This window comes from Meriones unguiculatus, chromosome 1 (assembly GCF_030254825.1).
Source record: "Meriones unguiculatus strain TT.TT164.6M chromosome 1, Bangor_MerUng_6.1, whole genome shotgun sequence".
NCBI lineage: Eukaryota > Metazoa > Chordata > Mammalia > Rodentia > Muridae > Meriones > Meriones unguiculatus.
The window spans coordinates 38,258,903-38,403,081 of record NC_083349.1 but is presented as its reverse complement, the minus strand read 5'-3'; the positions used below and the strand labels follow the sequence as shown (position 1 = coordinate 38,403,081).

Genomic DNA, 144,179 nt, shown 5'->3' with positions numbered 1-144,179 from the left:
GTTGACCTTTGTGCCTGAGTTTTTGATGTTCTGTTCGTGAAGTAGTCTACTGAACCAATGAGTTCAAGGCTCTTCCCCACTTTCTCTTCTGTTAGACTTAGTGTGTCTGGATTTATATTGAGGTCTTTGATCATTTGCACTTGAGTTTTGTGCAGGGCAATAAATATGGATCTACTTGCATTCTTTAACATGCTGACATCCAGTTACACCAGCACCATTTGTTAAAGATGTTTTCTTTTTTCCATTGTATGGTTTTGGCTTCTTTGTCAAAAATTAAGTGTCCATAGGTGTGTGAGTTTATTTCTGGGTCTTTGATTCAATTCCATTTTTCAACCTGTCTGTTTTTATGCCAATACCATGCAATTTTTATTACTATTGCTCTGTAGTACAGCTTGAGATCAGGAATGGTAATACCTCCGGAAGTTCTTTTCTTATACAGGATTATTTCAGCTATTCTGGATTTTTCATTTTTCCATATGAAGTTGAGAATTGCTCTTTCAAGGTCTGTAAAGAATTGTGTTGGAATTTTGATGAGAATTGCATTGAATCTGTAGATAGCTTTTTGTAAAATGGCCATTTCTACTATGTTAATCCTATTGATCTATGACCATGGGAGATCTTTCCAACTTCTGATACCTTCTTCATTTCTTTCTTTAAAGACTTGAAGTTCTTGTCATACAGATCTTTCACTTGCTTTGTTAGAGTCACACCAAAATATTTTATATTATTTGTGGTTGTTAGATACACAGTCTTTTTAAGTGTGAGATTGTTTTGAGTATCAAAAGAAACTTTAGACTCTTGAGCAGTGTTGGAACTCTTGGAACTGTTAAGGACTATGGAGACTTTTAAAGTTGGATTTAACATGCATCAATAAATGGTCATGAGCCTGTAGGAGCCCAGGGGAGAAATGATGGGGCTTGAGCAAGCAATGCCCTTCATTGGCTCACGTGTTTGAAAACATGGTACCCAGCTCTTAGGGAAGGTTGTGGAATGTTTAGAAGGTGGAACTTACTGGAGGAAATGGAACACGGGAGCTAGAGTTTATAGACTGGCCCCTCTTCCTGTTTGTTCTTCTTTGCTTCCTGAGTATGGATGCCATGTGACTATTCAGGCCTTATTCATAGCACCATGCCTTCCCTGCTTCCTATCATGTTTGTCCTGCCAGGGTGGACTGTATTCCTTTGGGACTGTAAGCCAAAAGTCAATTCTTTCTCTTTAAGAGACTTTTGTTAGGATATTTTATCACAGCAACAAGACAGTACCTATAACATGTTCCAAGGGAGGGCTGTGTGTTGCCCTGCCCTTTATGTGATATTTAATGAGTCTCACAGCACAAAATAAATGAGGGCTGAGCTAATCTTTATTGGGATTGGTCATTATTTCGTAGTTCCTTGGCTGAGTCAATGAGGACGCCACACTCCTTGTGCACGGTCATTCAGCCCAAGGCCCAGCCTGAGAGGTAGTCACATGCAACTATCCAATCAGAGGAGTGGTTACACATGCTATGTGACTAGCTCGTGATCCACCATGGCCGTGCCCTTACTTCCAAGAAGAGCTAACTCCTGTTTCAACCCCATAATTAAACCATCTCTGAGATGGTTTCTGGGTCCTTTGCCCAAATCTACTTTAGGATGTTCTGAGCTGCTCTGGCATTAAGAGCTGGCCTTGGGGGTTTGGGAGGCAGAGGCAGTTTTCTTAAAGTGAAACCAGCAACAGGGGCATTCCTGGAGAGCTTATTAAAAATGCAAAAACTTAGTGCCCCACCCTGGCCCTTCAGAAGCAGACCTGCCCCTTTACCAAGTCCCCAGAGTGGTTCAAATGCACTTCAGTGTTTGAGAATTGCACTCTAAATGACATTGCCTGAATGCTGTGGCTGGAAAAGCAACCAAAGCTTGCCTAGGCCAGTTCAGAAACATAGGGAGCATTCCCATTATTCCAAGCACAAAATTGCAGAACATATAAGTATCTTAACTTTTAGATGACACAATAGTCCAGTTTCATTCTCTTTTTATTCCTTTCCCTCACAGCGGTGCATTTGTTTCCAAATTCAGAGAGTACTGCCCAGCAGAATTCAAGCATCCTTGTTTGAAGTAGATTACATAAGAAGCCAGCATGTAATGAGATACAGGACCTCAGCAAATTCCTGGTTTTTTTTTGTTTTGTTTTGTTTTGTTTTTTTAATTAGTCACTAATCACTAGTGTGGAGACACAGTGCTGCCCATTTTATGTATTTCCCAAGGATGTTGAAGGATCCAAAACTTCCCAGTCTCGGGCTGGGGAGATGGTAGCTCAGTGGGTAAAGTGATTGCTGTGCACATGTGAGGACCAGAGCTAGGATTCACCCACAGCCTCCCACACCAAACCCACTGCAGCTAATAAGAGACTTGCCGCTTCTCCCAAGACTTTCCATTTATCCTCCCTGCCAGTACTCAGGTTTCACATAATATATTGCTGAGTCTGAGCCCTCTTCAGTGCCTCTGCTTCTGATGCCCTTTAATTCATCTTTTAGGGCATCTTTTAGGAGTTAGATGGATTCTTCTTTTTTTTTAACGTGTGTGTGTGTGTGTGTGTGTGTGTGTATAGAATGCATACATGCTACGGTACACGTGTAGTCAGAGGACAACTTGTGGACACCTTGCTACAAGTTCAGTGCCACTTTGTTCAGCACAGTGAGTTCCAGGACTACATGGTAAAGCCTATCTAAAATAACCAAACAATGAAAACTAACAAGGAAGAAAACGATACAGTGAGGAAATTATAGGCAGAACTGGGTGATGGACACATGACTTTTTATTATGTCCTATTTGGAATAACTCATCTGCATCTTATACATATTTTATATTAATGAATAAAATTAAGAAGCTATTTTCATCTATAAACATTCATTAAAATATTGAGCTTATTTTCTATTTATTATAAATTGTCTTGGCCATAAGCTGTCATTTTCGTTTGTGAGTTCAAGGTACCAACGGGCCTATGGTGGTGTCAAGGCCACTACCTAAACCCTAATTCCGAGGACTCATTCTGTCCCTACACTAAATCTAGTATTACACTTTAAGTTAGAGTGGAAAGTAACAAAAATCCTGGCTTTGATACTTACCAGCTATTTAGTCTTACAAATGTTGGCCTTGATTTTCTTCTCCACAAAATGGGACTAGCAACTCCAACTTTACAGGGTTGCTTTAATTACTAAATGGGATAAAGGTACAACAAGGGCCTGGGACACAGTGCTACCAATGCTTTGACTTTCTTCCCCATCATGAAAGAAATAGGTACTTAAGTTAGTACACAACTATTAACAAACAAAAGTTAATAGTCTTGTTTGTTAATAGTCATTAATAAACAAAAGTAACTAGTGCACAGTTTCAGTGGTCTAACTATGCAGACGTTCACCGAATTGCTACTGTCTGTCCAATGTTTTGATAAGGGATGAGTAGCTTCACTCGCACACAAGAAACCACAGAGCCAGGCCCCTCAGGGATTTTTCTGGCCCATACCATGTACCTCACAAAAATGAAGTTACAGAAGCTAGGAAGATGGCCTCGTAGATAAGAGTGCTTGCTGCACAGGCTTCAAGACCAGAGTTTGTATCTCTAGCACCCGCATAAGATAAGCCAGGTGTGGCCATCTGTGTCTGTAATCCCAGTGCTGGGTGGTTGGAGGGGTGGAGACAAGAGAGGCTGAGGTTTGCTGGCCAGCCATCCTAGCTGAAAAACAGAATCTCCAGGTTCAGTGAGAGACAGGTCCTGAAGGAATAAGGTGGAAGGTAAAAGAGCGGGAACCTGATGTCTCCTCTGGCCCCTTTGGGCACATGCATGGACAAGTGAACCCACACATGCATGCACACACACCACAGACATACACACATGCACCATACATACACCAAAATACAAATAATGAAAGAAAAAGAAAATGGAGGCACAGATATGTCACTCTGAGTAAGTGAAAATGTTTAATAAATAATGACAATGTGACCATTTCTGCCAGCTTGGTACTTAAGGCCACTCATACTCCCTGCTTCCGCTGAGTCATCACTAAGCTGGAGAATGGGATTTCCTACAGCTACCTGGAAGGCTGGCTGTGTCATCTCTGTGAAATGGATCCCAAATACATACCCTCCTGGGGGTCAGGAGGGAGAGGTCTGAACTCCTAGGAAGTGAGATAGTGTTTTGTTCTAGCTTACAAAAAAATATCATTAGATCCCATTCCCCGAAACTGTTCCATGAATGGCTCAAGGCAGAGGAAACAGGATGCATATTTTTAATTGATCATTTCTTCTAGCCAAGTCCCAAGGTGCCTGATAAATTTTTAAATTCCCAATGAGCTGGTCGCATTCAGAATATGATCCAAAAATGATCTAATTTAGGATGCTGAAGGCATGACAGCCATAAATCATTACATGCCAAACTGCTGTTGTGACTGACAGTGTTCTGTATGAAAGGATGTCCTCCATCTGAAGCCTTCCTATCTGCTTTCTCCTTCTTTATGGGACATCAGTTTTTAAAATTAGGGACAGGAATATTTTTTCCTCTCATTAATAATTCTGATGCTTAGGTCACAGAAATTTCAAGATGGAAATTGGAGTTAATCTGTTGCCTGCATTTCCCAAGATCATAGGTTTTTAGCTTAGTAGCTGTGTGACTGTTCAAGTGTACATCAGAATCAGTGGACACTTGTAAAACACAGGCCACTAGACTGCAGTCCTTCAGTCTCTGATGGAGTACCTGTGGGGTCTAGAATCTGTATTTCAAAGCAAGTTTATAGGTGTTATTGATGCTTTTGGTTCAGAAATTCTACTGTAAGAACCACCTCAGTTCATTGCAGGGCAAGTTGCAAAGGCCACTCTTCAAATAGCTCCACAGGCTTTCTAGAGGGCTACTCTCCAGGGCAGAGTTTCTTAAATCTGTAGTCACCCCCTTCTACTGTATAAAGGTACATTTTGTAGGTTGAGTGTACCTCACACAGCACACTATCCTCCCTACTCTCCCCTTTGTTCCCCTAGTTTTACTTTTATTTTTATGTCATTATATGATATATAACATATATAATATAAACAATATATATGTATATATACACACATATATATTTTAATTATATATATAATTATAAATACATAATTTTACACAGTTATTTAAATCCCGGCACCACAAATGAATGAACACATGATACTGCCTCTCTGGGTGTGGTCAGTTTTGAATGTCAATAGGACACAGATGAGAGTTAATTTGGAAGAGGAAACCTCAGTTGAGAAAATGCTCTTACCGCACTGGCCAGGGGGTGAGCCTGTGGTAAGTTTTCTTGAATAATATTTTACGCAGATGGGCCCAGATCACTGATGGTGGTGCCACCCCTGGGCTGGTGTTCCTGGGTACTGTAAGGAAGCACGCTGAGTAAGGCATGAGGAGCAATCCAGTAAAGAACATTCCTCCATGGCCTCTGCTTCCATTCCTGCCTTCAGATGCTTGCTTTGAGTTCCTACCCTCACTGCCCTCAGTGGTGGAGTGTGACCTGAGAGTCGGAGACTGAAATAAACACGTTCCTCCTCAAGTTGGTTTTGGTCATGGTGTTTTATCACAGCAGCAGAAGCCCTAACCAAAACACTGAGGCAGTCTTAATTTTCTTAATATAATTGTCTTCAGTTATATCCACTTTTCTAGGAATAATATAACTTCATTCCTCTATGGAGCAAAAAAAAATTCTATCATTCTTTGTACTGGTTTTTGTTGATTTGTGTAAATTAAAATCACCTGAGTCGGGAGCCTCAACTGAAAAAGTGTCCTGATTGCTAACTCGTATAAAGGGCCCAGCCCACTAAAGGCAGTATCATCCCTGGGATGGTGGGCCTGGGCTCCCTAAGACAGCTGAAAAAGCCAGAGGAAGTGATCCAGGAAGCAGTGTTGTTCTGTAGCCTCTGCCTCAGTTCCTGCCTTGATGCTCCTGCTGCCATATTCCTGCCTTAATTTCCCTTGGTGATGTTCTGATCGCTTGGATGTATAAAATGAAATAAACCCTCTCTTTTTCAAGTTACTTTTAGCTGAGGGGTTTATTAAAGCAACGGAAATCAAACTCAGACATGCATATACACTACTCTTCCTTTATTCAGTCCCCTGTTGTTGGACACCTGGGTTGGGTCCATAACTCAGCTACTGAAAACAAAAAGCACTGATGTGCAGTTTCTCTGTGATGTGTTGACATGGAGTTCTTTGGGTAAATAACCAGGACTGGTGTATCATATGGTAGATCTATTTTTGTTTTATTTTGAGAAATCTCTATGCTAGCTTCTACTGGCTGAAGTAATTTACATTCCTGCCAGAGTATGTAAGGGTTTCTTTATTTCATGGCCACATGTGATTTCTATGCTTGGGACCATTTATGTGATGTATAACATTTATAGATTTGAAATATTGAACCATCCTTGCATCTCTGGAATGAAGCCAAGTAGATCACAGTGAATGATCTTTTTAATAAGTTCTCAATTTGGCTTGTAAATATTTTATAATAATTTTGTTTGTATGTTTATTAAAGAGATTGCTGTATCATATGCATGTGTATGTGTGTGTGTGTGTGTGTGTGTGTTCATGGGCAAATGTGTTTATCAGGTTTTGTACCAGAGTGATGCTGAGTTCATAAGAAGACTTCAGTAGTATTCTTTCCTTTGCTATTTCATGTGCTATTTGGAGATTTGGTTAGTCCTTTCCTTCCTTCCTTCCTTCCTTCCTTCCTTCCTTCCTTCCTTCCTTCCTTCCTTCCTTCTTTCCTTCCTTCCTTCCTTCCTTCCTTCCTTCCTTCCTTCCTTTCTGGTTTGGGTTGTTTTGAGACTGGGTTTCTCTGTGTAGCCCTGGCTATCCTGGAACTCTCTGAAGACCAGGCTGGCCTCAAACTCAGAGATTTGCCTGCCTCTGCCTCCCAAGTGCTGGGATTAAAGGCATGTATCACCACTACCCAGTGATGTTAAGGTTTCTATAGAAATATGCTATTATCCTAAGTAACCTATTTTTATTTTTTAAATATTTACTTGTTTGCTTGTTTGTTTGTTGAGGCAAGTTTTCTCTGTGTATCTCTGGGTGTCCTGGAACTCACTTTGTAGACCAGGTTGGCCTCAAATTTCTGTGTCTGTCTCACAAGTACAGTGATTACAAGTAAGCCTGTCTTTGTACATAACTTAGTGTTTCTTTCTACTGTCAATATACATTGGCATCTGTATATTAATGAATACTCATAATTTAACTAAGGACATTTTTTTTCCTGATCTTGCCTGGTGTTACAAATGCCTATGTCTGGATAGCATCCTTTTTCTTAATTTGGAGATATTTTCTGCCTTGATTTTGTTGAAAATGTTTTCTATGCCTTTAGAATAATATTCCTTCTCTTTTATGCTGACAACTTTCATAATTGGTCTTTTCTTATTATCACATGTATTTTTAAAGTATTGCTCCTACTTTCTTTTTCAATCTTGCTCCTGTTTTGAACGTTCTGATTCCTCCACTCTCCCCTCAAGCACTGATATTCTGTCCTCCCCTTGATCCATTTCAATGGGTGAGGAGGCTTTTCTGGAGCTTTTTGGTTGGCTTATTGTGTTTTATATCACTAACATTTCAGTTTGGTTTTTCTCCAATATCTCTTTCTTTAATTCACTTTTCATATCATGTATGGACTTTCTTATTTCATTCAGCTACTTCTGTTTTCTTAGAATTCAAGAGTTTATTTGTATCTTCTTTAATGTTTTTGAGCATACTTATAAATTCTTCTGAAATCTTTGGGATTTCACAAAATTACTGACACTGGAGGCAGTTCACATGGGATTAGTCAGTTTTAGAGTGGTTGTTAGTTTCTTTATTGAGGCTAGAACACAGATCAGGGCCTCATAGGCAAGGGATCTGCACCCCTAACTTCTCAGAGCCTGTTTATTTGGTTTTTGTACAGTTCCTTAAATAGACTTGTTTTATTTTATTGTAGTTCTTAACAATAAAAAATATCTCTAGTCTCTAAATTGTAGCATATATCTTTAATCCCAGCTCTAGGGAGTCAGAGGCAGGTGTATCTCTGCATTTGAGGCCAGCCTGGTCTACAGAAAGGAAGGAAGAAAGAAAAGAAAAATATTTCTAAAAATGACATTTCAAAAACTAAAGATTTTAGTACTGAAAAATGATTTCTAGAGTGGCATAGAAATGGAGGCTTATGGCAAGCATTTTAAAGAGTCATCTTAGTCAAATGTGATTTAATGTACCTTTCAAAATACCGTTCTTGAAATGGGCCATGGAATCTCAGATCCCAGGAGGCTGAGACTGGAAGATGACAAGTTCCAAACCAGTTTGAGTTGCAAAATGAAATATCTCAAAAAACATACAAAGTAATTAAGCAGTCAGCCATCCATTTTGGCATGGTGGGGCCTGCCTGTACTGCCAACGAGCACTTGGGAGGCTGAGTGAAGAAACCAGAGTTTCAGGCCAGCCAGGACAACACAGCATGACTCTGTATCCAGAAACAAGAGGAAACCACCAAGATGAGGCTGGAGAGATTGGTGCTTAAGAGTGCTTACTGTTTTCTCAGGGGACCCAGTTAAGTTCTTCGCGCCCACACAACAGCGCAGAGCATCTATAACTCCAGTTTCAGTGATCTGATATGTTCTTCTAGTCTTCATAGGCTTCCACATGCTCAAGATGCACATTCACTCTACAAGCACACATAAAAAATAATTTTTTTTTTGAGACAGGGTTTCTCTGTGCAGCCCTGGATGTCCTAGAACTCACTCTGTAGATCAGGCTGGTCTTGAACTCACAGAGATCCACCTGCCTCTGCCTCCCAGGTGCTGGGATTAAAGGCATGTGTCTCCACAGTCTGGCAAAAAATAAATAAATAAAAAAAGACCACTACTACCAACAACAAAAGACCCTTAAAGCACAAAGCATCCAGTCATAGTTGTACACACCTTTAATCCCAGCACTCAAAAGGCAAAGACAGGTGGATCTCTATGAGTTTGAGGCCAGTAAGGTCTACATAGGGATTTCTAAAACTTTCAGAGCTACGTAAGGAGGCTCTGTCTCAAAACAGACAAACAAAACCACTCCCTACATGATGCTGGGAAGCACCGTAAGTAGGCTCAAAGTGTAAAATTACAACCACTTAGCTTTAGGGACTGGATTTGGGACTACTTTTTAATCTAGTATTGAGTGACACTGCTCTCCAGGAAGCACGACGAGTGCTCTGATGGTCTGAGCAAAAGGAGGTCAATTTTATAGAGAAAGAAAGGCTGAAGAAAGCACAAACAAAGAACAAGAGTGGCTGCCTTCAGGGGCAAGGTTGTGGTCCTGCCTGCTTACAGTCCTGGTACTTGGGAGGCTGAGGCAGGAGGATCGTGTGTGGGAGTTTGAGTCCAGCCTGGGCTGTATACCAAGACCCTGCATCAAAACAAAAGTGCACAGGTCACTTTAAGGTTACTTTCCTTGTATGTAACAAAAGTTTAAAAAAAATAAAAAACTGATTGGTTAACAAGGGATTGTATCGGGTAACCTTTCTACAAAAAGACTTAAAGCACCCCACTTGAGTCTGTCCTGAATGAGAAACTTGCCTACCTTTCATTTCCCTCTCTCTCTATGGTAAAATGGCAACCGATTATGAGTTTAGTTTGATGTCTTCTTGCAACTATGTAGGTACTGTTTAAAGTTTAAATATTCAGATTTTATGAGTGATGCTAATAGCCAGCTCGACAAGACAAAGATTTTTCACTTGCCTTATAAGAGCATACTCAAATGTAATGGGTCTGTAGGGTACAGAGGATGTTGCTGGGAAGAAAGCTGGATGAATCAGGAAGCCTTTGGTGTCTACCCCGTTGCTGATAATCCTCAGGCTTCATAGATGAGAAGGTGTCATCCCTGGAGGAGGATGGGAAATCCCTTTAAAAAGCCATTTTGGTTGTGGCTACAGTTTGCACTGTGTTCTTCCTCTGATGATTTGGGGCTGTCTTTAGTAGGCCTGAGGACTCCAAAAACAAATGATTTTGACACGATGACATAAATTATGTATGAGCATCAATTGAATATTCAAGCATAATGAGTTTATGGAATCTGAGAGAATGTTTCCATTGAGACACTGCAATACTGCTATTGTTAGGTTCAGGGCCCAGCTGATCCCTTATAGGGAGCCTTTGTGCAAATTTGAAAGAGGCACCCCCTCTGGGTGATGCAGTCCTGTGGGTACATGACTTGGCAAGCAGAGCCTGAGCTGAATCTTAGGTCCCTTTTGTCCCATTGGCTGGACGCCTTTGTGCAATGCACAAACTGCTCCCCATTAAGTGGCAGTCCCGATGGCTGTTGGAAGTCAGTGCCAGCAGAAGAGATTTACGGGCTTAAAGGTGCCTGCGTTGCTTGTCCTAGACCACATTTGAAAAATGCACAAGCAATTGTCGTTTTCCATTACCCTAACCCTGAATTCATGTGCAAAAGCTAAAATGTCAGCTTCAAATATGCCTCCAAAAGCTGGTGACACCTTCATGACAAGAGAACAGGGTTAGAATCTTTCACCCAATCTTGACGGACCAAACCTGAGGATAGTGTGTGGTAGACCTGAAAAGAATATGGGCTTCCGTGTTGGCTGTCGCTCCAAGAATTGCTGCTTCGTGGTGCCACAGCGGTGAGGACAAAAAACTTGCATGGGGTTGGCGATGGTAAAATCATAAGAATCGGACAGCGCCTCTGGTTCCATCTTCCCACATCTCCTGGTCTTTTTATGTAAAGCAGCACTAGAGAAACGATGAGTTTGACTAAAGGAACATGGCAGTCTGCATTCCTGCACCCCCTTTTGCTTCATGAAATCTAGACCGAGTACTAGGAAGCAGGCAGTGCAAGACTGCTAACAGGTGCAGACAGGCAGCCCTAGGAAAAGCCAGTTCTCTCTATCTGCAGGACAAGGAAAGAATTCTCGTTGGAGAACAGCTCAGTTTGAATTGCGCTGCTAGAGCTAAATAGCACAGCGTGAAAGGCGCCCTACCACTACTCTCAACAGCAAGCTTAGTGAGGAGTCTTAAGCCTATGTTCTTGCCCTGCTGCGGGAAGATCCTCTTCTCCCCACCTCAACCCAAGGGACCAAGGAAGATCCAGTGGGGAGTGAGGATTCTTAGAGGCGCTTGGCAGAAACGATCCCCCTGCAACTTCTACTCCAGGGGACAGCTAATATGTGGGGAGCCGGTTCTTCTGCATTCACTCAGCATTAATTAGGTGCTGTTTCCCAGTGAAGGTGGTACCAAAGAGGACGGGGTGAGGAGCTAGGGAGTCCTTACTATATAAACGTCCTGGTTGTTTTTTGTCAACCTCACACAAGCTAGAGTTGTCTGGAAAGAGGAACCTCATTTGAGAGAGCGTCTCTTTAGAGATTGTCTGTAGGCGAATCTGTCAGATGTTTTCTTGAGGAATGACTGAAGGGGAAGGACCCAGCCTACCCTTGGGGAGATGATCCTGGGTTGTATAAAATGTAGTCTAAGGTAGCCATGGAGAGCAAGCCAGTAAGCAACGTTCCCTCGTGGTTCCTGCTTCAGCTCCTGCCTTAAGTTTCTGCTCTAGCTTCCATCAGTGATGGAGCATGACCTGAGAATTGTGAAGACGAAAGAAAACCTTTCCTCTCCAAGCTGCTTTTGGTCATGGTATTTTATCACAGCAATAGAAACCCTAAGGCAATGTACTCTACTGCACTACAGTACACTATGATCTGGTGGTAACTAGGCTCCCCTGTGCCCATAGGGCAGAGGCCTGGGGGTGAAGGCTCGAACTTACTCAGCCCAGCAGTGATGTGATAATGTTCTGTGTTTGTGCTGCAGTGGAAGCCAAACAAATAACCCAGACTTCCACATCACCGGACAACAAAGCATAACCACCCTCTCCGCTGGTGCTAGCACAGCTGCTAAAGTGGAAGGCTTTGGTCTGATCGAGAGCCTCAGCATAAAAGCAAGAATGCTCAAGATACAGCTGAACATCACTAATACGATGAATCAGGAATAGCCAGGCATGATGGCACTTGTTATCCTAGTGCTTGCAAAGCTGAGGAAGAACTACCACGAGTTTCAGGCCAATCTGAGCTACATAGCAAGACAAAATACTGTCTCAAAAACAAACAGACACAAAAGAAAACAAAGAAACAAAAAACCCAACCAACCAAGAACAACAAAACAAAGAACCAGGAAAACCAGAAGGGACCAATTCCAGGTTTATACAAGTGCTAGAATTACCTGACAAGAATTAAAGACCTGTCATCATAAGAAACACTTTCAATAAGTAATCAAAACACACCTAAAACAAATGAAAAGGTGACAATTTTAGGCAAAAGGTAGTTGATATAAACGGGTACCAAATAAGGGCTAGAAAGATGGTGCAGCAGTTAAGAGCATTGCTGCTCTTGCATAGGACCCGGGTTGAGTTCCCAGCATGCACGTGTTAACTCACAATCATCTGTAACAACAGTTCCGGGGGGTCCAATCCCCCTCTGTCCTTGGAGGGCATGAGTCATGTACATGGTGCAGAAACACAAGTGCAGGCAGAGCAGTCAAACACAGGAAGTAAAGAAATAAGAGGAAAACAAACCCTAAACAGAAGAGTATACCTTCTTTCTCTTTAGAAGGCACTAAACGCCAAGGTCAACCAGGAAGTCAGGTGAGTCACATTAAAAACAAAAACAAAAACAAAGACAGAACATGCTGTAATTGCATTTCAGGTCAGTGTCATAGTACCTTAGATCACACTCACACCCCACTTGGACATGCCACTTCTGGGAGCTGGTGGGACCTTTAAAAAGTGGGGCCTAAAGCTGGGAGGTGGTGGTGCAGCTTTAAACCCAGGCAGAGGCAGGCAGATCTCTGTGCATTTGAGGTCAGCCTGGTCAGCAGAGTCCAGGACAGCCAGGGCTATACAAAGAAACTCTGTCTGGGAAAGCCAAAAAGTGGGGCCCACAGGCTAGAGAAGTAGTTCAGAACTGGCTGCTCTTTCAGAGGACATGGGTTCAATTTCTAGCACCCACATGACAGCTCACAAACATCCACTACTTCAGTTCTAAAAAAATCCAACACCTTCTTCTGACCTCCACAGGCACCGGGTATGCACATATGCCAATCAAATACAGTCCTAGTTCATTCAACTGGCGAATCACTGAAGTTGTTAAAGAGATGAACTTTGTATGGATATTTTGTCTGTCTGTCTGTGTACTACCCATGTGACTGCTGCCTTGCAGAGGGTAGAAGAGGGATCAGCTGCCCAGAAGTTGGGTTTACAAACCCTTGTGAGCTGCCAGGCGGTGGTAGGACCTGAAACTGTGTCTTCGGGGAGAGCAGCCAGTGCTTTTAAACTTTTGCATCATCTCTCCAGCACAGGAGATGAATGTTAAGCAGAAACCTTTGGTTCTCATAACCTAACAACGTGACTATTCTCAATTCTCAGAACGAATGCATTTCCCCTCCTCTGAGAAGCTTGGCAGCAAAATTGGGATGTGGGTGTTTAAAAAGAAATTCATTGTCTTAATGTATGTAGAGTTTAACGTTATTTAAATTAACATTCTAGTGAGAGTAACGTCCAGAAGTATTTTCAACAAAATACAATGGCCGCACGAATCACAGTTTCCAGCTGGAAGACGGCCAGCTGCTTCGTCAGCTGGTGGAGCTAAATAACCCAAATGGATGAGATTCCTTGGACAAGCTGTTTGAATATTTATCAGTATAGCAAGGAATGCAGCTAACTTTCTCACACAAATGCCACAGGAAAAGCACTTTGTTTATTGATGTATTTATTCAATCATCCTCTGTAGTCCTTGGAGCAAATGGGGAGAGGTTAGCCTCTTTACGGAGAAGAACAAAAGCGACCCGAGGAGGGGCGTTTATGCTGGAGTTCCCCGACCTGGGGCAGGAGCTAACACAATTCTGATGTCATTGCTCTTCTGATTACACGGCATTTTAAAGAGTATACAGGCTCCAGGTCCTTCCGGTCATAGGTACCCATTTATGATGGAGAATGTCGTTTTACTTATTTCAACCAGGATAAAACAGTTTGTTCAGTGGGATAGCTATGTGTCTGACAGGGCTGAATAGCTTTAACATTTTCACTTCTTGGTTATTTTCCCTCAGTTTCACAAACATTTTTACCCATGCATGCCAAGCACAAGATTGTTTCTTACCTTAGAAGGGAATGGGAGGGTTAGGAAACACCCTCCCATTTTGTGTATTTTTGTACACAAAATCTATTATCAGTTTAATCTCACTATTCAGAGCTTTGCTCCATGTTTCTAAAGCTTTGGATAATGTTCTTTGTTTTCCCTTTTAAGCCACAGAAATCAATTATTCATTATTCGGCTCTCCTCTTAGTATCCAGAATACTTCTAAATACTTTGAGGGTGAAGTTATAAACCCATGTCCCCTTTGCTCCTATGTTGTATAACCTTCTGAGAAAGCACCTACATTCCTTACCCTTCCATCCCCGTGAGATACAATGATAGAGCTGCCAACTGTCTGAGCACAAGTATGTCAATCAGGGTGAGCAGAGCGGAGATGGCTCAGCAATTAAGATCACTGGCTGCCCTTTCAGAGGACCCGGTTCGGTTCGCAGAATCCACGTAGCAGATCACTGTGACTCCAGTTCCAGGGGATCTGCTGGCCTCTGTGGTCACCCAGCATATAGGCAGTGCACATGCAGACCTGTGGACAAAATACTCATACACACAAAATAAAATAAAAATAAACATTTTTCTTTTAAAAATGAAGAAAGCAATTTCTAGTTCCGTTCCCCTCCCCAGAAATCATACAAATCAAAACAAGCCCTTCTCTAATTGGTTTTCTTCATCTTTTTCTTGTTACGTTTTTCTCCAGTCTGAACATGTTTTGCATTTAGTATCTTCCTGCCCCACACTCCATTTGATTACAGGAATTTTAAGAATAAGCTAGGTCCCGTGGGTATGTCCAGTTGTTTTGTTTTGCTCACAAAAGACAATCTAGGGCAGCCTTTAGTCCCTCCTGACACACTTTAGCCTGAACCTGATAAGGCGGTAGGGTAGCAAACGGCTTGACTGGAATTTCATTTGATGTTCTGGCATCTTCTTCAGAGGCAATTAGTTGTCTGAAGTGCTGTTTTAAAATGCTAAGGTTTGTGCATGGCTAATTGTGTTTGAATGAGAAATCTGATGTCATGAATAATGGCCACGGCAGTGGAAAGAGACTGTCCTTGCATGCCCTCTTTCTTTACTTGCAGACAAAGTTGAAGCTGAGCACTAGAAGAACATTTATTCTCTTGGGACGGTGCCTTGCACATGCTCCCAGTGAGTGCTCTAGGGTGCAAATGCAGTCAGTCAGTTTAAATCAACAAAGTCTGATGAGCCCACCTCACCTGACGATGTCTGGGCAGGTCAGCTACTGTTTATTTTCATAATGGATCAGCAAATCATTTATTTCCTGACACCAGAGACTTTACACTTAATTACAAAATAGTGTTAATCTGACTAGTCCGTAATAAGACCACTACCACAGTAGTGGCCAATTAAATACTGGCCAGGCTAATGGACTCTGTGGCCAGGTCCATCTCTGCTTCCCAGAAAATGGGCATGAGTCACACCTTGCAGACGCTTAAAAGGGCAATCCCAGAAGGCCACTGTATTTCCCACCAGCTCCAGGCAAGGGCAAGCGTACATCCTCATGCATTTCCTGTCCACTCACCTCCGGCCACATGTGATCAGACACATCCCGTGCAGGTGCAGATGGACCAAACAAACTTGCTTAGGGGAGTGAAAGGCTCACAATCTCCCATAAATAACAGCCTCCAGCAGGACAGGAAGTATTTGTCCCTGGGCAAGGGGATGACAGGTTAGGGGCATTTTTGTTTCATGGATCTCTTAGGCACAGTAATTAAAATGTAAAATGAAATCTTGGCTCTCACAATAGTAAGCCCTGGTTGTTTACTGGGGTGCTGGTTAGGTTTTTTGTTGAGAGTGGTAGGGCTTTTTTTGTTGTTATTGTTTTGTTGTGCTGTCAACTTGACACAGACCTAGACCTACCTGAGTAAAGGAGTAAAGGGAACATCAGTTAAAAATTATCTCCAGCAGACTGCCTGGAAGGCTAGTCTAGAGCATAATTCGTGCTGTGAGAGGGTGGTGGCACCCCTGGGCAGGCGGTTCCGCCCTGTATATCAAAGAAAGCTGAAAAAGCGAGGCAGAGCAAGCTAGGCTTTTTGCTTCCATTTCTGCCTTCAGATTTCTGCCTTGGGATCCCTCAAAGATGGAGATAGCTGTAAGCAGAATAAATCCTCTTCTGTTTGTTTGTGGCCACAGTATTTATCGCAGCAACAGAAAGCAAACTCAAACAGTGGTTACCGCTTGCTTTGCTTTTTACAGCTTAAGATGACTAACAGCATTAGGTAAAGTATCTATCCTTGAAAGAGCATGGTAAATCCTGAATGGAACACAGGAGAAGAAGGGAAAAAGGTAGAGATGAGAAAAACAAAACAAACAAACAACCCCCCCTCCAATCAAACAAACAAACCGAGGCCTAACTTGTAAAAAGTCCTCACCATCACAGATTGGTCTTGTTCTCTTGCTCTGTCTTTCTCTGTCTCCCAGTCTGTCTCTCATTCTCTCTTTCTCTTGCCTTCTGCTTGTCTCTTCTCTATCATGTGCTCTGTTTCTCTTGCCTTCTTGCTCTGTCTCTCTCTCATGTCCCTGCTCTGAGATGATCTTTGCTCTCTCCCCCCAATAAAATCTCTTCCATGAGGTGATCTCTGCTGCAACATTCCTTGATTCTGATCCACCAATAAATCCTAACACAGCAGCCAAAGGATGTTGACACCCACGATGAGCCAAGCCTTCCTACATTAAACACTAACAACAAACAGCAGTGGTTCTCAACCCTCCTAATGCTGTGACCCTTTAATACAGTTGCTCGTGTTGTGGTGACACCCAATCATAAGATTATTTTTGTTGCTCCTTCATAACTGTAATTTTGGTACTGTTAAGAATCTTAATGTAAATATCTGTGCTTTCTGATGGTCTTAGAGGACTCCTGTGAAAGGCTTGTTCAACCCCCCAAAGAGGTTACAATCCACAGGTTGAGGACAACTATCCTACAAATTCCTCAGCAGCCATCCTTAGAGAGGCTTTTTTTTTTTTTTCATTTGAGGTTCCCTCTTCTCAGATGACACTAGCTTGTGTCAAGTTGACTTAAAAACTAACCATGACAAGCCCTTAGGTTAGTGATTCCATAATGTCTGTCACTTTCAGCCCTATGTTATGTTTTCTTCCAGGTGTAATCAGAGCCTTTCTTTCTTTGCAAGCTGAGTTTTATTGGATGCTGTACTTTATGAATGGTACATTGCCAAGTATTGAAATTTTGTTTTCCTTCTTTCCTACTATTCAGCAGGGTGTTGAGGTTGGTCTGATGCTAATTACTGTCCCTCTGTGTAAACCTGCCTATATCATTATATGTGATTGGCTAATTAAACTGCCTATACCTGGGCAGGACAGAACAGAGTTGGCCTGGCTAAGATTCCCAGGTTTTGGAGAATCCCACAAGGAATCATGGGAAGGAGGAAGACACCAGGATGGGTTAGTCTGGAGATAACACTATGCGGGCCAAGGAAGAACTCCAATAATGATGTGAAAAGGCCCAGATGAAGAATATAAGCAAGTACCATGGGATTAAGTTGGATGGCATTCGATAGGGGCTGGGAGAAGGATGGTGAGGATATTAAGACAGTGTATGAAATATCTGCCCAGCCCAAGGTAAGTAAGGCAATTATAAATCTAAGGTGTCTGTGTCTCATTATTTGTGATAGTGGGTTAAATAATACCTCCATGATAATCTTTAGGGCTAATAATAGTAAACATTAGATAGCCCAACACTCATTTTTATTTACCTACAATAGCAATGTCTTTCCATGTAGCCAGGCTAGCCTCACATAATCATTCTTCCTCCATATCTCAGTGATGGGGTAACAAGCATGGAACATTTGCAGGCAGTTAAGCTGCTTGCCAAGATTACCTTGATTTTTTGAGGCTTTAAAAACATGGTTAAGTTTGTTTTGTTTTGTTGGGGACTGAGCCTAGAGCCTTCCACATAGTCAGCAAGAGCTCTGTCACTGAGCCACACTTTCAATCCTGGGGATCAGTTTACATTCTTTAAATATTAAAACTAGTGTTTATCATCTCTATTACTAAAATATAAGCTTTTAAGAGATCGCTAATAGCCCCATAAGTCCAAAGGTGTCCCTTAGGTCTGGATGCATGGTATTCAAATGCCCCCCCCCCCCGCCCAAGCCATGTGTGAACTTGACAGTCTTTACTCATTCTCTTGGGGGATTTCATGCTATACATACAGAGTGGTATGCAGCCAAGAGGTCAAGGCGGGCCCTGTGAAAATGTCTAGGACTCTTTCATATGCAGCTTTCATTCTTTCATTATGCTGTGCTGTAAATTTTAGCCACTTTAGCATCAGGAAGCCAGTATTTACATCTTCTTAGCTCAGTGAAATGAGCATATTTCATTTGGATTTTCTTTCCCTGTGTTAGAATATAAAATTTGTCTTTTACAAGGGTTACCAAATACAACTTTGTACTTTCACAAATACTTCTACTCAAATGTCTTTTGGTTGTAATCTTGAGGCAGGATAGAAAGATAGGGACAATTATGGGGACACAGGAAGGAAAAGAGGCTCCTGACTCTGGAGTCCACTTGAGGCTTCCCACCAGCTAGTTCTCAGAAATTCAAACAACAATAACACTTGCTGTGAACATTCTATGCACAGAGACAATATTACTTTTATAGAGAGACGTTTTAAATAATGATGTTACAATAGCAACCACCCATGCCTGTGTCCTGAGCACATATGGCCTTTCATAGTTCCTAGTTGTAGACCTGCAGTTTTCTGGGATCCCCATGAGGAGTGACCCCATTTCTAGTAGAAGGTATGTCTTGCTCCCTTGTGGCTCTTACGTTATCAGGTTACAATCCCTTCCAAAGACTCCTGGTGACACTCTATGATCTCTTTGAAAAAGGAGGGAAAAATGTTTCCTAACAAGAGCTTGAGATGTAACGTAAGAGCCACTAAAGTGGTACCCACAGCTACTGCTGACGCTGACCTGTTACTTTCGAAAGGCTCACAGCCCCAATCTCAGGCATGTCTTCACCTTTCCTTGAGTGCCTTTGTTTGTAACTTTCATGTTTAAATCTGTTAAACTTACCTTCTAATAAATTCTGACTATGCTTCAGAATGGCTCATCCTGAATATTTGTTTTTGTTTTTGTTTTTTTGGTTGTTGTTTTTCCCACAGAAGACATCAAGGATTCAGCTCTCTGAGTGGTAGGTCCCTAGGGCATAAGGGACTCCTGCGACCATGGGCAGAAGCTCTGGGCTGTATCTTCTGCTCACTCCCACTGACAAGCTAAATTTTGTTTTGTGTCTGAGATTTAACAAGATTTGTCTAGCAACCCTACTTGTAGATGGAGCTCTGGGATAGTTGTGGGGTTGATTTCAGTTTTTTGTCTAGATTAAAAATTTTGAATATGCTGTAGCCATACTACAACCAAAAAGCTGTTTTTTGTACGCCGTCTAACTTTCTAGCATTTACAATGGGGTTAGTACTGTAATAGTTACTCTTTCATTAGAACTAGAGATCCATAGCACATCCTCAAAGCAGCTGGGCTTGGTGGCATATCTACAATCTTAGCATTCAGGACATGGAAGCAGGATTGGTAGTTCCTGGCTGCCTTTGGCTACATACAAGACCATTTCTCAAAACCAAACCCAATAATGACCATTCTAGAATTCTCTAAAGAAATAATTTAAAATGAGTATATAAAGCTGGGTGTGGTGACTCTAATTCCAGCACCTTAAGGGCAGAGGCAGGAAAATTATTACAAGTTGAAAGCCTAGCCTTGTCCACATATGCCTCCCAAAGAGTCAATTAGTATGTGACTTCTCGTGCCAGACTTGAAGGTATCCATGTGAGAACAGAGCTTATTCAGAGGCTCTGTTTGACAACTGGTGTTAATACAATAATAACTAATAAAAATTTCTTCAAGACATCTATGTGAAGTCCAGGCTATCCTCAAATTTGTACTCCGTCTGTGTTCATTTTTTAAATATAATTTTATTACAATTTATTCACTTTGTATCCCAGATATAGCCCCACTCTCATTCCCTCCCATTCCTGCCCTCCTTCCCCCCACCTCTCCTCCCATGTCCCTTCCCCAGTCCACTGATAGTGGAGGATCTCCTCCCCTTCCATCTGACCCTAGCCTATCAGGTCTCATCAGGACTGGCTGCACCGTCTTCCTCTGTGGCCTGGTAAGGCTGACCTCCCCTCAGGGGGAGGTGATCAAAGAGCCAGCCACTGAGTTCATGTCAGAGACAGCCCCTGTTTCTCTTACTAGGGCACCCACTTGGAGACTGAGCTGCCATGGGCTACTTCTGTGCAGGGGGTCCAGGTTATCTCCATGAATGGTCCTTGGTTGTGTTCACATTTGAAGTAGTAATTTCCTATGCTTTGTGTTCACCATAGGCTTTTACCTGCCCTCAGTTTTAGGTGGTGTGGAGGATGCCAAGCTTGTGGAGCTTTCTTATCATTGCCTTCCTTCTGTCCTTTCTGTTCTCCTCCTGCCTCATTCTCTCCCCCTTTCTATTTCCCCTCCCCTCTTTCATTCTCTCCCTCTTTTCCTGTTTTATCATCATCATCATTTTTTGGGAAGAGCAAGTAAGACGCCAGGCAGGCACTGTTCACAATGGAGAGGAAATGGAGTTGGCCCAGATGCCCCTCAGCAGATGAATGGATAATGAGTGTGGCATGTACACACAAGGAATTTTTCTCAGTAGTAAAGAAAAACAAAATTAGGAAATTTGCAGGAAAATAAATGTAGCTTGAAAATCTCACACTAAGCTGGGCAACTCCAACAGGAAGACTGTTCATTCATATGCATCTCTTTGTTTGTAATCATTATACATGTGTATGTAAATAGGCATAAACATGGACCAAAAAGTAGAAAGGAGGCCAAGAAAGGGTAAAAAGAAGGTGCCAAGGAAGTGGGGGAGGCAAAAGGTCACATACAAACTGAAAACATAAAGGAGAGTACAGGAAGGTGAGAGGGAAGAACCACTTATAACATACTTGGTTTGAAAATTCCATTAGGATACCTAACTAACTTTATATGGTAATTTAAAAAGAGGGAGGAAGGGGGGGAAAGACACACACACACACGGGGGGGGGCATGGTGAGTTCTGTAAAGTTTGCACTCAAGGAGGCTGAGTTTCTTGGCCAGCACTGGCTACATAGTGAGTTCAAGAAAAACCTCTTAAATAAGTAAGGTAGTGGTGGTGGGCTGCTGGGGATGTGAACATGTTTTTCTTTTGATCCCAGGTGTAGGATATGGGACTGATTCAGATTGTCCACAGCAGCAAACTATTTACCTGGTACAGGCTTTGAGAGGAGCCTTTTGCCAGTTGCAGATAGTTTAAATCTGAGGACTCTGGAGAGGGAATAAATGCCAGAGCCAGAGAGAGTGTGGGGAGCTCCAAGAAAGAAGGCCACTGAAGGCTTCCCTCTTGCTGCTCCTGGTTGCTGTTGATACAGTTGGATGAGAAGAAGTTGAAGATATCCTGAAACAAAGATTGGACTTGCCCCAAGGAACCAAACGGCCCTAACCAGCAGGAAGTAGCTAAAGAGAACTCTGCCCCCCTCTCCCCACTAATAACCTTCCTCTCCTCCCAGGTGTTGGGGTGTTGGAAGGGACTGGGGTAGAGAAGGGAGGAAGAGGCATAAGAAACAAAAATAAGAGTTAAAAAGTACACCAACAGTATGTTGTGATGGTGGTGGGTGGAGAGAGAATGTAAAGTCATCAGGGTAGATATACTACTGTAAAATGAGGCTGATAGGTTCAGAACAATTGTGTAAAGTCCACAGTGTCAGGGCCAGAATTAAAGCCCAGTCATTTCTTACAGGAAGCCTCTCTCTTTCCAGTCTAGTGCTTTCTCGGGTCCTCCCCACAGAGATCAGAGTAGTTTCTGGTTCAGTGACACTTCCTTAAATACAGTCCCTTTCAAGATGTCCCACAGATACAACACCAGGCAAAGATTTGGAAGCAAACAGCTTTTTTGAGGTGAAGAAAAAAACTAGAGAACCAGGCAAACCAGCAGAGCTGCAAGGGATGGAGCATGTACCCTGTAGACAGATTCTATCTGTGTGCCTGGGCAGGAAACAAGAGTAATCGTCCTCCTTGCACAACCCAGGGAAGGGGATCAGGGTCTGTCCTGGGTGTAGCAAAGTGAAGTTATCAGAGGAAGCACTAAGTACTGGTGGTTGGCAAGTGGGCTTGACTGGGCACTCAATCCGTAGGCTCCAGCAAGATGGTACTGTCCAGTGAACAGCGCTTACACAGTTGTCATAAGCACTGGAGATCATTAGAATTGGAGACAGCTTTAAATCTTAAAGAGCTTTTCACATGTATCATCTTGTAGGACCTGTGTCATAAAAACAGAAGTCTGGTAGAAAAATAACTTAATAAATTGGTATTGAACACCTTTTAGGATGTATGCATTTGTTCTCTTCCATGAGAATGTGTGAATTTCAGAGTTTTCCTTTATTCATTCAAAATCCCAGTCATCCTTATTCTGGAAACTCACAGAGCTCATTTCATGGGACAGGCATGAGAGTAGGAAATTTTAGATGTGAATTATAGTGTTTTGGGATCTCACTCTAAAAACCTTCCAGAAACGCACAAGCTTGGACAGCATCTTATAACCTTGTCAAAGCATACAGATGCAAAGTATAGATGGGTGGTTTAAGTCAAACAATTAAATGCATCCATTGACATGCATTCAAAAATGTATTAGTCCTGAGTGTATATATATATATATATATATGGGGACATTTTATGTGCACCTGTGAGTGCAGGTTCCTCAGTTATCTAGAAGAGAGTGTCAGATCCCCTGAAGTTGGGGTTACACATAGTGGTGAGTCACCAGATGACGGTGCTGAGAACTAAACCCAGGTCTCTCAGTGACAGCAGTTACGTATTCCTAACCACTAAGCCGTCTCTCCAACCCACATACATTTTACATCACATTATATAGCAGGGGAGATGTTTTCTTGGTGATGTTTTTTTCCTCCTCCTCCAGGATCAAGAGAAGTGTGCTCATTCCCACCCAGATGAAGTCCTGAGTGAGATCCTGGAGTCTGGAGAAGAGGACTTTTGTGCTCCTCAGCCTGTGTTTCAACTGAGTGCACAGTATCTGAGAACAACTTTTGGCGCTCCTCCCTCAGAAGCAGAACTGCTCATCTTAAAACTCCCCTGAGGGAGGAGCAGCCTTGCTAGGCCACGCAGGAGGACAGTGCAGCCAGTCCTGATGAGACCTGATATTCTAGGGTCGGCAAGAAGGGAAGGAGGACCTCCCTATCAGTGGACTTAGAAACGGGCAGGGAGAAGATGAGGGAGGGAGGCTGGGATTGGGAGGGGACAGGAGAGGAGGCTACAGCTCGGATACAAAGTGAATAAAATGTAATTAATGTAAAAAAATAAAAAATTAATAATAATAATAATAAAACTCCCTCACATCAACCCCTTATCCTGGATTAGTGCAAAGCAGTGTTCTTGCTGTCAGAACAGCAGAGTGGGAAACTGGAACTGACAGAAGCCATGAATCTGAGTGGGGAAGAGCATATGGGGAGCTGGAGGAGAAAGAGACCCAGGGAAACAATGTAATTATATTTTCATTAAAACAAAATAAAAACATGTTGTTGGCGGTCGATTAATATTTACTAATAATTATCTTTTAGTAATGCTGCTGTTAGTCCTCAACAGCTGCATAACCAAATCACCACACAGAGACCATGATTTATTTAACCTAGAACACAATGCTGGGCAATATTTACTCCATCCTAAACCTCCAAGCCCTCACAGTGTCCTAACATTTAAATTTCCCACATTATACTTGCTTTTTGTGAAATATTATGTACAGTCCATCCCCACCTAGTTCCAAGATCTGTCCTCCTCCCACTCCTTTCCTTCCCTCTGGCTCCTCCCACCGCTCAACATTGTGTCTAGTTGCTTTATTTTGGCCTGTTTACATACATTTGAGACAGGATGCTTAGAACAAGTATCAGGATGCAATATCCAGCTTGAAACCAGAAGGGTGGGGGGGAGATCAGCATTTGAATGAACAAGGGTAAGGTATATACATTTCAAAAGAACATTATACCAACAACATGTCATCAAGCCTAGCTAGAGTTGCTTGTTGATTGTATTTTTGTGCCATTTTAGAGAAAAATCTAATATAGTAAGAAATTACTTACATTTAAAATTTAATATTAGTAAATATTAATTAATATTCACTAATTTAATTAATATTAATAAATATTACTATTTAATTAATATTAATTAAATATTAATTAATATTTACTAAGATTAAATATTTGTTAGCATGCTAATAATTTTTTTAAACATCAAACCTCTCCTAAATAAAATCTAAATCCTTATACCAGCAAAGAATCACTAAGGTTGAATAGGTAGAAAATTTTCTTCTATTTTAAAATTAAATTTTATTTTTATCTTTTAATGATTGATTTTCATTGTATGTGCATTGGTGTTCTATTTGCATGACTGTCTGTCTATGTGAAGGTGTCAGATCCCCTGGAACTGGAGTAACAGGCAGTTGTGAGTTACCATGTGTGGTGGGAATTGAACCCTGGTCCTCTGGAAGAACAGTTAGTGCTACTAACCACTGAGCCATAGCTCCCCAGCTTTGGGAAATTGTCTTAAGGAAAAGTGAGCACGCTGATTTGCCGCTTAAGAAGAACTTGCCCTGAAACCAGAAATTTTCATTTCATGTTTCAGGGCTGTCTGCCTCTGACAGCCTCTGGTCTCTAGTTTAACAAGCAAAGCTAGGAAGACAAAGGAAGCATGTCTGGGGACAATAGACACAGTTGGAGACAAAGAGTCACCAGAGCAGGGCAGGACAAAAGGTACATTTGCTCTCACATGCTGAGGTCCTCCCGCCTTGGCACTGTCTTAAGTGAACCATTATTGCATAGGTTGTGTAATATCATGCAATGCTAACAACTATGATATATGTATAATATATATCGCATATATATATACATATATATATATGAGTGATATGCACTCAAAATACAGTACAGTCAAAATATCACCAGGACAGCTTTGTGATGGTTAGTATAGTCAACTTGAATCTGCTTATAGTAATGGGAATAAGAATGGAAACCAGTAAGCATGCATCACGGACCTCTGTCCCAGCTGCTTCAAGCATCTGCTGCCTTGACTTGCCTACCTGGATGTACCATCCTTTGAACTGTAAACTAAAACTCTAAACTAAACTTCTCCCTTAAGCTGGTTTTTGTCAGGGTAGTTTATAATAGCAACAGAAAAAGAAACTAAGACAAGCTTTAGTTATTGGAGTTCCATGAACTCGGTGCTTTTTCTGAAAATTCAGGTAAACCAGCATATTTTGAAGAATATGGCTTTACATGCTGTACTCCACGTGTGTGTGTGTGTGTAATATCTATGTATGGAATATACCTGTAATACATCATGGGGCACTGTGCAGAGAAGGTCCTAGAGTGAGTGTGCTTAAGAGATGCCTTAAGCTTATCCACATCTTGGAACGAGAATCTGAGCAAACTATTCTGGGAGACAGTGGCGCGGCAGGCACATAGAGCGCATCTTAGCAGCCTGGGCCTCGACTTCGTTTGGGCTATGCACACACACCTTTTAACTTTTTAAAAGTTGATTTATTCACTTTACATCCCAATTGTAAGCTCTCCCTTCTCTCCTCCCGTTCCCATCCTCCCTCCCACTTACCCCTAGCCCCTGTCTCCTACTCCTCAGATTAAGGGGAGCCTCCCCCCTACCAACTCAGACCAGCATATCAAGTCATATCAGGACTTGGTGCATCTTCCCCTGTAGCCTGGTGAGGCAGCTCCACCAGGGGAATGTGATTGAAATGCAAGCAACAGAGTCCATGTCAGAGGCAGCCCCCTCTTCCCTTTCTAGAGGATCCACAGGTAGGCCAAACTACCCACCATCTTCGCATGTGTAAGGGGCCTATGTCAAGTCCATGCATGGTCCTTGATTGGTGCTTCAGTGTCCACAGGGGGACCTGGTTAGTTGGCTCTGTTGGTCTTCTTGTGGAGCTCCTGTCCCCCTCTGGGTCCTTCTATTCTTTCCCCATTCTTCTACAAGGCTCCCTGTACTCCACCCAATGTTTGGCTGTCTCAGGGTCTTTTTTGGTTCGCTGTTGGATGGAGCCTCTCAGAGGACAGCTATGCTATTCTATCTGCAAGCAGAGCAGAGTATCATTAATAGTGTCGGGGGGTGGGTGGCTTTCTCCCATGGGGTGGGTCTCAGGTTGGGCCAGGCATTGGTTGGACATTCCCTCAATCTTTGCTCTATTTTCATCCCTGCATATCTTGTAGGCAGGATACATTTTGGGTCAAAGTTTTTGTAGGTGGGTTGGTGTTCCCCTCCCTCCACTACAAGTCCACTCTAGTTAGAGGGTGGCCTTTTTGGTCTCTATGACCCCAGAGTCTCAGCTAGAATCAACCCCAGATCCTCCCAGGAGCCTAATCTCCATCTTGTCTCAGAGCTGCCCGTGCTTTCTCTTCTCCTTGCAAGTTCTCTGTCCTCCCGGCCCCTCTCCTCAGTCTGATCTATACCCTTATTTCTTCCATGCTCATTTTTTAAACTTGTTTTAAATATTTTAAAACTATTTGATTGTATTTTAACTAAAATGTATCATTTTCTCTCTTCTCTTTCACTTGGCAGCCTAATTCCTTTACCTGCATGTACTGTGCACAGCTCTCTCCGAATAATACAACTAATAAAACTAGCAACTTTGGATTCCCACCCAACACAAACACATACACCCCTATCTGAACAATGAGATAGGTTTCTTTTACTTTCTATTCAATACCTTGTCTGGGTAGAAAAATGGAAAGGCTGACAGCTCTGAACTGGTTTTGGATACATGCCCAATATGGCAAAATTGTGTCATTTTTTTTTTTTTTTTAGAGATACTATCCCAACTTACCATCTTAAGCCTTTACATAATTGGGTATGCATCATGGGAAGAGACATCCATTATAAACTGTTACTTGATCTAACAAAATATATAACCACCCAAATTATTAACCCTTATAATCAACTGAATTCCTTTTTTTTTAATCCCAAGAGAGTCTCAAGAAGTACGTGTACCCCTCCTGTACTTTTCATGTGGCCTGCTGTTATCTTGCAAAGTATTTTCTAACAAGTATTTGCTACTTGTGCCATTTCTTTGGTTAAGAGACCAAGGACCTGGAAACACTGGGCCCCAAGACCATCCTGTGGCCACACTGGGAAGGATTGAAAGGACTGTGTAGACCAGGCTGGCTCCGAGATCTGCTTGTTTCCATCTCCAGGGTGCCAGAATCAAAGCATACACCTGGCTATTTATTCATTTAAATTATTAATTTACATTTCATTTTTGAGGTAGGGTCCATGTGGCCCAGACTGTTGGACTCAGAACCCTCCTGCCTTAATACCCCGAGCTAGGCACACCTGTGAAAGACTGTGGGCGGGGGTGGGGGGGCTGGAGAACTTGAGGTGGGAAGCCCTACCCTAAATCTGGGCCACACCTCTCACACCTCTGGTAGTAGCCTATATAAAAAAGGACATGGAAGGAAGCTTTTGCTTTTTACCTGTTTGCTATTACTCTTGCTATCAAGTTCATCTATCCAGATGCTGAGCCATTCCTTTGCTAGTAATCAAATATACTTCAGGATTCCAATGTATTCTGAAGACCAGCTGAGATATTCAGCCTTGTGGACTGAACAACTATCAGGTTCTTGGACTTTCTGTCAGTAGACAGCCATTGTTGGACTAGCCAGACCATTCTGAAAACCACTCTAGTAACTAATAAATCCCATATATGCCACCCTAATAACTAATTATTAGTTATTATAGTGGTAGCAAGCGTGGGGTAGTTCTGACTTTTAATGATCTAATCGAGAAAATTCAGTTACTGGTATGCCAGTCAAAGTGATACCAAGATTAGCCATCACACAAGATGTCACTGTACAGCCCACATAGGCAGCAAACATGTGGTGATCCATGGTATGAGCCACAATGGCCAGATTCCTTTCCGTCAACTCAGGGTTTCCCACAATAGCAAAGTATTTTTTAAATATTCATTCATTTATTCATAGTTCTGTCTTCATACATACCAAAAGAAAAGTCATATCCCATTACAGATGGTTGTGAACCACCATGTGGTTGCTAGGGATTAAACTCAGGACCTCTGAAGAGCAGCCAGTGCTCTTTACTGCTGAGCCCTCTCTCCAGCCCTGGTAGCAAAGTATTTAACTGGGTGTTCACATACTTATATGAACGTTCTCTGGATTCTGTATATTTCTGGTGACATTTACTAGACTTATAGTTTTTCCCAGCCTGCTTCTTTTTGGTACTAATAAACTTATTAATTCATATTCAAGGGTACTCTAAAATTCTTTTTCATATATATGGAAAATGTATGTGTGTGTGTTGCAACTGCTCAACTTTTTGTGTTTGACCTAGAAGCAAGCATGTTTAAATTTGTCAGTGATGGTTATTAAACTGTGCTGAGTGGAGACACAGTACCATTGCACGTTTCCTTGCAGTTTCTCAACTTGTGTGTGATTAGTCATTTAGATGCTGCCGGAAAACATGGACAAAACATTTTGTTCTACATCTCAAAAAATGTATGACTTTTTGTGTTTTCTGAGACAAGGTCTTGCTATAAGGTCACACTTGAACTCAGGACCTTGGGCATGCTAAACACACACTCAATGACTGGGCAAACTGCTAGTCCTAATCATCATTTGATGAATAGCTATCTGGTTTTCTAAACTATTAGAGCCAATGAAACGAATTTATGGGACATCAGAAGCAACACTTAACTGTGTTAACTATAACAAGTGTGAACACAAACAGAAGACCCCAAGAAGCAACCCGGCTTGGGTTCCACAAACACAGGGGCTTACATAAACTCACAGGGGCTGGAGATGGATTACTGCTTAAGCATTCCTGCTGCCCTCTCGGAGTTCAGTTCCCAGTACCTAGGCTGGGCAGCTCACAACTGCCTGTAACCCCAGCTGCAGGGAATCTGATGTTCTCTCTGGCCTCCATGGGCACTAGCACATGCCCATGTGCCCGCGTCTGCACACACATTTACGTTTCTCTTCCTTTGTTCTGTTAAACTAGCAACTCAGGAATTTTAATTATCACACATTTCTTGAGGTGCTGGAGATCCAACCCAGGGCCAAACTTAACCAATATACACTTAACACTTAGTATGTTCATTCCAGTTTCTCAGGTTTGTGGGGGGTTGCCTAGTGCATAACATGTACTCTTCTGCAGAATGTCTCTCCCACCCAAACTTAGTGGTGACTCTAGAAGGCTCAGAGACCTGACTTAGACACTCAGAAATGCTTGAAATATTACAAAGTCTTTGGTGCTGGCATATATAGCTCCTTATTTTTACAGAAGAAACAATGTGCTTAAGTGCAAATGTTTCACCTGATATAGTTTATGTATTCATTTACCAAGCATGAAAGGAACAGTTGCTTTTTTTTTTTTTTTTTGCAACAAGGTTGGCTTGGAGAACTCAAAGGCAATCTTCTCACCTAAGCCTCCCCAAGCACTGGGATTTAGAGTGAACTGTATGACAAGCATTTGTTTTACAATTCTGATTCACAGTGCCCTATGTCCACAAATCTGCCTCCCCACACCAATTCAAAACTGCCTTAAGCAGTCACTGTAGAATATATTAAAATTTCCATTTCTGTGGTGCTATGGATCAAACACACTGAACCCTGTACCATAAAGTTTTCACCTCAACTACTTATCAGTTAGTTTACAGGGAAAACATCTAACTCTGAGTTACTAAGGTAATAATATTACAAAACAGTATTCTCCCCTTCTTCCAATAAGAAATTTGTTGTTTTCTGCCATAGAGTCTACTCAGCTCTGACTGGCCTTGAACTTCTGTTGCTGTGTGCTCAGATTATAGGTGTGTAATCAATGCCTGGCTGAATTTTGTTCTTAAATTACTATTAAAGCCTTTTTCCTGTGACTGTTCTAATTGCATTATGCATGTTGAGTCACGGCTGCCAAGAGGAAATAGAAAGTCCGAGTCCATCTGGATCCACACAAGCCAATTTAACAGCTTTCAACTAACAACAGTTGTAGAGTCCATTCTTCCTGTTCTTTTTCTGTTTGAAGCTCAAATGTCAAGTAGGTCACTTCCAGGCTGGTGGTGTTTGCTTCCTTCCTCAGCATTAGTCATACCCTATTCACTGAGAGGTATCATTTATTTAGAAACGGGATAAATATTGTCTCTCTCATTTCTGTAAACTGTACCTCAGTCTAATTTCTAGTATAAATTGTTTTCCATGTTATAATTTGTAATAAGTGGGCAGTAAAAATAAACTCCTATTTATTCAGGTCATACTGATCAGGTATTGACATATCTAAAAAGCTGCTATTTCAGCTAGTAAGCTAATTAAGTTAGCACTAAATACATAAATCATTGAGAAATAGGAAAAGAATAACTTACTGCTGTTGAATGAACTGATAATGAAAAACTACAGTCATTTAAAATACAAAAATTAAGCATTGGAGAGCAAATCAATTTGTACTGTAAAATCCATAAGGGTCATAGGAGCAATCCCAGCTCACAGCAGACTGAGGCAAGAAGATAGCAGGGTTAAGCCCACCTGGGCTGCGGAGCTGGAACACAAAAGAATCAGTTATATTACTTAGGAGAAGATAATGGTAATCTAGCAAACTCATCACAACATTGCTAACGAACTTAGCCCAGAGCACGAAACTCCCTCATCTGGGTTTGTTTCTGCATTTGCAAAATGCAGGGTCAGGCCATAAATCACTAAGTTTTAAGATTTGCAGGTTTATCTTGCTTTCTGTAATGTAATACCTGTTTAGGGAAGAGCTACTCTGAAAACAAGTTTTGGTTATGTAGAATACATAAATGTACCAAGAATATGACAACTGCTGCCAATTACAATTCCAAAAACTCATTTTCATTTATTTATTAAGCTCTTAAAGAGAACACCTACATACATAAGCCATTTAGAAAAAGAATTGGCCAGGTGGTAGTGGCACACACCTTTAATCCCAGCACCTGGGAGGCAGAGGCAGGACAATCTCTGTGAGTGTGAGTCCCTGCCTCAAAACACGAAACAAACAAACAAAAGACTGAAATATATATATTTCCTCTCCTACATAGGAAAAGAACTCGTGCATTTGCCAAAGGTCCATGTTAAAAAAAGTGTGACATCGATTTTTAAACCAATTTATGTTACAATTTTCTGATTTAACAAGAGGCAAATATATAGTAATAATGCACCTACATAAAAAAAATCCACAGAACTTTCAAATACACAACTTAACATTGTCTCTTAACGCACAAATAAAATAAAAATCAGCAGAACGAAAAAATAACAATGATCCAGATAAATGAAAGAGACTAAAGAAAACAATAGAAATTATCAATGAAACAGTTGGGTATTTAAATTTAAGACAAGGTAACCCAGGCTGATCGCAAACTCGGGACACTGCACACAAATCTCATGCGTGCTCGGATTACAGGCACAGGTTTCCACACTTGGCCAAAAAGTTGGCTTTGGAAAAGACTGACAAACTAACACCTGGACTAACCAAGAAAAGAGGCATGTGACAACAGCCAAATAAAAGAGGTGGGAAACAAGACAGCCAATATATGCAAGGCTTCATTAGGGACTATTCTGAAGAATTATATGCTAATCAACTAGAAAATCTTCTAGAATAAAATTCTCCATAGCTATGACCTGCTGCAATAGATACGAGAACATAACATCACCGAAACAGACCAATTAAGAATGGAAGATTGAACCTGTAGTTAAGTCTCCTATCCCAAAGCCCTGTCAGATGGCTTCACGGATGGATTCTGTCAAAATTAACAGAATTAACATTACTCTCAACCGACTTTAAAGGCAAAAAAAGGAAGGAATATTTTTTGTTACAGTTCATCTAGGTGGAACAGCTCTTTTTTGGAGATTGTGGGATCTTTAGAGACGGTATGGCCGGACTAGAGGAAGTGATTTAATGTATGTTGGCTTAATCCTACAGATATGAGCACGCTTCAACCAGGTCGGGACCAAGTGTGCACTGTCCTTCAATGAGCAAGCAGCCACCCTCTCCTGCTGCCATGAACTCTACCACCAAATGGCAAGGCAAAATAAATCTCCCTCCATTAAGTTGCCTCTTATCAGGTATTTTGGTTACAGTGACACTTTCCAAACCTATTCTAAGCAGCTGGCATCACACAAGGACACAACACAAAAAGAAAACATTGACATTCCTCATGAAACCAATACGCTAGCAAACTGAATTCAACATCACATTAAAAAATTAACATGTATGTTGGTTTAATCCTAGAGATATGAGCATGCTTCAACATATGCCTATCACCTAAGCAGAATGAAAGATTAAAGAATATATGATCATCTCAACATACAAAGGAAAAAAAAAAGGATTTGATAAAGCTCAACAATGCATTGAGAAGAACCCTAAACAAATTAGGTTCAGAAAGACCTTAACCTAACCGAGTATGTATGATAAACCCACAGTCACTGTCAGTGAGTAGGGAAAAGCTGAAAGCAGTATCAACAGTAACAACAAAAGGCATCCATGGATACTGTTCTTATTCAACACAGCACTGAAAGATTTAGTTAGAAAAATTGCCCAAGAGAACTATATAAAAACATACAAATAGGAAGGAAGTCAAGTTATTCCTGTGTGCAGATGATTCTATATTTAGAAAAGCTCAAGACTCTATAAAAAGTAAACCGGTAAACAAATTCAATAAGGTAGCATACAAAATTAACAGCTTTTGTAAAGTCAGTATGAAATCAGCTAAACAGGTAGAGGTGGCTCCCAGCACTAGGGAGGCAGAGGGAAGTGGATCCATCCCTGAGTTGGAGTTGGACTGATCTACAGAGTGAGTTCCAGGACAGCCAGGGCTACAGAGAAACCCCGTCCTGAAAAGCACCAAAAACAAAAATAAATTTGCTAAAATTATGAAAGAAATTTTATCTACAATAACTCCAACCAAAAAACTTAATCAAAGAAGTGAAAGCCCTCTGTAATGATAATTACAACACTCACTTGAAATAACAGACACAAAAAGTACAAATACCTTGCATATTCATGGATTGATGAACCAATAAATATTTATATAAAATGTCTGTATTAAGTGATCTCTATTTCAATGCAACCCTCATCAAAATACACCACTATTATTATTATTCACAGAACTAAGAAGGAGAAATAATGATACTGAAGTTCATATGAAAGCACACATCTCCAAATAGCAATCTTAGGCAAAGTGAACAAAGCAAGGGGCATTACAACATCTACACTAAAACTGTCCTAACTACCAAACCCGACATGCTATTAGCCTAAACACAAACATCTCCATCAATGGAGACTGAAATAAACACACACACCTCATAGCCAGCATGTTCTAAACAAGGGCACCACAAGCACTGGAGAAAGGCAGCCTCTCCAATAAACAGTACCAAGAAGCTATATGGCAAGGCTCCTCTCTTACCCCTTGCAAAAAATGACTCAAGAAAAAAAAGAGCTGACAATCCCAAACTACTAAGGAAAACAGAAATGAAACATTTCCAAAACTGGTAAAAGCAATGGCTATTTGTATAGGACCCCAAAACACAGGAAACAATAGCAAGAATCAGATGTCTGACCACACTGAATAAATCTCCTACTTTTCACTGTTTTGTTTTCTTTTTTCCTAGCCCTTGCTGTCCTGGAACTTACTCTGTAGACCAGGCTGGCCTTACACTCAGAGATCCTCCCTGCCTCTGTCTCCTGAGTGCTGGGATTAAAGTGGTGGCCAGCTCTGCTTTTCACCATTAATCTGGCTCTGTTAATGGGTTTATTGAGGATGTATGCCAAGCCTGGCTTGTTACTGCTTCCAGGGAACAGGCTCCAACATTAACATTGGCAACAGCTTTAGAGAGCCAGGAAGGAGACTGGAGCTGCTAAGACAGTGATGGCTGGCCCACACCTTAACAGCAACTACTAGGTGCATACTGCTGGCCCTCTATTTAAACTTAAACATAATGTCAGGGCTCCAAAGAAGGATCTGAAAGGAGAGCTTGCTGGGTCTCTCTGCCTCTCTCCTCAATGTGGCCACACTGAATACAAACCCACTTTCAACCTACTTGTCACTACTGTTTAACTGGCCTATTGGGAATGTCAGGGCTCTGACTAATTAAACAGTAATCATAGTAACAACACAGATTATTCAACAAGTAAAATGTGTCACATTCACAACAGAGCATTACTTAACCATAAGGAATGAAATCCTGCCATATGCAGTACGACATTATGTGGAATGACATTAAAGAACAGTATGTTAAGTAAATAATCCAGAAATAGTGATAAGCATGACATGTTTTCATTTCTATATGCAAGCTAAAATAATCGACCTGAAAGTAGAACACTGAAGCTGTGCATGGTGGTGCAAACCTTTAATCCCAGCAATTATGAGGCAGCGGCACGTGAATCTTTGTGAGTTCAAGGCCAGCCTGGTCTTCAGGGTCAGTTCCAGACAGCCAGAGTTACATAGGGAGACTCATCTCAAAAATTCATAAATAAATAAATAAACAAACAATTAAATAAATAGGTGGATGGATAGATTGATAAACAATAAATAAAAGCAGGGTTCTTATTGTCATAGAGCAGGACGGTGGCGAAAAACAAAAGGCCACATGGGAATACCAAAGTAATCTTCTAAAATGTATAATTAGTATGTTAATACAATAACAATAAAAATAAAGAAAACTTTAAAATAAAGTTTTTAAAAATAAAGAAAACTTTGGAAAGGTGTTTGACTTTTACTGCTTTCGTGTGGGGGTGAGGAGTTCAGAAGAAGGCAAACAAGCACAGCTGAGTGATACATTTGTTGTTTTACTGTTAATTTGACATATCTGAACCAAGCATTCACAATACTTGATAAACTTTGAGGAATCATATACTATAGTCTTAGACATAATCACAGAACAAGCAGAACAGTTAAAACTACATAAGGCCTTAAAAACATATCCACAGTGTGTATTATTTCAATTCTCATTCATTATAAATTAGACTACATACCATTAGTTTAATTTTTATTTTTCTTTCATTTATTCAGGCAGGATTCATTCAAGGAAAGGCAACTTAGTTTTTGTGTGAGCTTTATTTTTATTTTTTTACTATACTGGTTAATATAAAACGTATGACATGTTTTCTCATCCCCTGTATTCAGGAGTGAATCCATAACATTCCTAGATAGTAATCCAAAAGAACAGGCCCTATTCTTAAAAACAGCCAAGATGGAAAAGGACCACACAGCCAGTCTGTTCATGGTCTTAAAGAACAACTAACGGAGTTTCAAGTATTCATATAAGGAAGACTACTACAATTCTAATAATTAGTCAAAATTTAAAACAACATTGCATACAAAATCATTCTTGAAGCCCTAAATGTCCTTTAAATAACTGAATGAAAATGTTAAGTAGTTGTCTCACAGTACCAAACATAAATCATAACTAGTTAAAATTCAGCGCCATCAGGACTTCTCATTTACATGATGAATAGCTGGTAAGTTAACAGATGGCATAAAAATTAAGACTTCATTTTTTTCCTTAGGATAAATGTACTATAATTAGAGAATACAGAAAAGTCAATGTATTTTTACAATAAAATAACCATTTAAGCCTCTAGTCCCTGTACAACAGAGTATACGTCAACTCAACTTGGATGTTTTCATACAGTTTTGTTTTTTACAGTTTATTCTGAGTACTAGAATTGCTTTAGATATACAGCTTTTTGAAGGTATATTACATTTGTATACCAGGATATTTAATACATTGAGATGTTTAAAAATATTTATAAATTTGCTTTTGATATGCAAAAGCTTTTGGCAATACTTTTACAGCATTTGATTTTATAGAATTAAAATTTCATACAGTACTCATCTTGATGTTTAAAAAAAATTCACAGAAAAAATATAAATTACACAGCCTGACTGCATGATACTGCTATTTCCAGTTCTAGTTCTGGTAATTAAAACCTTCATTAAGTCTGTTAACAAATCATTACCTGTACAGTTAGGAAGGCAACTTACATGATTTGTAAACAAAACCTTCAGGTTTTATGTTATTTACCAAGGAGTGCAGTTCAGCAAGAAAAGAAAACCCAGTATGCAAATTTACAGAGTAGTTTACAAATTTACCAGTTCCTGTGACACAAACTGTTTTAACCTCTCAAGGTATTGTCCATAAAGCTCCACATCATTGTGTCCTGCCCCCTCAACCCACAGGGGCTCCACAGGTCTTTGGCAACGCTCAAACAATGCGAGGCCATGCGAAAAGTCAATGACTTCATCTTCAGTCCCATGAATTATTAATACTGGAGAGGTTATCTTAGAGATTTTGTCAATACTGGAGACAAAAAGAGAAGGGAATAAAACAGAATCAATGAGCTATATAAAAAGGAAAGGAAGCTTCCTGTGTTAGAACAGAAAATTCAAACACCAGAACTGTACAAATCAACTTTAGGAATGGAAGCCATTTAGGTTTGAGCAGGATCAAAAAGTCATCCATTCTTTTCATGCACGCTTATGGGTACTGGAGGAAGTTTCCTTTGCACAGTTGTTCTGCTTGAGTCACTCATTACCACTCCTACTCCTAAGCACTGTTCCTCAATACTGAGTTTCCCCTAGACTTCAAGAAGCATAGCCCAAGGACCATACCTGAACATGTAATTTCAACCCCTGTTGCACCCATTTCACTCTCTGATACTAAAATTCAAACAAAATGTTTTTTTTTCTGATTTAAGGTTATAAACTAATAAGAAAAGAGAGAATATTAACATAAAAAAACTGAAAACCTCGAAAGTGGATGAATACGTGAAATAACTGATTAAAAAGTTAGGTAAAAACACAATGTAAAGCAAGTAGAAGACAAAGGAAAGAAGCAGCCAAGCTGCAGTGGAATACCACACAAGGCCAAGACACTGCCCTGGAGAGGAAGGTAGAGGACTGAAACATGACAAAACCCTTCAAAGTCTGTTTAAAACACAGTAAGGTCCCTTTCCCCCAGACTTCTTGGAAAAGTTGTGTAACTTTCTTCAACTCTGGAAGGTCTGTAAGCTCCAGTTTAGGGGAAAGGTACCACAGGCGCCCAACACACAAAAGGCTGACTCTGTGGGGCCTATCTGGCTTCTGAGAATGCTGGCTGGCAGGCTTCATCATCTAGGCCAGAGTTTCAGTTTTGCATAGTCTACTAGAGTAGCTCTCTACTCTTATATAAGAATAGATAACCAGGAATGATCAGATAGTTGAGAGAACACTTTAAATTTAAGATAGAGACCAAAATAAACAGAATTCTAGAAAGGCAACTTGGTAAAAGAAAAATATGCAGAGAAGAAATCTTACAAACATGTTTTCTTCATTTCCTCCCTCTAGACAGAGAAAACACTTAAAAAGGAATAAATTACTCAGTGAAACTGCTAAGTGATCTCTGAACTCTCAAGGCTCTACTTCCTAATAAATAATGCAGATATAGTTACCTTAGAGGAATTCATGATTAGAATAGTGTATTTTCTTTTTCAACTAGCTTATTTCTGGAAAATATCTAGATATGTCAAACATGAAAAAGGCTCAGTGAGGAAGTTGGGGAAGCATCACCTTAGCAACTCTCTGTAATTCCCATCACTGAGTTAAACAGACTAGGTTCGGTGGCCAGGGAGCCCCTGGGATCTACCTGTTTCTACCTCTGACTCTCAACTGCTCTGATACTTAAATATTTACAAGTGAGTACCACCTTGATTACTTTAAAAGAAAAAAGTTGTAGGAACTGAATTCAGGTCCTCATGTTCACAACTAAACCATCTCTTTAGCCTACTACTGAGTAAATACTGTTTTTGAAATAACTTCTGCTCTTTTGCTAAGAAACAAGTGATATCTTGGCTTCTGTCTTGCCATTCACAAAAATATCCTTTGTATTCATGCCAAAAGAGGAAAGTAGACCAAGTGAAAATTGGCAGTTTTTCCCTTCTTGCCTTCTCCCTGTCCTTGAGAAAATAGGCCACTAACGTTTTTTCAACTAGGAAGAAGGCAGGTGGCAACCAGTCTTTGCCTTGGAAAGCAAGAAGTAGCCCTCCTGATCAAATCTATCCAATACTATGTGTAGCAGTGACACTTATTCCAGCCATTTAAGAGTAAACTTTGCTTGCAAGTTACATACAATTGGCTGGGTATCAATAATCACCTTCCTTCCACCCATTCTTATCTTGTGCTGTGCATCTTACTACATTTCATACTGTTTTAGCACCTGGGGCAAAAGTCTGGGGCCTTAGTCAAGTTGTTCTTTGTAGAATTCCACATCCAGCTTGCTGCTCTGATCTGTTAATTTACATCCACAAATTTTTTTCTCTCATCTAAATGCTAGTACTGCTGCCTTCATTTCATGTTCATTTCAGTCTTTTTTATCAGTCATGTGCTAACACTCTTCAAGCTAGTCTTCGACAATTCCTATGTGATCAATTACATGATGTAGAAGCTCAGTGACAAACATCATTCCAAGGTTCTTGGAGCTGAATGATTTTGAATATTGAACTTACTTTGGGAATGCATCAAAACAGTAGGTCTTCTTGGTATCAGGGAAAGCAACTCGCATTCCTGAGGTCAAAGGAGAATGAAGAATAACAGCAGCACTCTCATAGCGAGCAGCAAGATCCACAGATGGTACAGTCCCTATGCTCTGGCCATATATAATCACATTTTCAGGACGAATGCCGTATCTAAAAAATTCAGAAGTTTGAAAAATATAGTTGGACTGGAAGGAAATATTCCATCATTCTAAAGATTTGCTACAGAATGTCTCACGAGATAATGTCAATTTATATTTAAAAATTTAAATTTCTTAGCTATTATCATTTTAAATAATTGAGAGCTCTAGACTCAATTATTTCATGCTCAATTCTAATCATTTAGAAAAGTAATTACTAATCTTTTAAAACTTCAATTTTATGGTGGTAGTGCATGTACTAATTCCAACACTTAGGAGGAAGAGGCAGGGAGATCTCTGACTTTCAAGTCAGCCTGGTTTACAGAGTGAGTTTCAGAATAGTCAAGGGATATACAGAGAAACCCTGTCCCGAAAGAACCCACCCTCAAAAAACCAACAACAACAAAAAAGAAAAAGAAAAAAATTGTCATTCATCATGTTTTAGTAATTTTAAGTTTGAAATATACTGTATCACTTATATTTTAATAGACCAATGGTTAATATTTGCTGTTATCTAGTGAGATAGTATTGTCTATCTAACAGAGCAGATGTTCTTGACTTCTCTGTATATCAAGAGTAGGTTGTGTGATTTTCAAAACTGGCCATACTGATGAGCTGTTGCATAAAGTTATGGTATGGAAAGAATATAGGAACCTATACTTTTAGTCAAGATCAAATTGCAGTATTTCTTGAAATTTCCCCTCTTCACAGAGATGTACCAAAACTTACAAATGCAATCAGATGACCTACAGTTCCAAATGGCATTGTTTAGTTAATCAGGAATAGAATTCACGCTAAAAACCTTAAAACTGTCACTTTATCCCCTTTAACACCACTGAAGATTTAAGTATGTGAACTGACTGACTCCATAAAACTTTACCCGAATACCTAAGATGTTCCAGGAAGCATTACTTGTTTACAGTGTAATTGTTCCATCTGTAAACTACTTCAGATATAGGTGAGGTGCCATAGTAGCACCTGTAGGGGCTAAAGGTTACAGAGATCTTCAGTATGCTTTTCTACTTAGAAGGCAGAGTAGTCGTTTCTGGAAGCTAAGAGTGATATGGACAGCAGTGTCTAATATTTTGGGGCAGTTAGGGGGCTTTCTGACAATCTGACTATTCACCACAAGAGCAAGGCAAACTTCCTATGTCCTCTTCAAGGTACTCAAGACCATTTTTACTATCCAGGCAATGACATACTTTCCCACAGCTTCTTCAACCTGTGCTCCACAATCATCAGGTACAACAATAGGTGGTTCCACCTATTCCTAACTGACTCGGCATGCTACTTAACTCAGGAAAGCTCCCAGTAACCAAGAAGCTAGGAGGATAAGCATCTGCAGTATCTGTATCTCATGAGACCATACTATTGCTGTCACCTGACTAACACATAGTAATTGTAGCTCTGGCACTAAAGCTAGCAATATCAAGACTCAAGAGGAACAAGAATCAAGAGGTTCTAATTAAACAATAACAATTTGAGAATGAGTTAAAAAGAACTTTAGAGACATCCCATTTATTTAAGCTGCTTAATGACTAGACACTAAAAAAAAATCACTGTAAGTTGACAGTAAACCTGTATTTAGAACACATACATACTGACTTCCAATCCAGTAGTCTCTCCAAGAAAGGACACAGATAAAGACTGAGGATCGTGGGAGAGGACAGAGATCTGTCTGCCTCTGCCTCCCAAAGGCATGTAACACCACACCTGGCACAGTAATTTTTAATCACTGTTAACTATTTACGACTTACTATTTACCTTTTTCTTACTTTTCAAATTAATGTTTTCATAGTGCTGCAACTGATTTAAGAATTCCCTTTACATAGAATTTTGCTTGAGGACGTAACTTTATTGTAAAGGAAAAGAAATATTTTAAAAGCCATTTTATAAAAGTGGTTATACCTATTCACAAAAGTGGTTATACCTATTCATAAAATGAGGTTTTCCCTGATATCATTAGCATTTAAACATGATTTAGGAAAAATCGATTCTTTATGCCTGTAGCTTCAGTTTTAAATACTGCAGAAAATGCAGATTATCGATATGTAAAGAGAAATGATTTATATTAAGATATCTACCATTTATTGTACACTAAAATGACTAATGAGGAAGAACACCGTGGAATCTACAACACTGTGTCCAGAAAGGTTAATGGATATCTAGTTCCCAAATACAATCTGTTACACAATCTGTTAAAGAATGACATAAATGAGACACATCTTTATTAAATTTATAACATTACTTCAGAGAATATCAAGATAATCTTTCCAAACAAGTTTTAGTAAACAAAAATGTAAAGTAAAATACCAACGTAAGTCTTATTCAAACAAAAGGCTTCTTAAATTATTAGTGACAGAGCAAGCAAATGGTAGAAATCATAGAACAAACATTCATGTATGTATTGTATCCAATTAACAAAGTTTGAGACCAAACATTTAAGTGTCATTAGATTTAAGTAAAGAAACCCCCCCCAAAAGAGACAAGAAAAACAAACCCACAAAGAACAAAAAACACCCAAAACCACATTCACACGGGCATTGATATACACATATAAATCTGATTTCCTTTTAAAGACTCCATTGGCTATTATACAAAATTTCAGTGTTAGTATGTGTGTGCGCTGGCAAATACCTTCATATTGTAGTTCAAAGCATTCTACTATTCTACAGTATAACTACCATATTAAGAAATGATCCCCATAATGATTACCTTGTCCGAAGAGCCAGCCAGGCGGCTTCAACATCTGCATATAGGTTCTTCTCTGTTGGCTTTCCAGAACTAGCACCATATCCAGAGTAATCATATGAGAATATATTACAATTAATCCGGGACCCCAGACCTATGTAAAAGCTGCTCATCTGACCAAGATCAACAGCATTTCCATGGGAGAAGAGTAAGGTATATTTAGCATTGGGTGAACAACGCACAAACATGCAAGCAATTCTGTTGCCTTTACTGGTTCTGGTCATGAAACACTCAATAGCATCTTTTTCTCTGGAAGAGTATTGCCAGTCCGCTCGTTCTGACAGGTGTAAAGTCCAGCGGCTTCCACTTTCATCACACATCAGTGTGTAAGTTGGATCAGGTGGCAAGAATGCTAGTTTTGAAGCAATTTTCCCTGGGCAAGGTGGACAGCAGAAGAGGCAACATAGCTCACTAAATGAAAGATTATTCATCTTCTGAAAAAGAAAAGAAGACAACAAATACTTTAACAACTTGATGTGGACACTGCACTCTCACACAACAGGCAAAAACAAAGATATACGTGAATATTGTTGGTAGTCAATATCTACGAGCCATGATCTTAAGAACCCTCCCAAGTAAAGTTGGCTGACATTGTTCTGGAGCTACTTTAAATCTTGGAGTGAGGCAAACATTTCTGGAAATAGACGCAAATACTGTATATTTCCAAAAGCAGTGATGATCCTATTTAGCAAAAACATTTAGTTATCCACAAACAAGATAGAAGAGTTTAGCTTTGTTAGTATTTTTGTAACTTGATGAAAAGTCTCAGAATCCTAAGGGAAGGTAAATAAACATGAGCATTTGGGGATACTATTGGTCAGCACTATGTATATATATATATATTTTTTCATATTTATATCTTAATACTAAAAAAACATCCTTGTACATCAGTTTGAGAAAAGAAATTTGCACAAGTGAACCAGGGTTAAGATACTAGTCACTGCTACACTCAAACAGAAACAGGGTTCTGAACCCTTAAAGCTGATCAACCAAGTGATAAATCCTTTCACATTATAGACCTATTATTTCAGTTCATAATTTAAGGCTCACCTAAAATTCAAGAGAACTCGAATCATAATGGCAGATAAGGCTTACAGCATACTGGTATGACAATAAGGCATGGAGATATCTTTTGGAACAACAGTATGCAGACAACTGGAGCAAGAGTTACAACGTATCAAGGGGTGGAAGAGCACTGGGGCATATGGCTTGCTTAGGGGACTGATAAGCTCAGGTTGTGGAAGAAAACTGAAGGAAAGCAGTACTCCTATTAAGTCAGATAGCCACTAAAGATAGCTGTACTTCTAAAGGAGCTATGTCAAATCTTCAATATTTCCCAGTTCTCAACGCAAGGGAAGAGTAAGCACAGAGAAAAAAGAAAAAAAAAATAATGCAGATCCTACTAAAATAGAGAACAAAAACAATGGAGATTTTTCTAAGAATCAACAAAATCAAAGTTGATCCTTAGAAGGGGCTTTCATCACCACCAAGAAAAGTATATAGGAGCAACTGAGCAACTACTCTATTCACTGCCAGGGATTTTATAAAAATCTTTCCCACACACACTAATTCACTTAAGTATTTTCAGAAACTCTTTGATAAGAGATTATGACTCAATCCACCTTGCAACTGAGGCACAGAAGAATTATACAACCTGTCTATGTTTACACAAGGTAAATGTTGCTGAATGATTTTGGAGTCTTTGTTATAACCAACACTGGTTAGGAGGAGATACGCAAACAAATAAATGTTATCATTTGAGGCCCATGGTTAAAGACTGGTTGTCCAGAATGATATGACTATAAAGTCTTCAGTGATATAATCTCAAAAGGGACTATGGGATTCCTTCTTTTTCTTTTGCTGTTGCAAAGAGGTGAGCTCCTAATACGATATACTACCTTCCTACATGTTTACAGACATAGGGCCAAGTGATCATGAACTGGATCCTTCAAAAAACTGAGCACCAAAATAAAAACACTTTTAAAAAATTAATTTAGTTTTTATGTACATTTGGTATTTGGCAAACATGTATATGGGGGTGTCGGATCCACTGGAATTTGAGTTACAGACTAGACAGTTTTGAGTTTCCATGTGGATGCTGGGAAGGGTCCTCTGGAAGAGCAGTCAATGCTCTTAACTGCTGAGCCAAGCCATCTCTCCAGCCCCGAAAAAACACTTTTAAAGTTGATTTGTCCCACAACCCCCAAACCCGGTTTTTCTGTGAAATAGCGTTGGCTGTCCTAGAATAACTTTGTAGACCAGGCTGGCCTTGAGCTCAGACAGATGACCTGCCTCTGACTCCCAAGTGCTGGGATTAAAGGCAGATGCCACCACCATCATCCCCGACCCTACCCTCACCTTCAGATACTTTCAAAAGTAATGAAAAGGTAACTAAAACAATGGACTAGTATGTGATATAGGAGGTTAGGTTTTAAAAAGACAGTAATTTGAATAAATAACCTTCAGGGTTTTGGGTAATGTGATGGTGAATCTTGTCAACTTGACAAGATTTAGAATCACCAAAGTGAACCTGGTTTATCTATGAGGGAATTTCCCACATTAGGCTAGGTTAATCAGGCAGGAAAACCCAACCTAAATGTGAACAACAAAATTTTATGGGCTGGGGTCACAGATTGGGTAAGAAGGCCAAAGAAACTAGAAGCTCAGAAGTATACATACTTTCAGAGATGGAGGATAGAGGGGACTCCTGGGAAATTATATTTTCTGGACAAGATTTGCTGTCACAATCACAAACTCACAGCCGCTGTGGTGACTTGTACAAGGCCTACACAAGATCATGTCAGCAAAGATCCTAGCACACATAGGGCAGAGAGGATCTCCAGCCCCACCCTCTGTCCATAGTGAGTAGACAGTTGCTGAAGGATATGATTACTGATAAGTTTCCCATGACCCAGTGGCTAGTGCTAGACCAGGGCAGCACTTTCAAGATGTAGGGAGTTATCAGAGAAAAAAAGAGAGAAAAAAGAAAAAGACCAAAAAAAAAAAAAAGGACATGAAATTCAGATACAGCATGTTGGTGGAGGAAAACGGGCTGGATAAGATCTTATTTCATTGTATACATACATGAAATTCTCAAGAATAAGGAATCTACAACCAAAAGATTTGGTTCTTTCAAAAGATTAACAAGACTGACAAACTCTTAGCCAACATACTGAAAGAGAACCCAAATAAAAGTAGACATGAAAAGGGAGCCATTACAAGATGGCAGAAGAATTCAGAAAACCATTAGGTTGTACCTTGAAAACATATATTCCACTAAATTGGAAAAATTAAAAGAAATGAATGCATTCCTAGATAAATATACCCTTCTAAAATTAAAACAAAATGAGATCTATAACAAGAAGATTAAAACATCAATTAAGACTCTCCCAAAATAAAATAAAAAAAATATCTAGGCCCAGATGGATTCACTGTTGAATTTTATCAGAGCTTCAAAGAATTAAAATTAATGGCCAATGCTTCTCAAGCCATTCCATAAAACAGAAGAAGAAAGAATAGTACTTAACACTTTTACAAAGCTAATACAAACCTGATACCAAAATCAGTAAGAATGCAAGGAAAAATTTCAGAGCAATTTCACTGATACAAAAATTCTCAGCAAGATATTGAATTCAAGAACACAAAGAATAATAGATCACTGATAATGATCAAAAATGAGAAATTTTATTCCAAAGATGCTGGAATGATTCAATATATACAAATCAATAAATTTTATGTTATATGTATAGACAGACTTAGGAATAGAAATTCCATTGTTATATCAATTGATGCAAGAAAAGGCGTCCCATATCTGTTCATGTTAAAAGTCCTGAAGAGGGGTTTGGGATTTAGCTGAGTGGTAGAGCACTTGCCTAGCAAGTGTAAGGTTCAGTCTTCAGCTCTGAGGAATTGGGGTGGGTTTTGGGGGAGAGAAACAAAGAAAAAATAAAAAGACAAAAATCTCAAAAGAAACACATCTCAAAAGCATTTCCACTAAAATCAGAAACAAGGTTAAGTTTGTTCACTTATTCAATATACTACTAGAAATATGAGCTAGAGCAATAGACAAGGGAAGAATTTAAGAGGGATACAAATAGGAAAGTAAGAAGTCTCTCTATTTGCAGATGGTATGTATGTATAACATGAGACCCCAAAGGAAGACTTCACCAGGAAACTCTTAGAGCTACTAAAACAGTTTCAGCAAAGTGGCAGAGTATAAAACTAATATATAAAAACCAACAGCCTTCCCACATACCATTGACAAATCTGAAAAAGAAATCAGGGAAACAATCCTATTGTCTAAAACCAAACAAATAAGAACAGCATCCAGTCCCAATAAACAAAAATCCCACCAAACCCATGGATATGAAAGAACTCTATAATGAAAACTTTAAAATACGTAATAAATTGAGAAAGACACTAGAAGATGGAAGGATCTCCCATGCTCACGGACTGAAAGAATAAGTATTGTGACAATGGCTATCTTACCAAAAGCAAACTATAGATTGAATACAATCCCAATCAAAATTCCAGTGATGTTATTCACAGAAATAAAACAAAACAATCTTAAAACTCATAAAGCAGCACAAGATATTCCGGAAAAGAACAGCAGTCCTGCGAAAGACGAATAGTGCTTAGTTATCATCATACTTGATTTCAAGTTATACAACAGAGCCATAGTAATAAAAACAGTACAGTACTGGCACAAGGCATGCATGTAAATCAATAGAACAGAACAGAGTAGAGAACTCAGATATAAGACCTGTTAACTACAGCCACCTGATTGTTTTTGACAAAGATGTCAAAAAGAAAAGAAAAAGAAAAGAAAACAAAGCATCTTCAGCAAATGGTGACAGAAAAACTGAATATCTACATGTAGAGGAAACTAAAATCCTTGTCACTGCACAAAATCGAAATGGATCAAGGGCCTCAACATAGCCTTTGGTTGCTCAGGAAATAAGGCCAATACCAATAAATGGGATCTCATAAAATTTAAAAACTACTGTAGAGCAAATAAAACTGAACCAATTGAAGAAACATCCTACAGAATGGGAGAACATCTTCGCCAATTATATCTCCAACAGAGGATTAGTATCTTGAACACACAAAGAATCCAAGAAATTAAATGTCTTGAAATCAAAAATTAAAAAAAAAAAAAGAAGATACAGAAATGAAGTTTTTGGAAAAAGAAATAGAAATGGCTATATACATTAAAATTCTCAACATTAGCTATCAGAGAAATGAAAATTAAAATTACATTGAGATTACATCTCATCCTAGTCAGCATAGCTATGAGCAAGAAAACATGACAACAGATGCTGGTAAGGATGTGGGGAAAGGAAAACATTTATATACACTGTTGGTTGAAATGAAAATTGGTCCAGTACCTATGGAAATCCTTGTGGATGTTTTTTAGAATGTTAAATACCACTATCATAAACAAATTTATGCCTCTCCTGGGCATCTATCCAAAGGACTTCAAATCTTTGCACATCCATGTTCACTGATGCTCTATTTACAATAAATAGGAAACGGAACTAGCCTAGATGTCTATCAGCTAATGAACGGGTAATGAAAATGTGGTACATAAACACAATGGAATTCTAATCATTTCTGAAAAAAAAAAAAAAAAAAAAAAAGAAACCATAGAAATTCAGGAATGTGGATGTAACTGGGAAACATCATATTAAGCGAAGCACCCTAAGTTTAGCAAGACAAATGTCACATGTTCTCTCTCAGGTGGATCCTAGCTTTGACATTTATATTTGTGTGTTTCATGTGGAGTGTCTGTAGAGGTCAAGAAGTTAGAAAGGCCTATATGTGGGAGGATGAAGCATTATGGGGTGATGGGACATGGAGTTGATACTAGGATTAAAAGCTTAAGCAGGGATGGTGGTGGAGGGACGGGGAAGAAAACAGGGCGGAGAAAGGTTAGCCAGAACTAAGGATACATAAAGTCGTGTCTTGGAAACCCAGTACCTTTTAATCTCACTAAAATATACAATTAAAATGAGTTTGAATACAGGAACCCAGAATAGCTGGACAATGCTCCCCGCAGCAGATGTGACTGTTAAATGAAAATCTCAGTGAGGCATGTGGTATCTTCATGAGTTACTGGTCATGGAGGCCCCAGTGGACGCCAAAATAACACCACTCTTTGTTGTCTACCACAACTAGGTTGTAATACCCAACTGCTGAAGACACAATATACTTTTGTTGTAGGACATAAAGAAATCAAGCTGCAACCATCCTTAAAACTTCCTGCTGGCTATGACTCATAAATTAGTGTTGTTCCTGATCTTGTCCAGAAGTTATTTTCTGTAGTAAACAGCAGTGAAGGCACAAATTCTTAATGGGCAAAGTGCTAAGGCTAAGTGACTGTTGAGTACTAGGTGTGTGTGTGTGGGGGAACTAAGAACCACTAATGCCATTAACACAAACTTATACATATATACTGTCTGTCCATAAGACACAAAGAACAAAGAGGCTGAGCAAGCCATGATGGAGCAAGCCAGTAAGGAACACTCCTCTATCAGTTCCTGCCTCCAGGCTCCTGCCCTGACTTCCCCAGATGATGGATTACAAGCTAAGATGAAATAAATCTTTTCCTTCCTAAGTTGCTTATGGTTGGGGTGTTTTATACAACTGCAGAAATCTTTTTTTTTTTCAAGGATTTTATTTTTATTTTATGTACATTGGTGTTTTGCCTACATGTATGTCTGTGTGAGTGTGTCAGATCCCCTGGAGCTGGACTTACAGTTGTGAGCTGCCATGCGCATGCTGGGGCTTGAACCTGAGCCTCTGGAAGAATAACCAGTGCTCTTAACCAGAGCCATCTTTCCAGCCACAACTGTAGAAATCTTAACCTAGACAATTACCTATTTAATATTGAGGTAACCTCATTTTTTCAAGAGGTGTGGATTTTCTAATGCCTGACAGACTGTCCTGTTTTCTATTATGCACTTCAGCCTCCATCCTTATTTCCCTTTCTATAGGCATAAGACACATACATACACCCTTAGCTATAGCTTAAGCCAGATCTTTGAGTTCAAGGCCAGTCTGGTCTACATGGCGAGTTCCAGGACAGCCAGAGCTACATAGCGAGACCCCACATCAAATAAAATAAAATATAGTAACAGTCTTTTAAAATATAGCCCAGGCTAGCCTGCCTTAACACATGCCATTTCTGACTGCCATCATTTCTAATGTTTAATGCTCGCTATTCAGGTGGAATAAGTACTCTACTACCAAGCTAAACTTCAGAACACTTGGTCACGTTAGTTATTAAAATTAGTGCCGGGAACTGGAGAGTTGGCTGAGTTAGTAAAGTACTTGCCATGGCCTTAATTCCTTTTGAGGCAGAACTCATGTAAAAATGTGGATGTGGTGGTAGGGCATGACTTTGTAATCTCAGTGTTGGAGGAAAAAAAAGAAGGGGGACTCTCTAAGGTCTGCTGGCCACCTATATTAGCAGGGTCAAATCTGGGACCCTGTCCTAAAAGCAAAGCGAAGCAAAGTTCTGAGAACGGCCATACAAGGTTAATCCCTGGCATCCAGTTGACATGCACCTACCTATGTATGTAATGCTCCTCCTATATGGCCACAAAAATACTAAAGCTTGATGCTTTGAATGAACAGATGAAGAAACCAGAAAAAAAGGGATTCTGAATGCAACCTCAGTACTGGACAAACAGAATGGATGTCTGTTAATAAGAGGTGAACATTAGAGGGTTAAAGTGACAGCAATGTATCATGTTGTACTGGGAACCAAACCTGGTTCCCCTAAAGAGAACACCTCGTGCTCTTAACTGCTGAGTCATTTCTCTATCCCTCTATTGTATTTTTTTGAGCCAGAGTTTCTCACTGCACCCTGAGTCAGCCAGTGAGCTCCACTCTCACAGTGCTGGACACCAAGCCTGGGGGGCGCCAGCAAGTTCAGACTCATGTTTTCAGGCTTGCAGGACAAGCACTTTACTGATTACCTCACCAACCTACAATGACAATGATTTACATTTAATAAGTTAATGTTATAACTTAAGGTAGTGAGGATGAGCTAGGTAGTGAGGTGCAGCGCTGTAGGGTAACAGAGCTTCTCATTTCCCACAGTTGATTTCCAAATGACTGCTAATATTCTGGAACTGAACCCAGGTCCTAAGTATGAATATGGATGGGTTCAGTGGAAAAAAAAAATTAGAGCTACACATTTCATACACACACACACACACACACAGTTCTGGAACTCTGAGATATAAAAATGAAGGTGGGACAAGCTGCTTCAGTGTGTGAAAGGAAAGGTGGCATTGGCAATATGATGGCAGAACAAGCAAACCCTAGACTTGGTGTTTACATATTACAGTTCTTTTGCTCTTCTCTCCGGAGGCTTTGCAGTATGACTTTTTCTAGAGAAAGGTGGTACAGATCCTAGAAAGTCATTGGACATATAATTCAATACTGTTAAATTTCTGTTTCTCAAAACATACCCGAAATAGAATAAGAGCTAGGGTTGCAGCTCAGTGCAGAGCACTTGCTTAGCATGTGTGAGGTCCCAGATTCACCCCAAGATTCAGGAAGAAAAAAGTGTCATCAATTTGCAGAGGTGTATGCATTAGCACCCCAGGGATATGTATTATTTAGATTAATTGATGTTTTAATGAAAACAAGTCAGACTTTTGGATGCTAATGAATGGCACTGAACCTAGAACTACAATCTTGGGAGTCTTTATACTCCAGAACAAGCTCTTTCACTCTTCTTCTGAAAACATACTCATGTATAGCACCTCTACTATAGCTCTTAAATCTGTATCAGCTGATACTTACATGCTCAGTACATTTTCCTCCTTTCCCAAGGCTCCTATCTATAGCACTGCCAAACAAGCTCCTGGTTAAGGGTGGAACAGTGACATAGCCTTTTCTTTCTCTTTGAGATAAAATCTTGCTTTGTAGTCCAGGTTGGTTGCCACCTGGCAAATGTGGGGATTATGAGCATACACCACAATTTATCTAACAGATAGTAATCTTTTCAAGGATAACTTTTTTCCATAGAATTTTAAAGCAGGTAGTCTTCATAAATTAAGAAAGTTTGAGTGCTGCAGAGACGGTTCAGAAGTTGAGAGTAGAAGATATTCTCCCAGAGAAGCTGAGTTTAATTCCCAGCACCCACATGGTAGCTCATAACTGCCTATAATGAGTAGTTTGTTCCAGGGCAAACACACATGTGGTATACAGACATGCATTCAGACAAACACCCAAACACATAAAATAAATAAATCTAAAATAAAATTAAGAAAGTTTCTTTCCCTTTTTAGTTTCCAAAGAGTTTAATGGGACAAATGTTAGAAAAACCAATTTTTTATTCCTAAAATAGTTGTATTGGTAAGAATATGTATAATAGTTAGACATTGCTAGACTGATGTTGCTAATATTTGCCTAAGGTTTTTGTACTTATAACCTGGTGGTGTTGATGGCACCCACCTGTAATCTCAACACTCAGGAGGCACAGGCAAGCCAAATCTTTATGAGTTTGAAGCCAGCCTGGTCTATAGAGCTAATTCTAGGACAGCCAAGGCTACACAGAGAAACCCTGCCTCAAAAAACAAACAAAAATTTGTGCTTATATACATGGTTGAGAGCAGACTCAAGTGTCCTTATCTCTCTCATTATATTTTTGTATTAAGATTATTAGCTGGGCACAGTGGTGCATGCCTATAAACACAGTACTCAGGGAGGCAGAGGTAGGCTGATCTCTATGAATTTGAGGCCAGCCTGGTCTACAAAGTGAGTCAAGGACAGCCAAGGCTACACAGAGAAACCCTGTGTGTGTGGGGATAATATTAAACTAATACAACTTAGTTGGGAAGTATTCTTCCTAAAGAAAAATCAGTTCCTTTTGACCAATAATTAGATTATTTTCATGCTCCCCTATACTAAGGGCTATGTCTTACTGTCCCCCTTAATTCCTGTAATGGCCATGTATTAACATATACCTGTAATTCCAGCAGTGGGGAGGCAAAGGCAAGAGGATTTCAAATTTGAGACTAGGCTGAACTATCTAAGTATACTGTCTTAAAAAGAAATATCTTGCTGTTACCATTGTAATGTCAGAGAAATGGCTATCTCACAAAATGAAGTTTCTTAAGAGACAGAAAGTTCTGAAAATTAACTGCAAAATATTTGACATGTACTGATTTTCTGAAATTTAGCATTCACTTTCAACTACCAGAGGGCAAACACATAAGCCTTGAAAAATATATATGATGTGTAACAGCATGGTCTGGCAACAATAATGGAAATCTACTGACCCTGCAAAGTTGACCTGAGAATTAAGAAGCAAGGTCTAACAGAAATTTGAAATTTAAAAGTAAACTGTTGGAGCAAGGAGTGTTAACTGAGGTCCTATCAGGCAAATGACTTGTTTCTATGAAAGCTTGGAAGACTGCCTATACATATTTAGGAGAATATGGGGAGGGAGTGATAGAAGCTTCTAGCCATCTACCCTGTCCTGACTTTACACCTAGATAAGAGAGTAAGTAACAGAGGGCCCTAACCCCACCCAGACAAACTGGCTGTCTAGTGTACACCAGTTACATGAAGGATTAGCCAGCAGGCTAAAAATCTCTGGGTCCATCTGTGTGCTTTGTAACTGAAAATGGTACTTTGCTTTTTTATATTTTATATCACGAAAATACTTCTTTTAAAATATTATAAGCCACGGGCAGGGTAGATTCCCGAGTCCAGAGATGTTTTATAGAACTAGTGCTGATGCAATAGGGATACCCAGAGTGAGAGTAAAATATCACTGTCCAAAAACTATCATTAAGAAAAGTTGATAACCACATACATGTTACACAGGAAACCTAGCCTGGAGGTGTGGGAGACTAGAGGAGCAGCATGTATTTATGCCCCTCCCTTACTATCTTTTGGTGAATGCAGGGCTCTCTGGGTAGACATCAGCCCCATGATTACATACTACTGTTTGCAAGTTTTAGCCTTTACCTAACCACAACTTTGACAGTATACTTACAGGCTCCACAGGCTGCCATCAGGGAGGTATTCTTAGATCTGGACTCCAGGAAGTTATAACTCCTTAAAGACTGACTAGACCAGTACTCACATGCCTAAGGCTCATGTCCCATCCAGATGACTAAATATATTGTTCATCTCTTAGGACTGAGCTATCTGATTGAGACTTCCACTCCACTGATCTTTCTTTCTTTTTGTCAATAGCCCTGTCATGCCTGGGAGGTGTTTCATAATGCTCTTGCCTTTCTCATACAGCTTTTAGATATCTTCTCAACTTTCTTTAGATGTTTCGTAGCCATAGGTTAAGTTATGTAGATGTTCCATTTAAGGCTGAGCATTCAACAGTCACTTATTTTCATCATTTCAACCAGTTTGAGTTTGTGCAATTACTGCTGCTCACTGCAAGAAGAAACATCTCACATCAGGCAAAACCCCAGGCAAACTTGCCAGTGTGATCCACATGGTACTGGCTTTAGTCATGGAGAATGCAGGAGGAGGATTCTTCCTCTACCGTTTCAGAAGCCAATGAAGCCAGGCAACGTCTGACATTGCATGAAGCTGAGGAAGTAAAGGCTGTGTTGCACTGGATACCCCAAGATGTTGGAGATGTTGAGCTATGAGGTATCTATCTGCCAAGGAGAGCACACAAGAAATGTAACCAGTCCAAGAAAGAAACGTATGCTGCAGGCAGTAAAGCTGGAGGAAAAAAGCTATCTGAATCTGAGCCCTTTAAAATTAAAATTCCAGACACTGAATGTAGAATATCTGGATTTGGTGTTTGCCTTGCTGAGTTTTCATCTTGGTTTGGTTTAGTTATTTCCTCACCATCTCCCCATCCCTCCCTTTGAGTATGGTAATATATGTTCTGTATTCCAGTTATGTACTGTACATTCATTGTATGTTAAACTATGAAAATTGCTTTTTTTATTTTATAGGGCTTACAATTAAGTGCTTGTCTTGAATCTCAGAAAAGAGTCTAGACTCAGTATTAAGACTGTGAAATACTATGGGGAATTTGAAAGTTGGACTAAATGCCTTTTGTATTATGATAATGCCACAAGACTCTAGGGAGCAGGGAGTACAATGTGGATTTAAATGATACATCCCACATAGCCACACTTGGTCTTCAGTTGGTGGCACTGTTTAAGGTGTGGCCTTGTTGGAAAAGTGTGCCAATGTAGGCAGACCTTGAAAGCTCAAATCATGTCAATTTGTTTGTTCTTTCTGCTTTGTACTTGGAGTTCAAGAACTGTGCCTTCAGCTTCCTTCTCTTGCTGTCATGCCTTTGTTCCACTGTCAAGGACTCTAAGCCTCTGGAACCATAAGCCCAAATAAACTCTTGTAATATGCCTTGGTTTTGGTGTTTTATCACCATATAAATAGAAAAGTCATGAACACAGGGGAAATGAAAGTTTGTAAAATTAGTTAAGGCAATTTAAGATAAGCCTGACAGTATTGAGTTTTTAGTGTGTTGTAGTCACCACTGTATACTTTATATCTGAAAATAGAGAAAAACAAAGTAAGCTCTTACAATGGCTGTCCTTTTCATCTTTACAAAGGCCATTTGCTAAGCTATATCTCTCTATTTAAGCTCTATCTCTAGACCAATACACAGATTCTTGAGGGACACATTTCATTCCAATATTATTTTTAGTAGGTGTAGTTCTCTTCCTCACCTTGCCTCCACAGAAAATGAATCTGATTCCGTATTCCATTAAAAATACTAAGTATATTTAAAAAGCGTTAAATTATATCTCTAGACAGGAAAACACTCTGAAAACAGGCCAAAACAGTATCACAGAGGAAGGACATTTTCACTGACCTAAACATCTTGAGATTCTAAAATTGATAACAAATTCCCATTTGTTATTTCTACCATCCTTAAATGGCAATGAGAAAACATGAAATTCTCTGTATTTATAGGTATCATCTTTTCTATTCTTCCATAATAGTTCCTGGTTTTGACAAAAACAGTGATAAAAGGAACTTAAAACGTACTTAACAAATGAAAGTAAATGTAAATTTCTTCTACTCAGAAGTCCTCTGAATCTAGACAGCTTAAAGATGATCAACTCCCTGCTTTAAAAACACATTGATACCACTGACCCTGTGTTTGTGTATGAGAATGTATACTTGAGTTCAGGTGCTCCCAGAAGCATCTAGACCTCCTGGACCTGGAATTAAAGGCAGATGTGAGCTATTTGACATTGGTGATCAGAACTCTGATCCTGTGCAAGACCATTATTTGCTCTTACTAGCTAAACCATCTCTCCAGCCCAACGCTTATTGTCTTTTCTAGATGGTGTTCATTCCATGAAATCAGTTACTGTATTACAAAGACTACACAGAGTACAAACTGAGATAATACTAAGGTAGTTTTGGAGGGAAGAGTTTATTTTGTTGTTCTGAGTCAGAGTTCTAAGCACTAATATGTACATATTCGTGGCTTAAATTTTTTTTCTGGACACCAGTACCACTGTTTTGTTTCTAATCTACAATGCACTCTGTGTGTAACAGAAATCTACTTTCTGAATGTTTAAAATCCAGAAGGCAACGAAGTGAACGGATCAATTAGGTGAGAAATAACTTTTAGGATAACATATTAAATTGCTAAACAGAGACATGCATTACCTGGGTAAGTCCATTAACTACAGCATATAAATACCAACTCCATACCAATTCATAAATTATAGTCATAACAATACTATATTTTTAATCTGTCAACCTATACTCTGTTTTCCCTCACAAGGCTCCAAAGTCCTTAAAAAGCTTCATTTGAGCTTGTACAGCTCTTTCAGAAGACCCGAGCTGAGTTACCAGCACTCAGGCCAGGTGGTTCCCAACTGCTTTTAACTGCAGTTTCAGGGATTTCAGTGTCTGACTTCCATGGGTATCTGCATTCACTTGCACATACTCAGATACTAGCACATAAACACATAATTTAAGTAGAATAAAAGGTAACAAAAAAAGCATCCATCATGAGGGTGAGGGGCTGGAGAGATGGCTCAATTGTTTAAGAGCACATAATGCCCTTACAAGAGGACCTGAGTGGTATTTCCAGGATTCACACTGGGTGGTTCATAACTGCCTGAAATGTCAGCTCCACAGAGACACATCTGGTCTTCACGGAGTCCTGACACTCACATGCTCATAGCCCCTTCATATTTACACAGAATTTATAAAAATAATAAAAAAATAAATCTTTAAATAACAATGTGCTATTAAGAGGGCAGCAAGTTGGCTCAGTGGGCAAAGGGTTTGATGTTCAAGCTTGATGAGCAGAGTTTGATACCTAAAACTCATATAAAAGTAGGAGAGAATCAACTCCACAAAGTTGTCATCTGACCTCAAGAGGCATGCCATGGTACCCCTCTCCTCAGCACCACAGGCATATACACTTATAAATAATTTAAAAAAGTCATTTGAATGGTGGAGAAAAGACAAGGGTTATATACTTTAACACTTGGGAAATAGAAACATGGATCTTGAGTTTCAGGTCAACCTGGGCTACACAAAAAGTCCCAGGTAGACTTATTCCTTCTAAGAGAGGACATGCTTTCTTCTGGTGTATGTGGTATGCCATTTTGGTCAACTTTGTCTTTAAGAGGATAATTTAAAGCTTTGAGTTGGCAAAACTTAGGACATTCCTGTATGTTTGGGAGTTTTGGAGATGATGCAACAGCTTTGAAATGTGTGCTAACAGACAGGATTGATCTCTCTGAAGAATTTTTAAATGACATGGGGCACTTGAAAAAAACTGAGTAATTTGTTCCTGAAGCCCTAGGGATAGCACATGTCCCTTAGTTGATGAGGTATTACATGATGTCTAAACATCACAATAGCTATAAATTTGATGTTCTAAGTGTCTTCCTTGATGTATTCAAGGTAGTCAGCTGTAACTACTGGAGTAGTCTAACTCAAAAAATATGTGGGCAAGAATCCAAGTCATGCCAGCCCCAAGCCTTTTAGTACTTAACAGCAGGAGATAGGCACCTATCCTCTACCAATGTCCACATTCTATAGGACTTAGGAGACAAATGTTGGCATCAATGCTGTTAAGCTACTACACATTACTTTCAAAACTATAACTGGCAGGTGCAGACAGACACCTAGCTCACTCCTTCAACAGCAGGAACCTGAAACCACAAATTACAAGGCCAGACAGAATGAGAAGGGACAGATGAAAGCTGTTACTTCTCAGTTACTACCGTTTGTTGCAGATCTCTGAGTCCAAGCCAGCCTGGCCTACATAGTGAGTTCCAGGACAGCCAGGGCCACCCTCTAATAAACAAACAAATAGAATCACAACAATTTTTATAAGCACCGTCAAGACTTCAATCATACGGAGTTTGTTTTGAAACAGTAATGTACCACCCTGTGCTTACAGAGTTGCTATTTCATAATTACTTATTTAAAAAACATTTATTTATTATTTGTACAGTATTCTTCCTGCATGTGTGCCTGCACACCAGAAGAGGGCACCAGATCTCATAAATGTTTGTGAGTCACCATGTGGTTGCTGGGAACTGAACTTAGGACCTTCAGAAGAATACCCAGTGCTCTTAACCTCTGAGCCATCTCTCCAGCCCTCTTCATAATTATTTCTAGGCAGTGGTAGTTTGAGTACAATGCTAGTTTGTGTTTAAGTTGTCATCATTCTTTGGCAAAACAGAAATAGTTATGGACAAATTAGATATGTCAAGTAAACTTAATAAGGATATAATTTATTTGCTTACTTGGTCTGCGATAGTCTTTCTAGTGTTGCCCAGGCTAGCCTCAAGCTCAGGTTCTTACTTTTCAGTGCGAAAATTATGGGTCTGGTCATATACTGTACCTATTTTTCTTTTTAAATGCAGTCAAGTTGAGTAGTAGGAAACTGTGTATCAATTTTAAGCTAATACATTTTTACTTAAAGGTATATGCCTTCTATTCTGAGGTTGTTTCTCCTACTTTTATGATGTTAAATGCTATCTTTTTGAGAAAACAAAAAAATTTCATATAAAAAAATGAAGTTTTAAAAAATTTCTTTGATTTTACTAGGCAAACCCTAAATAGCCTTCTCCAATTCTTGCAATTAAAATTATTTTAAATTATACTCATTTATGTGTACACGTATCTGTATATTTATGTAAGCATGCATGTGCCTCAGTACCCATGTGTAAGTTAGGACCACGTGAGTTCCCAGAATGCAACTCTAGTGATCAGGATTGACAGACTTTGCAACGAAATTGATCCTAATACATCAGGTTTTAACTTAGGGCCTGGCCTGTGCATTCAAATCATACCTTAGTGATTCTGTATGTGACCTTAGGCAATAAGTTTCTTAGCGCCAGTTTTCTCAACTGTCATTTGGCAGTTCTGCTGGGAAGTTTAGATAGTCTTACCTGTATTATACACTAACTAGCTACACAAAAATGTTTTTAGTTGGTTAGTCACGTGTTTGACCACTCTTCTAAACATTAGAAATTAATCAAATTATTATCATCTTTTTTTTTCCCCTCTCCTGAGAAAGTTTCACTCATAGTGAATCTCTCTGATTCTCAGTCAGAGAATCTGTAGATCAGTTTCCTCTGTGGCCCTCCCCTGGTATTATTTTTTCTGTTTATAAACAAAGACTCACTGCACGCAAGCATGCACGCAGAGACAGACTCCCATATCTGACTATCTTCAGATTCAAATTTCTACCTTTTAGGCCTAAAATGAATTTTATCTTCACCTTAATGTATCTTTTTGTTTGTTTTTGTTTTCGAGACAAGACTGCTTTGTAGACCAGGCTGGCCTCAAATTCAGACATCCATCTTCTCTGCTGGGATTACAAGCATGTGCCACCAAGCTCTGCTAAATATTTTGTAGTAATGTAACAATATTGTCCTTTCCTTCTTTCTTAAAGCTAATCTTTTTAACCTCAATTTCGGCAGTCTTCAAGTTTTTTTTTATTTTTCTGACTGATTGGTCTTTTGCCTTTTATCTTTTTATTTCACTCCAACTCTCAATTTTCCTCTCCCTGCAAAATACCACTAACTACCTCTGCCACTAACTAACCAAAGCTAGCCTCAAACAATTCTGCTAGGGTTACAGGAATGAGCCACCATGTTGGCTAAATTCAAGGCTATAACTGCCACTTAACACACTTAAGGACACCAAAGCCTATCTAGATCTAAAGATTTTTAAAAATCCCTCCATTAAACTCTACACCCTAAACATTTCGGTCTGTATTTTTCTGCCATATTAAATCAATGGCCCTTTCCCTTGTATTCTCCACCAATCCTCTCTCAAGAGAATGTCATATAGGAGTCCCCCTACATCCTGGCCTCTACTCTTGTTTCTTTACTCATTCAGTCTACTGAACATGCTGATCCTAGATACAGATATGCTTTTTGTGCTTCCGCGCATTTGCATAACTGTACATAATCTACTGATCTTCCTCATCATTTCCCTCCAAAAAAAGAACTCCCCTTCCCCCACACCAAAGCTAATGCAAGGTTTACTTCTCAAGGGAAAAGAAAAATCTCCCCTGAACTGTTCTATGCCCATGCTGTCTGGTTTAGAAACTCTCTTCAGCCAGTTTCACTTTGATTTTTATATTCCCATGTTATGAGATACAATGTTTTACAGATCCTAACATATAAAGTGATAACTCTAGTACCCTTGGGGTTTAGAGTGACATTTAAGAGCAAGAGGTCCTAACTAATACTACTTTCTTGCTCTAAAATTGGGTGAACAAAATGGAATCAGTTATTTGGGTGTCTGAGACAGGCAGATGTAAGGCAAGCCTGAGCTGAACAGCCAGGAATCTACCTCCTTCCTTTTCTTTTTTCTTTTGGTACATTATATACTTTTTTTTTTTTTTTTTGGATGGGGGTGTGGAGGGTACACTGTGTAAGAAACTAATCAGAATCAAAATCTAGGTCACAATCTGGGGACACAATTTTTTGGAGGTTATTACACAAACTACGTCAAATTATCAGTTTTCAAAGCATTCTTAAGGACATACTAAACTCAGAAGCCAAGTAAGCTTATTGCAACTGACTGATAAACAGCCTTCCATTTTTGTTCTCGGAGGCATATGCTTTTGTTTTTGTTTGTCCTATAGGGAATGACCACAAGAAATCAATGAGGCTGTTTCAATTAATTCTTTATTGTGATCTACAGTAAATATATTCCTTATTCAAGTCCCTCCTAGCGCTGGGGATTGTACATAGGGCCTTGTCAAGTCTAGTCAAGCCCCCTTCCACTGAGCTATATCCCCAATCCTGTATGTATTTTCTAGCTCATTTCATGTGACTACAGATCTTCAAAACAAATCTGAAATTCCTCAACAAAGCCATACTAAAAAGAATTCCTTTAGCCCCAGAGACACCATATTTTGAAGGATAAAGGCTTGCAACTCTGTAAGTCTAACATCACTTCTCAGATATTTTGAGGAGCTCTATAAGGGTAAAATTGAAAACAAAGTCATAACTAGAATATTAATTCCATGTTTCCTAATGATTTTCCAAAGGCTAAATCTAGTGATTTATGGCTAATGTGTTTTTGCTTTTAAGTGAATTTTAGCAATATTTTAAGAAAGAGAGAGGAAAAAAAAAACTAGAAAAAGGATCCAAATGTCAGTTGTGATCCAGACTTGCTTTGATTTTGTGTCACTAAGTGATTCAGCAGCCTCAATTCTTTAAGTGCAGGCTGAGACATACCTACTGCTTTCATCACAAGGATGTATGGTGGTGAATGAGCTGATGCTTGTAATGCAGTCTAAGCTCTAATTCAAAAAGACTGTATAAACACAAAACACTCAACAAATCTGTAAGAGATAACTTCCAAATGAAGAAAGGTTTAAAGGCTGTCTGTGATTTTATGTTAATGAAACAGTACTGCACTGACTGGTTCTTCCCATTGGTATTTCAGAAGAGGTGAGATAAAACTTTATCAAACATGATTGCAGATAATTATAAGCTGTGACATTTACTATGAAAACAAAGTTCAGAGTTCCACAAGAGAATAAAGTGAGGGGTGGGTCCTTTTACTTAGCTCTTAATTCTTTTTACTTTTCTTAAATGTCTTTTTTTGAGACAGAGTTTCTCGGTGGAACAGCCTTGGCTGTCCTGGAACTTACTTTGTAGACCCGGCTGACCTCTCAACTTCATAGAGACCCACCTGCCTCTGGCTCCCAAATACTGGGATTAAAGGCATGCGCCACTACATCCAGTTTATCTCTTAGTCTTAATAATCCTTTTTTGAACTGTCATACTTTTATAAATGAGAAAACCAAGACTGTAGGTTTTTAAGTTAATTAACTTTTCTAAGCTCCAGTTTTAAATGGGGGAGGCATGCACACAGGCCTAATATAAAGGCTATTCTGTCCAGTCTTATGGATTTTGCTAATACCTGCATAGTTAACACCTTCACTGTCTGCATGAATTTGCTCATTCTTCCCTGTTCAATGAAACCTAATAGGACCACCCTATTTATTATGTTAAGATGTTTCCTTTGCACTCCTGGACCCTCTACTACCTATTTTGAAATATCTATCACTTTTTGACAATATTAGACATTTCGTTTGTTGCACATATTAACAGTGATCCTCTTCTAGATGCTGAGTTCTAGGAGTAAGCTAGGCCTCTTTATTTATTTTGCACATAAGCCTCCCTCCACCACCAAACAAAACCAACCCTACAATAGTGATCAGTGCATATGCAGAGGACACTCCCACTTTTTCTCTTTAATGACCATAAGAGCTTGTTTAAACTTTTTCTAAATGTGTAGCTCCCAAGGAAACAAAACAGACCCTATAGCTGAGCCAATTTACATTTAAATGTTGTAATTTATTCTGACATTTTATTCTACTAAAGAAGTGGAGACTGGAATTATGAGTGTCATTTTTAAAACCCTAGCCAAAATAAAAAAAAAAGTATGGAAAAAACCGTAAAAACATAAAGCAGACTGTAAAATGAGGATTTGGATAACGATCAATGACAAAAGTACCTGCCATGTTCTATGCATCTAGAAGCTGAGTGTAAGCCACAGATGGAACACAAGATTTGAAATCAGTAGGACAAGAAATCTATTTTGAAATATTTTTCTTAGATTTTTTACTAGCTGAGCATTCTTAACCTCAAAGTCAGAAATCCTAAAATACTCCAAAAATTTGAAACTTTTGACCATTATGCTAGTACTCAGAGTTGTGTATTTCAGAGTTCAATTTTTCACAGTAGGAATGTTCAATCTGTACTCTAAAGGAATGGTTGCAGATTCCGAGAATCTCTTTTTTAAAGAAATATTGCAACTGTGATGACAACAGTTATGGAATGTTATTATTCTTCAAAGTCTTATTATTTATTTATGTGTGTGATGCCTGTGGAAACCAGAAAAGGATGCTAGCTTCCCCAGAGTTGGAGTTACTGGCAGTTGGAAGCCACAAAGTTTGGGTGCTTGGACCCAGACTCAGGTCCTCTGGAAGAGCAGCAAGTGTTTTTACCATTGAGCCATATCTCCAGTTCAAGAGTTGCCAAATTTTAATTTTCCATATAGGGATAGTTAACTAAATCAAATGACCATCATCACTATAATGTCAACAGAAAACATTAACATAAAAAAGACAATTTCAATAAAAAGACAGTTTAAACGAATGCATTTCATTTACAAGCCCTTTCTTACAAAAAAAAAAAAAAATCAAAAGAATTCCAGATATTAGATACTTTTTTTGTGATAAAATGCAAGAATCTTGACAAAAGCAGCTAACGGGAGAAAGTTAATCCATGGTTCAAGGGCATACACAGTCTATCCAATATGGTGGACATCAAGGTGTCACACTGCATTCAGTCAGAAAGCAGAGTCAAACGCATACTGGTGCTTAGTTCACGCACTGTACTCATTTCTAACAGTCCAGGAGCCCTGCCCAGGGAAAGCAAGTAGGACAGGTCCCCCAGTATCAAACAACAAAGAAGGTGATTCCCCTCAGGCATGCCCAGAGGTCTATCTCCCAGGCGATTCTCAATTCTACTAAATTGACAGCACTATGCATCACAAGAAATATTCAAGTTTAAGTCTGACATTAAAATAAAAAAGCTAAACCAAGCATGGTGACAATCCCAGCGCTTGATAGACTAAATTGAAGATTGCTATTAATCTGAGTGCAGCCCAGGCTTCAGAGTAAGCCTCTGTTCCAAAACACTAAATAAATGAAAATCACTGAATTAAAAATTCTTAGTAAAGCGTGGTGGCACACACCTTTAATCCCCAAACTCCAGGGGCAGAGGCAGGTGGATCACTGTGAGGTTCAAGGCCAGGCTGGTCTACAAGGGAAGTCCAAGACAGCCAAGGTTATACAGAAAAACAAAACAAAACAACTTAGTAAAATGATATTAAAGTGAAAGCCACGCTAAAGAGTGGGAAGAAAGTATCTTTAAAACCTCAATTTGTTATGAAGTAAAATTGAGCAAAAAAAAAAAAAAAAAAAAAAATTACAGAAAAAGAATATGTATGTCCAACAAATATATCAAACTATTAGCAACAATACAAATACTTGGGAGATTTGAATGAAACTAGAATCAAGTACCATTCTATCCTCCTTAGAATGGCTAAAACTACTAAGTCTAAAGTATTGACAACCTACCACATCCATAGCTAGCACAAACAATCTGGACAGAAAATGGGCAATTATCTAATAAAGAAAAGCTCATACCCTGTGGTCTAGGAATGTACTGCTAGAATTATGACTAGGGTAATCTTTCTTACTGCCGGCCTTCAGGAATCACGAATGAAGCAGCACTAACCTAAAAGCCAAGAAAGCGGGTACTATGAGGACAATGCTGCAGGAGCTAGTGGAGATCAGTAGTTACAGGCCAGCTTCAGATACACAGTGAGTCCCGAACTCTACACCCTCTAATCAAAACAAACCAAAACTAGAAAAAAATAAAATGTTGCTCCAAGTCCCATGAGTTTTAACTGCTCTACTGGACATTCACTGGGAGAAGGGGAGGAAAAACAAAACCAACTCCAAGGTCATACATTTCTAAAAATGCACTCACTGTCTAGTTAAATAGCCATATCACAGATGATGACATTAAATAATTTATCCTGCGTGTACAGGGAAGAGTGTATGCTGTTTCGTTCAAACTTTAAGGAGTAAGTTTGTTATTTTAGAAGATCGCTTGTCTTCAACAGTGCTGCTTTTGGTGTCTGAAGGCAATTCGACAGAGCAATCAGAACGGACAGTGGCAGGAACTCTGCTGAGTTAGGCTCCCCACTGCTGCGGGCTCCAGCAAGACTTCTGAGACTTTGTGGACACGAATCCTGCAATCCCATTAACCTTCTGCATCTAAGCCAGTGGATTAGCGCCCCAGGCATGGCAAGATCTAACTAACCAACTCCAGGTGATACAGCATTACACAGGGGCAGAACCCGAGGGCAGCTGCACAGGCACTGATCCGGGAAACACCTACGTCATTTCTGTTTTTACTAAGAGCACCTTTTAAAAACAAATATTCAAGTGTTTTTATAAAAAGAGGATATAGGGTCAAGGACCAACAGCTGGAGATGTTTGGGCACACATTTAAATACATATATGGGAAAACATGCTGGCAGTGGTGGTGCTTGCCTCTAATCCCAGCAATGGGGAGGCTGAGGTTGAGGACCTCAAGTTTAAGACCAGCCTTGGCTACTTTGGGTCTCCCTGTACTAAATAAAACAAGAAAGTGAGTCACTTTCAGACACCTATTGTCGGGTGATTTTCTTGTGCAAATGCCAGAGGACATTTACAGAAAGACACTAAGGACACCACTAAGCAATATAATTTTGAGACTGCTGCTGTACACATAGTTGGTCAAAGAACATTTGTATGTGGTCTTGGGACAGTGAAAACAAAATGGAAATACTTGGAAAATTATAGATGAATATTGACCAAATTTAAACATCATTAAATTTAAATTTATTTGAGAAATAAATTTAAGACCATCAAATTACACACACACACACACACACACACACACACACACACGAAGGGGGGGAACGTTCAGGCATCTACATGAACACTGACAGCAAGGAGCCATGGCAATTAAGGTTATTGGTTGGAATGAGAGAAAGAGAATAGGATTTGGGAGAATTTACAAGATACAAGTAAAGTATCCTTTTGATTCACAGTTGAATTTCTTTAGTTAGATGAAAGGCACATGAATCCTCGTTACATTTTATGTCACCACATTGATACTGCTATAGTCATTTTACAGAAAATAAAGAAAAACTGAGTATAGACATGGCTAGGAAGACTGCTTCAACAACAAGGATGGAGGACAAGTCAGAAGATGTGGGTTCAAGTCTCAGTTCTTATAGTCTAATTTTAGACAATTTAAATAACTGATTTCTCTGGTCTTTATTTGCTTAATCTGTAAAAGCCAGAAAGTCATTTTTCCAACTCACAAGGCTGGGGCAGACAAGGCAACTTATGAGTGATTCCTCACAAGGTAGGAAAAGGAGACATTTTATTTTGAGAATTTCAAGAGAAATCACAGAGTGGAAGCAAAATAAAGCAAAGAAGTCAATATACCCTAAATATCCTATTCACACTGCTACAACACCAATACTAACACACATATAGCTTAGCAGTTAGTGCCCCAAAAACTGCGCAGGTGAAACATTCTTAAAGAGATTTAGATTTCTTTTTATGTGTAGGAATGTTTTGTCTGCATGTATGCTATATGCACCAGGCTTGGTGTCCATGGAGATCAGAAGCTTGGAACTGGCATTAGCAATGGTTATGAGCCACTGCGTGGGTGGGTCCTGGGAAGGAAACAAAGGTCTTCTAGGCAAGCAAAGAGTGCTCCTAGAGCAGGTGGCATATTTTATTAGTTCTATGTTTACTAACGTGGACACTGATTCAGCCTGGAACAGCATGCCTGGAGTTGTATAGCAATTTGGTGACAGAATGTGGAACAGACTCCAAATTGCCTCATTCTTCTGGGTTCATCACGCTACTAAAAACATTATCTTGTCCCAGTACTTTATGATGACTGGAAGAGTTGGCGGTGAGGGAGATCCTGCTTTTTCAGTTGTCATTTCACTCACATACAAAATGGGTGATGGTACTTAGAGAAACAAGCCACGTATCAACCAGGGCACCGTACACCAAGAGACAAATTTAAAGCTGCCTAGCCTGCTGAAAATCTAATCCTATCCTTGCCAATTAACCTTATTAGTACTAGAGTAGGAGAAAAGAGAGGTCAAAATATGGGTGAGGGAGCTACTTATTTCCTCCTAGATCTGAAATAGTAACGAACTGCACAGATGAGCTTATCCGTTTTCAACAACCAAAACGCTCGCCTTCACCACTTTCCTTTCGAAAGGCTCTTACTACCCTTTGCCGTCCCCCCCCCAAATTTAGTAAGAATCATTACACCGATAATAATGGTGACGTTCAAAAACAGTGCACTGGATACGAGTAGGTATGCTGCCCAACTGAATTCATGTACACAAATTCTCTACAAAAGAAATGTCCGTTTATTGAAATTTCCCGTTAATGTAAACAAATGAATGTCATCACAAACCGCACCTGATGATGTCCTCAAAACTCACGAGGTAGTTTCAAACGGTGGCCCAAGACGTCCCAAAAGCCTTTTAATATACTGAAGGCTTGAAAAATGTAAATGAATCCTAAGGACCAAACACTACACATTGCACAAGGAATACCTTTCATAAACTCCCAAGCAAAATTGAAAGGTCACCCTTTCAGCGCCCCGTTATGTTAATCCTTTCCTACCAAATCTGCTTTACAGTGCCTTATATGAGAGCACCGCTGGTGGATCTAAATGTTCTGCTTTTGACAAAAATCTCACCATGATTACGGCTCAGCCTTTTCTGTTCTTTTTTTTTTCTTAAGAAGCCGAGGTTAAACTCTCCGAACGTCCTCCACACACTATCATTGGACACAACTTCCTCGGTTCAAGTACTGAACACAATTCCAAACACAACTCTCCAACTTCCAATTCAAATCCGGCCTCCCGGAGTTCTCAATCAGCGACGGTATAAGTTCAAGCCGTCGAAAGCATCTCCCGCGACAGGCGGGGCGGGATAGCCCGCTCCAGCTCCGGGCAGACTCCCACCTCCAAAACCGAGGCTGGCGGGACGCGGACACCGAGCCGGGCGCGAGGGCCTTGGGGTGGCCCGCATGCAGGGAGGGGAGCGGCGCGGCGCACGACCCCATCCTGCGGTCCTCCCCGCGGGCCCCCGCTCGGCCGCCCCGCTCCGGAGCCCCCCGGCCCGGTCCCCCCGCGCACGGCCCGGCCCCACGCACCTGCAGCTGGGCGGCCGCGGCCGCCGACGCGCGGTCCTCCGCGGGGCGCCGCCCGCCGACTCTGTGCGCGCGGCGCGGCCCGGCCCGGCGAGGACGCGAACGAGCGCCGCGGGGCCCGGGCGCGCTCGGTGTGGGGGCCCCCTCCACGCGCGTTCGCGTTCTGCTGACTAACGGCCCCGGCGCGAGGGGCGGCCGCCGCCGCCGGGGCTGTCCGGCCCGAGGTCCCGCTCGGCCGTGGTCGCCGTCCGCAGCGCGGGGCCGGCGCTGGCGTCTCCGCAGCCCGCCTTCCTGGGCGCCTCCGAAGCCGCGCCGGGTGGCGGGGCGCGCGGCCGCGGCGGGAGGGCGGGCGGGAGCTGGGAGGAGGGCCGCGGGGGGAAGGAACGGCGCGCTGCCCCGCTGGAGCTGGCCACTGACTGGAGGAGGGCGCCGGAGCCGACCCGGGGCTCCGAGCTGCAGGCGGGCAGGGCTCCGGCCTCGCCCACCCTCCGCCAATCACAGACCGCGCAGCCGAGTCGCTACGCTACCGAGCCGCGGACAGGTTGGGAGCGTTCGGCGGGAGGCGGGGACTGCGCAAAAGGAGAGCCAATCGGAACGGCGGACCTCCGCCCCCTCCGCCGTGATGGACGGCCGCGTTCCTGCCAATGGGGGAATTCTAGATTCGAAGAAAGCTGGACTGGCTGCCCTGGCGCTGAGCAAGGTTTGCCGCGAAACCGGTGGTCGAGGTTACGCCGCGCCGAGAGCGGAGCGTGACCGCCGCGCCGAGTCACGTGGGCCGACCTGGCGCTGGGACGGAAAGAGTAGGAAAACTTCTTCCGGGTCACTGTCGCTGCTGTCACCCTGGGGCGGGAATTTCTTTTCCTCTTCCCTGCAAACTTAGAGGCTGCACGGGCTTAAGGTGCCTGTGATTTGAGGATGAGTTCCCAGAAAGGCAACGTGACTCGGTCCAGGCCTCAGAAGCACCAGAATACGTTCACCTTCAAAAATGACAAGTTTGATAAGAGTGTTCAGACCAAGGTAGGCCCCTGTCTGTTGTACTGACTGCTATCCTTAGGAAAAAGTGATTGGGAAGGGGAGAGGGGAAATGAGGGGAGCTGGCGAGGGCTAGCGTGGACTGCAGCCCAGTTACTCTTGGCTGCAGTGCAGTGGTGTCTAAAACATTCTTCCCACGCCCTTTCTGTGACTTGGCTGTGCTCCGGGAGTACATCAGATGGTCAGCACATTTCCCTAGTGGCGTCAAGGCTGGACAGGGTAGCCCTTCGGCCAACCTAAGGGACCGATGGAGCAGCTGAGCCCTTGGATGCGGCCAGCTGGATCACGCCCCTGCCGCAGCTCTTCTCCAAGTCTGTGCACCCTCTGTTTTTCGAAAACTCCAAGCCTATAGGTAGGCCTTGTCGGGGGTACGACTGTCCTCGGGAACAAAATGTAACTTCGGGTTTGTGTTGAGATTGTAAGAGCAAAGGGTTTGGCCTGTGTAAAAGTGGTTGCTCGCTGTTGATACAGGTGTTTGAGTTAGCAGGACTCGTGTAAACTGGAAGAAAATTCCGACTGTTTAGGTCACTTGGGATACGCATGATTAGTGATTTTTTTCCTATGGATAACTATCGGTCTTACCCTTAACTGTGTGGAAATCTTCAGTCACCCTGGAGGACGGCGGCTTTACATCAGATAAAGTTAATATTTACATAAACGAGAGTTCAGATTTCCTAAGTGTGTTTCTTGAAGGAACTTAGTAAGTTCTGTGAACTTTAGCCTCAAATGAGAAATTCGGTATTATTATTCTCCGAAGCCTCCGAAGCCAACAAAATAAAAGAGCAAGTAGTGTGGGACATGCAGGGGGTCAGCAGGTGATTAATTTTAATTTTAAAACATTAAGAAAGCAATCTATTTACAGTAACCTTTAGTCCCTTTTTTCTTTGTTTCTCAAATGCTTAATAACCATCTTTCCTGTGTAGGGCTCTACTCCCACGGGTGAACAGTATTAAAAAACGTCTATTCTACCTTTATGGAACTTGTAGTGTTCTGCGTGATATGGACAGTAAGCAGATGGCTCCGTAATTACAAATTTCAATAGACCTTGTTAAAGGGTAAGGCAGTTCAGTGAGAAAGAGTAAAGAAGGATATTGGAAGTTAGGCCCTCAGACATGTTAAGCTAGCAGGCACTGGGTTGGTAAACCTACCACCGGCTTTTTCTGTAGTTTAGAGAAAATTATAGAGTAGAAGTAGGTAGAGAAAGATGGATTAATCCACAATATGGCCCAAACAGCAGTGGGGGTAGTGGAGTATAATTTCCTGTCACTATTCCTGTAGCCATCTTAAAATCTGTGGAGAGCCTTGAAAGTGAGACTAGACCGTGTTTAAATATAACTGTGAGATACACTAATTAGTCCTTTCCCAGAGGAAGGAAACTGGGGCCCCAGGTAGTCTCAGCTCTCGATTGTAAACACAGTTTTTAAATTCAAGACTGGACTGATCATAGGGAGTGATAGGGACCCTTCTCCTATTCCCACCACATCTCCACCTGTTTAATTTTTTGAGACAGCATCTCACTATGTAGACAGGCTGGACTTGAACTTGCAGCAATTCTCCTGCCTCAGTCTCCTGAGGCATGTGCCACCAAACCTAGCTATGATAGACGCTTTATTAGGATGTTTCTCTACAGTGTCTTCTCTCATATTTGAATATATTCTTGAAGAGGAAAGAAGTTTGCTCTAGTTTTCCAAGTGGCCAACAGGGTCAGCCCACGAAGGCCCTTTCAGCTTAATATGAGGACTACTTAACAGCAAAGCGGTGCACACCAGGCTCTGTAACCGCCCATTTCCTGAGCTTATTTAAAAGAGGCCCATCTTCATGGTCACTGATCAGCAATGCCATTAGGCCACTTACAGGTTTGGAAAGGGTAAAGATCAAAATAGACTTAAATCTCCTCTTATTAAGTTGACTGCGGTGTTGATGGCTTTGAGAGGAGATAGTGTTGAGAGGAGGAGATAGTGTGTCGTCAAATACACTGGTGTTGTGGAACGGGTCTTCTAGCTGTGACAGGGCCAGTGACCTCTTGAATCCTTGGCACCTGTGATTACCTGTGAGACACTTGCACAGGATTGGACCTATTAATGATCTGTAATGGAGTGGGGATGGACTCAGGAGGCATCACCTCTCAGGTCCCTGAGTATGTGTGTGTAAGCTATCTATGGTTTGATGGATGCTGAGAGAAACATTTTCTTCAGTGGAGGAGGCACACCTCAGTTGTCCCTACTCCTGGAAATAGTCCCTGTTTTTGTAAGAGATGGTAATTAAAAATAAAACTTATTGGTTCACTGAACTGGACCCAGGTAGAATTGTTTCTTTGGCCTGTTGTTGGTGACCTGTTTCTTCATCTCCCCAGAAGTTCCTGAGACTGCTGTAGCAGAAGAGAGACCTCACACTAGTTCTGTTGTTTTAACTCTGCAGTTAAAACAACAGTACGTACTGTCTCTGCTCTTTTCTGTCAGGATGGTTATGGGGATCGTTTTAAAAACTTGTTCTTAATAGAGATCTGCTAGGTGGTCGTGGCACACATCTTTAATCCTAGCACTTGGGTAGCAGAGGCAAGTGGAGCTTTGAGTTTGAGGCCACCTCAGCTGCAGAGTGAGTACCAGGAAGGCCATACATAGGAAGGGCTATACATAGAAACCTTGCTTTGTAAAACAAACAAAAGATACAGGCTAGACATGGTGGCTTTTACAGAGGGCACTGTGAGGTATGAGAGGACATGGGGGGATGGATCAGTGGTGGCACAGAGGCCTGTGTAATTTTTTCTTTTCATTAAGAGAGTGGAATGAAAGTGGGTCAGTGAATGAATGGAACTCTTGAGTGTAGCTGTGCAAATTAGGTAACCAGTTCTTTCTAAATGATGGTAGGAAGTGATCATGAAGAATTACCAATAGCACTGGTGTGGTGGTGTATGCCTTTAATCCCAGCACTTGAGGCAGAGGAAGGTGGAGCTCTTTGAGTTTGAGGTCAGCCTGGTCTACATACTGAGTTCCAGGACAGCAAGGGACATGTAAAGCAACCCTGTTTCCAAAAAGTAGAAAGAAAAGAAAGAGATACAAGTATGAGCCAAGCCAATCATAATTACATGATAATCTGTGTGGATTCAAAGTTGCTCAAAACCTAGGAAAATTAATTACAAAAAATGTATAGTTTTGAAAGCATTGTAGCAAGTTTAGATAGCATAAAGATTACTTTTCTTGGGCCTACAGTTCAGGTGTAGTCACTGTTAACAGTTTTATGTATGATTGTACATATCCATCTGTGTTCTAGCATGCGTGTAATAAAATATATTTCCATTTTTTTAAGTGTTTTTCAGGACAGTCTGTATACTAGTCTGGCCTAGAACCCATTGAATAATCTAGGTCTCCCACTTGCTGAGATCACAGGCCTGGGCTACCGTACTCAGCTAAGTCCATGGTTTTTAACATTATAAAAATAAAAATGTAGAGTAATTTATTTAACCATTTTCATATTAATAAACATTTGAGTTCTTCACAGTTATTTGCTGTGTATATAAAAAACCTGTAGCTGGAAGTGGTTGTACATGCCTATTACCTCAGCACTCTGTGGGTTTTGGGCTAGCCTGAGCTTCTTAGCATCTTCTACCAAACGTTATGCTAGATGCTGAGGGATTAAGGATAAGGGAAAAAAACATGTGTGTGCGTGCGTGCGTGTGGGTGTGTATTTGATATATATATATTCTCCTGCCTCAGTCTCCTGAGGCGTGTTTGATATATATGTATATATATCAAATACATATATATATTTGTATATATATTAACTATTTATATAGTTATATATATAGTTAATATATATTTGCTAAATATATATATTTGCTAAATATATATATTAACTAAAGCTTATAATTTGCAGAGAGAAGAGACAGAAATTAATCAAATAGTCTTTCAAGTGTGTCAGTGCTTGTGCCTATAAGAGCTATGAAAGAAAAGTTCAAGAGTATTTAACTGGAAGTCTTGAATTTGGAGAGTAAGGAAGGCTCCATTAACATGTGACAGTTTAGAAGAACATATGCCATTCTCTAGAAACTGCTCTTTTGTGTGTATAGTCAGCATTATTTTTGTTAGCATTTCTCAAAGTGTGATTTTTAGATCTCCAGTGTCATTTTATGACCAAATTGCTTTGGAAATACTATGCATTGGATCTGACTTTGTGGTGGGGGCAAAATATAAATTGGTACCATGCCTAGCACTGAGATGAGAACTTTGGGGATCTCAGTGAGGCAGGAGGAAAGCCATGAGTTCTAGGCCAGGCTGGACTGTAGTATCAGGCCATCCAGAGGTATACAGCAGTATTCTGTCAAGCAAAGAAACAAACCCCAAAAAGCTTTGGGGTGCTTTGCAACTTGAAAGGGTAGTTGACCAAAACTTGCTTGGCTGTGGAACTGTACGGGTTATAAAATGCCCAGAGAACTGATTCATTATGGAACACACTAACTTTTGGAAACCAATTGTCATCTTGATATGGAGATAAAAAATTAGAAGTCTATGTCTCTACTGTCTAAATAATATTGGAAATATACTTATAGTAATAATGGCTAATAGTTATATACTTTAGTGTGTTATATGTTACGCCATCTTGGTATACATTATCTAATTTTCAAAATGACCCTGGGATAAATGCTATAATTATTCCATTTTACATACTGGGAAATTAGGGCTTAGGGGAATGAGTGGTGTCCCCAAAGTTACATAATTAGCATGTGGCTGTCCATTAATTAGGTACGACCTGTCTGATGAGACCCAGAGGACAAGTCATTTCAAAGCCCTGCCCCTTTTTTTGTATGTGTAGTTTCCCCTTTAGTACTGAGGATTTCTTTACCTCCTCAGCTATGTTTTTCAAATTTTGAGACAGTCTCACAGCTACAGCCAGCAAGGTCATGAACTTCGACTCCTCTGCCTCAGCCTGCTAAATAAGTTGAATTACAGACCTCAGCCATCAGGACTTTTCTTTTCTTTGTGTATTAGTTTGTAATAGAAGCAGTGTGACCCCGAGATTACAGTCAGAGAAGAGGTGCCCTGTTGTCATAGCATATGATGCTGTGTCCTTTGTTCCCCAGAGCTTCACATGCAAGAACTTTACTCCTTCTGTGTGAGAGTGAGAGACTGTGAGAATTTTAACAGATGGGGCCTGGTGGAATTTGGTGGAGCTGCCAGGCAGCTGCTGTGCCTAGCAGGAACCAGTGCAGATGTTATAGAGTGAGTTCTGTGTGTGTTAACTTTGAATGCCGCTATAGTCAGAAGGGGCTGCACTATCCTCCTGAAACTTGTGCATGTCTTGTTACTGGCTCCACTGTAATCGCCAGGGATCACATTTCAAACCACTTATGGTCTTCCCGCCCTACAGCACCTCTCATAGCTCTTCCTCTTTGCCTCAAGACTGATAATTCAGTATCATTCACAAGAGACGTTTCTGAGATACACATTTCCTACGTTTCCTGCCTTGCACTTTCAGGGAACACTGCTTACCCAGGGACCTCACAAGTGAAGACATTTTTCTTGACCCAAATCTTCTCTTTTCTCCTATTTGCTGCTTTAGTCAGTTCCTCCTCAATCAAAACTCTAGTTTCAGGAAAATATGTACTGTCAGACTAGCATCCCTCCAGGTCTGTACTAACCTCTTACACACCTCTTCATCAGTGCCCAACTTATGCCATATCATTGATCAGCTCATCATACTTAGTAATCACTGCATCCAGCATCTGGCCTCTCAGCTTTCAGACCCCCCACCCCACCCCTCAGAAGTCTACTCTTGGAGTCAGACTCTAACCTTTACCATGGCTGGGAACTACTCTACTCACAGACTTTCTTCACCCCTCCTCCCCAGACAAGGTCTGTCTATGCCCTAGAACTCACTATGTAGATCAGGCTGGCCAAGGACTCAGATTCCTCTCCCTTTGTCTCTCCAGTGCTAGGATTAAAAGCCTATCCTACCACACCCAGTTTACTCAGAAACTTAAAAAAAAAAAGTGTTTACAGTTTATTTACATGGCTTCCTATTCCTTCAACCACACGGATTTGTTGTTGTTGACCTCATTGGCTATTCCTATGTCATAATCCTTTACTTTTCACTGTACTTTGTATCCTCATGTCACTCCTTACCAAACTGAGTCAGGCTATAACTCCAGTCCCTTGTCCTTCTCTCTCTCTGTGGCACTCTCTTGACATGTTCCTAACTCTGCTCAGGTCCACCTCCACGTCTAGCAGACTGCCTATGCCCGTCACTATATATTGCAAAGATAAAGTGCCTGTCTCCCCCTGTTCTCGTTTGATTTCTTTTGTTGTGATAAAATTCTCTGACCATAAGCAATTTAGGGAGGAAAGCATTTATTTGGCTTCTAGGTCAGAGTTCATCCCTGAGAGAAGTCAAGGCATGTACTGGAAACAGGAAGTTGAAGCAGAAACCACAGAGGAATGCTGTCTGCTGGCGTGCTTACACACTCATGCTTACCTAGCTTTCTTCTGTGACACAGGAGTACTTTGCCCAGGCACTGGTGCCACTCCCAGTAGCGTGGGCTCTCCTCCATTTATTAACAACCAACTAAACCCCCAGCAGTCGGGGCCAGTCTAATCTGGGTAATAATCTCTCAATTGAGACTTTCTTCTCAGGTGAACTTTGCTAGGCCAAGCTAACAAAGTTAAGTAGGACATTTCCTAAGACCAGCCCCTCCTTTTGTACCTTAAGTTCACCCTCTCTTATCTGTTTAATGACTTGAAGGCACAAGACTCCTTAATTACTCATTCTACCTTAATAGTTTCTTTATTATTGATGGGTTAATACAGATTCTTTAAAGGTATCCCTGAGAGGGGCTGGGATGTGGCACCGTTTGTAAAGTGCTTGCCTGGCACCAAGTCCTAGGTTTGATCTTCAGCACTCCATAAATGGTGTGGTGACATACACCTGTAATTCCAGCACTTGAGAAGTAAAGGCAGCATCTGAAATTTAGGGCCATCCTTGGCTGTATAGGCTAGCTGGCTAAAACTGCATTTTACTGGTCGTTGGTCTTTGTGAAATTGTTGGTTAAGAATACTCTTTTGGGTGACAGGGAGATGGCTCAGTGGACGTTTGTTGCACAAATCTGATTACCCATTCTATTCCTAGAACCCATGGTGCAAGGAAAGAATCAGTTCTCTAGAGTTGTTCTCTGACCTCCACATGTACAGCTTGGATTGAGTGAACCCACACTGACACACATTATCATACACACAATGATAGTAATAAATATAGAACAAGTCTGAGTGTTCCATGTGTGTCAGTGTAGGTTCATCTGTAGTAGAGAAAAGTACCACTGAGGATGTTTGTAATGGAGTGGGTGTGCATTGCGGGCTAGAGGATAAGTGAGAGAGCTTTGCATCTGTCCATTTTGCTGTGAACCTGAGACTGACCTAACAAATGAAGCCTATCTACAGTCAGTAGGGGATTCCAGCCCCATGTATATCACCCAGCAGTAACTGCCTCCTAAACAGTCTGAAAAACCATTCTTCACTCCCTTCTGACCATGGCTTAATGTCTATCTGTGTGTTCGTAAGTCAGCCTCCAGCTCAGCATTTCTGTTGAGCTGCAGGATTGAATGTCTTTGACGACCTACTTGACCTCTGTTCTTGAGTGAAGCATGAGGTAGCAAAGAAAGAACCCTGGTTTTTGTCCCCTCTAGTGTTTTTACTCAGTGGTGTTCTCTGGTTTCATTAATGGCTCCATCATTATGCAGTTCCTAAAAGCTAAACTGTAAGAATCATCTTTCACTCAGGCTTGTTCTAATGTTCTGTGTTTCAGTTAACAGCAAATCTAGACTCTTACTTTAATTTTCATAATTACTGTCAGTATTTGTTTTGTTTATAGCCTACGTTAGGATAAAATAGACACAGAAACGGGGGGGTACCTGTGTATGCGTAGAGTATCTTCTTCTGTCGCTCTTTCCATACATTATTTTTTAAAACAGTGTTTCTCACTAAACCTAAAACTCACATTTGGGTAGACTTGCTGCCCACCCTCAGAGATCCTGCTGTCTTTGTGCGTCAGCGCTGGCTTGCAGGTGCTCCCTGCCTTGCTTTTTATTTTACATGGTTGTTGAGGACCAGAGCTCAGTTCCAGATGCTTTTGTGACTGAGCCATCTTCCAGACCAGGGTTTCTGTTTCATCCTCAACACTGAAGCTGTGGACATGTACACAGATGGTAGTCAGTAAATATCATAAATTTGACTGTTAAGTGATTTGACAAAGATAGCACCATTATAATTCAGAAATAAAAGGGGGAAAAGGATAATTGGTAAGTTATTATCATCAGAAAGAAAGTAGATTTAGGGATTATAAAGTTAGGAAATTGAATGGAACCAGATGGAAGAATCTGTTACTTTTAGTTACTACTATTATTATCTGTTACTATTAGTTACTTTTACGTTGTTTTGACCAAATTGCCTGATAGAAATCATTGAAGAAATGAAGGATCACTTTGACTCGGTTTTGCAGGGATTTCATTACCTTGTGGCAGGGAAGCAGTGACAGAAACAGACTGGCTCATGAAAGCTGGACTGTGTGGTGGAGGCTCCCCACGTCAGGGTGGACCAGGAGCAGAGAGAGAGGCCAGAACCAGGGCGAACTGTAACTTCGAAGATCTCCCTCTTAATGACTGCTTCACCATAGTCAGACCCCACCTCAGATCTCCACAAGCTTGAGACCAACATATGAAACATTAGTCTGTGGGGACATTTCTTCAAACTGTAACTGGTGAATATAAGTTCTAGGTCAAGGAACTGAATACATTTCAGGTATGTCTAGACCATGAGATCACATGAGGTCAAGGAGGTCTGTGAATGTGGCACAATACAAAATTGCGGACTTACTTAAAACCTAACTCTTTTTTTTTCCCTTGGTTTTTTGTGTGTGACTTAATTGTGTGGTTCTAGAGCAGTAAGTTTGTAGGTAGTATCATGTTTCAAAGTCAAAAGGTTGGGCATTGCTGGTATTTTAATTTGAGAATGAAACAAAATTAAAATAATCAGCTAAGAATATTACTCCATAGTATTCTTTTGAAAGAACGGTCTTTTGAAAACAGGACTTCCTTATTATCTTTGAGGATGAGTTCTTGAGTCAGAAATACTCAAGTAAATGATTGTGGGGTAAATGCTCTGAAGTATGTGAAAGTTTTTTTCCCCCTAGTAATTACTCTAAAACAAGGATATAAGCAGATACTTATGTTTATTGCCAAAGTAAAGAAAATACATTGTCTAGTGGTAAAAGCATAGGAATGAAGGTGTCTGTTGCTTAGGTGGCTCTCCAGGGTATTTGGGTATATTTACTAGCTGTGTGATGATTTTGAGAAAGTTGCTTGAACTCTCATGGTCCTTGTGGCTCATCAGAGTGTGAGTACTCAGTACTCTAAGTACTCAGTAGATTTGTGAAAATACCCTTCTCAAACCTGACCTAGTAGTAAGCCTTCATAATGGTATTCTACTCCTTTGTCTTACTAAGGTGTTCACCATGCCCAGCTGCTACTCACTGCGTATGCTTTTCCTGGATCATCCTTCTTGGAATAGCTCTCCTTCCCTGTCACATGTATTGCCCTTACCATGCATATGATGCATGTCTTATTAGTTATTAGTGCACATAGCTTGGCTTCTTTCTCTTCTTCAAACAGAGACACAGAGACCCTCTGCCCGCGGACAGAGAGTTTAACATTTAAAAGGATAACTTATTATATATGATATGTACTGTAGAGGCAGTCCAGAGAGGTGAAAGAATGGACTCATGGACTTATTTTCATTGATTACTGGTCTATGTGAATCCACTTGTGTGTTGCGCCACTATTATGTGCTAAACACTGACAGCAGTGAGTCGAGTATGTATGCTGCATCCTAATGTCGGTCTAGAACTAAATTCAAAAGTAGGAAAATTACTTGTGCAGTGTTTTTATTTAATAAACTTACAGTGAAGTATAGCTTACATAAATAAAAGTAGAGATCAGGAAGCAGTTTAGTGTATTTTCACAAGTGAAGCCGTGTAACTTCCTAGAACCCATTTCTTCTAGTCAGCACCAGTCCCCTTTCTTAAATGTATCCATTAAGGAAGTATGAGCTAAACTTTGAGTCATAATTGGGGAATGTACAGAAACAGTGTTAGTGATGTGAACGGCATCCTGATGGATCTTCATTGATCATGTGTACATTGTAGCTTCAGATAATCCTCCTTTGGCCAGAAGAAATGAGTGTGACTTGATTTTCCAACAGTGACCAATTTGTCCCCTTTTAAATCTGGACTTTCCCACACCTTTGGAGGTGAATACATAATTGTGCTCCTAACTCTCTTGTAATTTACCTCTGTATTCAAAATCTTCTGGTAGCTATATCTTGTTTGTTCTAGTTGGAGCAGTTAGGTTTACATTGATTATTTAATATAAGAATTCAGTTGTCCTTTTGGAACAAAGTTGTGTGTGTGTGTGTGTGTGTGTGTATGTGTGTGTGTGTTTTCCCATTTGGATGGAGTCATGTTATTAACAGAAAGAACTCGTGTAGATGATGGAGCTGCTTGTGTATGTTATATGTGGTTCATCATCAGGACTCTATACTTTTATATTACTCAAACCCCATTTTGAAGGTCATTTGATTTTGTAGGTCATTTACATCATGATTCTGAAATTTTAAGCTAAGCTAGGGATTACTTTAAATACTTTATTGTTCTGTGAAGATTTGTATGTTATTAAATGCTCAGCCCTTTCTTACTAGGTGGCTGACTTGTTTGTCTTGAAGTTACTCATGTCACTGAAGTCATCAATTTGAGTAATATAATTGACACCATGGTATATACTTGTATAGTGAATGTTCAGTATACCATCATGAACCTTTATCACAAGATTCTGTAGTAATATGATCTCATGTTTCTTATAAACCAAATGACTTGTTTTTTATAAGAGTCATATGGGGTAAATTATCACAGACTTTCTGCATATTAGGGAACATTGTGCTTATTTTTATATATGAACTGTTTGGGCAGTTATTTGATCCTCATGGGGTCAGCTGTTCCCTGGGATGTTGAACAAAGTCTTGGCTTACTTTGGTTTCTCACTCTTAATTTAAGGTTTCCCTGTGGATGTGTTTAGTAAGGCTTGCTTTTCACTGTTCAGAAATTTTTTTTTACTGATATTTCTAATTCAGAATGGCTGACTGAATCCCCCCTCAAATTTCAGTGAAACGACAAAAGAAAACTGTGACATTAGGCAATTGAAAAAGATCTTCTAGCAAAGAGCATATGGAGAGGGCCACAAGGACAGTGTGTCTTCTGACCGGCAAGAACTAAGGAGGCAGAATGCTGGGAAACTGAACCTATACTTGATTGAGACTGTTTTAACAGAGGTAGTAGTTTTTGACAAAGGTTACATCATTCATAGAAAGTGAACAAGCTGCTTTTACATAGTTCAAATGTAGAGGCCTTTTCAATACATGTGCTAAACAGATAAACAAAAATAAAGTCCTGTTTTTATAATAAAAAATTAAGGAAATGTATAAGTCATAAAGTAGAGTCAATTCCTAAGCTTACAACTTTGTAATATAATTGGAAGTCAAGGGTTTTCTGGTCAGATTCCAGATAATGCAAAGACAAAGTCAGAAATACAGCTGTCTAATGCAGGAGAATGCCATGAAAGAGAAAGGCGGGGCCATGATCCTAATGGGGCCCGTGCCTGGAGGCAGCATGAATCCTGTACAAGTAAAGCTAAGCTCTAAGCTGTTTTTACCCCCTCTTTCAAAGGTGGAGATTATAAAATGTGAATTCACTTCCAGGGCAGTAGTGATTCTCAGAGCTGATTCACCCGTGCAGCACTACCCAGTCTATGGTGCCGCAGGTCATCTTTCCCACTCCCTCCAGCGTGCTCACCATGGGTGCCTTCCAAGACCTTCAACTGTTTTCAGTACAGCTGAGGACTTGAACTTTAACCTCAGTTCCTTTACAGTAGCTGCCTGTGGTTGATGGCTACTGCATTGCACAGTGCAGGTGGAGGCTTGCATACAGAGGCTGAGCAGATTACTCATCAGTACTACACATTTTAGGAAAACTCCAAATGTGAGTTGCACAGCTGATGCATTTACCTCTAATGCCCAGGTAAAGGAGCTACCCAACTTTCCACAAAAACACTTTAAGAAGGTATGTTTGATATTATCAACGAGTAAAAAAACTTCTTAAAATCCCTGAATCAGGAGTTCTGTAAAACAAACTCCTGCATGCTGGTTGTAGAAGTTTAAAGTAAACAACCTCGTAGGATAGCTGTATGACAGCCATGGACAGGACTTAAAAAATGACTACATTTGTGATTTCGGAGGTCAAGCTCATGGATTGTCTAAAACATAACCAGTAGTGAAAAGTAGTGAAAAGTGAGAGAGAACTTGAGATTTGAAGAACCCAGCTGAGCAACCAATTTGTGTAATGGAACTACAGAGGACAAGCAAGGTAAGAATAAAGTTTCTTTAAACATGGACAAAGCCCTAGACTTCAGATAAAAGGATCTGTCAAGTACTTTACGAGAATATTGTGGTGAAAAAGATATGTCATTGGGAGTGAGGTTTTGAGCTCTTGATAAAACTTCCTAACAGCTCCAAGCTACACTTCAAGGCTTCAGGTTTCTCAACATGGCCAGTGGGCCAGTGTCTGTGGGACATTATAAAGGGAGTCTTGAATTTTGAGTTGTTTGTAGTGTTGAGTTGTGACTTAGATGTCAGAGAACTACCCAGAAGTAAGGCTTTATTCCTAGAGCTTTGAATGCCAATGAGATGGTGGTTTTTGAGTCTTGAAGGCTGTGAATTAGCCTAAGTCTGTTGTCTAAACCCTCCTGAAAACCCAGTTTGAAGAAGCTAGCCCGGTTAACCTCTTATTTTAAATGCCATATTACCTTTACAAACTGTTTGCTCTTCAGATTAGTTTCATATGCATTGCTTTAGTTTTTCCAGTGGGATATTAAGCATCATCAGGGATCAGCTTGATCTCCAGTGAGGTTTTAAGCATGATCAGTCTTTGGAATCTTTGAAGTGTTATGTGCAGTGCCAGATATATACTATTTTTTTTTTTTTTACTTTTTTGAGCTGTTCCCATGAATAACAGAGATAGTTGTAGTACATGCCATCTTTAATTCTAGTCTGTGACACATTTATAGGTTGATATGTTGGGAAGAGTCCTAAATTTGGAGTTCCAGAAAGACAAACAGTCTGTTAGTGTAGCTACTGAGTCACTCTATATACAGCCCTGGATGAGTTACATTGACTCCCTAAGTTAAAATAACATTAAACAATACTGCTTTCTTCACTCCATACAGGATGATTTGAGAAGACACTGAAAAGCATTATAGTACAAACTAGAAGTACAGGAAAACTCCAGAAATAAAATGTTGTTGTACTGTAGTTTTTATAGATGATCTACATTATTCATTAATATCTACTTTTATTTCTTGGCTTTACATTTTCATTACCTCAAAAACATCTTTGTACTATTTTTCTTTTAACAATGAGAAAATGTTTTTAACTGAACATTGGTAAAGTCATGTGTGAAAATTGAGCTTTAAACCAAATGAATCACAGAATAAACCTAGTTTTTCCCACTCGGGTGACTTAACTTTTCAACACATTGTTAGTGCAAGTAGATTATTCTTGTGACATAAGTGTGATCAGAACAAGGCAATTATCTTTGAGGTTGTTGCTAGCTTCCAGGTGGTAATTGCTCATTTATTATTTCCCCCAAGTGTATGACTTGATTTATTTTGAAACATAAGTCATTTGGTCTGTGGCTTTCTTATTTGTTACTTACTTGAAAGAGTTAAATTCCCACATTCCTAATAGATGCCATTAGGAAGGAAGGGGTATTCCTAGGCCTGTCTAGCAATGGTTACTAGTTTGTCTCTTTAAAGATCACTAACTTGGGGCATACCTTACTGGTTGGACAAGATTGTGACTAAGCTTTAATGAGTGGTTATAAAAGCGAGTGCGTTGCCTCGTGACACTTGCATGTTGCTGTTTGAGTTGGGCTCTCTGCATTCCAGTTCATTTGTACAGAGGTTGGTCCAGGTTGCTGCCTGTTACTGACCATTCATTGTTTAAATCTCACAGGGGCCTGACTGTGAACATCACGGTGACTAGTTGTAAAAATCCCCCTCTTTTAGAAGAGTGCTTAATTAAGGTATTTTCTTCTCTGAATTAGAGTTTTATGTTTATGTTTATGTTCTTTAGGCAAAAAAATTACTATCTACTGCAAAGGTTGACTTAGGTTTACTCTTATTTGCAAAGCAGTTAGCATACCAGTATACCATTTAGGATCAAGTTATAATACCTTATATGTGGAAATGTGTATGCTCTGTTTCATTCTTAATATATAAAAGACCCTGAAAATGGTAGGGGGATACTTTCCACTTTTAACTTACCTCCACGCCCTAAGCTAATAGTCACTTTTTAATGAGTTTGGTCTCTGATGTTCCTGATTAATTTTGTGACCTCAAGTAAATCTCTTTATTCTCTGAGCTTCAGGTTTCTCATCTGCAAAATTAGGATAATTAGTACCTGCTCCTAACCACAGAAATGTTGTAAAAATAGCAGGAAGAATTTTTATGAAGGATTAGGCATGTGGTTGATGAATTTATGGTAACAGTCTTTTGTATTCAGTTTATTTAGTTCGCTAGTGATCTTTTGATGAAAATTAGAATGGTGGTTTAATAGTTGCTGTGGTTTTAATGTGAAGTGACTGCCATAGGCTTGTGTGTTTGAACACTCAGCCTCTGTTATTTTGGACGTTGTGGAACTTTTAGGAAATAGAGCCTAATTGGAAGAAGCAGATCAATAGGGGAGAGCCTTGAGGATTTCTAAGGTGACTCTACTAACTCTTGTATACCTTATGCTTCTTGTCTGCCAAGATGTGGGGTGAGGAGACCTAGCTGCACATTCCTGCAACCATGGAACTGCCTGTCTCCATCCTTTCCCCTCTTTGATAGTCTGTAGGTCCTCAAGCCACAAGCCAAAACAAAACCTTCCTCACTTAAGTTATTTCTTGCAGTAATTACTGGTGTAAACAACTAACATTAAGATACTTGAGCAGTATGTACCACTGTCTGGTATAAGGCAAAGAATACTTATGGTGTTGACATGTGATCCAAGCAACTTGGCTGGCTGAGTGAGGAAGATTGCACAATTAATGGTCAGCCTAGATTACAGAACGAATTCAAATCTACTCAGTGAGGTGGTGTTTGAAAATAAAAGACATAGGAGCAATTTGATAATCTTAGTATTGGAACACTACTTTTTTCAGTAGGGAAAAATTATAGCTTAGCTCTCCAGTCAAATGGTAGAGATTGAAATGGATTTTCAAATATTATGCGACTGTAGAGTGTCTGTAAGAGACTAACCTGTGATTCAAAGTCATATATAGATTCAGAGTTAAAGGATGGAAATAATAGTTCATGCAAATATTAACCGAAAGGGAGCAGGAATCATTTGCAAATGTCAGAAAAAATAGACTTCAAATTAAAAAAAATTACAAGAGACAAAAGACATTGTATTAAAAATTAATATGGAAAGATATAATTAAAACCTTTCATGTATGTAATAACAGACCACCAAAACCGTATGAAGCAAAAGTCTAGAGACTTGATGGGGGAAGTAGCTCAGTGACAGGTGAAGTCCTTGGTGAAGAGCTTGAATAATGGATCGGACTAGACAGAACATAAGCAGGAACAGAGGACTGAAAACCACAGTCAGCCTGTTGTAAGGAACACTGCCCAACAGCAACAAAGTACACCTTCTCGAGTCTCAACACAATGGATTTTAGATGAGAAAAATCATACTGCTCAGTGGAATTTCTGTACTGAAATTAGAACTCAGTAATAGAAGAATTGAAGTCAGAAAAAAACTTAAAAAATCATAATTTATAGAAACTAAACATAGTGTGTATCAAGTATATCAATGAAATCACATGGAAAATGGTAAAACATTTATATGAAAATGAAAGCAACATAACATTACATGGATACACTGAAGCATCACTCTGCAGAAAACAAATATAAAAAATCAGAAGCATCCTATGTTAGCAGGTCAACTGGAAAGAACCAAGGAAAACAGAAACCACACCAAAAGGAAGGAAATATATTAGAACAAAGATAAATAAAATGAATATTAAAAAAAGACAGAAAAAAATCAATGGATCCAAAAGAATTATAAGGTATATTTATGTGTTTAGCGGCACATACACACATGTATGTAACCACAATTAATGAAAAAAGAGACTATGATTTTGAAAAAGAACAAGGAGGTGTGTATGAGGGTTTGGAGAGAGAAAATGGATGGGGAAATGATATAGTTATTATAATCTCAAAAAATAAAAGAAAGTTTTTTAATATAAACAAAATTGGCAAACTTTTACCTAGGTGAACTAACAACAAGGCTCAAATAACCAAAAATGAAAATTGAAAAATTCATATCAATTCTACCCAATTAAAAACAATTATAAAAGATACTTTCAACAATTTGCTGCCAACAAATTGAATAATCTGCTTGAAATGGGATCTTAGAAGTACAGAACCTAGACTGAATCTTAAAGGAGTGGAATCCTGAATCAATTTATAATAACAAAAATCCCCAATGAAGAAGCACCCTAAACCTGATGCCTTCACTGGGATAGTCCAGCAGGCATTTAAAGGAAAACTCACTGACCTCCCCAAGACTACAGGAGGTAAGTTCTAACTCTTTCTGTGATGGCATTCCCCTGATTCCAAGCCAACTGAAGACACTACAAGAAAAACACAGACCAGTCTCACTGTAGTCTTTTGGATAGGAATGGCCCCATTGGCACATATGTTTGATTGCTTGATCCCTAGTTGGAGGGAACTGTTTAGGAAGGATAAAGAGGTATGCCACTGGGAGTGGGGCGTAAGGTTTCAAACGATCATGCAAACCCATTCTCGCTCCCTACTACAATTTGTAGATCAGATGTGAACTCTCAGTTACTTCTTCAGCCTCATACATGCCTGCCTGCTACCACTCCCTGCATTGATGATTATGGACTAACGCACTGAAATTTTAAGCAAGCTTACATTTAAAAGCTTCCTTTTGTAAATTATCTGGTCATGTGTTTCATCACAGCAATAAAACACTTAAGATATTGCTGGAGTCTGAAGTGTCCTGCCCTAGGCTGTGTTAAAGTCTAGGCCTCTAACTGTTGGTATTTTTTAATGAGTAAATTTTAGGAGGTGGAGTAGGTCACTCGTAGATGTGACTTTGAAAGTTTTACCATCATTTGTCTTTACTCATCTCTATAAAGTACATATCCTCTACCACATGATACTGCCTCACCAAGGAAACAGAATCAACATAGCTCAGGACTGTGGACTAAGCTGAGTCCTTCCCACTTTCAGTGGTTATTACCAGCACTTGGTAATGTGACAGCTGTTATAAGCACTAAGGTAAAATTTCCCTAGGCAAAAGAAAATGATAGCAAATTCAACTCAACAGGAAAGAAGAAGAATTAGACAGGCCAAAGTGATAGCTCAGTGGTTAAGAGCTGATCTTGCAGAGAGTGCAAGTTCAGTTCTCAGCACCCATATTGTATGGCTCACAGTTCCAGCTACAGGGCATCTGACACCCTCTTTTGGCCTCTGTGGATAACCTGAAGCCCTATAGCATACATTCATATAGGCACATATACATACACATACACATAAAAATAAATAATAAAGGATTAAACATCAGAGTCCAGTGGGATTCATTCCTAACACATAAGGATAATTCAGCACTTTTAAGGTACTATATGAACAGAGTAAACAAAAGAAAAATTAATATGATCATTGGAACTAAGTTGTAAAAAGTTGACAAAATAATAAAAACACTAAACAACTGGGTATAGAAAGGCTATCTCAAAAATTTTAAAAAGCCACTAATAAAATTCTACAGAGTGCATCATACTCAGCTCTGAAAGTATAAAAGGTCTTCTTTATTTTGCTTTTTTTTTTTTCTTTTTTACTTGCTTGCTTGCTCTGAGTTGATGAGACAAAGTCTGTCTGTGTGACTGAGGCTGAGCTTGAACTTAAAATTTTCCTGTCTTAGCTTTCCAAGTGGTGGTATTATAGATCTGCACCAACACACCCAGCCTAAACATGGCTCTTGAAAGTGTTCTTGCTCGTCTGCTTTTGTTAATTATTACTAGATCTTGAAGCCAGGACAGTTATGTAAGAAAAGGGACATAAAATGCACACAAATTTAAAAAAGGTAAAATTAACTCTATTAATAGCTATTATGACCTTAGATGTCAAAAATTCCCGACTCCATCAGTTAAAATGAGTAAACGCATTCAGCACAATAACAGGAAACAAGTCCATATATTAACATGTCTGTCAACTAAAACTGAGTACTCTGAAAAGGGAATTAAATAATTAGTTTATAATAGTTGGTGAAAAATGAAAACAGAATTGGCTAAAGATATAAATTGACAGTGAAAACTGTGAGCCATTGCTGATTTAAAAGTAATAGAAGGCATTAGATAAATGAAAAATACCTCATGTTCATGGATTGAAAGATATAATATTAAGATATCAGTGCTACTAAAGTTATCTACAAATTCAGTTCAATCCAATTTTGAGCTCCAGGCACTTTTATGCAGAAGTCATACAAAGTCTTATCTCACACAAAATCTCAAGGATTCCAAATAACCAAAGGAATCTTGAAAAAGAACGAAGAGGGAGAACTGCATTTCATAATTTCAATAATTATGGCAAAGTTAATGAAATAGTATGCCATTAGCATAAAGATGTGTATACGGGCAGTGATACAAAATAGCATATAAAAAGTTAGAAGCAGAGTTATTGAATCTCTTCAAACTCTGCTTCTGATATATGCCCCCAAAAATTGAAAGCTGATTGTTTATAGCAGATTGCTTATGACAGCTAGAAGTGGGAAGCAGTCAAAAACACCTATAGAGCTATGACTGTATAAGCAAAGTATATTACATACATGTAGGGGAACATTATTACCATTTTCCTCAATTTTTAAAAAATTCTTCTCTTATATATTATATCCCACTGAAGTTTCCCCTTCTTTCCCTCCCCTCATATTATAAACATCTTTAAGGATGAAACATTTTGAGGTACTCTGCATCTGTGACCCATGATGATACTGCTAAGTGAAATAAGCTAGTTACAAAATGCTAAAAGCTCTGTATTATGAACTCAGTGGCTGGCTCTTTGATCACCTCACCCTGAGCACGGGAGGGTGCTGGGAGCAGCCTTACCAGGCCACAGAGGAAGATAATGCAGCCAGTCCTGATGAGACCTGATAGGCTAGGGTCAGATTGAAGGGGAGGAGGACTGGGGAAGGGGTATGGGAGGAGAAGAGGAAGGGAAGGCAGGATTGGGAGGGGATGAGGGAGAGGACTACAGCTGGGATAAAAAGTGAATAAATTGTAATAAATTAAAAAAATTTAAAAAAGTGGGGCACTCATCCATTGATAGCATTCTTCATTTGTTAGTCGTTTTCCCAAAGGTACTAGTTCTAGGATGTTTAAATAGGCTCTAGCTACAGACTTAGAATAACCCTGAAAGTTCCATTATGGGTGATCAAGTAATATAAAGGTGCCAGGGCTTAAGGAATGAGTTCTTAACCTGGAAAATATCCATATAATATGCAGATGAAATTAGTTGGGATGAATAGAAAGAGTGGAAGGGACACATGTGTGCATCAAGGATTAAATGAGATAATATATGCTTAATCTCAAAGGACAGTCTGAAACTCTATAAATGCTATTATCCCTATCATACTTTTCATCTCATTAGTTTCTCCCCTTACCTCTGCTTTTAGACAACATCTTATTTATTGATTGATTTTAGGGTAGTATTCATAATGTCTTGATCACTCTATCAATGCAAATGTATGGCTCATATTCTTGGTTTCCTGCTTAGTAAACATAATTTAAGGTACTGAGGGTGTCAACAGTAAGAATAATCCAATGACAACTGATTTCTAGAACAGCAATAATTAAGCTTGTGATTTATATGTATGTCCAATATTGTTGACAAAAACCGTAGTAAAACACTGTACTATCAAAAAAAAAAAGCTCTGAATTTCCATTTGTATGAGGCACTTAAAGTAATAAAACTAGACAGAAGGAATTTTGATGGGCTTGAGACAAGAGATTGATAGTCATTGTTTAGTAACTTTACTTGCAGGACAGAATTCTAGAGATGTGTGACATTATCGAAACAGGTATTTAACATTCTAAATATGAAAGATACTGTATAATGAAAACAGATAACTGTTGTAATTGATTTTTCCTCCAAGCCCTCCTCGACTTCTGTCTTTTGGGTTTGTTCACTTGCATTGCTTTGCTTTGTTGTTTTAAAGTGATTAGGAACAAATTCAGAGCCTTGCATTTGTTAAGTGTCACGACCATGCTTTGTCAGAGACGCAGATGAACGTGCTTTGCATTTTTCTTAGGTCAATTTATTGAATAGCAATAAATTCACAGGGTATGGCAGCAATTTGGCAGATATTTTTGCTTTCTTAGAATCCATTCAAGGAGTAAAAAGTGACCTGGAATTTGTTTACAGGAGCCAAGGACTTTTTAAAGATGATATGTGGGACAGAGAAAGAACAGATTTGATTGATAAGACAGTGACTGCTTTTGAATGTGTGGATTGGAGGCAGCAAGGTTTCTGCTATCTCCTGTGCGGCTGGCCACATCAAATTATCGCATTAGTTAGAGCTGAAGTCTCATTGCTAATGCTGAAGTTATGCATTCAGTTGACCTTGAGTAAATAGTCAGAGAGCAAAGGATGACTGCACAGGCACCTGCCCTGAGAAGGAGGAAGCTGATGACTAACCAGGAAGTCGCAGCCAGGGATGCTGAATGGACCCGGTGGGTTGAAGATACTCCCTTTCCTCTTGGATGCACCTTACTTTCAAGAAAGACAAACCATCCCCAGGTGGAACTGTGGACACTTTCAGCATTTACAGTGAAATGTGATAGAGAAAAGGTTTGTGTCTGTGAACCCAGAACTTCAACTCTGTTTCTGTTCAGAGCAATTTTTCTTGGATTATTTTCTTGCTGGAAATGTCCTGAAGTCAGTAGTGAAGGCAGCTTTCCAACTGAAAACACATTATCTTAAAACACTGAGTAACCCTGTTCTCACCATTTTAAGGTAGATTTTCCTAGAGGTAATATTTTGTGTTCTTGGAGTTTTATTTAGTGTCGCATTGTACATTCTTTAGTTAAAATATTTTTCTGTCTGGAATGTTGCACTATGGTAGAGTGCTTACCGAACATTCTCAAGGCCCTAGGTTTGACCCCTGTCACGGAAGGAGACAGGTATTTTCTTCTATTTGCTGCATGCTCTTGTAAATAGGATCAGAGTGGAAAGAATCAAAGTCTTTCTACTGGAGTTTCCTTTTCAAGCTCTCACTAGTCTTTTAAAGTTTCGGTATTTTAAGAGTGCAATGCTTGGGCCTGGTGAGGTGGTTCTGTGGTTAAGAGTTCTTGCTGTTCTTCCCAGGACCCAGGTTTGGTTCTAAAGCACCCATGATGCATAACTCACAGCTACCTGTAACTCCAGCTTCAGATCACCCACTTGCATGTGTCATGGATACACGCACACATACACACACACACACACAGATAAAAGTAGAAAATAATTTGGAAAAAAAAGTGAAATAGTTGTCGAATGCTCTTCTTTACCAATGAGTGAATAGAGCTGGGATGGTTACTGTTTGGGCAAGACCCTGCCTTAGCTCCCCAGCACCAGGGAAAGAAAAGGTGAGTTGAAGCTGTAGAAGGTATCCCCTACTGCAAGAAAGACATAGCAGCACATTTTCCCTCCTGCAGGCTGCTGTGGTGCCATTTAAGTGAGTGTTTACATGTAGTTCGTCAGTCAAAATCCAAGATGTGTGCTTGGCTACGGAAATAAACCAGTGTATGCACAGGCCCTCTCTGTTTAATTGCAACTAACAATAGATCTGCCAACTTAGAGAATAGTCCCTTGTTTGTAATGGCCAAACTCATTTTATATTCAGTTTCCTGGTGAAAATGTGATTGTTTATTTTTGCAGATGACGTTGAGCAAACAAGGGAAGTGGCAGGGACGAACCAACATTCTTTCCTGGCTCCTAGGAAGGTTTAGGTTCTAGTTCACCCACTTCGAGGAGCATTCTGCGGAAAGTATATTTTGCTTCTCTCCTATTGGTGTTTTAGACTTGTAATAAGTTTACAGTGAATGAAAGATGGACTTTGGGGAAACTGTTATTCTAATCTCACAATAGAGTTGTGTTTCACTTTATGCGTTGGATATCTTTAACTAAAATGATGCATATTAAAACCAAACATAGGGTGCTCGGGAGATGGCTCAGAGGTTAAGAGCACTGTCGGCTCTTCCAAAGGTCCTGAGTTCAATTCCCAGCAACCATATGGTGGCTCACAACCATCTATAATGAGATCTAGTGCCCACTTCTAGTGTGCAGGCATACATGTAGTCAGAACACTGTATACATAGTAAATAAGTAAATCTTTTTTTAAAACCCAAACATATTTGGTACTTACAGGCAAATTGGGTATTTTAGAATACTAGGCTGTTTTTTTAACTATTTAAATACTTAGACTACTGGGCTTTTTTTAATATGAAAAATTGTTTGTTGCTTATCTCTAATTAGCAGTGCTGCAAAAATAAGAGTTTCAAAATGTTAATAACTAATCTCTAAATAGTAATGTTGCAAAATAATATTTTCTTAAAATGTAAAGTAGTAATGAGTTGATTTTACATTTCTCTGTTGATATTTCCTTAGTAGAACTCACTTGAGAAATATTTCTGGGTTAATTTTATTACTAACTCATTTTCTGGAATAGTAAAACTCAGTAACTTATCCAGATAATCCTGAGAGTAGCAGTCACGTTTCTTATTATCAGATTAAAATTATGACGTGGTGGCACTCTTACTGTAATCCCAGTATCTGGGAGAACGAGGCAGGAAAATCACAAGACCACTGGGTTCCATAGTGAGTCCCAGGCAAGTCTGGGCTGCATATACATAGCAGAACCCTGTCTCAAGCAAAGTGAAAAAAACAGAGGTTCAAGGCTAAGAGAAATAAAAACATGTCCAAATAAAACCTTATACGTAGGTGTCTGTTAAAACCCAAACACCACAAAATTCCAGGTGTCCTTCAGTGATGAGTAAACTGCAGTACAGCAGGATACCACTGTCACCAGGAGAGCCAAGTAAGCCCCTCAGGTGGCTGCACCCTTCCTCTGCTATATCTGGAAAATCACAGGTTAGCAATTAAAGGTAGTGTTCCTGGGGAGGATGGAATGTTAAATTACAATGTGAAGAAGACAAACTCTTAAGTGTGGGATATTTCGCTGTATTCCAAAACATACTGTTTCATCTTGGCCTGTGTAGGGAAGGCAGGTCTGAAAGGCTGGGAGCAATATAGGTTGTCTACAGTCACAGTGTTAGGGAGCTGTTTTTCATGATTTTTAGTATAGTAACAACATATGGTGTTTCTTGGGTATGATGAAATGCTTTCCTGTCTGTAACTGAAGTGTGTGCACATGTGAGAAGGGAAAGGACAAACGCTCTGTGATTGTCTTTAAATATTGTGCCCATGCACATATATATGTATTCACATATGTATACACATATGTATCTGTGTGTGTGTGTCATTTATTTTTGAGATAAAGTCACAGTTTCTAGTCTTAACTGGTCTTATACTCATGGCAACTTTTGTGCCTCAGTGTCCCAAGTCTTAGATCACAGACATGAGCCACCACACCAGATAGTTTTGTTTTAACTTTTGTGCAGATTTGACATTTTTCATGATAGGAGGGCCTAGGTGATGATGATAGATTACTTCAAAATGGTCTTGTGATGTACAGGTCCTTCCTACAGACTATGACCATCAAGGATCTGCATCTTTAGAGCCTTTGGTATTAGAGCCTTTTTGAGTGTGTCTGTCTGAGCAGTGTAACTCAGGTTTACAGTGAACCCTGGGAGAGAACACATTTCTCTGAAATGCTTTGTATGGTAGGAAGCTTTGAAGCTTCGCTTACTGTATCACACTATATAATCTTTTGGGGGAAGATAACTGGGTTTCAGCAACAAGAATAGGCATGCTGCTTCTGAGAAACTGGACTTGCCTTGTTACCGACAGCAAGTTCCACTTCAGCACCTGCTGGGACACTGGCTCTCAGCTGTGGCCCATCTCCAGCAGCTCCCCTCCAGCTGTGCTCCTGGCACTGGGCTTCTCCCTGCTTTCTGTATCTTGGCCTCATTCTGATTCCTCCCAGTGTTTGGTTTTCTTTTGTTGTTGTTGTTTTGTTTTTGGTATTGACTGTATTTATTTTGTGAGAGACTTCATGTTTTATGGTGACCTATCTGAATTAAAGGGGTTTAAAATGATGGAGAAGAAGTGAAGTTCAGTGGCTTCACATGTACAAAAAAAGTAGCTCATAGGTACTAGCTAGCGAATAGTTCCACCTTCTAATTATTATGGAAGTCCTTGTGAGGTGTTTCTCCTGTAGTCAGAATTTGGATACAAGAATGTTTTTAAAAGTTAAGGATTGGGAATTGGGAGGCCAAGACTGAGCTACCAGTGCAAATCCTTGCATGGACTTGGGCCTGACCAGGGTAGCAAGGGAACAACAAACAGAGAGACAGATGGACAAACAGAAAGAATGCTGAGATGGGCTAGTCTGGGCTCTCTGCTGGAGAAGTACCCTGGGAGCTCAGTGTGTTTATTATATAGAGTTGAACCAAGGAGTCAGGGTTTGTGGTATACAGCTGGATCAAGGAGACAAGGCTTAGCTAAAAACTCTGTAGGAGCAGTTTCTGCAGGGGAGTAGTCTCAGGCTATAAACATGAAGGACATGGGGGGGTGCATATGGCTAACATTTTCCCCAAAGAGTCAGCATCTCCACTTGGACCAGAGGAAGGCTTTTTCATGGGTCATCCTCACCCAGGGAGAAGGCCCTGCCATTCCTCAATGGGCCTGAGGCCATGCCCATGTGAATAACACACATTCACTCAGTATTCTGTTCCCTGTGTACCAGAGCAAGAATGTTTTCTCTCTGTGTCTTAGTTATTGTTTTATTACTTTGAACAGACAACATGGCCACAGCAACTCTTATAAAGGAAAACATTTAACTGGGGCTGGCTTATAGTTTCAGAGGTGTAGTCCATTATGGCAAGAAGCATGGCAGCATGCAGGCAGACATGGTGCTGGAGAAGGAGCTGAGAGTTCTACATCTTGATCTGCAGGCAGGAGAAGGAGATTGTGCCACACTGGGTATAGTTTGAGCATAGGAGACCTCAGAGTCTTACCCCCACGGTGACACACTTCCTCCAATAAGGGCACACCTACTACAACAAGATCTCACCTCCTAATAGTGCCATACCCTATGGGCCAAGCATTCAAACACATGAGTGTGTGCCATTCCTATTCAAACCTCTCTCATATACACACACACCCAAAGAGAGAGAGAGCTTTAATTAACTTTATAAAAGTTCCTTTTTCCAGAGAACAGTAATGTAGGTTGTAGGTGTCTCAGAGTAAAACTCCACCTATAGCAAGATTGTAGAGTAAAGAGCCAGGCCCATCTGTGGTGATCCCTGTTGGTAGTAATTGTAGTAGACATTTTCCTTTAAGAGGTTTTTTGTTTTGTTTTTTTTTTTTCCAATTAAGAGAAATGAAATATACCGTCTACATTTGTTTAGGATTCAGCATGGCTGAAAGAATTACTTCATACCAAAAAATCCTAAAGAAAAAAAAAATTATGGTTGTTTTAAATTCCTTTCCTCTCCCAAATGATTTCTTTCTGTGAAGTGATACTTTGTAGCTTATGAAATGCTTATCTGCCTGTTGATGCATGTTAGAGTTAGTTTGCTCTTGCTACCTTCCAAGGACTTTAAATTCTTACCTAGTTCCTATTTGTGATTGTGCTATTCTATTATGGAAGATTTGTTGTATGGCAATAGAATCTTCAGAGCTGGGATAATAACACTGTAACTTATGCTAGTATGGACTGATAAACAAAGGCATTCTTAAAACTTTATCTCTGTGTTCCAATAGGAGTGTCTTTTGATGTGTTAAATTTATTCTGACTTTTAAGAAGTATTTATTTCATTTTTCTGTAACTGATTTTCTAACTAATTCCTAAGTATGTGGGATTTTCCTCCTTTAACACTCTGGAAGTTGTGTATGCTGGGGTATACCTGTGTTGCCTATACTTAGGACATTGAGGCAGGAATATTACCGTGAGTTTAAGGCCAACCTGGGCTACACACTAAGTTCCAGAGTAGCCAAAACTACTATATAGCAAGACTCTTGTCTCAAAACAGAAAACCAGACAAAAGATTGGAAAGCAGCCTGTTGAACTGGTTGAACTTTTTTTATAAAGCAAGTTTAATTTGTATTTGCACAGTAGTCTGTGACCTGCCTTCAGGGGTATTCTAAAATGAATTGCCAAAGGAGCTTTAGCTGTGTGTGAGGCAAGAGATTGCCATCTCCTTTACCCAACATAGAACAATTCCTGAAAGGAGGATCTGGCTGTCTTTGCTCACCTCTCTGGAATTGCCCCTTTTTCTGTATGTATGTTTTTTTTTAAGTGAACATACTCTTTGTTGTCATCCTCACTCATTTCTTAATATATAAAAATCAAATTGATTTTGTAGCAGTTCCATTTGTTGATATGAACCTGAATAAGATTACCATTTATATTGCCTGGCTGATCACTCACAGAACAAGTTACAACAAAGACCTGTTTTGTTCTGCAGTTGTTCCACCCTAAGGAAACCAGTTTCCAAACTATGCAGGGCTTTATAAATCAGGATAAACTGGTCAGAAATTGCATAGAGAAACAAACAAGAAACCAACTAATGCTTCCTGGTTGGCAAACAGTACATGTTAATGTACTACAATTGCAGGTAATGAAATTTCCTGCATTCTAAGAATACTTGATAGTTAGAAGAAAGTTTGTTTCACGTTGTATCTTTGGTTCCAAGACATTAACTTGTAACTGTTAAATGACACAAATACAAGTTTCGAGATATTCCAGGCAACAGATAATGGAAGACAGTTGATGGATTATGACTTTGAAGTCTGTGTTACTTAGCCATCCTTGTATGTGGCGACAAAATGCCAAGGAGCAAAGGAAGAGGAGTTGGTGCAGGCATGGAGCTCCTCTCTCGGTAGTGAAGCATAGTGACAATGAACACAGAGGCTGAACTTGCTTTACCTGGGACTAGCTAAATCAGAGAAGAAGGAGTAAACCCATATGTAATTCATAAGTAACAGAATATATTCTTTACCAGAGTTCAGCTGAGACGTGGGTATTCAAAGCATAATTTATGGATGTTAAAAATGCCCTTGAAATATATCCTCTTAGAATAAATGTTTTGTTGGAGTGTCTCACCCTCGTCAGCTTTTACACCTAGCAGGGGCCTTTTCAGTTGTTTGCCTCAGTTGACCTAGTCTAATATCTGGACCTAGTCTAATATTGTGTTTTTAAGTCATTATCAAATGGCCATCAAAAGAAATTGTGTCTCTTGTAATGTGCTTTTCTCCCTCCCTGGAGAAATTTTTAAAAGGAGACAAAAGAAGCAAAAGTAAATAAATAAACTTAAGATGTTCTTTACAGTGGACAAAGACCAACCTTCTTCTTTTGTCAAAAGAAGTTATAGGATTCTCAGAACTCTTTGAACTCTTGCCTATCTACACAAATACATTTTGAGAATAAAATTGTAAATGTTTTCTTCCTGTGAAGAAGGGACTTCACTAGCTGTCCATGTGAACATTCATGTTTACATTCATGATACATTCTCATGAAACCAAGTGACCTGGAGGAGTTTTGTCTGTTTGAGGCTGGGCCTCCAAGGAACTTTTGTAAAACAGTTTTCCTTACATGAGAACATAAAAAGAAATGAAGTGCCCTTGGCTTCCTGCTTGCTTCTTGGTAGTACATCTTAACTTTCAGTTACTGCTACCACAAATAAACTGATAATGCCATTTTTTCATTTTAATTCAGTTGTTGGTAGAATTTGAATTGTTGAAATAATAATCTTGTGTTTCTTTTTTTTAATTACATTTTTATTTAGGTCTAATTTAAAAATAGTAAAATCCATGTGTCTTAATTGTCCAACATTAGACTTGATTTAATACATCAGGGCCAATGAGGAAGGCTTTCTCAGAGTCACCTTGGAAACTCACTAACATGTTGGCAGGTTAGAAATTACTGCCTTTATAAAGAACCAAATTAAGTAATGTATATAAAACACATACTGTGTTGTAGAATCTTAGATGAAAGTTAACTTATTGCACTTAACTTTTAAATCAATTGTTTTTATTTATTTTGCATGATGTGTGTGGTTGTGTGTTCTGTAGCATGCACTTGGAAATCAGAAGACAACTTTCAGGAATTGGTTCTTTCCTTCCACCATGTAGTTCTGGGTTTAAACTCAGGTTCCTCAGGCTTGGTGGCAAGCACCTCTACCTGCTGAGCCATCTTGCCCACCCAAGATTATTTTGAAGACATTCCCATGAACCTTTTAATGGGGTTTACCATATTGGCTTCAGGATGAGATTCTTTATTTATTTATTTTTGTTTTTAGAAAATTAATGCAAAGCTTCATGATGGTGTTTGTCAGCGCTGCAAAGAAGTTCTTGAATGGCGGGTAAAATACAGCAAATATAAACCACTGTCAAAGCCTAAGAAATGGTGAGTTAAGTTCCTTCAATTTCTTCCCCGTAATGTATGTATTGTGATGTCCTAGTCCATTGTGTGTCTCTCACAGCTGTGTCTATATAAGCATGAAGGAAAATTAAAAAAAGAAGTCATCTTCACTACTGTAGAATTGCATCTTGCTTGCTGAATCTCCATTTATGAAAGCAGACAGATGAAAAAGTAAATTTATCATTTTTTGACCCATAATTTTGTTCCATTTTTAGAGAAATTTTTTTCTAAAGGTAAGTCAGGAAGACTGGAGAAAGCCTACTTATTGCAAAATCCTATTTTCCACTGAGTAAGTAGCAATACTTACTGTAGATTGTGTTATGGATTTTTTTTTTTTGAGACGATATGTGTTTATGTGACCTAGAACAGCATCCAACTAATGACCCTCCCATCTCAGCCTCCAATATGCTGGGATTATTGGCATATGGCACCATACACAGATATTATACCAGATCTTAAAAGGGGTCTGACCTCCTAATTCAAACTGTAAAGATTACTAAAGTGACCTGGTTGACCATCATGTGTGAATCCCTGGCTTATAATTTACAGTTGCACTCATTTGGAGACTTGAGTCAGAATGAAACGATACCCAGCTTAGTATCTTACCTGTCTGCCTCTAACCTTTCCAATTCTGAGACACTTCTGTATCAGATTTATATGCAGCCTTTATTTCAGCTGAGTAAGGACAATTGGAAAAAAATAGCTATATCAGTGATCACAGCTATTTAATATTATGTTTTAATTTGGTATTCTGTATAGTAGTTATTTAACCCAGTCATTGTTGCTTTATGTATGTGTTATATAGCTATTTAGTAGTTACATCTTTCCTGAACATATTTTTTTTCCCAGTTGATATGTGTCTACCAATCTAATCTAACCATTGAATAAGTTAACATGCAAAGTAACAGGTCTCATTATGAAGTTTGCAATATTTACGGCTTTATATGTTACTCTACTACAGTGCCTTTACTTTCTGCATTCCCTATCTGCTGTCCCCTTCTTGCCCATCATCCTCTTCCTTTTTGTTGTTGTTGTTACTGTTGTTGTTTTGTTTTTTTTTGAAACAGGGTTTCTCTGTGTAGCCTTTGGCATCCTGGACTCACTTCGTAGACCTTGTCCACCTCTTTCATGGTCCCCTTTCTAATTGCATGGCATACACACACTTAAAGAAGATAAGGAATAATGCTGTTTGTAGTAATTCAAGTTCCATTCATTTTCCTTCAAAGGCCTTTTTATTTTTCTGTGTGGCTAAATAACCTTTCATCAAATATATGTGCCATGTTTTCTCTATTCATTCATTCGTTGAAGGACATCCAGTGTACTTTCTAACCATCTCCCAAGACTCTGACTATTGCTTTATGTTCCTGACGTTCCTTCCTAGGTCACGGATTGAAGTAGACTGTTATTTGTATACATTCTGCAGTTGTTTGTTTGTTTGTTTGTTTGTTTGAGACAGGCTATGTAGCTCTAGCTATCCTGGAACTCACTATGTAGACCAAGCTGGCCTTGAAGTCTTAGAGGTCCACCTGTCTCTGCCTCCCTAGTGCTGAGTTTAAAAGCGTGTACCACCACACCTGGCTTGTTGTTCATTTCACCCTGTAGTATCTCTAAAGAGTCATGCAATGTTGGTTTCTTACATTTCTTTCTTGTGATTTGATCATCTGCTAACATGTCCCTTTTGGCTGTATTTGACAATCTTCTTATTGAGCTGTTTTGTCTCTAGAGCTCAGCTGACTTAGTTGTGGACTCTTGTCTTTCCTGTGGTGCATACTGCTATCAAGCCTGTGTGGCCCACATGTTCAGTGTCTTCCAGCTGTCTTCACTGTAGTAAGGTACCTTCTTTGTGTAACAGAAGCCTGTTTTAACCCTTTAGGCCAGACAGGTTCTTTCATCCTTCTGAAGACTTCACTGATCATGCCCAGGGTGGTTTATGTTTGAGTTGGGGAGCATCTCACAGGGACATCAGGAGTAGGAAGCAAGTATAGTCCTGAAGTCTATACAACAAAGTCTTCTTGCTTTTAAGCCTTTTAAAAAGTATCGGTCATCCTGCAGGTGTGTGTCCATATTCCACTAGAGCTTCACAGATAAGCTGTCCCAGAGGTCGAGTCTCAGAAATTGTCAATTTCTGAGTTACTTTCAATTGATAAAATCTGGTCTAGGACTCAGGAGAGCAATGATGCTTTTCCCTCTAACTTTCAGTTCCTGGAGGCTTCCTTGCTGTCGTGCACAACCACCCACAAGACTGTTTCTGACCATAGAACCATGGCAAGTTGAATTGAGCCTCTCTGCCTTGTGGCAGTTCTCTGTTCTCAGTCTCCCAGAGTTGCTCAATTTTAAACAGTAGTTAACCTCACAAGGTGGCACTTGGCCACTGCTCTTAAGTGATATAGAGTGACAAAAAATGGGGTTTCTTCCCGCTGCACCCATTTGCTGGAGAATGGATTTGAGGCTTGTGAAGGATGTTGGCTATTCCTGAGGGGCAGGGTCACACCGAGGCAATTTCTAGAACACCATCTTAATTGGATGTGCCTTCTTTCTTAATGGGAATAAATCTTAAGAGTTTGTAATATCTAACTACTATAGAGATTTCAGCATTTGGTGTTAATTACCAGTGAAAACTATTTTAGCCTTTTGGCAAATCTAAAATTCAAGGTTTGGAACATTTTTTTACTTAAGAATATTTAATAGTAACTGGGTAGTGGTGGAAATCTAATCCCATTACTTGTGAGACAAGCATATCACTGAGTTCAAGGCCAGACTGGTCAACCTAGCAAATTCCAGGACTACCAAGGCAGCATAGAGAAACCCTGTCTTGAAAAGCCAAAATTAAAAAAAAAAAAAGAATATTTATAGCAGTGGGCATGATAGCACATGCTTTAATTCCAGCACTTACTATGGAGGCTGGGGTAAGTGCATCTGTATGACTTTGAGGCCAGTGTGGTCTTTATAGTGAGTTCCCAGACAGCCAGAGTTACACAAAGAGCCCCAAAGGGAGAAGGATTTGTAACAGCTGTGGGTGTTTTAATTTTGGTTTGGTGTTTTTTCCTTCTCTTAGATAGTGTTATACATGTCTTGATTATTTTTTCCAGTGTTTTTCCTGCTCCTCAGAAACTTTCCTAAAGAGAACCCTGCCAGTGAGTGGCTAAGCAGTAGTGTGCGTGCTTAGTATGCTTTCACTCGGAACTCAATCCCCAGAGCTGTGACACTGCTTACGAACAGGGCTGTTGAATCTTATGCTAAGTTACCCAAACTGGCAGCAGGGAAGTTAGGCTGTAAGAAAAGTGTTTACAGCCTCCAATTTTAGATTTCCACAAATGAATAACTGTTTTCTAGATAGCAATTAAAAACTAGCTATGCAATAAGTCATGTACTCTTAGTTAATAAACCAAACACAAGATGTGTGGTTTCAGAGCATTTTCTATAGGGCATTCTTCCTATAAACTATATAAGTTTTCACCGTTGCTCTCTGTTCACCATCACTTCCCAATTCCCCGCCCCCAGCTTGTTTCCCGGAGCAGCTTTAAGTATAGGAAATAGACATTACAGAGTGTTGCCTTTTAGCAGACTTTTACATTGTAGCAAAAGAAGTTACTTAACTGACTTAACTGTTTCTTCTATGTGTATACTTATATTCTAATCTTGGTAGTCTGTGCTGTGTCTTGTGTGCTTATCTTTGATATCAATATGCCACTGTGTGAAAGTTCACTAGCAGATTTTTACTAGTGCCCAGGGAGAAGTGGATACCCCTCATTAGTCTCATGTGATCAACTGTCTCATCAAGGGAGATGATAATGGCTAAAGAGGGCTCCTAGCCTACTGTATCTTTCATGCTGAAGGTCATGTTGCAACCTCAGAATGAAAGAAATATAAGGTATTATATAAATATAATATTGTATAAGTTATATAAATACAAACTACAGATAAGTCATTAAAGAAAATCACCAAGAATAAGGAAGTTCAAGCAAATGCAAAGCAAAGCTGACAAGAGCCTAATAAATCCTAGTCAAAGCAGAGCTCCAGGACAAGAAGGGAGGAAAAGCCTTCTCATCTGCCCTTCTGAATTGTGGCTGAGATTCTGTATCTAAAACAGAACAAGACCAAAACCTGCAAATGTAACCGATATACATTTTATATAGCATGGTAACCTTAATGAGGGAATGAAAAACTGAAGAAATGGCTAAGTCCAAGGTAGGTCTAAACCTGTTATCCTGCACTTAGGAAGCTGAGGCAGGAGGACCACAAGTTCAAGGCCAACCTAAGATGTAGAGAGAGTTCTATGCCAGTTTATGCCAGTTCAGTCCTCTCTTAAGAAACCAAGAAGGAAGGGGGAAGAGGAAAGGATGAAAAGAGAGGATTAAGCTGTAGTGTTTTTGTTAGGTCCAAATAAAATGATGATGTGCACAGCAGATTTTATATGAAAAGGTTTTATTAGATGGAGATGAAGAAGGAAAGAGAAGGAGAGAGCAAGACATGATGGGGAAAGAAAGGAGGACACCCTGACAGAGAAAGGGAGACCGCAAGAGACAAGAAGGCAAGAGGGAGACAAAGTGGCTGGTTGAACCTTTAAAGGAGAAACTTAACCACGCCTGCCAGGTGTGGCTACCTGTCAGGCAACACATGATGACATCATAGGTTGCTAAGCAACCCAGAAGCAGGCTACCTAAATACTAACAGTTTTCACACCAGGTGTGCTGAAATGTGGGACACCATGGGGAAATATAACAGGAAAAAGCAGTGCAGCTGTGAGTTGTAAACCAGGAGAATGGGGGGCAGGGGGCACCATATAGGAAAATTCACAGCAACACAAGGACCCAGCAAATTAGCATGGTTTGTGTATTCAGTTCCTCCTACCTCTGTCTTTGGAGATAAGGATGCCTCTGTTCTTTGGGTCAGCAGGATTTCTCTCACATGAGGGCCTTCCTATACCTTCTCTATCTCAGATTCTGGAAGCTTAAGAGAGTCATTAATCCAAGGCACCTTTGTGGTTAGAATGTTTTAAATTCTTATAAGCTAAAAGTGTTACAGGGTCAACACTCTAGTCTAGAACACCACAAGTTTCCTGAACATGTTGCACATTAGGCTTTTTTGGATTTCAAAGTCCAGTCCCTAACCATAGCATTGTAGGAATATACTTCACCTGAATTTGCTTTGTTTTACTGTATATTAAAATATATCACACATTCTAAGGAATTTGAGTCTGTTGATGCGAATAGTAAAACTTAACTTGAAATGTCATTCTAGTAATCACCTATAAAAATTATCCTTTCTTAAGATTTACATTCCAGTTTTACAGATGTTCCTTGACTTAGAACAGGTTACAACCTAATTGAGCATTCATATAAATGATCATATAAATACTGCAGTTTGAAAGTGTGCTGAGTATTTCATCATGTCATAGTTTTAGCTTTTTGTACCTTAAAATGCTCTGCACCCTAGTCTATAGTAGGACAAAGCACCTAACACAAACTAGATCATAATAAAGTATTGAATATCTTAAATAATTAACTGAATACTGCACTGAAAGTGAAAACAAAATTCTTACAGAAAAACATGAATAGAATAGTGCTTCTTGACCCAGACACTGGGCATATTAGGCCCGTATATTCTTTGTACTAGCCTGTCCCATGTACTGTAAGATGGGTCACAACATCCCTGGCCAGTATCATATTTATTAACTGCCAGCAATCCCCCTTCCTCCCTAAGTCATGACAGTTTAAACAATTTCTAATTATGGCCATATGCCCCTGAGGGACAAAAAGCCATCACCAACACCCCTCCACAAGTTAAGAGCTACTGTGCATCCAGCTCTGGCCACCCAGACCCCAGTCTGTTGCCATTCTGTATCAGCTTCTATAGTATTAGAACAATGCTAATACTAATACATTAGCATGGGCTAATGTCTTATTGCTGATGATTTTGTTTAATGGATGGAAAGAAAAGTAGCTCAGAGACTCTGATGTAAATGTGGATATTTGCCTTACCACATGTCTTAACTGATGGCAGAAAAGGGTTGCTTGGTGGGTGGCATCACAGCTCAGGCCTCCTCATGGCCACTGTGACATGCTCACCAGCATGTACACATGTGTTCTATAAATAAATAAATAAATATATTTTGAATATCTAAAGAATATTGCTTGATTAACTGAAACAAAAGGCATTTTAGAACCTAAAAGTAAAACCTATTGTCTTTCCATAAATACACATATTTTTAAAAAGAAATGCACAGGGGGGTTCTAAGCAGAATATATTAAACCAGACATACATGTGATTCACAGTTCCAGACCTCTTCAATAAACAAGATTGTACCATTTGTAAGATTTAATGAAGTACCAAGCTTTTGTTGAGTGGAAGGAAAGGACTTTTGGAATAATTAATACTGGTCTGTGGGAGGACAGGAAAACAGAGCTGTGGGATTAATTGAATTTGCATTTGAATCTAAACTCCCTGTGCTTTACTTTGTCTTGGGTTAAACATATAATCCTGACCCAGAACATTCAAAACAAAACAATTCATTTCATTTCTGGCCTTTTTGTACTGTTTGAGAAAAGAGCAAAATGTTTTAACCATTAATGTAAGTTTAAAAGGTATTAAAATTTCTTGACACCCTTTAGACCAATTATTTTATAAGACCTCTTTCCCTTACTTCTTCATATTTAATTCCATTAACTAAATTTTATTACTCTTTTTAAAGATATTGTTGCCTCTCATCTCACCCGTTCCCTGACATCTCTATTTGACTAAAGATGATGGTTTAACAAATGAAAGGGGACTGTGGTTTAACAAATGAAAAGGGACTAGAGAGAGAGTTTCATGGTTAAGAGGATTTACTGCTCTTGCAGAGAGGACTGAGGTTCCATTCCCAGCACACCATACACTAGCTCATGCTGCCTGTAATTGCGATGTACTGGGATCTGATAACATTTTTGAACTCTGTAGACTCCTGCACCCACATGGTGGACAACAACTCTTCATGTTGGTCTACACATAAATGAAAAAGAAAGGGGGAAAAAGAATAAAGGTTAATCCTCTTAAATGTTTCAAGGAGTCCAGTAGGGAAGATTGGATTATTTGATCCCTCTGTTACAGTGTGGGAGTAGGTGATGGAGGAGGCATCTTGTCAGGAGACACCAAAACAGGTCATACTTGGAAGACATTGAGAGACATGAGTTGCTACTAAGAACCTCCTGCCATCCTTTGCTGTGTCCCTATTCATGGGGCCTGTGCCTTTCCTTTTTCTTTTGGTCTTTTGAGACATTCTTGCTGTGAGCCTCTCATCTCCACCCCCCTTCCAGGTTTTTAGGACTGGCACCACAGCAGCAGGGGCTCTTCCTTTATAACCGGATTAGAGGAGTAATCTTACCTGTAATCTTCATAAACCAATTCCTTTGTTTCTTCTGATTAGTGAGTTAGTTTTGGTTTTCCTGAAATAGGATCTCACAATGTGGCCCAAGTTAGTTTGTAACTCCTGATATATCCTAGACTGGCCATGGATACATCATCTTTCCACAGCCTCAGCCAGCCATATTATGTTGAAAAGGATAACCATGCAGAACACAGCTCTTAATCCAACAAGAGCAAGAGATAGGTTTTTTTCCATAGCTGTGGCCATGGAACGTAAACTCAGATTTCCCTGAGTGGCATGTTTCCCCATGTGTTTACAGTAACGTCATAGTCACAGAACAAAAGAAAAAAGTCAAGACAATTATAGATCCACTGGTTAGTACTGTGCGTAGGCAGCTGCCATGAAGCAGAGGAGGGTCCCTCTGTTGGTGCCATGCTAGCACACCCCCAGCCTCTGGGTGGCAGAAACTAGTAATCCACCCCAAAGGTTTACCTGACAGTAACAGATGTTAGCTCAGATGCAGAGGTGGGTGGTAGTGGCCGTTGAATAGGCATCTTCGGGTAATTTTGGCTTTATCTGTTAACTTTCCAATTCCACATCTGCCAACACTCTAATGAGTCACCAGTCTGCTCTGTAGAATCTTCAATATAAGTAGCTTTTTCAGGGAAATTGAGTTCACAGAAGTTCTGTATTTCTGAATTTCTTAGTACCCCAGCTCTGAATGGGCTAGCATGAGGCTGCCTTCCCAGTTAACTGGGAAGCTGATGCAGGAGAATTACTTGAGTCCAAGAAATCAGAAACAGCTTAGCCTGTAACAATAAAAGAAAACAAACAGAAAAGAGTACCACTGCCCTCATTTTCCAGCGGCAGCAAGTCATTGGCTTACAGAGAACACTGTAATTAGTACCAGTACCTTGCTGGTCTGATGCTGATACTGCATTCATTGCCGGCCCATTGGCATTTACTAATTGTATATGTTGGCTACAGACACTATTGCAATACCAGGCTTTATGACGTTGTAACCACATTATAGATAGGTAACTTCCAGGACACAAGGTATTTTCCCTTCCCTTCTAACCTTTTTCTTTTCTTTTTTTCTTTTCTTTTCTTCCTGGAACTCACTCTGTAGACCAGTCTAGCTTTAAACCCAGACCATCTAACAGCTAGCTGTCTCCAGACTGCTGGGATTAAGGGAGTGCTCCCCCGCTGCCCAACTTCCCTTCCTTTCTTAGAGCTGGATGAATGGTGTGTGCCACTGATAAGCACAAACCTTGTTTTCCATGTAGCTGTAAAGTCCATAGTTCAAGTGGGAAAAAGTGGATTTTTATGTACTTATGGCCTTACCACTGCCTTTCTATAGATTATTTTATTTTTGCCAATTAAGTGTAGCACTTGGGTTGTTGTAGTTGTCAGACCCTTTCCTGTCTCGCTGTGCTTCAACTGTAATTTTCTATCTTTATATTAGGCTCTTAGACTAAGAAAAAAATATATTCATCACATTTCACAAAATGTATTGACTTGGAGAAAGATTAACATGTTTAATTGCTGAATTGTAGTTCACTAAATTTACCAATGTGAACATTAAGTGATGTTCCAGAATTTCACCAAAATAAATTCACTAACAAAAAATAAACCTGTTTTTAAGCACATTCCTGCTTGACCAGTAAAATTTTGATTACTTAACCACACTTATAATTAGGAGGAAGAATCATTTTGAAATGCAGCAGAAGTGGGTATTTAATAATTGAGCTTCATTGAAAGGAAGCTTTCAGTGACTGAGCCTTCATTGAGGAGGTTTTTAATTCTCTGAAGTCTCGTGTGTCAGCACATCTCCACAGAAGCCAGCGGTGTTGGATTCCCTGGAACTAGAGTTACAGGCTGTTGTAACCTCATGTGCATGACTGGAAGCAAGCTCAAGTCCTCTGGAGCAGAAACTAGTACTCTTAAACACTGAGTAGTCTCTCTAGCTCCCTTAGGGATATTTAACAATCCTTCATTTGTGATTTTCTTTTCTATGTAATTGCAGGCATGTCTGTTTTGTAGTTTATCTGAAAAGCCAGGTCAGTTTGTGATGGCAGAGATTAATGAATAAAGATTGTTGGGAAGGTTTACTATCTGGCAGAGTTTAAGGTTAGTAAAGCCTGAACTGTAGTTCTTGTTTTCCGTCTCCTTCCCTGTTCTCCCATCCCCCATAAGCTTGGTAAAGATGTACTGTAAACAGGGAGTTCACCCTGCAGTTGGGTACTTCCCTCACCGCATCCCCCTCCTCCCCAGTACACTGTGATTTAATGAGCCAGGATTAGGATGACACTGCAGATCAATAAGGAACTTTTAGGAAGGGCCATCCTCTGGGACCAGAAACTGCTTTGTTTTTATAGCTCACTTCTCATTTCTCGTATTTTCTCAATGTGTTTACCATTTAGGCTTGGAAAAATGATGTATCTTCTAAAATGAGAATTTTTTGTTGTTGTTGATGGTAATCATAAGATTTATTTCAAGAATTGTTTATAAGGAATTGTTAGGAAGCTGACACAGTTTGGGGAAAGAGGGAAAAGATAAATGAAAAGATCTCAACGATTTAAAGCTGGCTTGCCTGAAAAGGTTGTCTTAGTCATGTCTCTATTGCTGTGGTGAAAACACCATGACCTAAGCAACTGGGGGAGGAATGGGTTTATTCAGCTTATGATTCCACATCATAGTTTGTCATTGAAGGAAGGGCAGAGACTCAAGCAGAGCAGGAACCTGGAGGCAGGAGCTGATGCAGAGGCCATGGAGGAGTACTGCTTACTGGCTTGCTCTTCATGGCTTGTTCAGCCTGCTTTCTTATAGAACCCAGATGACCAGCTCAGGGACTGCACCAACCACAGTGGTCTGGGTCCTCCCACATAGATCACTAATTAAGAAAATGCCCTCCTTGTCTTGTCTACAGCCTGATTTTACAGAGGCATTTTCTTAATTGAAGTTCCCTCTGTTCTGCCCAGTTCACGAACCCCAAAAGACCAGGAATAAACAGACTCCACTGTAAATACATGAGGTTCTTTTTATTGTAAATTACAAGTTGCAGCTTGGGCCCACATCCCCACCGTCTAAGCCGTGAAAGCCTAGGGTACTCAGGTTAGTTGGGTCATTTAAAGATTCTGGTCCCTCCCAGATGCCCAAGGCAGGGGCAGTTCCTGCCTGGCAAGCATCTATTGGTCAAAATGCTACATTTTGAATTGATTGGCCATAGGAAGGTCCCCAAACCATTAATGACCTGGTGTCCCTCCCTAGGGGGATAGACCAGTTTCCTAACAACTGTATCTCTAGTGGGTGGGGAAAGAATTCAGTAAGGAGGTTCTTCCCCTCAGGGCATTCCTGGACTTCTCCACCCACCTAGTTCAGGCCTTAAATAATAGCTGATAATTTTTAATCTTTTGGTCTCTCACCTCCTCTCAAAAACTATCCAGTACAGAGTTCATGGAGCTAAAGTCTAGATGAATCTGTCCATTTTCTTAAGCAAGTAGATAATTATGATCCTTATTTAAACTTAGCATCCTGTCAAATCTGTCGTAACAATGGAACCTTGTGGCACACACCTGTAATCCATGTACGTGGGAAGGAAAGACAGGAGAATCAGGAGTTCAAGGTTGTTGTTGGCTACACTGTGAGTTTGAGGCCAATCTGGGCTATGTGAGACCATGTCTCAAAGGAAAAACAAAAGCCTCTGTCACAGCATTGTGTTTTACCCACCCCTTAAAGGTATGACCAGAGGAGGTGACATTAAAAAAAAAATCTAGGCGACTGTCCCTATATGACTGGCAAAGTACATATTCAAAATTAGGATCCAGACTATTTTTCATAATCTCTCATTTCTTGCTCTATTTTGGTGTTACATCCTTAAGGTTTGACATCATCATCATCTACCATGTCTTTAACAATTACTGTATCTTAATTAAGCTAAGACAAACAGTTTATACATGAAAGACACCTGCTAGAAAACTGTCTTATGTGAACAGGTTTTCTTTAACTATAAGTACCAAGAGACTGAGCTAGATTTAAAAGACAGTTTACTATAATTGTGTTATTAGGAACAGTAAATATTATTATGGACGCTATAAAAATCACACCATGCAACAGATAAGACTCAAGAGGTTTACTGGGAGAGGTGGTTATGCAGAGGCTGACTCTGAGTGGAGGTAGAAATGGAAAGAGGGGGGAAGAGGAGGTACTTACTATCTTTTCATAATGGGGTACATACACATGCGCATAGGGAGAATCAGCGAATCGTGGTGACAGTGGAAGTCTATCTCATTTTGGCAGCGATGACATTGTCTGCTGTCACTAGGTTACTGAAAGTGCTCTTAGGAGTAGGGTTTTCCAACAAATATTTCTTGGAAAAGTCCAGGCTAATAGAGATATTATCCTAGACATAGCTCTTTAATTTCTAAGAGAGAAAAAGAATGCAGAGATGCCAGACAAGAGATATGGTTCAATTTGCAATTATTTTAAGTAGCATAGTCAATGTACAGGACACTATACTGTGTATGATACAAAATATGAAGAGTCTGCCAGCAAGGAACTTACTCTCTGAGGATCTGGGTCCACAGGCAGTTCCCAATATTAGTAAAAGCAGATACTCTGGTCATCAAGACATGGCTGCAGAGGAGTAATACAGTAAAACCAAGAGAAAGGGGATCAGAAAAGTCCTGACTCACAACTGGAGGAGTGGCATGGGTGACGTTTACAGGAAACCTTGTGAAGAGTAGTGTGGTAAAAGAAAGGAAAATGACTAGAGCCATACCCATCTACCCCAATTTCTGCTCGAAGTTCTGCTTGAAGGATGGGGTATAGGGGTGTATACCCCATCCTTCACAAATGGTGCAGGTGCCCATGAGCCGCTCTACAGCTTCTTGCAAATTATTGTAAATTAATTGTTCTATTTTTTGCTGTTTGCTTGTTTGGTAAGACATGGTGCCCATTAGACTACCCTTGGGCTCACTTCTGCCACCTCTGTCTCCCCAGGGCTGGAATGACAGAAGCACCGCCATATTTCTATTTCTTGCCGTTCTATAATGTTGGTGGTTATAGAATAATATTATCCACAAGAAGATGTTTGCGGTGGCTGGAGAGAAGGCTCAGAGGTTAAGAGCACTCACTGCTCTTGCAGAGGTCCCAGGTTGCACCTGTAACTCCTGTTGCAGGTCATCTAATGCCCTCTCAGCCTCTCAGTTCCAGCATTTCAACAGTGAGGTGCACTGGGGCTAGCCTGGTCTACATTGTAAGTTCCAGGACAGCCAGGGCTATATAGCTAGACCATGCCTCAAAATAGTCCAGGCTACTACTGCAGAAAGGGGAGATAGTATTACCTGACCTGCCTGTTTAGTCTGGAGTATATAATCTGGGAACACCAAAAAATTAATTGTAACGACTACATAAGGAATTTGGAATGGCAGTGGGGGTGTTTCCCTTAAAAGCATTTAAGAATCTAGTAGGAGCTAATCTCATAGTTTAGTTTTAAACTCTCCTTACTGTAAACAGCATAGGTTGCTTAGTGAGTGCCTCTGCAGGAAGTAACTTGTGGATCTCCCAATATTGAGTTTCTCTCATTTGCATACCAAAGGGTGAGGCCCTTAAGGTCAGGGTTTACCAAGGTGCACAGTCACCCTGTGTGACAGTCAATACCACATGATGGTGGCCACAGTCAGAACATAGTAACCTGGAAACTAAGGCAGAACTTCGCGTGGCACAGGGCAGTTTGTGTCACCATTATTGTGTTTTGTCGTTGTCCAGTGGACACCTTAAGTCTCAGGATCCCTGTGTAGATCTTCCTTTTACCATTCAAACGGTGATGAGGAAAAGTTCTGAGGACGGTTTTGGTTTAACTGTGTTTGTAGAGATAAACACAGTGTAATTCAGGTGTCATAGAACCCAGAGCCGCCGACTTTTCATGCTTAAGTGTAAGTAGTTTGGGACCTGTTGTAAAAAGTGAGACTCAGAAGTTAAGTTTACTTTTAATGATGCTGTAACAGGGACTTGTCCAAACTGGGCTAGTCTCCCATTCCAGACCTGTTCTTTTTCTACTGTTTTATTTTCTAGAGCTTATTGCAATACATTGAAAACTCCCCAGTCTATCCCTGGTTCACCTGTCAGGTAGTCAGCACTTAGTTTTCAAACTTTTGTGTTTTGCATTCTAAACAAACTATTCTATTTTTAAAAATGTGTATTACTGACTCCTTTGTCAGTAAATAGAGCTTATAAGAGCAATTTGTTTTAATTTAGCCACATTTCGCATTAAACTGATTAGTTGTAATATATCCATAGCCAAAATGGCCCAAGTGATTATTTTCTGGCATTTTTTCACACACACACACACACACACACACACACACACACACACGCCTGCTGATACACACTCACACTCACAAACACACAGAGAGAATATGAAAAGGAGGAAAAACTAAGATTAACACCCATGAGATTTCCTTAATAAAATGCTATGAGTGCAGCAACTTTTTCAAGGAAAAAAAAAAAAAGAAACATTTAGGTGAATTTAAAGTATTTCTTACCACAAAATTTTATAAGCAAGAGTATTTAGGAGTGATTAGAGATTTATAGCTATTTTTAAAGATGTTTAAAAATACTTTATGGGTTTTATGCAACCTGGAATGGATTCCTATTAAAGTGCTATATAAATTATTCTCCTACTTAGGATCAAGGTCCTTCAGGTTTAAAACAAGTGTTGTACTGAGTTTTTTTGTTTTAATGTTTCTTAAAGCAGACCTCTGTTAGTTTGGGAACACTTGTGTTTTCCTCACCACACATGCATAAAGCTTGGATTATAGATTTTGAAAAGGCACACTAACATCCCTCTTGAGAGACAAAAAAATGAAGTCTGTAAAGAATGTTATCATTCATATTTCCACCAACATACATCACCTATAGAAAGTGAAAATGCCTTTTTAGTGACTTCTTTCCTATATTAGTTCAGGGATATTATCCTAACAAAACATGGTTTTCAGAAGGAATTTAACTTTGAAAAGATCATAATTACTTTCAGAATGCACTCTGTTTTCAGAATTGGTCATTGTAATCTCCACCAGGATGGCAGACCCCCACTTAAGAATGTGGGCTTAAGAATGAAAGAATTTATCAGATTCATGGGGCTCATTCCTAAGGTTTTGGTTATGTAAACAATGCATGGAGCCTAGGGATCTGCATTTACCAAGCTGTGCTGATGTGTGATGTTAAAGTTACCTTTGTCGGAGCAGATGGCTCTAAGCTGTAAAATAAGAGAGCTATTTTAAAGATTTACATGTAAATCTTAACTTTGCTAGTTCCCCTGAATACAGTTCTAACCTTGTATTAGCAACTTACTTAAAGATTTGTTGATTCCAGAGACCGATAGCATAAGACAAAATATTTATCAAAAAGAAAACATGCTGTAATTTTCTTTAATTCTCAGATGACCCAAACCACGAAGGACAACATTATTTTAGGACTTTGAGAAATTAAAGCTGAAGCTGGGGCTGGAGAGATGGCTCAGAGGTTAAGAGCGCTATATGCTCTTCCAGAGATCCTGAGTTCAATTCTCAGCAAATCACATTGTGGCTCACAACCATCTATAATGAGATCTGGTGCCCTCTTCTGGTATAAAGGCATACATTCTGACAGAGTATTGTATATGTAATAAATAAATAAATAAATCTAAAAAAAAAAAAAAGGAGGAAGAAGGAAATGTTATGGAAACGTCCATAATCCATTGGAATTATTGGGATTTATTTCTCATGATCCTAATGGTGTGACCTCTAAATACAGAATAATTTAGTAAAGCTTTCTAGAATACTAGAATTCAAGGATACCAAAAACAATTTGCCACAGAATTTTAATAATTGTTTTCATTTAGCTATATGAAAGGTTTTATTGTCTTGACTTTTGCTTACATTCTAATTTCTCACAGTTGAAGCTCTTTGTATAATTGCTGTACTATAAAATTTGCTCTTTGCAGTATACAGTTGAAGTTCTAACCTATAAAGTTGTGAGGCAACGTCACATGGAAGGTAAGAAATTGTAATTACCCAATAATTTCTTGTCAATTTAGAGTCAGACCTACTCTTTGCCAACTGTTGGCAAGCACAGGTGTGTACACTGCATTTTCTGAATGCCAGATGTAGGGAATCCAAGTGTGTGACCCAGGCCCTCTTGCTGAGTTGTATGTACTGGCCAGTTAAGAAACACATAGGGTATGCTATATTTTAACACTTTAAAGTTAAACCATTGTTAATACTCAGACTAAGTTTTATATAAACATAGTTATCATTTTCCTTGAATAAAGATGTCAGTGAGATTATTGGGTTGTAAGTTTAGGATATGTATATTGAAAGTGTGTGGGCTGCAGGAGGGTAGAGAGATGACTTAGTGGCTAAGATCACTTGATATGCAAGCATGAGCCCCTCATCTCTGACCCTAGCATTCACATTAGAAGACATGGGTTTTGGTCCCATGGATGCCTTTAACTCCAGTTCTTTGGGGCATAGAGTCAGGAGGAGAATCAGCCTAGCTCCAGGTTCAGTGAGAGACCCTGCCAAAAAGGAGGACGGAAGAGAGTGAAAGAGCAGGACACCAATGTTGTCTTCTGACCTCAGTGTGCACACAGGGATGTGCACCTAAATTCACATGCACATTTAACACACACACACACACACAGAGAGAGAGAGAGATTGCAAGTTGCTTCTCAAGCTGCTCTTACCTTTGTGTGCTCGTCCACAGTAATAGGACGTAGGAGTCCTGTATTAACACTGAATATTACTTTTTTTGCTTTTTGTTTTCAATTTTTGTTTTACTTTACTGTGGCCCTAGTGAGTAGTTGCACCACACTGTGGTTTTAATTAGCATTTCTCTGATGGCCAGTAACACCAAGCATCATTTCTTGTCCTCATTTTGCCTTTTTATTTCTTCTTTGTTGTAGCCTCTGTTAGGATCTTAACAGATGTAAAGCTCATGTTTCCCCCAAGTGTTTTGCTAATACTGGATTTGTAAGCTCTTCCTGTATCACTTGGCAGCAGTGGGGACAAGTCCAAGTCACAGCCCCACACTGCCACCCACTGCAGCCTAAGGAGTTCTTTTCAGGGGTCTATAATCAGGTGAAGCTGGGGTGCTTTGCAGGAAAATAATAAAAATAAATACATAAATAAATAAGATGAATAAGTAAATAAATAGATGAAGCAAGGCTGAATTATCTAAGGAAGAAAGTCTGTAGATTTAAGCACAAGATCGTTAGAGAGGCGCTCACTAATAGTGAGCTGTACCCGGTGCTGTGTGACTGTTGAGCAGTGCTACAGTAAAGCACTTTGGAGATATGGGGATGGCATTGCTTAAAGGGCTCCTAACACACTCTCCCTGTCTTTTCTCCCCATTTGCATAAGTGAGATAGATGATAGGGTGGCACTGAGGTGCTTTGATTTCATTGCAGTGCCAGAAGACAACAGCAGGGCTATAAGGGTTGTGCAAAAGGACTCTACCATGTTATTTTTCATGTTGGGTGTACAAGTTTGCACTCCCACCAGCAATGGATAAGTGTTCCTTCCCCTCACTCCACATCCTCACCAGCATGAGCTGTCACTTGTTTTATTGATATTACCCATTCTGATGAGTGTGATGAAATCTCAAAGTAGTTTTTATTTGTATTCCACTAGTGACAAAGGATATTGAACATTTGTTTCTCAGCCATTTGAGTTTCCTCTTGCAAGAATTCTCTGTTTAGATCTGCACCCCATTTTAAATTGGATTATTTGTTTTCTTGATATCTAGTTTTTTGTGTTCTTTATAGATTTTGGATATTAGCTCCCTGCTGGGTGTTAGTTGGTAAAAATATTTTCCCATTTTGTCATCTGCCACTTTGTATGAATGACAGTGTCCTTTGCCATCAAAGCTTTTTAGTTTCATGAGGTACCTTATCTTAGTGGTTGACCTCACTGCCTGTGCTGACTGTGTTCGTCTTCCTGTGCCTATGAATTCAAAGGGGGAAAAAAGGGTTATTCCTCACTTTCTTCCCTATCAGGTTCAGTGTATCTGGTTTTATGTTGAAGTCTCTGGTCCATTTGTAGTTTTGTGTACATTGATAAATATGGATTTATTTGAATTCTACAGTTTAACCACCAGCAGTTGTTGAAGATCTGGGTTGGTTTTTTTGGGGTTTGTTTCCCGCCTCTCCCCCCAACCCCAGTGTATATTTCTGGCTTCTTGGTCAAAATCAGGTGCTCATAGATATGTGAGCTTATGTCTGGATCTTCAAGTCTGTTCCTTTGATCGATGTCTCATTTTGTGCCAATACCATTCTGTTTTTATTACTATAGCTCTGTAGTATAATTTGAGATTGGCATGGTGATACCTTTTATTATTCAATAGTTTTTTAAAATATCAAATAAAATACTGATTTTCAAACTTACTTCTGTTCATGGTTTCTTGACCAGTTCTTTATTTTTAGCTTACAGACTATGTGCTGTATCTAAGACAATGAAGTTTTTATACATACAGCTAATGAAGGCTACTCAGTTGTTTTTTAACCTCTGTGGGTTTTTTGTTTTGTTTTTTTTTTTTTTAGAAACATTGTATTTTCCTGGTTTTGGGGGAGTGGCTGGGGCATTGATAATAATAGTGTCACCAGTTGAGGTTTAAAAAAAAAAAATTGCCTGTTCTGTTTTCTGAAAGGATTTATATAGAATTAATATTATTTTTTTTAAATGTTTGATAAAATGCAACAGTAAATGCACTTGGCCTGATGTTCTTTGCTGATTTTTTAATTATAATTAATTTTTTTTATAAAAGATCTACTTGGATTAGCTATTTCTTCTTTATTGGGTTTTCATATTTTGTCTCTTCAATATGCCCAGTTCAGTGTTGTTTTTTTCTTTTTCGTATTTATGTATGTGGAGTTAGTTATGAACATTTCTCATTTTTTAAATGTCTATTTGATTCATTGGTAATTTGTGGCCTTTTATTTTGATCAGTTTGATTATGTGTTTATGAAGTATGATTTTTTTTTTTAATAACGTGCTTTCTCCCACCCCCATCACTCTTCATCTGTCTCAAACATTTGTCTTGGCCCCTGGGATTGCTCCCTTCCTCTTGATAGCTTTGGGTTTAACTTTTCTTTCTCTACTTTTTTAGCGTGAAAGTTCAGAGGATTGTATAGTTTTTGCTTTGGTTTTATTTCTGTGAGACAGTTTCTCACTTTGTAGCCCAGGCTAACCTCAGATGTATGCAAGCTCTTATTCCTACCTTAGTCTTAGAGTCCTGGGATCAGAGCCTTGGCCCCATGCTCAGCTTTGCATTTTAACTGTTTGAATGTCCCTAGAGGACTTTCTTTAGCTTCCTTCATAATTTGTACATTTTAATGTTTAATTTTTGTTTCTCCCTTTTGCTTGTTTCCTTTTTTCCCCCTAGGTTTTGGAGACAGAGTTTCTCTGTGTAGCCCTGACTCTCCTGGAACTCACTCTATAGAATAGACTGGCATTGAATTCACAGAGATCTGCCTGCCTCTGCCTCCCGAGTTCTGGGATTAAAGGCATGTGCCATGTGCCACCACCACCCCACTTGATTTTGTTTTCATTGAAAGTGTTTTCTAATTTTTTTTTTTTTGTTAGTTCCTCTTGGGGAACAAAGCTTCAATTTACCTATAAAGTTTAGAATTAACTTCTTCCAAATTCCTGCTAAGTTTATATTTTGACCTTCCCTCATAAATCATGATTCCTTTTTGGCTTAGTCCCTCTGTGTGTCTATCTATCTATCTATCTATCTATCTATCTATCTATCTATCTATGTGCCTACCTACCTACCTACCTACCTACCTGATTTGTTGGCAGAGTCTCTCTGCATAGTCCTGGCTGTCCTGGAACTCACTATGTAGACCAGGCTGGCTAAACTCAGAGATATGCCTGCCTCTGCCTCCAGAACACTAGGATCAAAGGAGTATGCCACTATACTCTGCTTATGGGGTTGGTTTGTTTGTTTGTTGTTTTGTTTTGTTTTGTTTTAGGTTTTTGTTAAGACAGGGTCTTACCATATAATCTAGGCTGACCTTGGCAGCCCTGTGGAAAGTCTCTCATATCTAGAGACAAATCAACTTCCTGGTTTCAGGGCTGTCTAGAGCTCCTTGGTTCCCTAGTAAGGGACTTATGTAGCTGGTGACAGGCTCAAGCCAGTGCCCACTTACCATTCTGGAAATCCTGGGGCTCCTCTATATTGCTTCAGCCTCTGCTTGGCGTTATTTAAAATGATAACTTTTTTTCTGGAGTGGTTTTAATGTATTTTGGCAGGAATCAGCTGGCAACTGTAGCTTTACAAAATGCATTTCTTAGATACTAAGACTTGGAAGTTGACACATCTTGATGCATAAGCTGTGGAATGGATGTTGTATTAGCAGCCATGGAAATACACGAATCTCATCTCTCTCAGCACTCTTTGGTGAACAGGTACATTCTCGATGAGCAGTAGATCTCTACAGGGGGCTTAACTATTCCCTAAATGGCTTTATAAACAGTTGTGTCATCATCCTGGCTTTGTTGTTCCATTGTGGAGCACAGCCAGAGCATATTTAGTGTAACTGTTATGGAACCCCAGGGTTTTCCAAATGGTGAGTATTGGCTTTTTATTTAAAGTCAGTAGGTATACTGGTTGCTAACAAGAGGTCACTCTCCCTTGCAAGCCTGAAAGCCCAGAACTGACTTTTCTCTAGATGTGAAGAGTCTAGGTCTTTCACTTACATTGGAAATCTGCAGTGCAGTGTAGCCACCATTGTCTGTTATCTTACTGGATCGTCTAGATTGCTGTGGTCCTAGATCAGACCTTGAACTTACATATTATAAAGATGACTCTTCCCTTAAAATGTCATGGACCAACGTCAACCAGTTTCAGATGTCTTGTGTAACTTTCCTCAGATCCCTTAGCTGTTGTAGAATCAAGACAAGTTAGGGATTTGTTCTGGATTTAGGCTTTGGTTAATGGGAATGCAGAAGCAAGTTGAACTTTTATCTTCACTGGTGTAATCTCTGTACCACCGTGTTGTTCCTATCTTGTTATTCCTGTGTTCACTCAAGTAGCACTTTTAATTCTTTTCAAGAACTTCTATTTGCCTTCACAACCTGGCTAGCCATTTGATTCTAGCTTTCAATCTCATATTTCTACATACCTTCCACACAGTGAGTGTTTCTGAGTTTTCATCTAAAGTGGTATAAGATAAATACTTGAGCTTGAAATTAGGGGCCAGAGAGACAAATTAATCAGTGAAATGCTTGCTGCTTAGGCATGAGTGCCTGAGGTCAGTCACCAGAACCACATGAAAAGCCAGGGGTGGCGCTGTGAGCTCGTCACCCCAGTGTTGGAGAAGCAGAGACTGGCAGGTCCCTATCCCTAGTGTTTGCTGCCCAGCCAGCCCCACCTGTATGGCAAGACCTAAGGCAAGAAGAAACAGTATCGAAGAACAAGGTGAAGGTATCTAAGAATTGATACCTCAGGTTGATCTCTGGCCTCTATACATATGTACACACAAACGTACACACACAAAAGACAAATATCTAAGCTTAAAGTCTAGTTTTCAGCTACAGCTTCTTTTACTACATCAAGTAAAGCTTAAGTAGTAAAAATCAGTATTTAATTTCCCCTCCTCTTATAGTGTTAAGTGTTTGCAGAAGACAGTAAAGGACTCTTACCACATAATGTGTAGACCATGTGCTTGTGAACTTGAAGTTTGTGCAAAATGTGGAAAGAAAGAAGATATCGTTATTCCGTGAGTATTTTTCTTTTATATTTGTTTGTTTTTGGTAATTCGTACATGAGCTTTCTTTTAGCACTAACTCAGTTTAAAGTTGTATATCTCCTATTACAAGTGCTTTTCTGCATAACAGGAAAAGGATCACAATTTTAGTAGATTTTCAGTTACAGTATAAAATGCTGTTTTTATGTTTAAGAACTTGAGCTTTATATTCATTATGGAGAATTACTTGCTTCATAGAAATCCTCCTAGTGGACTCCTTTTTCTGACTCCTCAGAGCCCACTCTTCTGACTGCAGTATTAGAATCTGCTGAGTTGAGTTCAGTTAGTCTTTAAGAGAGGTTTTCACTCCTCTCTATGAAGGCTCCTGATAGGAAGCAAAGTAGGAAAGGCTTTTTTAACTGCCACCGTTAAATTATGAAAGCCTGGGTAATAATTATAAACTTTTTTTTCTTCTATTTAGGTTTAATAAAGAAATTTCAGAAATTTCTGAAAATCAAGGTTTTAACCATGGAAGAAGCTGCAAAAGGGAAGAAGACAGTGATGAGGACTTTGGTGCTGAGACTGACTCAGATGGCGAAGATGGAGACACTCACGCCTGAGAGCATCGAGTCAGCTGCAGAGGGCTCAGCAAATGCACTGACACCCTAACGAGGGAGTCAGAAAAGGCTATTCGTTAGGCAGAACTGGATCATGAGCAACATCAATTATTTATAACATTTGAGTAACAGAATCTTTCATGTTTTCACTATGACACTTAAGCTGCATATACAGAACATGTGTGGAAACACAGTGGCATGTATAATCTATGGAAGCTGTTTAGAAAAACATATTACCTAATGTCAAATTATCAGTGCTGAGAACTGGTGATTGTATCAGAACTAGCTCATGGAAAACTAAGATGGTTGGCTTAGGGTGCCTTTCCATAGCTTAATCTCAAGTGTATGGATTCCTTAGCAAAAGCCCCCTTACAGCTTACAAAGCAAACAGGTTATTTTTATACACACAAAATCATGTGTTGTGATTTTCCTTCAAAAATATTTTTATATACTTCTTCCTGTTTTTCCTTTATCTTTTCTACTTGAGAAATACATAGGAAAAAAATACATAGTTACTAACCAGAAAGAGAAAAAAATCCAACATTCATGCCCAAGTGGAGATCTTTGCAGGATCAGAAGCTCCTGTGAGCTTCTTCCTCATAAGCTTATCCATCTCAGAATTTCATTGTCCTGAATTATCACTTTATTGCCAGTGTTTCTACTTGTAAATAGTGTAAGTTGGCTTCATGTGATTATTGAAAAATGTGTCCTTGTGTTTAAAATCCCAAAACTATAGAAAAGTAGCCAAGCAGTACAATGAACTTTTCTATACTTTTTAGCCTAATCTCCACGTATGTATATATGATATGTATGTGCATGTACGAATGTGTGAATATATTGGATGACTTGTTGAAATAAATGTGAAATTCCGGTTTTGGACTTGTGTGTCTTTCGTTATTGATACAAAAATTCAAACATTGACCTGTGCTGTTACAGAAGCTGTGATTTGTTCTTTTTGCATTATTGTGAATTATTCTAATGTTGAGAGGCATTTGTATTCTGGCTGATTTTTCCTGATGCACATAATACCCATGTAAAGTGAAGCAGAATTAGAAAGTTTATTGAAGACATTTTAATTTAGGCTTAAATTGAAGGCTTAAGAGAGCAGAGCTCAGAAAGAGAAAGACATACTTAAGTATATGAGTATGACTTCCCAAAGAGTTACAGAAAGTAGGGTGTAGCCAAATGTGGGTATGAGCTCCGCGTGGCAGAGTAAACAATGAACTGACTTGGCTTTGCCATATGTGCTCACAGTTACATCTTAAGTGTCCTAAGTGTATCAGTTACTTTCAGTTGCTGTGATAAAATGCCAAGGCCAAAGCAACTTCTAGGAGGGTATTTGGTTTTATAGTTCCGGGGGCTAAAAGTCTGCCATGGCCATGAGGCATGGTAGCACGCAGGTACCACAGCAGGAGCAGGAAGCTGAAACTGGAATTGGAAGTGGAGTCAGTCTTTAAACTCGCATAGCCTGCCTCCAGTGACATACTGCCTCCAACAAGGACACACCTCCCAAACATCCCAACCACTGCTACCAACGAGGAACCAGGGGTTCAAAGATCTGATGGATGTCTGTGTTCTCATTCAAACCACTAAACTAAAGACTTTTTTTCTTCACTCTTTCTCTTAAGTGAGGTGGGTCTTCCCTGAATGGAATTATAATCAGGTCGTATAAAAGCAAAAGCTGAATAAAGAGTTGGTGTGTGCCCTTCCTATATAAAGTGGGTATCTGTTGAAACTCCCAGAAAGTGACAGGTTTGTGTCTGGGAAGGAGAGGGGCCCCAAACAATGTTAATTGTGTTGGAATCCTTTCTCTGCTGCCAGCAAAGTGTTCAGTTAGATTCCAGTGACTTTTTTTTTTTCTTTGTTTGTTGTTTGTTTTCTCAAGACATGGTTTCTGTATGTATCCTTCGCTATTCTGGACTCTCTTTGTAGACCAGTCTGGCCTTTGACTCATGGAGATCAGCCTGCCTCTGCCTCTCTGAGTGCTGGGATTATAGGTGTGCACCATCGTGCCCAGAAATTCTCACTCTTTTATCCTGTTTTAGTAGCCAATTTGAATGTGTGCAGCAATATCTCTTTGCTAATTTATATTTCCCTAATATTAACCTCATTTTCTTTTTGTTTATCAACTGTAGGTTTTGGTAGACAGTACTAGGGTTTTGTTAAGTATATTGTTTTCGAAATCCATACTGATATCTCTCCTGAAAACACACTGAACAGCTGTAAATTGTACCCTATACCTTGTATTCTATTTCCTGCCCTACAAACTCAGCCTGCTTTCCTGGAGGTCTAAAAGCACCAGGGACCACAGGCTACCCTGGTTCTAGGGATCTCATAGACAAGGTTAACACCCAAAAACACAGAGGCAAGGCAGACCACAAAAACCCCAGGGGAGACACCCTACTGGAACTGAAGACTCGCTGGTCACCAGAACCTCAGGCAAGAAGATAGAGATGAAACAGAAACTAAGGGGAAAAAACACCTATCCAACAAAAATAAACTCAGAAATCAGTATCTAAACTTACAGTAATCACACAGCCCAAATGGCTAAAGGCCAACGTAAGAATACAACAACAGCCAGGGTGATAGGGTACCACAGAGCCCAGCTGTCATACTACAGCAAGCCTGAATATCCTAACACATCTGAAGCACAAGAAAATGACCTTTAATCTTATGAAGATAATAGAGATCTTTAAAGAGGAAATTAATAAATCCCTTAAAGACATACAGGACAATACAATCAAACGGGTCAAAGAAATGACTAAAACTGTTCAAGACCTGAAAATGGAAACAGAAGCAATAAAGAAAACACATGCTGGGAATCCTGGAGATAGAAAACGTAGGCAAGAGAACAGGAACTACAGATGCAAGTATCACCATTAGAATACAAGAGATGGAAGAGAGAATCTCTGGCGTGGAAGATATAGAAGATAGCAATACATTGGTCAAAGAAAATGTTAAAGCTGAAAAGTTCCTGGCACAAAACACCCAAGAAATCAGGGTTACTGAAAAAACCAAACGTAAGAATAATAGGAATAGAAGAAGATTCCTAACTCAAAGGACTAAAAAATATTTTCAACAAAGTCATATAAGAAAATATCCTCAGACTAAAGAAAAGATGCCTATAAATAAACAAGAAGCAAAGAGACCACCAAATAGATTGGACCAAAAAGAAAATTCTCCCACCACATAATCAAAACACTAAATACACAGGACAACAACAACAATATATTAAAAGCTGCAATGGAAAAAAGCTAAGTAACGTAAAGGCAGACCTATCAGAACTACACCAGACTTCTCAACAGACTTTAAAAGCCAGAAGGGCTTGAGCAGGTGTCTTGCAGTCTCTAAGACATCACAGATGCCAGCCCAAACTACTTTCACTCAAAGTAAAACCCAGCAAAACTCTCAATTATCATACATAGAGAGAACAAGATATTCCATTACAAAACCAAATTTGAATAATAGCTGTCCACAAATCCAGTCCTACAGAAGATAATGAAAGGAGAACTCCAATACAAGGAGGTTAACTACACCCAAGAAAACAAAAATAAATAATTCCACACCAGCAAACCCAAAAGAACTGAAAGACACATACTACCACTACCACCATCAAAATAACAGATATTAACAATTATTGGTCATTAATATATCTCAATATAAATAGACTCAATTCCCCAATAAAAAGACAGGTTAACAGAATGGATGCAAAACAGGACCCATTATTTTCCTGCATACAAGAAACATACCTTAGCACCAAACTAGACATTTCCTCAAAGTCTAGAAAAAAATTGTCCAAGCAAATGGCCCAAGAAGCAAGCTGGAGTAGCCATTCCAATATTTAGTAAAATAGAGTTTCAAAATATATGGGAAAGGACATTTCATACTCATCAAAAGGAAAAATCCACCAAGATGATGGTCAACTCTGAATATGCCCCAAGTACATAAAAGAAATATTACTGAGGCTTAAACCATATATTAATAGTGGGAGAGTTCAACACCTCACTCTCACCAATGGACAGGTCATTAAGACAAATAATGAAACTAACATGTTATGAATCAAATGGACCTAACATATCTCCAGAATATTTCACTCAAACACAGAAGAATACACCCTCAGCACTTTTTGGAACCTTCTTCAAAATTGACTGTATGCTTGGTCACAATGCAAGTCTCAGCAGATACAAGAAAATCGAATTAACCTCTTGTATCTTATCAGATCACTGTGGATTATAGCTAGATTTCAGCAACAACAGAAACAGAAAGACTACAAGCCCATGGAAACTGAACAATGACCTACACAATAGCCAATGGGTCAAGGAAGAAATAAAGTAAGACTTTCTAGAATTCAATGAAAATGAATGGACAACATACCCAAACTTAAGGGACACAATGAAAGCAGTGCTAAGAGGACACTCCATAGCAATAAGTGCCTTCATAAAGAAATTAGTGATATCTCATACTAATGACTTAACAGCACACACGAAAGCTATTGAGCACACCCAAGAGGATTAGATGGCAGGAAATAATCAAACTCTGGGCTGAAATCAATAAGAAACAAAAAGAACAATATAAAAAAAATCAATGAAATCAGGAGTTGGTTCTTTGAGAAAATCAACAACATAGACAAATGCTTAGCAAAAATAGCTAAAAGGTAGAGAGAATATCTAAATTAACAAAATCAGAACTGAAAAGAGGGGCATAACACTAAAGAAATCCAAAGAATCTTACTTCAAAAACCTGTTCTCCATAAAATTGCAAAATCTAAGGGAAATAGATAATTTTCTCAATAGGTAACACTTAGCAAAGTTAAACTGAGATGAGGTAAACAATTTAAATAGACCTATAACACCGAGGAAATAGAAGCAGTCATTAAAGGTCTCACAATCAAAATAAGCCCAGGGCCAGGTGTGCAGAATTCTACCCGACTTTCAAAGAAGAGCATACCAATACTCCTCAAATTATTCTACAAAATAGAAACAGAAGGAATATTGCCAAATGTATTTTAGGAGGCCACAGTCACCCTGACACCCAAATCACACAAAGACTCAACCAAGAAAGATAATTTCAGACCAGTCTTTTATTTGAACATTGATGCAAAAAACTCACAAACCAAATGCAAGAGCACATCAAAAACATCATTTACCATGATCCAAGTAGGCCTCATCAGAGATGCATGGATGGTTCAACATCTGAAAATCCATCAATGTAATCCACCACATAAACATTTTCCCTACGGCCATTTGGAATTTTACCAAATGATCTTTTTTTCTGTTAGAGTTTAATTTTTCTCATTACTTTTTGAATGTCATTTTTATATTAAGAATATTATCCCTTGTCATATTAGTTGCTAATATTTTTCCATTCATCTTTCAATTTTTATATTGAAAGCAAATTTTGACATTTATATACTTGGCCTATTCTTTGAAGAACTGTCATTCCAACTCGGGTTCAAATAAAAGCTTAAGTATCTGAGTGTGTTCTTTTTAATCTCTCTCATTCAATTTCAAATATCAGTAAGATTTTCTTACTTGTACTTAATCACACCACACCCCACATGATCATCACATTAGATGCTGAAAAAGCATTTGACAAAATCCAACGCCACTTCAAGATAAAGATCTTGGAGACATCAGGGATACAAAGCTCATACCTAAACACAATAAAGGCAATATACAAAAATATAAAAAAGCAAGGTGATAACCAACATCAAATTAAATGAAGAGAAACTTAAAGCAATTCCACTAACATCAGGGACAAGACAAGGCTGTCTACTCTCTCTATATCTATCCAATATAGTACTTCAAGTTTTTGCTAGAGCAATAAGACAACTAAAGGAGATTAGGGGATATAAATAGAAAAGGAAGAAGTCAAAAAATCACTATTCACAGATAATATGATAGTATACATAAGTGACCCCAAAAATTCTACCAGGAAACTCCCATAGCTAATAAACACTTTCAGCAAAGTAGTTGGATACAAAATTAACTCAATTAAAAAAAAAATTAGTCCTTTATATGAATTCTAAGGAGGCTGAGGAAAAAAAAAAGAAACAACACCCTTTTAAATTTTTTATTTATTAACTACAATTTATTCACTTTGTATCCTGGCTGTAGCCCCCTCCATTGTCTTCTTCCAATCCCACCCTCCCTCCCTTTTTTCCCCCATAACCCTACCCTAGTTCACTGATAGGGGAGGTTCTCCTCCCCTTCCATCTGACCCTAGCCTATAAGGTCTCATCAGGACTGTCTGCATTGTCTTCCTCTGTGGCCTGATAAGGTTGCACCCCCCAGGGGGAGGTAATCAGAGAGCCAGCCACTGAGCTCATGCCAGAGACAGGCCCTACTCCCCTTACTAGGGATCTAGGGATCCCACTTGGAGACTGAGCTGCCTATAGTCTATATCTGAGCCTGGGGTCTAGGTCCTCTCCATGCATGGTCCTTGGCTGGAGCATCGGTCTCTGCAGGGCCCCCGGTTGGTCTGTTTCAAGGGGCTACAAGGAATGAGCTGGTCACTTTAGAACCCTGAAGAGGTGAAACCAGTGATGTGACTGTTGAGCACAGTGGCACACTCCTGTAATACCAGCACTGCCAAAGTAGATGCGTGAGGATCTGGAGTCAGCCTCTGCTACATGGTGAGTTTGAGGCCAGTCTGGGCTACATGAGAGTCTACCTCATGAAACAAAAAGTTTTTTTTTCTTTCTTCAACTGATTTCACCAGTATGAATGTATTTTTTCTATGTGAAGTTTTCTGAGGCCCTGAAATTTGTTGATATCCTTAAGATCAGACTCAGAAAACTGTCATCCATTATTTCTGCAACTAGTGTTTCTATTTGTTTTTTTATACTCCTGTGCTGATACTGGTAGATCTGTTCTGCTGTATCCTTGGTCTCCTTTACCTGCTTGTTTTTTATTTTCCTCCTCCTCTGTATTTCAGCAATTGTTTCCTATTTGCCACTCTTTGCATTCATGAGTCTTCTGGAGAGGGGTAGATCTCTGTGTTTAATGTACTATTAAACCTTAGACAAGTCGCTAATCTCAGACAGTGAATTTATAATTCTAAAATGTCTGCTTGATCTTTGAGATTATAACTTGAAATTTCTGTTGTGCCTATTTCGTGCAGGTTTTTCTGTTTTCCCTCATGTGGTAATCATAGTTGGTTGCTGTCTGTCATAGTGAAAATATGGCATGAACATCCTGGATTACATGCTGGAGGCATTGGCCCTGGTGACATGGGCTTGACATGGCAAACCCTCTATGAAGAGGGCTCAGTATAAGCTAATTAGGTCATGGAAGAACCACCTTTGCAAGGTATTGAGTGAGTTATTGCCAGAACAGACTCTTAAGAATCTGAAAAAGCCAGCCAGGTAGTAATGGCACATGCCCTTAAGGCCAGCACTCGGGAGGCAAAGTGGATCTCTGTGAGTTCAAGGTCAGCCTAGTCTACAGAGTGAGTTCCAGGACAGTCAGGGCTACACAGAAAAATCTTGTCTTGAAAAACAAAATGAAAGAAAACCAACCAACCAACCAAACAAACAAACAACAACAACAACAACAAAAAAGAAGTTAAGAAGCCTTTGCCATGTTTTGTCATTATTGTTTTGTTTTGTTGGAGACAGGGTTTCTCTGTATACTGGCTGGCTGTCCTGGACTCAATTTGTAGACCAGGGTGGCCTAGAACTCACAGAGATCTGCCTCCTCTATCTCCCTGAGTGCTGGGCTTACAGGCATGCATGTGCCACCATGCCTGGCTCTGTGCCACGTTCTTTGATCCTTTCACTACCAGAATTGTGAGCCAGGTACGTGCTATTACTTTATAAACTATCCAGTGTAGTGTTAAAGCAACAAAAAGTATACCAACAGAATTATCTTTCTTTCTTTCTTTCTTTCTTTCTTTCTTTCTTTCTTTCTTTCTTTCTTTCTTTCTTTTTTACCAAAATTGGTTCATCTGTTGATTATCAATCACTTTTAAACTCTGCATGTTGAAAGATTTTAACTTTGTCTCAGAAATCATGGGTAGTTATTGAGACTATCTCTAAAAATTAAGTATATACCTCACTTTGGAAGTCAGTGCTAAGCATGGGGCTTTAATAGAGGTGGTCCATTTCAGTCTCACTTCTGTTCCTATCTCTTATGTCTAGGATGTTGTTTTTATTTCTAGGTATTTTGTTTGTTTGTTTGTTTGTTTGTTTTCTGAGCCCTTAATGTTAGTTTAGCTCAACTTTCAGCTGAGTCCCAACTTCAGCATCTGCTATGTATTGCAGGGCCCTCAAAGCCTGTGCCTAGCCTTTTCTCCCATGGGTCTTCTCTGCTAGCAGTCCTAGAGTTTTGCCTTACGTGAGCTCAGCTATTCAATCAAGAGTCCTAACAGCTTCTCTGTAGCTCTGGCATGTCCCTTGCGCCAGCCTCTGTTGTGTTTTCTTCAGTCTGCACAATTAGCACTTTCTGCTTTAGCTTTATTCTCCCATGCTGGCTTTAGAAAGTGTCATCAGACAAAATGCTGGGTGCAAGTGGGGCCTCTCAAAGCTTATAGCCTACATCATGTATGAGCCAGAGCGTACAATGTGTCATGTAAACAAAATACAGTCTTACTGAAAGAAGAGTCAATCCAATACTAGTTTTCCCTGGGTGCTTTTTAGAGCTGATGGGTTTGGATAGAAAAAGGTAAAGTATGGCTACCTATGGAACAGATGACCTGAGACTGGTTGGGACTGCTCACCATTAGCAATTGGTATGAGAAGAAATGAAATGAGAATATTTGTCCTTGAGGCCAAGCGGCCCAACAACACGGCACTTGGTGTGTCCTGGTGCTGCTCCAAACAGGACTGAACAGATTGAAAACATTCACCCTGCAATACTGTCCTGTCATGCACCATACTTACAGATGGTTAAACTTGACAGTCAACTTGACGGGTTTGGGGATGGCCCCGGAAACAAATCTTGGGCATGGCTGCCAGGGATTATCTCAATTAGATTAATTGATCCAGAAAGACCCACCCTAAACTTGGATCATAACCATTCTGTGAGGTGAGGTCCTACACTGAATAAAAAAGAGAAAGTAAGCTGAGTCTCAGCATCCATCACTTCCTGAGTGTGGACACAGTGAACAGCCTACCCCTGCTCCTGTTGCCATGCTTCTCCCCCCCGCCCCATGATGGACTATATCCGTTGAATTGAAGACCAAAATAAACCCTTCTTTTTTAAAGGTTGCCTTTTTCCAGGTATTTTGTCATGAGAACGAGAAAAACAATATATAGTTGTAAACGTGTGACTAATTTCACACATAAACAATAAGCTTTAAGTTCAGAGTTTGAGCCCACATGGTCATCTGACTCCAGAACCATGCCTGTACATTATTAGGGGTAGAGTATGTGAGAATACCATGCATTACTAATCAGACAAGTCTATTCTTTCTCACTAGCACCCTAGGGCTCTCATGAGAGCCTCTCTGTCACTCTCTCCTCTTATCTTCTCTCATTTTAGACAATGGTAACATTTTTCTTTTTTAACTTTTCCAGTGAGTTTTTATTAGTAGTTGCATCATGATTCAGGGTCTCAGGATAGGGACCATCATATAGCCAGGTCCCCCTTTCCTATCTGGGGAGAACAGAGGAGAGGTGGGCAGAGCAGGGTCAGATCTTCCCAGGAAATGTGCCTTCTGCTCTGCAGTCATCCTAGGCAGAGACCCCATGATATGGGGTCAGAGGGGCTTGTACACACGGTGACACCGCTCTCACACAGAGCTATCAACCCTCCCCCCTTTGTGGTCATTATGCCTTCCTGAAGTGGTGGAAGTCCAGGTAATTCCACCAGCTGTCCTTGGTCTGGTTCTGGTTTGGGAAGAGGTGGTCAAAGAGGCGGTTTTGTAGTTCTTGATTTTGGTCTTGATATCTTCAGCCGTGATGCTGACTCCTAAAGACTGCCATGGAGCAGCGTTAGTTCAATGTGACCCTTAGCAAAGATACCAATCATAACATTTTTCTAAAGATTCCCCTTGAATCCCAGGCACTACTGGGAAGTAGTATGGTGCTTAGCTGTAACTGACACATCTGAATTCAAGCCACCTTTTAATTCCTCCCTACGACTATCTGTAGAAGGAATATCTTATATGGTGTATGTATGTAACACCTGTCAGTAATAAATCTGATGGCCTATAGCTGAGGCAGGAAATTGAAGGTGGGACATCTAGTAGGCAGAAAGGATTCTGGGATGGAGTCAGGTGCAGAAGATACCAGCCAGTGAGATGTGAGGAGGACAGGATACATCATACCTGGGCACAGGTAACCAGCCACATCGCAAAACATTTTTTTTTAAAGTAGATTAGTAAAATGGGTTATTTAAAGTTATAAGATAGTCAGAGACAAGCCTTGGCTATATGGCCAAGGTATTTGTATAATATTTAATGAATCTCATAAGTTGTTATTCCAGGAGCGTGGGGCCAGAAGGAAAAACCTCCACTGTAAATATCAATACACATGTACGAAATATTATCTGTAATCATTCTAATAAATGACACCACTTTAGTGTAAGATCTATTGGCATAATAAAAAGAATAAAAAGGTGTTTGTGTCAGGTCTGGAAATGTGGTACAGATATCCAGAATACCGACTGGAAAGGTTCTTCACAGTGACACTTAGCATAGTCATGATTATCAGCAGGACAGTCATTACTGTCAAGGGCACAGGAGTGTGAGTGTGTGGTTGGCTCTATATTACCATTTAAAAATAAGGTAAGATAAATACATGGCAGTTTCTGGGGGATACAAATGAGATCTGTATATCTCTAAAGCCTGCATTTCAGCCACACTTATGGAAAGTTACAATTATTGCACTCTCACACTCCCTTAAACTAGTTTTCTCTTTCTTTTTTCTTTCTTTCTTCCTTTGTCTTTCTCTCTCTCTCTCTCTCTCTCTCTGTTTTTTTTTTTACCACACTGGTCTTAAACTCACAAAGATCTGCCTGCTCTGCCTCCCTGAGTGCTGGGATTACAGGCGTGCACTTAATGCACTTGTGACATTAGCACAGCTCTCTCTTTCCATCCTTGTCTGTGCCTCTCCTCCTCCTTTCTCCATCATATTCTTTCTGTTTTGGATTACTGTCCTATTCAAAAGCTGTTTAAATAGAGCACAGAAACCTTCTTTTCTTGCCTTAGAGTTCCTATCACTCATTTTGTTAGCAGTTGTCAGTAATACGGAAGGCCACAGGGCCATTTTCCACAGATTCTTCTTGGCCAGGTTCATGCTAGTAAGCCCCACGATTCTGTCAACCATCACACACACAGGAAAATTTCCATCTTCTCAAATATCACACACAACTTTTAAAGACTCGGAGGACCACAATTGCATAGGCGCCTGCGTCTTTAATTTCTGGGCACTACGGTTTGGACGTAGTCTGCTCCTATTGAAGCTCATATTAAAATGTGGATGGTGATTTAGTAGTGTTGAGATTGTAGGGTCCTTAAGAGGTATGCTAATGTTTGGTAAAGGTTGGATTGTTTCTCTTGAGGACACACAAGTTCTCGTGGGAAGGTATTGAAATGTGTCTGGGCCTCTGTTGTCTCTTTTTGCCTTCATGTATCTGTCGTATTGTAGCCACATGATGGGCAGCACCACATTTTCTGCCTCAAGGCCCTGGTCAGAAACCAACTATGGCAAAGCACTTACCACTCTCTTCAGACTGTGCCCAACTGCTTCAAACTGCTCAATATGAACTCCCTGCCATGATGCTATCCTGGAACGATGAGTTAATAAACCCTTTCTCTCTTGAGTTGCTTTTATATTTTATCACAACAACAACGAAACAAAAACATCAAAGCACAAAGCAAAAACAAAACAAAAAACTAAGACAAATGGCTTCTGGCTATAGTCTACAAAAGCCAAAGTGGAAGAAGTAAGCCCAGAGACCATCCTGAAGAAGATAGAACCTGCCTGTCCAAAACAAAACAACGACAGAGAGAAAGAACAAAGGAAAGAAAGAAATACTTAACTTTGCAGAAGTCAACCAAGCGACATCAGTATTTCATCAAATTCTAGATACAACACCCAGTATCAATTCTAAGTAGATACGTTAAAGTTTTAATATTAAATATGTGCCTTAAATAATTTAAATGCTATTTTGAAATCCAGTTTTCATTTAAAATCTTCAAACAGTCTTGAAAGTAACAGGAAGTTAAAATTGGCGTTTTAAAAATGATGTCTTGTTCATCGGTCACTTCACAGGCACAGTGGGTGAAAAGATCCAGACATGAGAGCTGCATCGTGGTCCAGGTGTTTGCACAGGTGCAGAAACCCAATGCTTAGCCCTTGCGATTTGACTTTATCATATGAAAATTTTACTTCAGTGAAAGTCGTAATTACAAAATAATAGTGCACATCTGTCAAAACCAGGTCCTGATCAGCCCTTGACCTCAGGAAGAGCAAGCAGTAAAGTGATTCTAACAAAGAAGCAACTTGTAAATCCTACACCTGCCTCTGACCACTGTGGCCCTGGCCAGTCTCCTCTGTGAGAGCTCCTGTGTCTAACAAGGATGTGATCACCCCTTTATGCCTTCAGGGAATATAAATACACAGAAAACGCCTGACACATAACAGCCGCCCTAGTCAAGAAGTTTATGAATACTATTTTGAATCTGTTTTCAGTCCTTTAAGTTTACTTGAAATTTGTTTTTAAATTGACTAATAAAAACAAACAAAAAAAACGTAAATATGGGATTTTCATATTATGGGATATTTTGATAAATGTATATTTTGTGTAATGTGTAAATCAGGTTAAACATCTCAAAGGCTTACCGTTTCTTTATGATGAAAACATTCAATATCTGTTCTAGTTTTTTTGTTTGTTTGTTTGTTTGTTTAATACACAGTAATTATTATCACAGGAACCCTCCTTCGTCCATCTTCCTCCTACGCAACTGTGATCTAGTACCTACTGGTCCACCTTTCCTGTGCCTTACTTCTGTTTTTCCCATCCTCTGAAGACCCTGGCTTCTATAAGATGAATTTTTAAGATATATTTATTTTTGGTATGTGTATATCTCAGGTAAGGTTTCTATTGCTGTGATGAAACACCATGACAAAAGCGACTTGGGGAGGAAATGATTTCCTTGGCTTACACTTCCAGAGCCCTGTTTCTCAACAAAGGAAGTCAGGACAGGAACTCTAGCAGGACAGGAACCTAGAGGTAGGAGATGGTGCAGATGCCACGGAGGGCTGCTGCTTCCTGGCTTGCTTCCTGTGGCTTGCTTAGCTTGCTTTCTTAAAGAACCCAGACTACCAGCTCAGGGGTGGCCCCATCCACAATGGTTTGGGCCTTGCCCTATCAGTCACTAATTAAGAAAAAAATCCTACAGGATTGCCTATAATCTTCATGAGTTGACAGTTTCTCCGCCGAGGTTTCCTCCTCTCAGATGACTCTAGCTTGTGTCAAAACTAGCTAAAAACTAGCCAGTACAACACAGGTCTCCATGCATGGAGGTCAGAGGACACTTCAAAGGAGTCAGTTCTTTCCTTCCCTTATATGGGTTCAAGAAATCAAACTCAGGCCCTCGGGCTTGATGACAAATGCCTTTACCCTCTGGGCCAAGAAAACCTATTTATTTCCACAAAGGAAATGTTCTTGGCTGAAACATTTTATTTCAATTTATCCTAAGAGGTTTGTGGGCCAACAAAGCAAGTCAACTAAAATTATTGGATAAAAGGATAAAAAGAATTCTTGATACAAAATCCCTTTCCACTAAAGGAGAAAGCAGGTATCATCAATGAAGAGAGTTAGGCTTGCTTTGGGCCATTTTTAATACTTGTGAGATGTAGACCTTTCAGTAGTACCATTTGCAAATTTGGTGCAGCAGCAAGGTTTAGAAAATATAATTCTGGCTCTAATAATGTTACAGTTTGTTTTGGTGTCTTTGTCTGGGACCTATTTCTAACACTAATTGTTATCACATGCGAGTACACAGAAAGCTGAGTAAATCAATTGATTGAGGGATTTATTTTTAAAATAACAGTTAAGTAAGAATGGAAAGTGAATTTAAAAAGCGCAGTCCTTTACAATGAATTCTTATTTAAAATGTACATTCACCTATCGAAGTAGCAGATGTTTGTATAGTTAAGTGTAATCTTTATCCAGTCTACATTTTATTTTTACTCGACTAATCATAAATCTATTTGTAGAGTATATTTTGTTACTCTGTTGTTTTTTAAAGTTATTTTACGATTATCAGGAAAAATCGTGGTAACATGGGACATGATACAGGAAGCGAATCAGCCCTGTGGAAACTGCGAGAACCATTGGAGGTGAGACACTTTGAAGGACAACCCTGACTTCCCTCAGCCCAGGATGTTACACTGTTTCTACTAAGTCAGGAAACACAAGCTAGAATGATTTATTTTTATATTTATGTAAGTTTTCCTGAATGTGTGTCTGTATGCCACATGCATGCCTGGTGCCCAAGAGGCTAGAGGAGGAGGGCTTTGGATCCCTATGACTCAAGTCACAGATAGTTGTGAGCCACCATGTGGGGCCTGAGAATTGAACCCAAGTCCCCTGGAAGAGCAGCTAGTGCTCTTACCTGCTGAATCATCTCCCCAGCAGCCAGGAAGCAATTTTTAAACTGTAATTTACATGAAGTATGTTTTCTGGTGATGTACTTTGAACCTATAATAGGTCTAATTATTCCCCTGGAGGGAAAAACTCAGTATTTCTGTGCTGTGCTAACGAAGTCTAGGAACAACAAGAACAGTAAATTCGTTTTCTTTCACCCAAGAACATACTGGTCATACCTAGAAGCACAAGAGCTGGTACACAGTTAAAAATAAGATTTGCCCATTTCTTGATTCCCCAGTGTTCTGGCTGCCAGCTGCCACAAGGCAGGTGTGGCGAGTGCAGCTGCCAGTGGACAGAGAACAACTTGCTGAAACTGGCAAGTGTTTCTTGTAAACAGTTTGGGGAAGGGTTTGGAATTCACTTCTTGGCCGTGGACAAGGACATTGAAGGTCCTGTCAAGTAACTGATTTATATGTGGGAAGGCCTCAGTTGGGAGTGCTGGACATACTTGATGTCATGCTTCTGCTTGGACATCAGGGAGGAAACCCTACAAAAAAAAAGGAAACTCCTCTAGCGAAGAAGTCTTTGTTTGAGGTAGGCTATCATGAAAGATCTGCTTTGTAGCCTGTAGTGACATAACCGGGTACCATTGGAGTGGGCTCTTGGGGACAGGATGGATATCAAAAAGGAATCCACAAAATGGTCCATAACATGTTTGGACAGGCATCTGACTGGCCACCCTTTCTATATTTATCCAGTCACGAGCTCTCCTCTTGTTCTGCGGTCTTTTCAAGTACAGTTTGCCCAGATACTAGACACCCCGCAGTGCACAAAGTGTACCTGGGTCCTCCCTCTGTGAGCTGCAGAGAGGACTGAACACATCATGGAATTCAACGGAGTCATTCTGCCCTCCCTTATTCAATATTGTATCCAGGAGGCAAGAGGACTTGAAGGAGTTTCAGCTGGGGAGCTCTGACCCTTCAGCATCTCCGCTGATAACACAGAGCTGATGGCCCCATGTGTGCAACTCACAAGGTCCGTAGTCTGAGTAAATGTGTCTCAGATATTTAGTGGTATATATGTGATACCTGTGATTAATTAAATGCAAGTTCAATTAACATTTTACTGATTTATACTTAAGGTCCATTCGGCTATTGAAGGCTATATCTACTTTACTTTTCAGAAGGGATTTGGGAGCCTGGGAACAGCAGGGAACCACATATGAAAATCTCATTCTTCATTATTCTTTGATTCTGTAAGCTGCTGTAAAAGCTTTTTCCATAATAGAGTGATAATTCTATCTACCTTTTAAATTTGTTCTAAAGTACAATTTACACAACATAAATTTACCTATTTTTAAAAAGTATGTAATCTAGTGATTTGGTAAATTATACACTGTTGTATAATTATCACCACATCCAGCTTAGAACACCACCCCATCAAGATCCTTTATGCCCACTTATATTCACTCCCATTTCCTAACTCGAGCCCTCAAGGAACTAATAATCACTTTTCTGTGTCTATAAGTATTTTTTTTTTAGTGTTTTTCCTTATAAATTGCATCTCATGGAGAGTTAAACGAAGTTGTGATGCCCACCCATGCACTGTTCTTTTAAGGAAGCGGTTGATACGGTTGATCGGAATAGGCTGTGTTCAGTCTTGCTGACGTCTTCCTTCTGTGGCCCCTTAGCTGCTGACCCCTGAGAACAACTGATGCCTCGACTGGGAGGTGGTGGAATCCAAAGATCCTGCCCACGCTCTGTAGTAAGGGTTCATTATATAACGCTGGTCACTAAGTGTTGTCCGGATGTTCAAGAGCGCCGAGAAGATGTACAGGCATACCAGATGGAGCAAGGATAGGAAATCAGTGCACGCAGGATGCAAGGACCAGGCCCAGCCGTCAAATTCCTGATAGTTTTATAAGTAACAGAGGATACCCAACAAGGTGAAAGAGAAAATCCTCCAATAGCCTGGACCTGTGAATGTTAAAACAAAGGTTAGAAGACTTTGATTGAAGGTACCCTCTGTAGATGGAAAAAGATATTCCAAAAGCTGTAACATTCCAGTACCAGGGATGGGCCTCCTCTCTGTGAATTGTTGACTAGGAGGGTTCCGGAAACCCCCTCAGACAATACAGGTTATTGGTATGCTGTTGATTGCCCACCAGAACTAGACAGTAAGTCCCTTTTGCTGTAGGTAACACAGGCTTTATTGTAGGACATGGAGAAATAAAGCTGGAACTCAGCTGTAAGCTTCTTCTTGCTGTCTGTCATGGTGGCAGAAGACAGAAGATAGTCTACACACTGCTTGAGGAAAACACAATCAACAGTTCTATCTAGCTTGGGGATTGTTGTGGTGGTGCTTTGTTGGACTCTGCTGTTAAGGTCAAACTCTAGCATTACCAGAAAGCCCCTGAGGCCGGTGCTAAAATTACAGAGTGATCTAGGGAAACCCCAGATCCTCTAAGGAGCCATCACATAGCCCTCAGAGAGATCACAGGCAACCCTTTCCTGATAAGAAACCGGTTCAGTGTGCACCTGGGGATTCCTGGACATGATAACGAGATGTCTTGGGACCTTAGCTTTCAGCCAATGACCTTTTCCCATACCTCTAACCGTATCTGGAGTTCTTCCACCCACCACCACTCAGGATAATTAAGTACTATGTTCCCCTTCTTATGATAGTTCTGTGCTGCCGCATGTAAATGAAGTAACCCTGGCACACCTAGCCCCAGCAAATCAAACACATTCACCCCAAAAAACCTTCCACGGTTTATACTGTCCCTGATTCATGAAATAAACACTTTTTCACTCCATTTCTTCACCATGACCATCTGAGATCTGTTGTCTATTCCGGGGGAAGGACTCTTCTCCTCCCTGAAGAATTCGGCAGGCTTAACTGCCAGTCAGGCAGCCATGGGCTGCTGGCACCATTACATTTCCACCATCCAGCGTGGATCAGATTGATGCCCATCTGCAAAGACCAGTGGCTGGCTGTTCTCAAAGCAGCAATTCTGTCTGCCCTAACCAAACTGAGCTCCCACCACTGCTGCTCGGTTCCAGAACTCCGAGCCTGCATTAGCAGCTATTCTTGAAGCAGCCACCCGTTCAGCCAGGTCAGGCTGGGAACTTGTTGCCACCTGTCTGGGGTGTCGGAGCCCTGAGCTCCTCGCTGCCTACTAGCTTGGTGCTGGCAGCCTAGCTAAAAAGCAGTAACACGTTTTTTCCCTCTGGCTGAACTGGAAATCTCCTGGCGCGGATCTAGGTTCTGTGTTCCATTCTTCCCCATCAGCATTTCTGGGAGACCCTTGACTCTGTACTTCACCCTTTTCCACCCGGAAGCCGAAGACTTGGACCTTCCTGTGCGAGAAGCTTTTACTTTCAGTTGGTTGGCATCTGGGCGACCCGGGAGATGCGGAGCCAGTATGCCAGGCAAGATGTGCCTGCTGATGCAACAGTGGCACGATTGCTACAAATGCAACAACTACTTTCCAATTGGATTTGAGGCTCACTCTGCAAGAGGGAATTCACGTTTGGTACTTTAAGCCTGGCTAAAATCCCATAGCCAGGGAAGTCATAGGCCCTGATGCGGAAGCTACTGCTGCTGTTCTGCTAAATGGAGGGTGATGTGCCATTCAAATTGCCTTCTAAGAATTTCTGTTTAAACCCACACAGTACTGTTATTGGTACTGTCAGTGTTTGTCAGAGAGAAGCTTCTTTTTGCAGTGAGTGGTGGTAGTCCCTGTGGAAACGTATTTGGTCAGCTTGCCAAAGAAACAGTGACTGCAGCTATAGTGACACACTCCAGTGCTCAGTGACAAATGGAGGAAAATAGGCAGACATCTATCACACAGCACCAAGGCTAAGGAAACACTACGGGAGAGGAAGCTGAAAGAATGTAAGAGCAGCAGAAGGTAATTGCAAAACTGGTCTCCAAGCACAACAACCATCACCATCTTAATCAGGGCAGCGGGGGGTTGTTACCTGTAAGCCATCCTTGCAACTGGGACTACTGACATCCCCTCATAAGGAGGGGTCAGGAGGCACGAAGTTCTAGACCAGTGGCTGTCAACCTTCCTCACGCTGTGTCCCTTTAACACAGTTCTTGATGTTGTGGTGACTGTTGACCATAACATTATTTTCATGGCTACTTCATAACTATAATTTTGCTATTGTTGTGACTCATAATATAAATGTCTATTTTCTAATGGTCTTAGATGACTCCTGTGAAAGGGTCATTCTACCCAAAAGGAGTCAAGACCCACAAGTTGAGAACTGCTATGCTAGAGTATATTGAGGGTGGAGGATGAAGGGATGGGGAGACCCCAGCTGTGAGGATGTCTTTATCCACTGAAGTGAGACCTTTTGGCGATATGACTATTTAGGGGTCATCCGTGTTCCTGTAGGTAACTGATCATACGTAGTCCTATAAGCAAACCCAATAATTTTTTTGATTCACCAAGCTAGAGTTGGGTGTAATCCTTGTCCTATCTTGTGTGAATAGGTTTGTTTACATCGCCTCAGAAAAAGTTCATTAAGGTCCATCATAAAGAGGTTCCACATTTTCACCAACAGTTGTAATTGCCAGTGCACTTTTAGTACTGCTGTTTTTGTTGGATTTGTGAACTATCACTGTGGTTTTAATTTGTGTATTTCTTTTTTAAAAAAAGATTTTTTTTATTATGTATACAATTTTCTGCCTGCATGTACACCTTCATACCAGAAGAGGGCACCAGACCTTATTATAGATAGTTGTGAGCCACAATGTGGTTGCCAGAATTGACCTCAGGACCTTTGGAAGAACAACCAGTGCTCTTAACCTCTGAGCCACCTCTCCAGCCCTAATTTGTGTATTTCTAAGGACTCATTGTTGACTCAGCATATTTACATGTTATTAAAAGCCAATCATGTATCTTTGGTATAGTATGTATTCAGATTTGTTGTCCACTAACAAAATTTGGTTTATCATCATCATCATCATCATTATGTTATGGAGATTATTTACATATATCCTACATACATTTAGGAACTTATCAGATGTGGCTTGGAAATGGTTTCAGTTAGTCAGGGACTTGTCATATAGTAACTATGGTAACCATAGATAGAGCTGGAGTCCTGAAGCCTGACAAACTACCCACCGCACATCCTTGTAATATATTTATAGCTTGTAAAAATATTAGAGCAACCATTGCAGATACAGTTTTGATTGTTTAAAGTGTTTAGAATTGAAAGACAGAAAGAACATGTAACTGTATATGTTATCTCAAAACTGTGTATATTATCTCAAAACTGTTTCTGTGAACTGTTGTGAATGTTTTTGTTTTCTTCTATGGTAAATATATTGTGGTATGTCCATCATGACTGTGAAGAAAGGAAATGACTCCCTGCGATAATGTGAAGAAATGATTTTTTTCCATTTTTTATTCTTGATTAATTACACTTTACTCACTTTGTATCCCCCCTGTGGTTCCCTCCCTCCTCCCGTCCCAATCCCTCCCTTCCTCCACCCTCTGCATGCATGCCCCTCCCCAAGTCCACTGATAGGGGAGGACTTCTTTTCCTTCCTTCTGATCCTAGTCAATTAGGTCTCATCAGGAGTGGCTTCATTGTCTTATTCTGTGGCCTGGTAATGCTGCTCTCCCCTCAGGGGGAGGTAATTAAGGAGAAGGCCAATCAGTTCATGCCAGAGAAAGTCCCTATTCCTATTACTATGGAACCCATTTGGACCCTGAACTGCCATAGGCTACCTCTGTGCAGGGGTCTTAAGTTATCTCCATGCATGGTACTTGGTTGGGGTATCAGTCTCAGGAAAGACTCCTGTGCCCAGATTTTTGGTTCTGTTGTTCTGCTTGTGGAGTTCCTGTTCTCTCCAGATCTTACTGTTTCCCACTTCTTTCATAAGATTCCTGCACTCTGCCCAACAGTTGACCATGAGTCTCATCATCTGCATTGATAGTCTGCAGGGCAGAGCCTTTCAGAGGTCCTCTGTGGGAGACTCCTAACTTGTTTCCTGTTTTCTTCTTCTTCTGATGCCCATTCTCTTTGCCTTTCTGGATAGGGATTGAACATTTTAGCAAGAGTCCTCCTTCTTGATTAGTTTCTTTAGCTGTACATATTTTAGTAGGTTTATCCTATATGATATGTCTATATGAGTGAGTAATATACCGTGTGCATCTTTCTGCTTCTGGGATACCTCACTCAGGGTGATCTTTTCCAGATCCCACCATTTACCTGCAAATTTCATGATTTCCTTGTTTTTTATTGCTGAGTAATATTCCCTTGAATAGATGTACCACAAATTCTGTATCCATTCCTCCTCTGAGGGGCATCTGGGCTGTTTCCAGCTTCTGGCTATTACAAATAAAGCTGCTACAAACATGGTTGAGCAAATATCCTTATTGTGTATTTGAGTCTCTTTTGGGTATATGCCTAGGAGTGGTATAGCTGGATCTTGAGGAAGCACTATTCCTAGTTGTCTGAGGAAGTGCCAGATTGATTTCCAGAGTGGTTGTACAAGTTTACATTCCCACCAGCAGTGGAGGAGGGTTCACCTTTCTCCACAACCTCTCCAGCATGTGTTGTCACTTGAGTTTTTTATCTTAGCCATTCTGTTGAGTGTAAGGTGAAATCTTAGGGTTGTTTTGATTTGCATTTCCCTTATGACTAAGGACGTTGAACATTTCTTTAAGTGTTTCTCTGCCATTCGATATTCCTCTATTGAGAATTCTCTATTTAGCTCTGTACTCCATTTTTTAATTGGATTACTTGATTTGTTGCTGTTTAACTTCTTGAGTTCTTTATATATACTGAATATTAGCCCTCTGTCAGATATAGCGTTGGTGAAGATCCTTTCCCAAACGACTGTAGGTAGTCGTTTTGTTCTGATGACAGTGTCCTTTGCTTTATAGAAGCTTTTCAGTTTCATGAGGTCCCATTTTTTGATTGTTGCTCTTAGAGCCTGTGCTGTTGGTGTTCTGTTCAGGAAGTTGTCTCCTGTACCAATGAGGTCAAGGCTCTTCCCCACTTTTTCTTCTAAGCGGTTTAGTGTGTCTGGTTTTATATTGAGGTCTTTGATCCACTTGGACTTTAGTTTTGTGCAGGGTGATAAGTATGGATCTATTTGCATTTTTCTACATGTAGACATCCAGTTAGACCAGCACCATTTGTTGAAGATGCTGTCTTTTTTCCATTGAATAGTTTTGGCATCTTTGTCAAAAATCAGGTGTCCATAGGTGTATGGATTTATTTCAGGGTCTTCTATTCGATTCCATTGACCCACCAGTCTGTTTCTATGTCAGTACCAAGCAGTTTTTAGTATTGTTGCTCTATAGTACAGCTTGAGATCAGGGATGGAGATGCCTCCTGAAGATCTTTCACTGTAGAGAATTGTTTTACAATCCTGGGTTTCTTGTTGTTCCATATTGAAGAAATGATTTTAATGATTTGTTAGTTAGGGTGGTCTTCCAGTAGTTGAAGGTATGTATACACATATGTGCAAATACAAGTAAATAAAAATGCTTGGAAGGAATGATTCAAATAGAGACTATGAAACAAACAACTGTTGGACCTACTTCCAAATATGGAAGCTAGAGACAGCAATCAAGACAATTTTTGAATTCTGAGAGTAGCCTAAGATAATGGCTGTGTGACCAGCATAGTTGCAAGACGTGTTTGGGTCCACTTTAGATCCATTTTTGTACTTGTTCCTGTACATTTCTGTTGTCACCAGTAGACATGACTTCATTTTGTTTTGTAGTCAAGAGTTCTTAAGTCTTTGCTGTGTCAACAAAAACTGAAGGCTTTTGTTTTCTTTGTCTAGAAATACATTTAAAGACATATGTGAGTGCCCACACCTGCCCTGGATGTGCAGTTTCATTTCTCTTCTCTATTTTCGTGTGACAGAGTCAGTTCCTGCTTCAGTCTTAAGCTGAAAATACTTTCCACACTACTCAAAACTGTAAACATTATAAAAATTCTGTCATTAAACAAGACCCTCCAAAAGAACAATACAAAACATCTGACAGCTTAATGAGACAAAGATTACTCATTAAATGCCTAATATGGGCAGAGGAGTTCACACATGGATCTACAGTAGACTCACTTATGCCGTAAATATAAACTTCTGACATCCCTGGTCTATTAGAAAAAACTAGAACACCCTGGAAAGCATGCCAACGCAGCTCCAGGAGCCACAAAAGCAGACTTCAATGGCCCAGAAAGCCAAGGTCCCTGCTGTCAGTGCTTTGTGTCCCATGACACAGCTGGGAAGATGGCTCACACCCAGCCCAACAGTATTGTGTCCCAGACCGCTTAGGCACAGTGCTGTCTAAAGTGAATGTCAAGTGTGGCCACAGCGCATTGTATTTGAGGAAATCCTACCTTAAGGAGCAAATGTGAATGAGACTGAGAGGCCAAGAGAAACAACAGAGTCAATCTTATAAGAGAACTTGAGAGAAACATAACCATTAACCAACTTATTTCCTGACCTAATGATTTGTGTCTATATGGGTTAGGCAGGTTGCAGATGCTCAGTCTTGGAAAGGTAGTTGATGGAGGCAAAAAGGTCCATGAAGGCAGATGTGCCCCTTTCAGAACACAGATTAGAACTCAGGCTGCTCAAGGCACTTCACAGCCTCCATTTCTACCCTTCCTGCACTCCCCAAATCTTGGTTCTAATGTGGTGTCAGCTCCTACATCCTCTGGATGCTTACATTTGCAAGCCAGTTTATGGAAAAGAGTTATTCTGTCTACCCTTCAGACTTTTAAATTTTGTTTAGGAAAAGAAGTCTTTTCTCATAGCTCTAGATGTCCTAACTTTCATCAATACTTGTGATGCCATCAATGAGAGGAGAGTGATTTTAGTCATAATTTTGTCAGTTACTTCCTCTGTGACTCCAGTAAATTCATTATGGTGTCTGAGTTGAAGTTCTTTCCTGTATAAAATTTCTAGAAATGGTCTCCTTTGTGTTTCTTCTGCTGTGGTTCTGGTAGCTGCATCGCTTGACTGGAAATTTGTTAAATATGCAGATTTCTGGATTCTACCTTCAGCCTACTGAAGTACACTCCTTCAGCTGAAGGAGCCTTGTAGGCGATCCTGCTGTTGGGACTAAATACTAGCATAGATTAGTGGTTCTTAACTTTTTCTGGATACTAAAATCATCTGGAATTCTTTTCTAACTACTAATCTTAGGCCTTCCCTACAAAGACTCTGGTTGAAACAGCCTCAAATGGGGTGTAGACATTACTATAGCTGAAGTCTTGGAAGCTGTGACAGCAACTTCTAGACCTGTATCCTGCAGAAGCCACTAGGTGATGCTATAATAGAGATGAAAAGGCCATTTTAAGACTCGAGATACAGAGAGGAGGAATATATATTTTTGATAAGAGGATATTCTGTAATTTATATCTGAAAGCAATTTGATAAGTGTTTACTTTTTGTTTGTTACATTTTATTCAAATAAATTTAAATGATAAAACGAATGAGTGTTGATATAACAATACGGTAAACTGCCTCATCCTCAGAGGAAATAAACTACTGCTATATGCAATGATGTGACCGAATCTCACAATGTGCTGATGACCTGAAAATCTGCATATAAGCTGTTGGTGCCTGTGGGAGAATGTTTTCTTGTACAGTTTGATCCTTAGACCCACAGGAGAAAAAAAGGAAAAGATATAGTTGTTTTTAGATGAAAATCAAAAACATAAAACTGACCTGCTGTAATGAAGGCAATAGAGAGCTAATGATTAGAATACAGCACAAAGAAATCCCTTAAAAATGTCCCATTTCTTTACCTGGTTATAGTTATGTGCAAATACACATGTACATATATGCAAGGCACACACACATTTTTCTTGTCCATTTGAATATGTTGGGGCTGGAGAGATGGCTCAGCATTCAAAAGTATGTGCTACTCTTTTGGAGGACCCAAGTTGAGTCCCAGTACACACATGGTGGCTCATAACCTTCTGTAACTCCAGTTCTAAGGGACCCAACAACCACTTCTGACCTATGAGGGCATCACATACATGTGGTACACAAACATACATGGAGGCAAACACGCATACCTATGGAAAAAATCTTTTAAAAAATGACTAAAAGTTTTTAATACCTCACTGTATTTATGTTACTCTTCGTTAATAACTACAGAAGTTGAAGTCCTCAAGAGGAGAAACTTGTCACAGTGGCCCTCTCCCACTTGGCAGGAAATTATCTTATTTATAGCATGTATGGTCACTAAGAGATGAACACAACACTTCAGTTTTGTGTTAATTTAAAGCATATGGGTGAAAGCCCTTGGTTTCAAAGAGAGAGAGTAATGAGGTTTATTTTTTGTAGTGTAGAGGAACAATCCAGAATCCTTCTGCACACAAAACAGACGCTCCACCGCTGAGCTAGGTACACCTGCAGCGCCGTGGCCTCTATTGAAGCTTTAGTGTGTTTTGAATGTTTGCGTGCGCACAAGGCTCAGTTTCTGCAGCAATACGGTCAAGAGACTGAATTAATACAGTACCCCAGTGCTCTCTCTTCCTCGCTCCTCAGATCTCGTAATAAGTCTAAGAAATGGAAGTGTCTGCTCTGTTTTATCTGCAGAAAGAGACCTCGCCCTTCTGCTGTCCATGGCAGGAGGTCAAACGCATCCCGGCACATTGAATGAGATAAGAGAGATCTGTGTATAGCAGAGAAACCCGGAGAACTGTACCAAGCTGTTCCCCATCAAAATAAGGCCTATTTGAAGGGCGTTTAGGAAGAAAAAATGTGTTAGGGAAAGGAAAACCAGAATCACTTAGCAGAATGCACAAAAAAATCTGTTGGAAAGAAGCCTGATCAGAAAAGATAAGAAACGGTTCAGCTCTCAATCCAAGCCAGAGACACGAGACACGGGGTGGGGGATGAGGGAGGATTGCTTTTAGGGAATGCATCTTAAGAACATCAAAAGCTGGGGCTAGATGTCTGAGGCAGACCTAGAAAAGCATTTGAGGACAGCGAAAAATCTTTGATCGGCTGCAAGTGTATTAAATGCTGTCAGAGTTTCACCCTATCCAATCCCTGTGTGCCATTGTGTCCCAATCACTTTGATGTCCTTCTGGACACACGGAACAGAATATATAGGACAGCAACGGCTCTCTTCAGATGTGTTTTAATTATGTTTTGTGGCTATCTCAATGGACACGTTATGGTGTAACACTGAATGTAAAAGTGACTTTATCCCCCCACTCACAGCAGACTCTCCCTGAACAGTGTCTCCTCTCTC

At 39.9% G+C, this 144,179-nt stretch overlaps 2 protein-coding genes across 4 annotated transcripts; one reads left to right on the top strand and one right to left on the bottom strand.

Annotated features, from left to right (window-relative positions):
* Nucleotides 1-35,001: 35,001 nt before the first annotated feature.
* Nucleotides 35,002-67,476, bottom strand: Abhd17b (abhydrolase domain containing 17B, depalmitoylase). 2 transcript variants are annotated; one of them, XM_021658962.2, is made up of 4 exons: nt 66,936-67,476; nt 41,600-42,069; nt 38,718-38,897; nt 35,002-36,535 (listed from the first exon to the last, which is right to left on the bottom strand). In XM_021658962.2, the coding sequence occupies exons 2-4, from the start codon at nt 42,064-42,066 to the stop codon at nt 36,316-36,318; spliced, it is 867 nt and encodes a 288-aa protein (XP_021514637.1). In that variant the 5' UTR covers nt 42,067-42,069; nt 66,936-67,476; the 3' UTR covers nt 35,002-36,315. The 2 variants fall into 2 exon arrangements, with proteins under 2 accessions (XP_021514637.1, XP_021514636.1); XM_021658961.2 differs by lacking the exon at nt 66,936-67,476 and adding an exon at nt 66,478-66,650.
* A 132-nt stretch (nt 67,477-67,608) lies between these two features.
* C1H9orf85 (chromosome 1 C9orf85 homolog) lies at nt 67,609-119,264 on the top strand. 2 transcript variants are annotated; one of them, XM_021658963.2, is made up of 4 exons: nt 67,609-67,949; nt 96,576-96,682; nt 117,688-117,801; nt 118,250-119,264. In XM_021658963.2, exons 1-4 carry the CDS (start codon nt 67,848-67,850, stop codon nt 118,386-118,388), a joined length of 462 nt encoding a protein of 153 aa, XP_021514638.2. In that variant the 5' UTR covers nt 67,609-67,847; the 3' UTR covers nt 118,389-119,264. The 2 variants fall into 2 exon arrangements, with proteins under 2 accessions (XP_021514638.2, XP_060243400.1); XM_060387417.1 differs by lacking the exons at nt 117,688-117,801; nt 118,250-119,264 and adding an exon at nt 112,024-112,057.
* Nucleotides 119,265-144,179: the final 24,915 nt, after the last annotated feature.

Bases quoted from the DNA above. Each gene is read 5' to 3' on its own strand.
- C1H9orf85 (XM_021658963.2), top strand. From the start codon at position 67,848: ATGAGTTCCCAGAAAGGCAACGTGACTCGGTCCAGGCCTCAGAAGCAC. The intron at 67,950-96,575 runs GTAGGCCCCTGT...TTTTGTTTTTAG, and splicing joins ATAAGAGTGTTCAGACCAAG to AAAATTAATGCAAAGCTTCA. The intron at 117,802-118,249 runs GTGAGTATTTTT...TCTTCTATTTAG, and splicing joins AAAGAAGATATCGTTATTCC to GTTTAATAAAGAAATTTCAG.
- Abhd17b (XM_021658961.2), bottom strand. The intron at 38,898-41,599 runs GTAATCATTATG...TGAATTTTTTAG, and splicing joins TGGCTGGCTCTTCGGACAAG to ATACGGCATTCGTCCTGAAA. The intron at 36,536-38,717 runs GTAAGTTCAATA...TTTTGTCTCCAG, and splicing joins TGTTTTGATGCATTCCCAAA to TATTGACAAAATCTCTAAGA.